Consider the following 144,179-nt stretch of genomic DNA (forward strand, 5'->3'; position numbering starts at 1 on the left):
TTGAAGGCCACTGTGTGAAAGTGGTAGTTTGTATTAAAAAAAAAAAAAAAAAACTGTTGGTTTACCAATATCTAACTAGTACAATTATAACAATACTTATATAGGTTTAACCTTACTTATATGGATGTTTGTACAACTGGTATAAATAGCCATTAAATTAGACTGTCATAGAAGGGAAAAGTATTTCATCAAATATTTTTCCTTATGACTCTCTATTTAGTGGGAAAGAGAAGTATCTCCCGAGTTTTAATCAGGGATTTTACTTTGATATGCTATGGTTTTAATGTGTTTGTACTATAATTCTACATTCTCCCTATATAATAACAATGCTCTGGCCATTAAACTGTCATGTAGAATAAGATTATTGTGATCAGTGATAAATATATTTATTAATATATATAATAGATGCTGTTCGTTTATGGGGAGTGAGGTTCGAATATGGGCCTACTTCATTCTGTGTTACAGTCACTTCCTGGGAAAAAAGGAGAAATACTTGGAGAGTTGCAGCCACTGAATGTCCACTTTTCTGTAACAGCCACCTAGAGCCTGTTGTTCTGGCAGAGCACGGCCAGTTTGCGGTGTCATCTGACCAAGCTCCCTGCCATCTGCATGTGTTCCTAATGCCGAGCGTTGTGCACACAGCCAGCCATGCTGGCTCTATTCCACGTAAGGATTTCTGCATTAAAAGGGGAGCAGATCGCAGCAATATCAGGTGCAGAATGATGCAGTGGTACGGAAAAAGGGCTAGTGAGAGACCAGATTTGTCCCTAACAGCAGGTAAAAACAAGAGGAAAGAAACAGATTTTTAAGATTAATGGACGTTTTACTCATCTAAGAATACTATTTCTGTTTTTACCTAGTATTTATAAACCCTGCATTCTCCAACATGACGATTTAATTCTACTATCTACTATCATTAATTCCTTATAAGACTGGAATTGGACATTTCTGATTAAGTGATTTATAATTTAGATGAATATGCCAATAATCCAGTTAAGGTGTAACAGTACCTTATAACCATGGTATAAGGAATAAGAAGCAGCAAGTGAGCTAAAGAGAGACAAATGTTAATCCATGAAAACACAATCAAATGAAATAGGCTAGAGGCCAACAGGAATTCTTTCCGTATGTTTGCTTCAAAATGTTTGAATTTGAGGGCCTCTATATGATGAGCATGATCTTAAGTAATAAACAAAAGGTAGAACTTTGAAAAGGGTGGTGGGATGGAAATGAGCCATAGGTTTTATTTAGAATCGGTTCACTAAGTGCGTAAAGTGAAATGTTAATTAAAATAATCCACTATGAGAATTTACAGAAAAATATTCTTACAAAATAATATGGGAACAGATGAATACTGTACTTGTGTATTATCTAACACCCATTAATGGAAAGCCTTAAATAAGAGTTGCATTGAATTTATCTTTAAGCTGTGAGCGAGTCTGAAGGAAGTTTTGGACTATCTGATCATACATCTGAGTCATTGTAAGCCAGTAACAAGGTAAAGCAAGCTTTGCTAGAGAATTTTCACAACTATTTAATTTCTGTTCATCACTGTAGTGTCCAGTGCATCACAACAAGAATGTGAGTACTGTAACAGAGACTTACACCGCAGGAGAATGGCTGGGGCATTAAGTAAAAGCGAGTAAGCCAGTCTTTCTACCACTTGATGTGTGTGAACAGCATGTCTTCTTCTTTGGGCCCTGCAGCTGAGTCAGATGGGAGAACACCTGTTTGGAAGTTTTCTGAATGTGAGTGATGTGTTAAGATTTAAGAGCCTATACTCTCCTTGTAAATCTAGCTCCAAAAACTCCTAGTTTATTGCCAAGTTCAGTTCATCTCAGTTTCAAATTTTTGTGCATAGCATTTATCAGACTTTATCCAAAGAGTTGAATATATGAAATATTCAAAAAACAACAGACAAAACAACACTAGAGCACAGTGCAAGATTTATCAATCATGAGAAGCTACAACAATGTGAGCAAACTAACAATGGTAACAAAATTTTCGTAGAAAACTGTTCTGGAACAAAATCATAATGTCAAATTCAAAACCTCATTTTTCATTTAGGAGAAGCTCTGAGGTGCTTGAGAGAGAAATCAAGTAGGTTAAAAAAAAAAAAAAAGAAACATGTAAGTTAGACATCATGATATAGTGCAGGCAGAACTGCTCTGAGGACCCGGTGGATAAAAATGACAGTACATTAATACTACAGAGCAACCTGAGGAAACCTTCATAAACTTTCAGACAGCAATTAAATCATTTAAGGCAATTATTCTTCATAAGCTGATTTTCTGCTACTATTGCTGAAAGCCATCTGTTTTATTCAACTCTTATTTGTGGCTGTTGTGGCAGCAATTGCTGCTTTTCATCAGATTGAGACTCGTGTTGGCAAGTTTAGGAAACCAAGGCCAGATTCAGCAAAACACTTCAGCTTCTGCTTAGCTGTAAGCATATCTTTATATTTGCTAATCTCACTGGCACTTGTGGACAGCTTTAACATTCGCTGCTGAATCAGAACTTCATCTTTACCTGTTTGGAAGATGCTTTTCTAGAACTTGACATTTTACTAATCTAGTCCTTGATTTTAAGTGCACTGTAATTCCTGTTACTGAATGGTGGTTGGAATCACTGCTTTACCTTCCAAGAAAAAATACAAAGGAATCACAGTTGCTATTGTATTTGAAGATTTTTTTTTAAAACAAAATTCTGTTCATTATGTTTGAAATAAATTTATTTGCCTGCTTTTGAGATCTATCCATTATACAATGTCTAAAGAGTGACTCATTTCAAAAAATGTTTTGTGTTCATTGTGTATTACAATTTGCACTGTTTTATTCTTACAGTGTTTTTCAAAGAAACAGCTCAACGGTCTTTACAAGCATCCTGTTTAACAGACAGAAATATTGGTGCAAAAAAGAGTTGCATGCCTTGATGTATCACATAGCAGATCACTGGTGATGCTGACAGTGGAGATTTCTTGACTCTTAGGTTTGTGTAATTACTACTTGATTACTTATACTTGATAAAAAGCTGAGATGTGCAGTAAAACTCATCTTTCTATGAGCAAAAAACCAAAAATGTTTGATAAATCACACTAATTTATATTGTGTTGCCTGAAGCGACTTGCTGTGTGCACTATTTAAAGGCTTAGACATTTTCTTTGCCTACTGAGGATACTTGGCTAAGCAATATGTGGAGGAATGCTGCTAATGGAAATCTTCCAGAAATCTCCTCCTTACCAGTGGGTCAGAGAAAATCCTGAAGAACCTTTTAATATTAAACTTCCCATAAAGCAGTACATGCTAAACCTGTTTTTTTTTTTAATTGAGTCAATAAAGAATATAGTTAATAACTACACAAACCATGTATGTGTAATTGGCTGTCCAGTAATTTAAATGATAATTTAATGATTAGTTACTGTTGCCAAAATATTTTTTCAACTGTTGGATTAACAGTGTAATACTTGAATTTAGATACCATCTTGTGCTTGTAAAAGTGCCTTTCATTTGAGGAGCTCTAAGTGCTTTGTACATTTACTCAGCATGGGGAAATGAAAGTTCTGAAGCATTAGAACTTGCTTTTAGAGATTCAGAACAATGGGAATTTAAACTTGTAAATCACTGTGAAAATAGTGAGTTTGAGGAATAACAGGTTAGGGAAGAGAAGAACTCAGATATCTTGGTTTATGCTATTGTTATCATTATCCTGTATTCCTGTCTTAAATAAATCTGCCAGTATAGCTTGGTAATTTAATGACATTACAATTTATTTTTTGTAGTTTAGAATCTAAATCACTGTTTAGATGACAAATAAAAATGAGTTTGGGAGTCTTGTTTTAATTCCTATTTGAGAATAATACAAAACTACCAGACCGTTTTGTAGGTTGTGCAATTTTTCATAAAAAATGCACTACATGGGTAGTGTAAGAGAGTTTTCACAAGCAAAGCCTGGGCTCTTTAAGACAATACAACTAATCACTAATTTCTATATCCATTAAATTCACAAATTTTTTAAAAAGATAAAAAGTGGGGTCCACTTCTTTAAGAGGAAATCAGATAGGGCTAAAGATCGTCTGTAACATTAGTTCCTTGCAAACATGCTCTGCTTGATAAGATGTAAAAGAAAATTAACATATTCTTCCTCCCAGAAAGTCTGATTCAAATTATTGTAGAACCAGTTTAACTTCTGGCAGATGAAATGCATACATTAGCGAGCTAGAGCCATCTGCAAGGCAAACACATTCTTACCTCACATGTTTCCAATTAGAACGTTTTGTCTTTCGGGCACTCTCAGACGCCATGCTATGAATTCTGAAATCAAGTACATCCCAAAGGATTTAAAATCTTCGTGGATTAAGGAGAGCCTTTTGTGAGTTTCAGTTATTTTCACACTTTGACTGTTTAAGTCTAAACAATATTTCTTGGATAGCGACTTAATTATATGAAGAGCTGATAATCCCCAAGAGAGGGATTTTTGGGCAGACTGGGATTACACAGGATTTTTTAAAGTATTATTTTTCACTTGTTCATTGAATAGGACAGTCATGCAGATTTTTTTATGTCAATATCCAACATCATTTATTTTGGAGAGCTAATACAGTGTGGTGACATGAAGATTTCCCTTCTGCTCAATCTGAATTCCATTCTGTGGCTGAGAAATAGTGGAGTACAGTACAAGATTAGCATTTTAATACTCATTCTTTATGACAGAGTAAAACCTATTTTATGTAATTAATTTTTAATGCTTGTATGAATATCAAATGACTTAACATGATCTTTTTATTGGTGGCATTTACTTTTTCTGCTTCACCCTCTTGTTTGAGGAGAAAAGATTACATGCGCGATATATTTAAGCGATTGCCTTATTACATTTTAATGCCTTATTGGAAACATAGAAATACTTCAGCTGAAGAAAATGTTTGAAAAATAAAATAATTTATTATTAATTTAAAAGATATCTTGCAAAAAGTCGTAATATAATTACTGCAGTTTTCTCATCCTAAAACCAAACTGCAAACCTAAATAAGCCATCACTAATATGTCTATCACTTGCATAACATCAATCATGAGAAGCATGAAGAATAGTTTTATTTCACTTGTAAATTAGTATTGGGATATGGAGGGCATGAGGCTGAAGGATTCTTTCCAAATTCTATGCAGGAATAGGATGGATGTTTCATAATGTGGCTGAGTGATGGCAGCACTGTTGATGGCTCTAGAGGAAAATCTGGTTAGGATATGCTGTCGTACTGGATTTTAGAATATTTTTCAATCTCAGAAAAACTATTTGGTTAAGTACATGAAGGATGCTGACTGCTGCTGCAATATTAAAGGAAGTGCTAATAGATAAATTTGAAATTTCAAACAATCCTATCTGTTTCTCTTTTGAGTAGTAGCGTTTTTCAAATACCATAAACAAGCCTGAACGAAGGACCACGCTTCTCCCCGGAGAGGGGGGCGTCAGGACCTCGGGCCCCTGAGAGCCCTCAGGAAAGCAGGCAGGCCGAGCCCGGACCTCGAGGGCTTTTGTCTCCAAGGGTAGAACCAGTGCACAGGTTCACAAGCTGCTCCTCCGTTACCGGTCTCATTTCATACCAGCCTTGATTGAGCTGAGGGAATATTTAGTTGTTTTCTTGACAATGGTCAGTAAGATAGCTTTGTGGTGTTAACACTGAACAGAACCCCGTGCCTGCCCTGCCGCCCAGTACGGCTGGCCAGTACCTTCCCTGCAGGGACGGCTCTCCTGTGCTCGCTCACCTGCTGCTTTGCACACCTCTGCGGTTCCTTCACGTCTGCTGCCCTGCAAGCACCAGCGAAGCTCTGGCTCCTGGGAACTTCCACGCACGGGCTCAGACGTCACTTTGAAAAGATCTTTGGGTTTTGTTTGGATATAGGTTTTCCTTCTGTTTACATTTGCTTTTGAGGGTAGGTACACTGGCTGTGCAGGAATCTGCGGTGTTTCATAACAACCGTTCCCTGGGCAGCTGTCGTGCAGGGTTTTTTTTTTAAGTGTGGGAGGGAAGCAAGATGAGTGGACCTTTGGCAGGTAGAATAGCTACAAATATATCCACTACTAGGCATGAAACTCATACACTTCCAAATGTGCACAAAGTCCCTTTCCCTGTCAGAGGCAAACCTCTCAGTCTGTTGCTGGATTTGTGCTGCCTTCAGCGTTTCATCAGTCTGGACTACCAGCACCAGCGCCGAGGCCTCCCCATTCACAGAACACGTGAGGTGTCCCACCCTGCCCCAAGGTGATTTACAACAAAAGCTGACTGTTCCCTGGAAACGACTGAAACAAAAGATTGCTAGGATGAAAAGAGGTAACCATAGTAATAAAAAATTCAGCAAATCCCAGCTGCACCCCAAACAACAGAATGACAAACATTAGGTTGGTTGAAAAAAATATTAAAATTTAATTCCACCAAGAAAAATCTATTGAAATGGCTGCAAAATATTACAAACAACCCAAATTTTATTGGAAACATTTTAGTACCAAGATTGTGGAGTAGGATCAACTTCTTAACCAGAAAACTGCTTACAAAAGACCTACTCTTGCTGCCACAGATACCAACAGCATTTCGCTGGTAGAATTCAATGAAAACCAGGTTTGAGCCTTCAAATTCTTACTGTATTTTTACAGAAGTATTTATTTGGAAAGAGCAATAAAGGAAAAAAAAGTACAATCTCTCTACACCGTCTATTTTTTTTCTTAAGGAGGATCTCTCTCCTTAAGAAAAAAGTTGCAACAGTCTTATTTGCAATCTTTTTAAACCAATTGCCCCTTGGAATTATTAACAACCAATATAAAGTAAAACAGTAAAGCCCAAGAAACAGTTTACTGTTTATGCCTCAGAGAAAGATACAGCTATGCAGTTAGAAATGCCATACAAAACTGCTATCCTGACTAAATTTAGGAAAATGTAGCCATCCTCAATTATCAATCCTTGTTGTAAATGTACAAAAGGGGCCAATATTACATTGGATTTTTGACTCTCCTTCTTGTCTTTTTCAGAATAAATCCATGGTAACATGCTATTGAAAATGATATATAAGTAATTCTATTTGTATACAATTAGTGATATCTATATTACGTTTCTTATGTCTCAATATATTTTGCAATATTAACTTAAGGATATTACTTTATCAGATATCCTAAATTAAATTATTTTAAATTATCAGAGTTTTAGACTATCAGTATGTCAGTTAAGTTAAAGTAATTTTTTAAGATACATCTTATTTTGATATTTTATGAGATCAAAAGGTAGAAGCAATTTGGCTGAACAGGTGAATCAGTCCCTCTCTTTGCTGGGATAGGAACAGTAAGCTAATAAGATTACAGAGAGAAAAACAAAAAAATGCAGCTAGAATCCCAGTCCTGGCATAGATGAGAAAAATGTTTAAAATTTTTGATAATTTTTGAGCATACAGCCCCACACATCCGGATGTAGCAAAACATGAAACTATGACAATAAAAAACTAGCTTTTTAAAGACTGTTTATATCAATATAAAGAAGAAATTTGCCATAAGCTTTATTACAACCTTTAACTTATAAAATATTATGCCTAATGCCACCAGTAACAGAGCCAATCTCTTATATATGAAGTAACTGGATATACTGTAATTACATAAAAATTATTTCTCTCATGACCATGACTACACTGTGATGGTGAATTTAAATTACTATATTTCCTTTAAGTTTGTGTACATTAAAGAAATGATGGTGAAAAGTATTTACTTCAGTTAGTGTAGCTAGACTGGTAATTTTAAATTCTGCACATATATCCTCAAAGAGATAAAGCAATTATTTTTTGCAGCCTATAAGGAAAACTAAGTAGCAGATTTACTGCTGTTTTTCAGATTAAATAAAAGTCTCTGGTCCTGATCACTTCATAGCCTATCAGAGACTGAGCTTGCTGGCCCTGCTTCAACAAAGAAGCATAAGCACATGCTTAATGTTAAGCACACTGATAAAACCTCTGATTTCATTCCATTCCATCACATTTGGCAGATGGCAGCTTCCATAACACATTTCTCTTTGTTCCCTACTTGAACAGGGGAGTACACCACCTACTGAAAAACCACAGGTCTCCCACGCAAATCCTGATACCAGAGGAACTACATACATATATGCACATGCTTTTCTAGATCAAACGGCAGTGCACTTTGTAGAATTATGCCCCTTCCTTGTACCTTCCTGAAAAGTAAGCTCTTTAACTACATTGTACCATTCTTTGGCACTTGATTTCTGCAAGTTTCTGATATCCCTCCTGTAATTTAAAACACCTTCATTTGAAAAATACTGTGTAAAGCAGCAAGTATGGACCAAATGCTGAACTGGCTGCAGTTTGGTACTGTAACTCTGTGATCTTTACATATACAAACTATAAAGTGCTTTAGAATCCATTTATGTGAAAGGTGCAAATAAATACTGTGTCCTCTTACATGATTTCCTTGGAGACACATAGTACTGGTGAGACCACACTTAGGGGTATCCTCAAGTTGTTACAGTAATTAAAAAAAGGTATGAATTCCATACAGCCTGGCATAGGCTGAATTAAAACCAAAGAACCCTTCTTTCTCCTGTATTTACTGGGGTTAGTGTCCCACGGCATCACAGCCAGCAGGCCTGCTGCTTGCCCTCCTTTAGCTCTGTGTCTTCCTAGATCCATATGCAGTCATCTGGATAGGTAAAAAAGGTATAGTGCTACTCTGGAAATCTGTGCAAAAGGGTCCCTTTAATGTGCAGAACTTGGGGTTGTTAGTTGATTCATTCTGATTGCCATTTGCTGAAAAGATGAACCATTAGCAAACTGTGTGGTATCATTTCTCTTCTTGGTTAGCAGGCTCAGACTATCAGGCACTGAGTACAGCACATCCCCACAGCAGAATGCTGACAGGTCTATCAATTGTCAAAATTGCCCAGAATTTGGATTATGCCACTGAAAGAGCTCTGATAAATGTCTATGTAATGCACAGTGTGGCATGTTATAATCTACTGTCCCCAAAAGATCTGACTACAAACGGGGAGCATCTTTATTGTTTTTTTATATATGAGGAATTGAAGCACCTGTAAGTGAGATGACTTGCTTAAGGTTGCAAAGTGTGCCAATAGTCAACCCCAAAAATGACCCTATGGATCATGTTCTGTTGTAATGGACAGAACTTTCCTAAGAACATACAGTACTGAATATTTCTACAGAGTAATTATTTTATACATTAGGGGTAAAGTCCTGCTCCCATCTGAATCATGGCAAAACTCCCACTGAATTAAGTATGATCTGGATCTCACATTTTATTTGGAACCAGACTCAAGTACTTTGTCACATATAGCAGAACTATCAAGCAAATAGCCTTACAGCATGCTTGATGCAGTCTATTACAATTCTTAATGATCAAAATGCGATGTCAAACATTTTGCTTTCTTTCAGTTGTTTCTATTCACATTCTCTTGGTTCACATGACTGCTGTTTTCTTAAACTGTAATTAATACAAACTAAAAAGGGAAAAAGAAATAACAAAGAAAACAGAACACAATAAATCCTATTACCCAGTTGACAGAATAAATGTAGATGATCACCATGTCCATATCAAACCGCCATCCACGGCTATCATCCTCAAAGTCCATGTAGTCCATCCTGTGAGCAGCATGTGGGAAATGCCTCCTTGTTACAGTAGTTGAGCGTCTTTGAAAACCTGCTGGAAAACAGAACAGGATATAAAGATCCTTATAAAAGCAACTACACTGAGTACGAAAGAAGAAGTTAACCCCTCCCCCCCCAATTATTTACAGAACAAATGGAAGCAGGCAATCCTACACCTCGTTGCTGGGTTTCCTCACTTTATCGGACAAGAAGCTCTCTGGGGATTTGACTTTCAAAGATCTAAAACCAAACTTTTTCTTCCAAGTCTGGCAAATAATATTTTTGTTTGGATTTGGTACTCTCTACTATAGGAAAGTAATGCTATATGCTTGTGTCATCCACATCTATGAACACGTCTCTTTTGGTGCCGACTTTCACTGAATTTGATTCAGTGATCTGAAAGTAAAAGGCTCCATATACTGTACTTAATTTCTTGAGTCATTAATCTCTGGATTCCCTGAGCCTACTCATCTGAATTCTTCAGCAGTCTAGCCACATCCATATGCATACAAAAATACCTAATGAACACATAGATCAACAGTGCAAAAATATTTGAAATCCTATTGAATTAATTGAATTTTGTACTTAAATTTTTTTCAAAACACTCTTCTGACCAAGACCTGCTTGCTTTAATATTATTTGAACTTGCACTGATTGATGGCTAAGCATGTCTCTATACATACATACCAGGTTAAAATTCGTTTTCAAATTACTGTTTGTATGCTGATAATTCTCTAAATATAAACTGGGACATTGCAAACACAAGCTTTCAAGTAAATGTAAAAATCTAGTGTGAAAAACAAAACTCAAAATACTTAAAATAATAAATCTAGATATACACTCTTCTACTCTTAAACTCTTCTGTTGTGAAACCAGTTTGGTGGATCTAATGCTGAATCGAATCCAGAAAAGGATTCACCACTCAGCATGCCACTAACAAACCCAGTTGCTAAATAATAAGCCTTTTAAATAATGGCTCATTTGATTTTATGTTTTTATTTTTAAATTGAATTAAACTGAAAATTCATGTATAATTTTCTTTTTAGCTACATTATTTTTGTAAGCATTTAGGATAACCCTTCTGGCAAGACAGAAGCAGAGAGGATGACTTCAGTGAAAGAGCACAGCGACTGGCATAGTGGGCCAGGGCAGTGGTCCGTTCCATCCACCAGTCTCTTTTTAATAGCAAGTAGCAAATCCTATGGAGAGGTGCAAAGAATCCTCTTTTGAACAGTTACACAATAATCTGATGTAGGAGAAAACTGATTTTAATCTCCAAAACAATAGGCTTGCTTTTGCACTAAAACTGAGGATTTATTTGTACTGTTACTATTGTTTTTTAAAAGGCTACTCTTGCGACTATATTCTTTTCATTCTTGTGACTTTGTAATCCTACCTTGAATCCTATAAAGCTCTTAGCCTCAAAGATCTCCTGGGCAGGTCATGGGCTAGTTGGGCAGAAAAAGTGTTTCATCCATTTAATTTTTTTCTCTTCAAAATGTCTTTGAATATTTTTTGAACTTTTACTAGGAAGAAACAAAATCACTGGGTAACAGTACCCTGTCTACTCTGATTTGCAAGTTTCATTAATTTGTACACAATGCTGATTATTGCAGCTTCTTCTCTGAGGAAAGATTTTTCCATGTCTAACCATTCTTGTCACTTGCCTCCACGAAAACCCTCTATTTCGTTCGTCATTTTGGAGATGTGCGGTCAAACCTAAGCAACTGATTTAAAGACCTTCCAGTATTTTACAGCCTCAGTGTCACTCCAAGAATGGCTTCTTTGAATGTAGGACCCTGCCGAAAGGTCAGTCCTCCCCAGACTTCTCTATATAGTAAGAGAAGTACTATATATGCATAGTACTTGAATAAAAGCTGCCCGTGAGGGTAAAGGAGCCTCTCAGGGACCAGCTGTGTTAGGCACTGGGTTATGGCATGGGGAAGAGGTGGGAGCTGCACTGCAGAGGCAGACAACCTGACCCTACCTGTGATGGTGGACACTGCAGTTGTATAGCTCTAGATTTATATACAGCATTCTGTTTTCAGGTAAAACTCAACCTTTATGATACATTCTTTGACTTTGGGAAACAGGTTATTGCTGAACTGTCCAGACACTTTTCCCCTAAATTGATATAATGGATTTTGGAACCTCACAGTGGGGAGAAACAGTTGGAAGTGTTCCCTTCAGTGGGCATCACTGCACAGCAGTGTGCATCAGTGCACGCTCCTCAGTTTCATCTGCTGACATGCTCCTTCTAGTCTAGCTTAACTAGGCCTCCCTGAAGTTCCTCAGTCTTCTGCTTTTGACTAACATAAATAATTTGTATAAATAGTGTTCACATGCCAGTAATATTCATTTTAATACTCTCAGATTTTATTCAAGATAATTGACAAATATATTAAAAAAAAGTGTCCTAATAAACAACTTTGGTGGAATTGCACTATTTTTCCTTCTCAGTGGAGCATACTGACTGTTTCTTTGTACTTTTTTCTGAATTAATATTTTGTCCAGAACTTGTATAGCACAATTTTTTCCATGCTTTCCAAACAAAAACTTTCTCTCTTTGGTATCCTTTTTAAGATACTTTGTCAGAGACCTTTGGACTCCTAATAAAATAATTCAACTGATTCTTCCGTGTTCATTTAATGACTGATTTAGCAATGTGACTAGACTACTAAGACACAGATTTTCATTGCAGAATCAGTGCTGGTTAGATATCATGATATCATATTTAGTTGATAATATGGATCAGTTTGTCATGTACAGATATTCAGTTTCTAGGTGTGTATCTATCAGAATCTCTCTATTACTATTTATCTTATTTTGGAGGCTAAATATGAAATCTTCATGCCAATGAAGAGAGTGGTGAAATTTTGCAGTGGTTTTCAGTGACTCCAAGTGGGCTAAGATTTGCCTACAGCTAAAATTGCTATAGCGACTCTAGAAAAAAAAATGCAGAGATTTTCTTTTATAGAGCTTTAGGTTGGAATACCACAAATTTTATGCAAGTGCATGAGCTAATCAACTGCTTAAAGAGAAATATGATATGGACTGTCTTGTTTTTTATGTTATGTTTTCAATTATGTTAATCTAAAACAGTATCTTTGATTACTCAAAAATAACATTAGTAATTCAGTAATTGAATATTGAAAAACGTTAGTCTTCTTTAAGTATCCTTATCCTGCTATGAAGATGTAGTTTATGTGAAAAATGCTCATTAAAAAACCTACCTCAATTTCAAATCTCAATTTTTCTTAATTTCTTTTGTAACACTTGTTAAATATTATTGTCAAATATAAGTCTGGATTTATGTTATCGTGTTCTTTTTTTAATTTAAATTGCAAATGATGTTAAATTTTATAATTTATGTTGTAACATGATCTTTGCCTTTTACAGATGAATTTTGGTGTACATTATCCTCTCTGGAGGGTCTCAGTCAAGACTGCTATCCGTGATTTCTTTTTATTTATTTCTATATTTTTAGCAAATATAACAATTTAACAAAATGCTACTTGCTATTTTTGCCTCAACAGTCTGAGATCATCTTGCAATCACAGAATTATGTAAATATTTAGCTACATTAGTTAAGACTTGGTAGTCCTCGCCTTCTAGAGAATTTAGACAAATATTATCTGTGGTTTGTATCTTTGTGTAATTCACCTTAAGCAAACCTGCATTCAATTTATCTTAGATTAGACTTTGTAATGCAATCATTCTACATTCAAGAACAGCAATTTCAATATAGCAAACTAGCTATTCTGTAATTGCTCTTGATATAGAAAGCCCCAGAAATACTGCTGGCACTGTAGTAAAGATACACATGCAATTAGGAACTGCTTACTGTACAACGTGTGTAATCCCTGTGGCTTCTCTGAGCATGAGTGAAGCAATTGAAAGTTGACAGTCAGTAATGTGGAACAGATTTTAATTCCATTATTGAAATAGTCTCTTTTTTACCATCTATAAATCGATTAAGCTTTAGTTGAAAATGTCAGTAGTACAACTAGCCCGTAAACTGAATTCTGGAACTTAACACAGGCTAACAAAGAACAAGAACCCTTTTTTTACCCTGAAGTATATTCCAAAAGACATTTGGATATATACAGTAGTGAAACTGCATCAGATTTAGACACACTATCTGATCATGCAGATAGCTTACTTCAGAATCTATGATCCATACTGTACCTACTGTCTTTAACACATTCTGACAAGAAAAATACCTTCAGATGTCTCTCTCTCCAGCTAGAGTGGAAGTAAGCTGTGGCTATACATAGCATTCTAGCCAACAGCAAATAAAGCCTGAGAGCTGTGAAGTTCTCCAAAAACTGTAGAGTAAAATGGTGTAGGGGTTTTGACTTATTAAATAGAAGAGCTGATGGAGCTCCAAATCACTTCTACTGTATTTGTTCCTTTTTTAAAAAAGAAGTCCTGTCTCATTTCAGGAATACAGTTCCTAAATCATTTCTATAAGCATGTATTTGTTAAAATACATACTTTATATAACTTTCTTATGCATGCCTGTGTTGCCACTCTGAACATGCATTTCCACTCAAATCCCATGCATAAACATGCACAGTGCCAGCAGAGTCTGGCAGACTTAGTGGAAACCTGTAACTGAAAAAACACCCACCAAGGCGGTGTGCAAATTATTCTTTTGTACTGATAAAAGAGTACAAATCAAAAAGAATTTTCACCAGATCATGAACAGGCACATCTGTCGCATGTGTCCCTGCTGAAGTTTTTGCAACCTCCTATTGAAGTGCTAATGATATTCAAAATAAGACTACAAATAATTTAAAATATTCTCCCTATTTTACAAATTGACTGGACTAATTTTGCTATGACTGAAGGTAAGATATGCAATAGGAAATTTAGCTCTAAAAATATGCCTGAATGAATAACACATAAGCTACAATAACCACTTACATTGTAAGCGCTCATGTAAGATTAAGTTACCTAAAAGTAAGTGTATCAGATCTATCAAGGTCATTTTGACCTGATCACTTGTTTCTGATATGGCCAGCAGCAGATATAGACAGATCTACTGAAAGAGTGTAAGAAAAAAGGCAAGTACGGGCTGACACCTTCCCATATGTGCCTGTGCGGCAACCAGCAGTTTAGGCCCGCTGTGATTTGGAAGCTTTGCTCAGAACACTCTGTTAAAAAGTCACTGATAGGCCCTTCTTCCTGTAAATTTGTCCAATTGCATCTTTAACCCCTTACACCTTTGGCATCCAAAATATTCAATGGCAATGAATTTCTTAATTTAAGTAAGTGCTTTGTGAAAAAAATATTTCCTTTTGTATATATGCAGCCTATTGCCTTCATTGGCAATATTCATTGACTATTCCTTGGTGTGTTTAGATTAACATTTTCATTTGGATCAGGATGCACACTTTTGAACCAGATCTCATATTGCCCCAATTACTGCACTTTGTGTCATGTGGTGGAGTGGTCTCAGAGCAAATAAACTGAACTCATTTCAGGTGAAACTAAATCAGAAGATAAGCTCCAGAAGCTCAAGTAATGTGCTCCAACCACTAACAGTCATTCAGCCTGTGGGATCAGAAGTAAGTCATCCCTCTGTCCCCTGAAATGCAAATGTGGACACCTGGTCCTCAGCACCAATTGTTTTGCCCTACTAATTGCTAATGTAGAGAGCTTCTGAGAGCTATTGAACAATCTTCCCTAAAACACCTTTATGCCATTCATAACTTCACAGACCACTTGTATCTGCCTCCTGTAATACCCTTTCCAAACTAAAATGTTGTAGACTCCCTTTGTACAGAAAAGCTTCCATACCCTCAGGTCATCCCTTCTGTATTACAGAAAGTGCTTCACCCTGCTTTATCTTTCTTTGAGATGATGTAATCAAAACTATATGCAAAACTGAAGATGTGGGATAATCAAAAATCTAGACAATTACATAATGCCTTCCATTTTGTTATGTTCCTAATAATTCTACTTACTTTTTTGACTATGGCTGTGCATTGCATGTTTTCAGAAAACCAAAGGATTTCCCAGATCTCTTAAGTGGTCATAGCTAATTTACAGCTCCTCATTGTGAATATTATATATTATGGAGCCTACATTGCCTCTGCTCCCCCACCTGACTGTGTGGTGAGAAAGTTCTTCTTATATGCAGTCTGTTGCCTCTTGTCCTCCTGCCACGCACTACTGTGAACAACTGGCTCTGTCCTCTAGAAGGCCTCCTTGTAGGTCCGGGAAGGCTGCTCTGAGGCCTGCTGCAAAGCCTTCCCTTCCCCTGACCGAACAAGCCCAGTTCCCTCAGCCTCTCCTCAGAGGGCAAGTTGCTTCAGGCCCTGAGCATCCTGGTGTCCCTCTGCTAACCTTGCTCCAGTTTAGCAAAGTCTTTTCTGCACTGGGGCCCAAAATTGGATGCAGTATTCTAGATATGGTCTGCTGAGTGCTCAGGAGTGGGGGATCATTGCTTCCCTCAATCTATCGGCCGTGCTCCAGTTCATGCAGCCCAAGATGCTGTTGGCTGCCTTTGCTGTCAGGGCACAGTGCTGGCTCGTGCTCAGCTTGCTCTCCATCAGGATGCCCAAGTCCCTTCCAGAGAGCTGCTCCCCAGGCAGTGCCCAGCCTGTGTCATTGCTAAGGCCTCCTCCTTTGCACGTGCAAGACAGCATTTGTCCTTGCTGAATTTCACGAGGTTCCCATCAGCCCATTTCTCCAGCCTGTCTAGGTCTCTCTGAATAGCAGGCCTGCCCAGGAGTCTGTCAGCTGATCCTTCTAGTTTTTTGTCATCTGCAAACCTGGTGAGAGAGCACTAGTTGCCTCCTCTAAATCACCAATAAAGATAACTCTTAGCTGTCACATTCATTGTTACTATCATCGGTGAGCTGAATAATTTAGTATCATTAGTAAACGTTAGCAGCTCATTATGCATCTCTTTTCCTAACCACATATGAGTATGCTGAACTACATGGACTGCAGTGGGACTCTAACAACAATGCATTGTAGTTTGCTAGATGTTCTTTTCCATTGTATTTTCCATCATATATTCCATCTTTTGTCTTGGTCTGGTTTCATTTTTATGTGCCCTGCTGAAAGAGGCCTTTATTTGCTGAAGGGTCTGCTTCACTGCTTCCCACATGAAGTTTACCATTGTTTGTCCCGTACTTGTTTCAAGGACACAGTGTTTCCACACTACTTTCACAGAGGAAGTATTATCCCAATCTTCATGCATGCCTACCAGCCTTCTCCAGTATGTGTGCAAGCTGTATTGTATTCTGGTTGTGCTAATATAATAGCTAAATTGCAAGATTTGCTAGTTAAAATGAACTATGAGTCCTATACTTCCAACAACAGAAAAGAACATATATTACCAGAGAGATTTCTGAGAGGATGGCAGTCATCCTGTATGAATGCCTGCAAACATATGTCACACTGAATTCCAATCTATCCTAATCCCTAACTCAGTCTGAAACCCTCTACCAAACTCAAGTACCAAAGGCATCCAGTTCCTTCTCAAAGCTAAGGCTACTCAAGCCAGTCACCGTCCTTCTCAGAGCCAGAGTTTTAGCTTTTCTCCTTCTCCTACCCCAAAGCCTCCCTACCCTCCTACCTCAGATATCTCGGTGTTGGGGCCCTTGCGGTGCTTCAGAACAATAATCTATATGAGATATAGAGCATGGAACTAACACTGTTTAGGATTAATTGCTTAGCACAACTTGCTTAGCATTAGTAGCTAAATTTGCTGAAGCCTTAGGCCTCAGGCTATAGCCACTGCTAAGTGCTTTGAAGTAGTCCACCAAGGACACTGGTGCAGCTGGAAATGATACATCCTGAGAAAGTACAGATAAACTAGCAGAAGCCAGTGGGAACCAAGGTTAAGGGTAAGATAGCTTTGCTAAATAAGTAGCAAGGTACAAGGCGTGACCGCTGCGTGCGTGATCGGTGCCATGATTGGCTCCCTGTGACATAATCTGCATGATGACTGGCCTAGCAAAGTGTACGACTGCACAAACATATATAAGATGGGCAAATTGCTGAATAAAGTTGGAATTGAACCTGCATTCTGTGAATGCATATGATTCTTTCCCGTCACTCCCGCGGACCGCGACATCTCAGTACCACAAACCTCTTCTCTCAGAGGTAAAAATCTCATTCTTTTCTACAGCCCTCAACTTCCAAACTCCTCCTGCCCAAGGATCTGCACTAGAACTTCCAGCTTTCCTACACTCAAATTTCTACCCTCCTGTTTCAGGCCCTTCCCATTACAAAGCCCAACCATCTTCCCAGACCTTGTCGCCCATCCTGCCCCTATTCTCCTCTCACCTTCCCTCTGCTCTCTTTGGGTACTTCTCAGCTCTTGCCCTTCTGAACCAACCTGTGGGCTCTCACTGGCTACCAGCACCTCATATCCATGTGTGACTAAACTTACATGATGGCCTGGAACATCTCTCCACCCCCTTTCTCCTCTCCCCCACAAAATCAAAATTCATACTTTCTGCTAGCAGTTGGGCTTTAAAAAGCCTAGATGTAAACTACACTTAATCTGGACATAAGCCTCACCAGAAAACATTTTTCTATTCACTCTCATGTCTGTTTTACTGGTTGTAGGGCTTTTGGAGTTTAAATGTTGAAGTCTGCAACAGTCCCAGACAGATAAATTGTGCATATAGCTATTCTCTGACTTTTCTACAGATATATATAATCAAAAAAGCCCACGTTTTAAGCTTATATACTACACATCAATACACAAAAGCCCTGCTTGAATTCAACATTCATTTGGGCCTTTATTGTTAATCACTACAATAACACGTCTCAGGCCTTCAAGAGAGAAAGGGGGTAACTTTTCATTTGAAGTTTGCTTTTTGAAACATTTTAAATTTCATTCAATCAATTACAAATGTTTAAAATTGACAAAGAGAATTGGCAGTTTTACACTAGACAAGAAATGAAGATGAGATTTTTTCTATTCAAACAAAGCAAATTGGAATTCAGTGAGGATTATTATTTACAATTAAAATTTTTGCAAAGCAACTGTTCCTACCATTAGTTGAATTCAAAGACATAAATTATGAGATAGTGCCTCTCTCATAAATTAACAATACTCTGAATATTAAATAAATAACCAAATAAAAATGTGTGAAGACTGTTACCTCTTGCTATTTCATAGAACAGTTCAGCTCTTACCGATTAAAACACAACCATAAAGCTAGCTAACATATTTTATCAAAGAATCAGGTTACTAAAAAGGAAAAACAATTAAGAGAAGACTTTAGAAATAAACAATTAAATCTATAAAACCACATTAAATGCATGCATGCACATTTTTATATTCGGTATTTCACATAACTAAGATATTGCAAATTTATTAAATATGAAATTGTATTTACCAGCTTTATGAAAACTATTCAACTCCTACTGCGCCCAATCCCCCTCACAAATTCAGAGCAAAGCTAGAACAACTTGTGTTTTCTATCTTGGGCTGTTTATTTCCCTGGAAGTAAATGAATCAAGAAGCAAAAGGACTCTGGGAGAGCAGAATAAGCTTAGAAAGCAAAGCACTCTTTCTCTGTCCAGACATCTGTGATTATTCTATAATTATCGATACTCAAATATAAGCTAATTGGCTAGTCTAAGTGCTGGGATGCATACTAAAACTGGGGTAACTGATCTCATGTTTCATGATACAAAAGTCATTTGACTGTGGGAGTCATGAAGGAATCCTGATGGCCAGTCTGCAAATAGAATTTTTTTTAAGTGACCAAGAGCTTTATTTGCTTTTTCTACCTACCCCTAAACCATAACACACAAAACACCAAATGGCAGGACGTCATATAACAGTTTTTTAAAATGATTTATAGCAAAATCTGTTCTCCTACTTTAAAACTGGATCACTTTATTTCAAAATTCAAATAAGGGTGATGAAATAAAAATAATATACGATGATTTAAATACCTATCCTTGTTTTTCAGCATGCAACCTAGCCCTGTGTGTAAAGTGAAATATTCACCATTCCTGTTCTCCCTGATCGCAATCCATATAGTCTTGAAGACTGATACCAGGAAATGAGGCTGCATGCTCTCCCTGTGAGAGTACGTCATGGATCTAGATGCACAGTTTATACACATTTCAGATGATGAAATGTCTTCCTTTCATTTTAAAGTGCACACTTTTCCCACAGTAAGTTTTCCACATGCATGTTGATGTCATACATATAATACTTACTGTAATTTTCATATATTTGCCCTTAAAGTGGGGGTTTCTAATCACATTTATTTTCATTTTCATGTTGGTGAACTGTATCCTAACAGTGAATTTAGCTTGTGGATACGTCTCCTTGCCACAGCTGTGCAGACAATCAAAACCAGGCAATCTCAAATAGCAACTTTAAGTATGTAATCTTTCTGTGGCAAGTGCACCAATAACCTACATGAAAAAGTAACTTTAAGAAGTATTCAGAATATTCTGAGTCTATTAATTTTCTTATCAATTTTTTATCTGTTGCCCATTTCTCTTCCACTGTCTCTTCACTGACTAAAGCTCTTAATTTTCTTTACGGTCTCAAACTTTGTTCATCCTCAGCACCCTCTTTCATCATTTCTACTCCCTTATCAGTGAACACTTCTAAAAATCATGTTGCAAAAACACTTTTTTTCTTCAAGTTTGCCATCTCCCCAGCTGACTAAATACTATATTTCAGCCGTCATCAACTCTTGCTGAAATACTCTTTTGTATGATACTTTTGTATCCTATTTCTGTAATGACATCACATCCTATTAGTTTCATTCCTCCCCTACAACTGCTCCCTGACTACTTACTGGCCTTCTGGTTTCTTTTGTTCAGACAAAATGCATAGAGGCAAAAGCTATTGACATTTATAGGTTGGCTTAATATAATAAGTTGAATAGACTGAATAAGGATAAAATAGTATTAAAAGGAATACCACACTGACTGTCTCTGATGTGAATGCTACTTGGCATACTGCTCAATCTTCTTTAGATGCTTGTTTCTTGACTTGCATGATTGCTATATTTTGTTTAAAAATTACTTTCATTAAGTATATTGAAATTTCAATATAATATTGCAAATCATTTAACAAAAACTTCGCAGAATTTTACTGTACACTGTCCATGAGCCTTTCAGTGCTTAAGGTTTTAATGTTTTAAGTCAATTTTAGTGGAACACTGTAAGGTAAGAGTAATATGAATACTTTCTTAAAAATAAATTAATGAATTGGCTCTACTTGTCTAAAGACAGGGTTGGCCTGACAGCAAAGGTCAGATGGAGTACACAGTGTCGGCATGCCGGCACCTTGCCATGCCCGCTCTAACAGGGAGGGTGAGCCTAGCTACACCAAGCCTTCAGTTTACATTTGTCAGTCTAGCTGACTGGCAGCATGCCTCCCTTAATTCCTTCGGACAAATTGGTGACTGACCTACCTTGGAGCCATGCCACTGTCTCCAAACAGATTCACATTCAGCGTTAGCTAATGTCAACTCAGAAAAATTCCTATTTCCCATGTGAGCAAACAAAAGAAATACTTGTTCCTCCAGAGAATGAAAAATACAAAACACAAGACCACATCTTGAGGAAGCTGGCACAATATTTCTGAATTAAAAGTTTTCTGCTACTGATATTACTTAACCAGTTTTTAGGAAGCTGACCAAAGTTTTATCGAAAGAGCTATCTGAAAAGCCTTCTCATTGGTTCATCAGAAAATTAAAAATAAATCTTCACAAAGAAAAGTTACTTGAAAGTTTACCAAGAAAGAAGGTGTTGAAATTTAGAAAAAGATAAACTATGTTTATGAAGTGTTCAAAAAGCTTTAATCCTTCATTAGGTGTGTAATAGTGGCTATCTCTGACTTTTTCTGACCTCGTTTCAAACATCCAGAGTATGACAGTATCTACTCAGCTAATGTGTTCACCAGAAGTCTCTGAGATATCCTGCCTTTCTTCTGTTTGCCCATCTCTTGCTTCTTTGAGAAGGTGTGCTTATTCCTGCTCTGATCCAATCAAAATACGATCACTTTTTTGCTTATTATTCTCACGTCATCTCTGAGTGCTTCATGCTTCTTCATTTGTCCTTTATTTAAATTCAAATTTAAGCTTTCGTCTTCACTTTTAAGAGACTCTAAAACTCTGCCTTGCCCAATTTTGACTTTTTATAATTATTTCCTCCAGAAATACTAGCAGTTTTCTACTCAATAGCTGCTCTAGGATCAAACAGAACTCATGTTCAGACTTGGGAGTGGAGTGGGTCTGTCTCTCTCACTGGTACAAATGTATGAAACAGAAATCAAGGGCATGTTAGGTAGCAGAAACAATTTCCTCCTTTCTTCTCTTTCTGTTAACTCAATGGTAGTGATGAAGCCAGTTCTTTCACTCCACGATCTACTGCTCAGCCACAGAATCTTGGTTATTCTTACAGTAACTGGGATTTCTGTGGGGTGCCCAGCTGAAGTACTGAACAACACACAAGGTTAACTTTCAAGGTAGGATGTGTTCAGAGCAGCACAGCTGAGGCTCCTTAGGGGCTACTTCAGTACAAACTGCTCGACTATGCAGGCTATTTCAGTGCCAAGTGTATCAGGGAAGTTGGTGCGAAAGTGTGTCTGACATAACCTTTACCTTTAAAATCAGGTCTAGCATCTCTAATGAGCAGTTTACATGTTCAAGGTTTACCATTTTTATGTCCAGAGCATTAAAACCACATAACATATGTCGGAAACAGTTTTGTCATATGTGAAAACTTGAACCATACGAAGTTTGAAAATAGCAGGGAGATTTTCAGTGACCACTACACCTGTTGGATATGTACAGGACAAAAGAACATGCTTTTCCAGCAGGGCCACAAAATCTGCTTTTTGACAATGCAGCACTCTGTCATGAAGAAGCAGTTATCCTCACAGTCAAAACTCTGCATTTTTCTGTCCCTTTGTAAGCACTGTAATCATATCCTTTTCACTCCAGTCACTCCACTAGTGTGACTTACCCCTTTCAGCTCTTTTCTTCTTCCCATTCTGCATTTTTTGCCTTCTGCAACCCCATCCCAGCTTTATCCCACTCACATTCTCTTCATTCAAATTCCTCCCTAAAAATATTTCTTCTATAGACTGCACAAACGCTGAACAATTTACAGATTATGCTCTTACTTTCCCAATTAAACAAAAATTAATCTAATTTCCCTGTCGCTCTCAGTGATGTTAAGTTGTCATTTTGTGAGTTTGTCTGTTATGGTGTCAGAAGTCTTTTGCTCCAGATACACTCAAGCCTTCTGCCTGCGTGTCCCCAGCAACCTGCTGCGGCAGGGATTACAGGCAAAGTTAAGAACATCACATATGGAACCTAAAGTGGTTTTGAGCACAGTTTAGATGCAAGTGCAAGAAAGTGATCCAGGAAGAATATATTAGTTGCATTTTGAACTGACATGAAACCTGCAGTAACTTTTATTCAAACAGAAAGCCAGAGGAAAAGGCCGTGGTAGTGACACTTGTATTTAAGAAGGCAAAGTTTCAGACAGCTTTGTCTTTAGGGTTTCCTACTGACTATCTCTAGTCATGTTCCTTCACAGTGTGAGGGATTTGCAGGCAATCCCTTTGAGATACCCAGGTCCAGCATTCTGCATTACTTCTGTGTGACAACTTGCCTGATTTGCAGGTAGTACACTGCTTAAGTGGTAGGAACTCTCTAGATTTTCCCTTTAATCATTTATGTTTTGTATGAAGCTCAAGATGATAGCTTTTCACATATATGAAATGCATCATTCATATGACACTATAACACATACATGAACCATATCATATATATAATGTAATAGATTACAATAAAACAATAAGCTCAACAGCAACATCTATATTAACTGCCCTTAGAGAAAAAGAAACATTTTTGTTTTTCCTGCCAACAGCTTCCACCTCTGAGCACTACCAAAGAACATCCGTCAGTTCTCAAACTTCTCAAGTCTGCTCATTTTTGATAGCTCAGAACATTTCTTGTTATTTTCAGTTTCAAATCATGATGTTGTGTGACACAGTTTTATAAGTAGCAGACCAGAATTTATCAAATTTGACCTGTAAAAAGGCCTGCGTAGACACATGAAGAGGGTATAAGAAGGATGTTCTGTTTTATTTTTTTTTCACATGCTTTTAGAAGCAATCTATATTGTTCTTATGAACAGGAAATAGATTTGTTAGCAAGACTCAGCACTACAGAAAGCTACTAGGTATGTAAACATAGATGAGCCTGGTTGAAGAAAGGCCTCATTAACCTTGGATAAACAGTGAATCATACATTTCACTCCTCTAGCTTAAATGTTTTTCAGTTAACAATCACTTATAACCATGGCAATGTTTAACTATTAAAGTACGCTTCCTTCATATAATGAATAGAAAATAAAGAAAAACTAAAAAACCCCCAAAACTCTTATTCCATTTTGTGTATATAAAACAAGGAATACAGGATAATATCTATGATATAATTCCAACTATTTTATATGACCTCTTTCATAAAAGATTGATTCTGGATTTGTTGTGTGTGTTTTTCTTTATTGACCACACCTAGAACTGGGAACTTTTTTTCCAGAGTCATTTTCTTTACTCCACTATGCAGACTAGACACTATAAACTTTTCCAGACAAAAAACTGCACATAGAATTATCCTGACAATGTGCACAAAATTAAAGAATAAAGAATAAAAAAAAAGTTACACACCCAAATTGCCTTTTTACAATTTGCAGCTTATCTTTAGATTCAGAGCACTGTGTATAAGTCACAAAAGGAGAAATTTTAACTTAGCTCTACTCCAGTATTCATCCATCTCTGATTTCTTATGGCATGCACTAGCTAGATTTTTTTTTTCAATTACTGTACTCAAGAGTACAGGTTAGGGAGTGGAAGCTAGGGAAAAATACAAAAAATACCCATTTAAATCTGAAAATTAAATTCTTCATGTCCAAAATGATACAGAAATGATTTTCTTACCTTCAAAAACTCTGAAAGCTTTCTTGCAGCTTGGTAGAGGCCATTTTGCACAATTTGATCTTTGAAAACTTTCTTTTAATTTCAAATATTCAGTAGGAAAAAAAGATTTGGTAGAGTTGTTCAGTTCTATAATAATTAATGGGAAAGAATATATACATTAATGCTGCAATTACAGCAATAAATTTCCTACGTTATTCTACAAAATAAGATTACCTCATTTACTGTGTAATATTTTTTCTGATTATTACATACCTGTATATCTCCTCAAGTTTTTGAAAATCACATAAAAACAAACATGTCCAGATAAAGCAAGACCAAATCTTAAACATGCTCCTCTAATTCTCTACCTCCAGACTAAGGCATTTAGGAAAGATGATGTCAAACTCTACATGAATGAAGGCACATTATAAATCAGGCTATTTAAGTTACAAGACAATGAAGACCTCTATGAATGAATGAATCTGACTGTGACATTAATTCTCGATTCATGCTATTTTTGGCTTTAACACCATCAGTCAATAACAGCTGGCAATAATGGAAAGAGATGGGAAAGTCTGAAAAATTATCTGGATAGTTTTTTTTATGTGGATTAACAGGAATTACTACTTAACACATTCTTAGAATGATTAATGACACACTGGAAGATCTGAGGAAACAGCTAGATGGATTGCCACTCAAAAATGGCAGAACAAACCTATCCATAGTCATGTATCTATGGAAAACAGATTTAAAAGATGAACATATTATCCTATCACAGAAAAGAAGTGATTTGATGATAACAGACAGTTGCAAGCTAACAGTTAACAGCAAAAATTTTTAAAACCCTAATTTCAGTTGCTTGAATGAACATTCACCCTTTCAACTATCATGGCTCCATATAAATACTAATAATAGCAGTTGTTTCCACAATTCATTTTGTACCTTAAAAAAAAGAAAGAAAAGAAAGGCCCTTCACAGGTCTTTGAAAAGGCTTGTGTATGATTACAATACTTCTTATTACTTTGTTGCAATTTTGCATACCTTTTTAATAATCAGTGTTTATTAATTCTTTAAGAGACGAATCTTCTCTGACAAATCTGAGAAAGCTAAGCTTTTTGTGAGCAAGCTCCAGAAAGAAAGAAAAAAAAAATCTGACAGCAAGCTACTGAGCCTTTCATTGCAGTAGCTCTTGCTACATCAGAGGAAGGGGTTAGCAGATTGAAAGTCAAAAATATGCTGGTCTTATTCTAAAAAGTCTTTCAATGTGCCTTTCCATATTTCATTATGTCAGAATGCAGACAGAATTGGCTACACAGCATACAGAAAGTACAGAAATCCCCCAATGCTTCTATCGCATTATGTGAGAAGAACAGTGCTACTGCACCTACAAACCTGTGTCAGTGAAGGGGAAGAGGCCATTTTTTCTCCTAAATAGAATTGAAACAAATTGCATATTTTTTCACTAGTGGTCTTCAATTTTTATGTAAGAGCTATATATGGCACTGAATATATTTTGATTAAGAACTATCAGGATTCAGAGAAATAGCCTCTGATGAGACTCTGCTTGCCTCTTGCAGGATCAACAGAGTGTTTTAGTTTCCTTCTAATGCCCATAAAAATTGACTCAGTTCTTTCAAGTTGATTGTCCAAATTTAACCACTGAAATCTCTGGTGAGGCATCTAATTCCTGTTTTTCAGAAAAGGCAGTGATGACAACTCTTATTGGCTTTTAGAAGGTTGCTTGGTTAGGCTTTCAGGTCGGCCAGACCAAGCTACCTTTCTGTATGGGACCCTTTCCTTGTCGCGTGACTGGACCTACTATGCACAAAGAGTACACTCAGTCTCTGTTTCTTAGAAGTGGTGGATTTATTACACGTGGGTGCCAGGTCCGGCACTTCTTGGAAACATTTTACATGAATCAAACTTCAGCCTGAATCAAAATACGAGAGGCCTAGTACGAGAAGCATTTAAAAGACAGAGTTCCTGGAAGTGGGTTGCTGTGATCAGATCAAATTCTGTCCTTTTTCTCAGGTGAGTCCTTGGCACTCTGTCATCTGACCAGAAGTGAATTTATCCTGAGGGGAAGGGCTTTCTGTCCTTTAAGAAAGACGGGAATGTACCGCAGACACCGCCAGAGCAACCTGTCAGCGCTGGGACTCATGCTCAAGGGAACCGGTAGAAGAGGCTCGCTGGATGTCAGCAACAGGCCAGATTAAGTATCCTCGTGAGTCACATTTGGCTTCGTAGCTCTGGATTCGGCACTCTTTTTCTTTATAATTGGTGGTTAATGGATCTTTTTGCCTTCATCTTTTTTTGACTTGTTACATGCATCCTTCCATTTTAGTTACGTTCAGTTTGCAAAACTGTATAAGCTAAAAAGTGATCTTCTGAATATATCCTTAAATTTTTTTTTGACATATCCTTGTAAAATAAAATGCAGTTATACAAAAGGAAACTTACAGAAAGCATCCAGAATAAATTAGTGAGGGAAATGAGACAGCCAGGCTGTAGCATTAGTGGAAAATGTAAAGAATGCTAGCAATTCTGCTTCATGGGCTGCACAGACCTGTAACAGCAGTGACTTTAACATAACTTTTAAAAGACTTAATAAACCTCCCAAGTAAAAAATAACTACTACCCTTTACATTAGTCCTGCACCATTTGTATTCCCTAATATGTTGATTTTATTAATTTCTTTAAGGATATGATATCATCATCAATATTTCTTGGTTGATTTATAAGCTGTTCAACACGTTTTGCATTGGTAAATTACAAAATATTTTTCTTAATAGATGTATAATAAAATAAAGTCAATTTAGTGTATCTGTTTTCAAATATATTCCTAAGCCAAGCATATACTGCTATAAATTGTATAGCAATATACAAATAGCTGTGGTAAGGTCATATGGATTTCTCCGATCTGTTGTTAATTCTACACACATATCATATATGTGTTATGACTCTCTATTCTTGACACTGTATTTACAGTTTAGCCACAAAAATCCATTTCCTCAAAAAAACTACATACCTTTCTCAGTACTCAATTGCTACAAATAATCCTGGAAATATTTCACTTAAATGACAGTATTTCAGAGGTGTTAAAAAGGTTTGCAAACACATCCATATCCTCTTTCTGTTCTCCCAGTAGTACTTCACTGCAGCAACCCTGTTAAATAGCTTTTCTTTATTCGTAGCCCTACAGCAAGTAAAAGCCATTCTCTAGTAGTGAAAACCACTTCATCTGTACATCTGAGCATTAAGCAAATGAAGTGAGAACAGCTTGAAACCTCTATACACCAGACAGGCAAGGTGCTGAGAGTGCTCAGGCTTCAGCTGCACATGCAGTTTTTCTGCTGCAGTGCTAGTTTAGTCAGTCCCTATCCCTGGCCATTGGCTCTTGCCACCTGCAGCACTCAAGTGAACCATCCTGCGGAAACTAGTATGGCTGAAAAATGCCTCCTTCCCACCCCAGTGAGCTCTTTTTCAGACAGTTCAGTTCCTCGAGCTAGTTTGTCATCCAATTACACAACACTGTGCCTCTTCAGAGGAAGAGTCTGCGCACAACCAGAAATAGAAGCTGGGTAGCTTTGCTGCTCAGTGCAAAATCATAACTTAATTTCACGTAATCTGCATCCCCAACCTGTCATCACCACAGCGCTCTCCCAGTTTAAGCAGGATGTCTGCAGGATCTCTGCAACATGCAAAAATAAACAAATGTTCCGTATGGCTGAGTCATTTCCATTATTTTGTGACCATCTATGCACAGCTTTAAGTGCTGTAAAGGGCCTGACTCCATACATCATAGTGGAATTTTATCCATAGTGCTGGAATTTACCTTTTTAAGCTCCAGGTGTAAAGACTGACCCATGCTGTTCCATGTATACTACCAATAGCACTACTTAGCCTTTCTTATTCCTACACCCTTTCTGACCTCAAACAACAACCCCTACCCACAAACGTTTTCCTATTGCAGGAGGTCAGGAGTACTAAAGATGAGGGTGTAAGAGGGGAGGAGGGCAGAATTTAAAAGCAATTATTAGTTAGAATTCTATAGCTCTGTCAGCTTTTATTTTCTCCTACAGCTAAATTAAAGTCAAAAAACAAGAAAAGAATCATTTTTATTATTAATTTAATAATTTTAAAGTGCCTTTTTAGTGAGGTATTTTAAGGAAATGCATGTTTATAATGTTTGGAGTTTGTGATTATTTAGCAAGAGGAAACCAAAGAAATATGAAATATCAAAATCCCACTTCAAAAATCAAAAGTTTTGAAATATACCTCCAGAGCAATTTCTTACTGCTTAAGAAAGCCAGCATGGAATAGTTCTAGGAAGAGCTAAATGCAAAGAAATCCTCACAATGGATAATGAGACCAAATTCTGCTCTGATTTTGGATTTACCCCACTGCATACTCTTATTATTTTGTTGGACAGAAGAATATTTTTATGACTATACTTTGTTAGCAGGGATTTACTATGCTTTTAACTACATATTTATTCAGACCAGAAATACATGAAGAAAAAGTTATAAATATTTTCCTATATTGTAAAAAGTTTAATTTTTATACCTGTTTGGAAAAAGACTCTGGCGATTGTAGTGCGACACAGTGGACATGGAGTGCTGGCTGGATTGTCTTTGGCAAGCATCCTTAAGCAAGGTTCACAAAAGATGTGGTGGCATGGATAGCACATGTAAGGATTGAAATAAACATCCAGGCACACTGCACAGAGATAGCTTTCTTTATCGCCTCTGAATTCATGCTCATCATCTGTATGCAGGTTATCATTTGCAGTCTGCAAGAAGAAAAAGAGAGAACATTTCTTCACAGCTCAGCTTATAACTATTTTGGATAAACCAGTCAGCAAGAAGGTGGCTTTAAATAATGCCTAAGAAGTCAGTACTGTGATATTCTTAACTTTTAATACGTTACTTTAATGAGATAATGAAACATACGGACAAGACAGGAATGTCACAACAAGCATTGAGGAAAAGGAGAACAAAAGTCATATATGAAACAGTAAAAGAAAGGAACAACAAAACCAAAAAGCTTGACTAAAACTGTAATATTATCAGATTTCTTCTTTTAAAACAGATTTTAACAATTCATTTGTAACTTTATTACCAAAATATCTGGCAATTTTCCTAAGAAAGGCAAAATGAAACAAACAACCCTAAAAAAAACCTGTGGATTCTTCTGCTTTGAAAGGTAACTTGTGAAGGGTATGTTTCTGCAAGACTCACAGTGACTACCACTTAATGACTCACAGTTTGAAACAAACCACAGCTTTATCATTATAATGGAGAACCTGAACCTTAATGTAGGAAGGAAACCCTTCTAGGTTTCCCTTCCTGGAAATCCTAGCAACTTTGGCAAATGCTTGTTTTTGCTAGCATGTATGCTATGAATTTTCTTGAACGGATGTATTTGTAGGAGGGCATGACTGGACTTTCCATATTGTGTACATGCCATATGAGCATAAAAATGTTTATATAGTGCCAGGTTCCTGCTTTGTTTTTGTAAAACAACTAAACCTTTCCATGTAATCTAAAGATCTTATACTAATGGCAACCAAAGTTTTCGACTTAGGAAAAATATATTTTCTTCATTTCTATGGGAGCAACACAAGAAAAAGATTTACTTGGCTCTGTTTCCTCTACCTCTACTCTCAGTTTCAGAGCTAACAGAACCAAACATACCCCAATATCCAACCGACCCACCAGGAAAGATCTGAGACAGAGGAGGGTGTCAGATGCTGCCAAGTATCAAAACTCTTCTCATATGCCCCTTGTTCTAAACTCTCAAACCATACCTAGTGACCCCAATTTAAGCATCTTAATTCTAAGCCGCCTTACAGTATCAGTGACTTCTTGTAGGCTCTGGCACCCATACTTAAAACCCCATGCTCTAAACGTCCCTTGCTCAACCAGTACCCCATACCTACCTCCTTGCCAGGCCTGCAGAAGTCCTTATAGACACCTATTACCAACATTAAGCATATCTCATGACTCACTGCTACCCAATATATCCTGCTCTCTGCCAAAGCAGCTGCAATATTAGCATCCTATCTGCATACCCACCAGCTGTCTGTTAGACAGGCTACTTTTGACACTTGCAGGACATGGCAGACTATCACTGCTACTTGTATACCAAATATTCATGATAATGTTTTATGCCTACTCAGAGACCTGGGAGTCTCTCTGTCTGTCTCAGGGATGATTATGGCTTACTGCTTTGAATTTCTGCTGTCTCTCATTACAGTCAGTCCTCTGCTATCTGGGATACTGAACACAGCAAATAATAAATAAGCCCTAACAATACTATGGAATGCATTTGAAAACAAAGAGCAGAAATATATAGCTGGGAGGATTTATCAGTTCTGGATAAGCACTAGTCCTACCAGTCTAGCTCATCCTTAACATCACGCTTTCCAGAACACCAAGTGCCAAGAGGGCTTATAAATTGTGGCCTGCACTGACATAAATGCACGGAGACAGCTTGGGTCCAGCAGTGTCCAAACACAAGCTCTTGTGCAACCCAGAGTCTCAACAGCTGTGTGGCTCTTGTAGCACTTACCTCAGCACTTATTACTCCAGCTTGATTTTCTCTATGGCAGATCTGAGATGGCTCCAGAAAATCAGAGCCAGCTTTGCTTTAGTCTGTACTGAGCTCTCTGGAAATTTGCTGCAGAGACTAGGCTGCTCTGACATGCAGCTGTCTTGGGTCTGGCTGGGATTATTACTTCTAGCTCCAAGCTGCAAGAAAGCAATTGTGTCATTTTCTGAGGTAAGTTTGCCCCAGGAAGAGCATTAGAGCAGCACTGTATTATAACTAATCAATAATCCTGCTTGACCCAGGCTGTCTCTACACTTATGGATAGCCAACACTGGAATAGTATGACAAAAGGTAATTGAGAGTTGGTTATAGCTAGGTAATTTTAGAAAGAAGGAAGCCTTTCTTTGACAAAAATCAGACAACAGACTGGCACAGAGAGTGAGGAATGTAGTCTCTGTGCTTGATACAAAACAGAGATGACTTCATCTGAAATTAAGAAGAACTAATACACTTGGCAATGAAAAAACCCACAACTCAGCCATGTAAGGACAAAAGTCAGAAATAAAAGCACAAAAGCCAAAAGATATGAGGGAAAAGCAAGTGTCTGCTGACTGGCTTTGATTGTCTCTGGTAGGAATGGAAATATAATGGGTATAGAGGAGATGCCTGTCTGACTGAGTGCAAGTTAAACACTTTGCATGGGCCAATTAAGCACATAAGAGAGCTGGAGGCAAAATGGATGGAGGACTCAAGGGTAATGGAAGGTTCTGAGGTAGGTTTGTAACCAGCACAACATAAACAGACAGGAGAATCTCAGTGTCTACTGCAATTAGTAAGTAGATATAAATTATTCTAATGTGCAAGCTAGATTCTATTTAAGAGTAATTTGATCAGCGGACCAGAGGAAGAGCTGTCATTTCTATGGCTTTGCAACCCTTCTCAAATAGCATATCTACTCATACTGCATCAGTTAGTAGTGCAAAGCTTAAATCACAGGAGTTTCTCTATGCAAGAAGCTAACGTGAAAAAATTTAAATAGATATTATTTTTTGTTTGCAACTAAGTGGTGCTTAGAAGTTCCAACAGCCAAAGCTTTAGTGTTTGAGAGCTTTACAAGCATAAAACAGAACGTTGCCCTTGCAGAGAGATTATGATACAGACAAAACTGAGGAAGGCCATGTAGACCTAAGTGACAGTGACAGGACTGCAGAGTACTAACAAGGAAACCTTTTAAGCAGTACAATCTCATTACTACTAAGCAATGAAAGAAAGGTAAAAGCCCTCAAAAATTTCCATGTTCCAAAGTCACATGGGAACTACTAATACTGGCTGTATCACCTTACTGTAATCACTGATATTTCACTGGGTGAATGGCAGAAGGGTGTAAGCAAAAAAAAAAAAAAAAAAGCAGCAGAACAAAGGATCAGCTTCTGCTTGAAAAGCCTAAGAGGAATTTTAACTAATGCAAGAAGTCTAAACTAGTTTGGCTGGACTATGTGAAAATCTTTGATTCAGTCCCACATTCAGGGAGAACACACACATGCAAACAAACATCATCACATTTATTATAAGATTTACCTGTAAGCATGTGAAAGAGAGATCTCACCATCTGTGATAATTATGTATGCACTGTAACTGTGTATTGGAGAACAGTTGTTACTGCTGTATTTAATTGTTTTACCACTTATTCACTTCTTTTCTGGAAAAGCTGACAGGGCTTCGCTAAGCAAATTCTTAACCATTTGCCCCTTTTTTTTGTATGAACAATCAAACTGTATGCAAAGTCAGATAAAGATTTTCCAGTTCTGATGAACATTGCTAAAACTACCTCAAAACTAGAAGTAAAACAGAATCAAGAGTAGACAAAAAAAGAGTAACCGTCAACAAGATATAAATTCTAAAAAGGGATGGTCTGCATCTAATAGATCAGACACACCTGATATCACTTACATGTTGTTGTTTGAAGAGAACTACAAATCAGGCTTCTACAGCAGTACTAATACAAAATCTAATATGAGAGCACTAGTTGATATTTTTGTCAGTTCCCTGAATCCAAGCTCAAAGGACACAAACTTTTCTGGCCAATTTGTCTCTATGCTTTCTCATTCCTGTCTTAGGTTGCTGGTACAGTAGACTGAGTTGTAGAATAAATAAAACAGGCTCAAAAACTCCATAATAAAACATCACAAATGGAGATTTTAATGCTGGCAAATGATACAGACACATAGCCATGTGGACTTAAAGAACTGGCTGAAAAGTTGTGATTTTTTAAAACATTTTGAAATCAGTGGCTAAAAAAAGATTTGTGAGAAAAATTTTGAAGAAAACAAGAAACATAAAGCCATTTTAAGAGACAGCAAACAGAGCATCACATGGAAAATGAACCAAACTTCTTAGGAATACAGACACAGGTTTCTCTAATTAGTTAGAATCCAGCCACTTTAATTAAATCAACAGACAGCATCAATACAGCTGTGGAGAACAACACTAGGAGTGGCTAAATGCCATGTTTGGAAAACTGGTGAAACCATAAACAAACAGAAAAGATGCTCAATGCATGCTGAGAACAAACTATCACTGTTGGCTTGTGAAGTGCATAATCAAGCAGCCAGTGACCTGCTGAGGGTCTGCGTTCCACTAAAACTTGCCAGAAGTGGGAGGAATGCAAATGAGAAATGATAGCAGAAAAGGACAAAATAAAAATCCTTTGGGACCACTGGCAGTTGTAGAAGCCACAAGATCAGTCATTCAACTGATTCAGAAATTCTCAAGTATCCAAAAAAAGAAAAAAAAAAAAATTGCAGACAGTGTTTGTCCATGGGGTGAACATCTGGCAGAGAAAAAGAACACTCTTCTAAAAATATGAATTCCAAAGATATGGAATCAGAAAGAAATAGAAAGAAAAGCTAAAGCATTCCTGATTGTGATTAGAATTACTGATATGGCTTGGATATATTTATTAATTTATTCAGTCTCTCAGAAGCTGCAATTTTGACTGCATCTTCCATAACGCAATAAAACATTTACTTTCAAGGATCTGACTAATCCTGACAAGTTGCAAGATTATCAGTTTACAGACAGCACCACCTGTCAATATGTTGGGGAAAGCATTCTTTCAGCACTTGAAGATGAAATTTAGGAAGGCCAAAGCCCAGATGGACACAGAACTACTGATGGATGTAGACATTAAGAAATTCTACATGTATGCTAGTAGCACTGTGCTGAAAAATTATTTTTCAATAATTCCTTACTAAAAGATACCAATGTATATGGTGATCAGTATATATATTCTTTTACAGGTCCAGATGTTATGTAGACTGCTTAGGAGGGGAAAATTCTCCTTCTAGCCTTGCATGCTTAATGTAAAGATACATAAAACTGTAGTCTCTTTGGACAGGCAACTCCTTCAGCACTCTCTTACATGAACAATCCCTGCTCTAAGGGAGAGCAGTGGTGTGGGAGGCAGAAGAATACATAAAGCCACATTTTTACCCTTACAAACTAGAAGGAAGAGCTGATTTGCTGCACATTTGGATGCCTCACATTTTGAAAGACAGCAGTTCGCATATTCTCCTTTGCTCTCTCAGAAGCTCCCCTTTGGTAGTTTGTTCCACGCTATTTGTAAGCTATATATAAATGAAACTATAATGATTTACAGCTCAAAAACTGAGTTTAAGCCTTTAATTGTACTATATAACCAGAATATTATACCCAGGTTTAAAAAAGTTTGGCTGTAGAAGAAAGAATGGCTACAGATCCTGCTTTGTACAGAAATGGATCAAGAAGAAATAAATACTTCTTGGTTACTGCTGAAAAAGAATGATCAATGGTTTCAGCAGCATTTCCTAAAGAAATGCAGCTTATGAGATTGTCTCATCTATCCATCAGGTGGTTCCTAAACAGCTTTTGAACCCTTAGTCAATTGTAACCGAATTTGACAGAACAGTTGAAATCACAAGTATGTTGGCTTTCTGCAAATTTCACAAAAACTGACAGCTAGATTGAATAAGGAGACTGAAATGAGTGCCATCACTATGGGAAAGTCTGCAAAGTGCCCTCACCAGGTGTCTATTTTTTGGCCAACTAGTACAGTGAAGGCTTGGAAGAGGAAAGCGGGGAGACTGGAGGGAAGAGGAGTACTGAAAGAGGCTTTAGTGTCTGTAAGCAACAGCTGGGGGGTGTACTTAGGGGTGTGGAGAGTAAAGAATGTGAAGGAAATCATAGAAGGGAGCAGACATAATGTGGTAGTTACACAGGATATGAAGAAGTAGGAAAGCAGGCCTCACTATTATTCACTACTATTCACCTAAAAACTTATAGTCATTTTCTTTCAAGCTAGTGACAGTAAGAGCATTAATATATTGTTGCCTATTAGAAATTATCTAGCCTAACTTCTGCAGGCTAGACCAGTGACTTTTTATGGAGATTTAAAAGCAAACTCAAAAACCAAACCAAGTACAATTTTAAAATATATGAAAAACCCTATCAAAAGTCTTTACTGACTAAGCTAGCAGCAGTTTTTCCAAGTCAGGCCAAAATGTCCATTGGGGTTTGTATGCCTTCGAGCCTCTGTTTTGGTTGACTGGTATAATGAATGCCAAGGGCATCTTTTCAGGCTTCTGGCAAATGTAAGCTTAAAACATATAGATTATAACAGGGCAGATAGGCCAATGCCCATGGCTTACATTCTATACAAATTAATAATTCACTCTGAACTACCTGCACTCTAAACTTCTCCCTATACAACTTCTCAGAAAAATCCAAAGGCAAACTAAAAACTTCAAAGCAGAGCAAAGCAGCTTGAGCAGCTCTCTGGAGCTACCTATTGCCAGGAGGCACGTCCTTCTTTCAGACTCTCCCTGCTGCATCTGGGCTGGATAAATTGCCCAAAGGGAAAAACAACTGAAGGACATTTTTTTTCACTGAGAATTTTTGTTTAAAGCAAAGAGTGTATTTATTTTATTTTGTGTATTTAAAAGTAGCTTTAGGCAATGGAGTGCTTCAACTCCTGATTAAGTACTTTGCAGACCATGGCTTCTAAAACAACAATTAGCTATGGGTAGACAGCTATACTTTAGTATATAAGGTTGTAAAGCGACAACACTAAATGAATATAATAAATAATAAAAGTCAAAATCAGAATATTCTGAACAGATAATCACACTCTAACCTCCAGGTAACCTCTTCCATGTTCCAGAGGCAATAAATTATCTGCCTGCCTTCTTCTCAGAGAAGATACCCTCCTGAACACTCTAATTCCCTTTCCCTACTCTATTTGAGTCATCAAAGGTTGTTCTGAGGTCATGTTTATTCATGAAAGTTACTACTTTTCAGAGCTGAAAAGACCTTTTGACCCTCCAAACTTTGTTTTTCCCCACTCTAGCAATTTGCCTAATCAAATACGCTTCATTTGATTTGCCTAATCAAATATATGTATGCATATTAACTTTTCCCTATCAATCTTGAATCATTTCTATCTTTAGATAATGATGGCCACAATAATATTACTACAATATTTTCTTAGTCCTGAACGATCTCATAATGAACAGCACAGGCAATTTAGTTTCCTAGCTAGTTAAAGTTCATTGAATTATTATGCACAGGCCATAATTGTACCCACATATTATACATGCTACAAACTGAGCCAGGTCAATAACTCTAAGTCTTCATTGACCTTATCATACCCCTACCTATGATAATTATCTGGTCTATTATTTTAGTATCTGAGCACCTTACCATCACAACTCATCACAGCCTGTGTGACTGGCTGAAATTATTTTCTCTAACTTGCATTAGCATTTTTTGTGCTTACCTACTGCAACTTTCTACTCTTGCTCTGGTGGCACAAAGACTCCTGGGTAACCACTACAGCCCTGCCGCAGGCAGAAGTTAACTAGGAGATGCTACTAAAACTGAAATTACTGGATTAATTCAGCACTCAGTGGAACATCAAGCCCACCCTTATAAATGAGCACTTTACTGGAGTCTAGGTAGGTTCAGTCTGCATTTTTCTTCTCTGGAAATGCAGTTATTTTATCATGAAAAAATATCAAGGTAATAGGGCAACATCTAATTTTCATAAACCTAAAACTATTACAAAGAAACAAGAAAAACCTGGCTTATCTGGGATGAATTTAAAGTTATAAAGCATATATTTATTTAATCTGATTGTTAAGGAACCATGTCCTTTTACACATTTACTTGTTTTATTCTTCCTACCAAAGTAAAAGATCACTGTCTATTAGTTACATCAAAAGCAGTTGCTATCTATATCTAAAGTGTTCTTCTATGCTTGTAATTGTTCTGGTATGTAGTAAACAGAGTCCTGTCAATTCACATATCTAAAGACCTAGAGAATTTCAGCTGAAAAATAAATTATTTCAGCTGAAGTATTTGCATTATACCTGTAAAAATAGCCCACCTTTTAATTTTGAGATAACCAACAGATCTGCAGCACTGAAATAACAGACAATAGTATGTATTTATTTTTCCACACTACTTGTAGGCTTTAGGTGAATGCACACACTATTATTCTGTCAGGGAAAATACTCATAATAAAATGAGTTGTGAAAGGATGTCTGGAACAGTGCTGCTATATTTTGGCAGCTTTGCATAAATATAGTCATAGTATTCCAAACAACGCATCTGAAATTCTTCTTGTCATTCAGCATAAATCTGAAGCATTTTATAATGATACATGACACAATCTGAGTTAATAGATAGCATACAAAAGGCCCCTTTGTGCAGAACTCCTACTCTTACCATTAAAATAGGTCTCTTCCCCAGCACTATACAGCAGAATGAGCCACGGAAAGAGGCCTGTTCATAGATGGAGTTCCAGTCCTGGTCTGAACTGCACAGACAGTCTGTACTCAAATGTATCTCCATTTCTGGAACGCAGCTTGATAAATAACAACATCAGACTGTAAATTTTAGTTTTCTGCTAAAGTTTCACTGTTTCTGGGATACGTCAGCTCCAAGTCACAGTTCTCTCTGCCTATACAGTTTACACTTGCTGCTGTCCAGACTGCAGATAATGAGCAGAACTGCACCAGAGTAAATCAAGGGGAACTGGTCAGCAACTGCACAGGGGGACTGCAAACAGTTATCAGAAGACCAACACAATGAAAGGTACACAGAATTTCTGGCCACTAGATAGATATAAGGGGACTTACTATTGATTTGGACAAAAAGATGGGTTTGCTGAACTTAACAGGCTTTTTCAAGGAATTTATTTAAGTAAATTTTATATAAATTAGTAGTATTACATAAACACAATTTTCTTTTCAGTCATTATTTGCAGTGATTACCCGATCACTCAAATGTTACTAATATGACATAACAACAGAGGTTTACAACACAGGGCAGAAGCAGAGAAAAGTCTTGCTTTTTATTTTGCAAATATTAGAATTTAGGTAAGAACCATCAGAACTATGACTGGAAATGGAAATTTAATCCAAATAAATTAACTGTGCCTCTGTCTGCATTTACATGGATGTGCACTATGGTAGGTACTACCCTGACTCTTCCTCTGGGCACCTGCTGGGACATGACATGCTTCCAGCTGGGTTGTGTACTCAAGGTGTCCTTTCCATTGGGCTGGACACAGAGATTTAAGGAATCTGCAAGTATCCTCAGTTTCCACAATCTAAGTATAGCTTGTGACATGTTATAGTAGGAAGAAGATTCACCAAGTGAGATGAATTTCTTCAAAATAACTCACCCTAAAATTAGGATCCTAAATTTATATTGAGACAATTAAAGAAATGTCCCAATTTTCAAAAGTTTTCATTATCTGGGTGGAGCAACTGGGTGATCTTCTTGCTCCAGAATAATCAGACCACCTATTTAAGAGTCTTGGCCGAGTTTCTTATACATGATTTAATTCTTATATAAATAGATTCCATATATAAACCATACTTACGTACAACATTCACTTATATTAAAGGAAAAGAGAGACAGGTAAAGGATTTCAAATAAGAATATACTTGAGAAACTTTAGATGAAAGATCAAATCTTGTCACTGTTGGTTATTTTTATACTTTGATGACTAAGATAACTACTGAATAATCCTAACTTCACTAGAATTGAATCTTTGAATTCACTTCCTATGTAGTTCAGGGATGACTTGAAGAAATTCATACATTTTTTCCTTAAAAAGCCAAACAACCCACCAAAACACATAAAAATAAGTTTTTACTTCAAAAACGTCAAGAAAATGAAGGTAGCTTTTCCAGTACTAGCTTCTCCAGCACTACAAATCTGCAAGAAGTCCAAATCCATTGGATTTCCTACAGAACTTGTATTTCCTTTCTGAAAATTTTCTCAAGTTGTAAATGACACTTCGAAAGAAAAAATGATTAAAGCTTAAGACTCTAGTAAAGGAGGAGTCAACAACAACAAAAAAAATTTATAAACAGGCCAAGCAAATTTTTTTTCCAACTTAATTTACATAGTTATTTTGACATAGTAAAACTTGCAGTTTATAATCTATCTGTAGTACACATTCTAAGGTGAGATTAAGACAACAAAAACAACCAAAAATATAAAACTATTTCAGATATCTTCATGTAGCAATAGAAAGAAAAAGTCTGTCTTGTTTTCTTCTTTTCATGCAACTTCTGAGGAGTGACACTGAAATCTGATCCTGTGCTGTTAAAAAAAATTCAGATGGATTTGCAGTAACAAAATGCAACCCAAATATTGGTCTTCTGAAAAATAAGATCAAGATACTCAGTTTGACTAACCATGTCTTTTAAAATCTTCTCCTTTGTTATATCCTATCAGAAAATATAAATTATGGTTCTGTGATGGCAGCTGCCAGCAATAACCATTATATTCTTTCCTCAATATTTTATTCAGTCATATCTAAAGTCATCCAAACTGTGCAAAAACTTGCTTTCCCTCAGATTTAACCATTAGATGCCATTAGATGTAGAACCTGGAAAGTTTCAAAGGGCTCAGCTGTCAGGATACTGACACTTAAATAAATCCTCTTTCCAGATTCTTGACTTAAGCAGCTATTATCAAAATATTTTCTGTCAGATAAGCAGAGCAGAATTGTTTATTTTTTATTTCTTACTGTAAGTGGGAAAACCTGTATACCTGCATGTAGGTTTTTGTAGTAGTGAGAACTTTAATATACATCGCCATATATACTTCCTTTCACACAGAGCAAACCACATTCCACATATATTACAATTATAACATGCAGAAATTATTTTATACAAGACGAGTTATCTGTGTTGTATAATCAGCATATGGCATCCTTTATTTTCCCCAGAAATTTTGTGAAGATAAGGCCATTTTAATTTTTAGGATGGCAACATTTTCTTTCTTGTGAGCCTTCTTACAAAAGCCTTGAAGGGACTGAATAATGAGCTCTTACGATTTCAATCTTTTCTCCCTATTTAAGTTTAATATAGCAGATTTTTGTTTCTTGTAAACTTTCTTACAATGCTTTTCAGAAACCAATACAAAAATCCCCCCAAATTCAGAGAATTTAAGGCTTCTGAGTGACAGGATGATGAAATGGAAAAACGGAATTGAACATCTGCTATTTTACATTTCTCTAACTGGACTGAAAAAGTAGGATGCAACTATTAACCTTGGTGCACGAGACTCACCAACACAAGGATTTAAGAATTATTGTGCTAAAGCGCTCGTAAACACCAGCCTGTTGCTTTTAAAAATGTAAAAAAATACAGTTAAAATGAAACAATACATAGTGTATTGCTGAATAAATGTGGGTTTGAACTTGTCTATAACACTGTGTCACCTTATAAAAAGGATTTTAATACCATAAAAAGATTGTACTCAGGGCTTGTTTAGCATGGAGAAGAGATGGCTTGGGGCAATCTAATAGCAGCCTTACAACATCTATGAGGAGTTCACTGAGAAGATGACTCTTTACACGGTGCATGGTGGGAGAATAAGAAACAACATGCATACATTGAAACAAGAGGGGTTCAGGCTGTTTACATGGAAATTTCCCCCTCCCATGTGGACCGTCCAGCAGTGAATTGCATTGACCAGAGAGGTTGTGCAGTCTCCATCCTTGGGGGTTTTCAAGACTCAGCTGGATGAAGCCCTGAGTAACCTGGTCTGATCTAGCTGACCCTGCTTTGAGCAGGAGGTTGGGCTAGAGAGCTTCTGAGATCCCTTAATTATAAGGTAAATTATTCTGTGATTCTATCAGTTTATTTGCTAACTAATGATTTTCAGTTTCTAATAATTCTCTTTTCACCTCTTTTTGTTATTTGGCCTCTACCTGAGTTATAGAGACACTGAGCTTTTCACATAGCATCTTTCTGCTACAAGTATTATAGAACGCCATAAGATTTTCTTGCTTTCTGCTTGCATTGCTAATAAAATTTCATCTGCAAAGGAAAGAAGTATTTTACTGTATTTTCCACAGGGTATTTTTTTTATTTTAAATTTCTCTTGCCTTTGTGCAAAGGAAACACAGCCCTGTAGATGAAGCAGAGGTGGCAGGAAAAGTCTGGCAAAAAAACAAAGTGGATGAGGAAAAAACAAAGCCCCTCTTCTGCTCATCATTCCAGGGATGTACTCTGACACAGCCTGTATTAAGGAGGTAAAATTAAATTTCTGCTTGCTTAGCACACTTTGGACAACAGTCTTGTAGAGGAAGTCTCCCTGCCGTTCACTAAGCTGGGATCTATTCCTTGTAGCAGTACAATGACTCTCTTGACCAGGTGCACTGCTACGAGGTGATGTCGACCGAACGTGGTTCTTTTTCGCTGCCTCATGTGGTGTAGGAGAAGGGATCTGCCTCAAGACAGGTTCCCAAGCGTGTCTCTTCAGAAGAGATGTGAGAAGCAAAGACAATTCAACGGAAGCGCCACCATGGACTGCTGCCACTGCAGCGTTCAACAGAACAAGATTACTATTCTTGTGTGAGGGAGGCTGAAGTTGAACTGGTCTTCTTGCCTTAACAGAATTCATCCACGTTCTGACTAGCTGTGTAGGACAGTGGTAACAAATGTGTCTTTACATTTGAGAAAATGTGCATGGTGGTAAGTTATGGTTAATGATAAGTTGTGATTCTGCTACCCTGTGTGTTTAGTGATAAGTTATGGTTCTGTCCATTCAGATCTATTTTGTGTTTTTGTTGTAATATTTACATTAATGTTGCACACTAACCTGGAATATATCTTTCCATTATTAGCACAACATAAACCAGCACTATATTTCATTTACGAAAGGATCCATACAGAAATGCTCTTTGTGTTTTCATTTTCTCCTACAAATATTCTTTTGATAAACTAATCTCTTTGTAAGAAGAAAATGTGCTTCAAACCCTGTGCATTAATTGAACTGTAATGGAAACTGTATTACAGTATTTTAATCACATCATCTCCAGAAACTGAAGCTACTCTGGCACATTCTGTTACAATTGTAAGAATTCCAGTCTTTTGGGAATTTTATTTATTCATCTATGTAACATCTCCAAATAGATCCCCATTAACTTTCTTCACTGTTTTTCCTCCCTTTTTGCTTAAATGCACATATAATTAAAATGACAAAGCTTCTTTACAAAGAAACACTTTTACAGAAAACTACAAAATTAAAACAAAAAGAACAAAGAATGTTTTAGTGAATGACAGTCAGTAATAAAAGATCACCTATGAAAAGTTTAAAGAACGGCTAGATTCAGTCCTAAAATACTGCAAATCTCTATAGCTAATTAAATTGCCATAGAAATCCTCAGCAGCTTTTGCTGGTGCCATTATTCAGATTGGTTAAATACGTAGATATATCTCAGTTTTCTGAAAGGTCCTTCACAAGAGGTGTTCAGGATCCTGTTTCACTTACTGATCTCCCTAACAGTTACAGGAAATTATGGTCAACCAGAAAATAGAGGAAACAATTTTTTGATTAGGAAAAAAGAAAGCAACAAATTTTCAAGCACAGCTCTAGAGTCTGGATATCTGAACTGGAAGAAAAAAAAAGACTAAGGAAGAGATGCTCAAACATATTTTTAGAGTTCCAAGAAAACACAGCTGATGCAAAATAATAAATAGATTCTGACAACAGTACTCATATTTTTGGCTGCAACCAAGCACATAGAGACGAGAATTACAGCAAATAATTTTGATATTCAATTAATCAATTAGCCAGTATCTAGATAATTCACTATTCAAACAGAAGCAGCAGCCACATAAAGTTAAAAAATAAGGTATACATGGAATAATGGAATAAGCTCAAAAGAAGAGGCCTTATAGTAGTTATTGCTAAATTTAATAGACTCTCCTCCTTCCCTCCCCTGCAAAGCTCACAAAAGAAGGAAGACCCAAGTTTCTGTTCCCTAAAGAGAGCAATGAAAGAGCGCTAATTTGGGCTTTACAAACGGAAATAGTAGTTAAGGGCCCAAAAGCAGAAAACCATCTTAGTGCACTGCTGTGCACAAGCTAATAAACTTTTCCTCCCAGTGGGGATAATTAGTGTGGACATAAGGCAGCATTAGCATGTCTATGATAATTCCTGTTTCATAGATTCACCATCATGCATCATAGACATGGTCAACACCAATTGCTCATAGTAGCTCCATTAACAATAACATTTGTTCATAGAAGCTCCATTAGTTTTCTTCAAGAACTAAGTCTGTCCCCCTGCATAATGCAGAAAAATCTGTGCTTAAGTAGATGAACAGGAATTTAGCATAGAAGAGTGTATTCAAGCTAAATCAACACAGAAATAAAACTGCTAGAGAAAGCTTCCTTCATGACACTAAGTTCTGCAAATTTTTCTTAGCAGTTGAAAAGCCAAGTAATATGTAAGGCCTAATCTTCCTATTATTGCTTACATTCATACAGCTGAGTTCAAACACAGTGCTGATTATAACTGCCCTGATTGAGAGGTACAAAAGGTGCGACCAGCACACATGCTTACAGAGTGCACAACACAGTCAAATTCTCTAGAACCCAGCTTTTCATTACTAAAAAGAAAATTTTTAGCTCTCATTCTGCAGATAGGAGTCCAGGATTCTATTACTTTTGAAGGTCTACCTGAGATATGCTATACCCACTTTTTTTCCTTTTGATGAGTGGATGTGTTGAGAGCCTTGGGTAGCTGAATGAGAGAAGGCTTCCATTGCTGGGAAGAATCACTCTTTGAGGTTAAGTTATAAAAGTGAACTCTTCTTTAGTTCAGCATATTTTAAACATTTCAAAAACCACCTAGATTTGATACATAAGTGTTCTAAACCTTTGTACAGAATAATTGCACTTCTAATTTTATTTTCCTTAATGTGGGCAGCATCCTGTATCCTAGCTTATCAGAATGGAAGAACTCTTTTCTGATGATGAAATATAACAATCAAAGACAAAAAAAATCTATCATAAAGCACACAAAGCAAACCAATGCTATTGAGTTTGATAGCAATTAGTTGATTTCTAGCTATTAATGTGCAATCATTTTTAGATGGATTATTTGTCAGTTCCTCAGACAAAAGCAGGACATACGTGTATAAAGCTCACTTCTATTTGTTCAAAGACCTAAGTATATTAACAGAATAGAATGCATTAAGCTTCAAACTTTTTGTTTTACGGTTTTCATAGTGAATTCAATGGAAGACTAGTACTTTATTTTGGGTTCTTAAAGAATGCAAGCTAAAGCCTTCAAGCAGAATATCCACTGTAAAGCCTTTGTGAAGGGTACGACCAGCACACATGCTTACAGAGTGCACAACACAGTCAAATTCTCTAGAACCCAGCTTTTCACCACTAAAAGAAGATTCTGAGCTCGCATTCTGCAGATAGACCTTCAAAAGTAATAAAATTTAACTAGTAGAGACAACCTTGGAGAAAAGCTCAGTGATGCAAACTCTTCAGCTCTTAAGCCTGACTGCAGTCTTAACTGTGAAGTCCATCAGTGTCAACTTCAGTCATTTAACCACAGATCAATGAGTGGGGAGAGTGGGTACAAAGTGGCAATGGGATGAACTCTGCTGGGAAGGAGATGCTACTGGGAAGAAGACGCAGTGAAAAGCACAAAGATGTGTCAAAAGACAACTACCAGAGAGAAAAACAGGAAACTTGGGGGAGAAGCATTGATATGGCTAAGGGGGTATAGTCTTGCTCACAGATGTGACATGAAGATACTGAGCAGGTATTAATAACTCAGTGGTTAATTATCCTTCCAAGGACTGTGCCTTGGCAGGAACAGAGGCCTATGGATCACAAGATAATTTTCTTCTTTTAAAAAAATTAAACAAAACCCAGAAGTCTCCTGTTGCATAATTGCAGAGGATAATTATGTAATTACAAAAGCTAAGAAATCATTATAAATTTTGCTCAATGAACTAAACTGAAGTACAACGGTGTACATAAGTTTTTAACGGTTCTTCAGCCTGCAATCACAGTGCACTCACAGAATCACAGGATGGCTGAGGTTGGAAGGGACCTCTGGAGATCTTCTAGTCCAACCCCCCTGCTCAAGCAGGGTCACCTACAGCACATTGCACAGCATCGCGTCCAGGCGGGTTTTGAATATCTCCAGAGAAGGAGACTCCACAATCTCTCTGGGCAACCTGTTCCAGTGCTCTGTCACCCTCACAGTGAAAAAGTATTTCCTCATGTTCAGATGGAACTGTCTGTGTTTCAGTTTGTGCCCGTTGCCTCGCGTCCTGTCACTGGGCATCACTGAAGAGAGTCTGGTCCCATCCTCTCGACACCCTCCCTTCAGATACTTGTACACATTGATAAGATCCCCTCTCAGCCTTCTCTTCTCCAGGCTAAACAGGCCCAGCTCTCTCAGTCTTTCCTCATAAGAGAGATGCTCCAGTCCCCTAATCATCTTCGTAGCCCTTCGCTGGACTTGCTCCAGTAGTGCCACATCCCTCTTGTACTGGGGAGCCCAGAACTGGACGCAGTACTCCAGATGTGGCCTCCCCAGGGCTGAGTAGAGGGGGAGGATCACCTCCCTCCACCTGCTGCACGCAATATTACTGTTTATATACTTCTGATTTTCAACAGCTGTTTTTTAAATGCCAAAAGATACTTCTTCATATTAAGCCCAAATGACTTGAAGATAGTATTTTAAAAGTTCTTGTAAACCCCCCCCCCCAAACCAGTACTAAAAGGTAATAAAATCCAGCTAATCTTATTCCCAAAATTTTTATGTAAAACATCATCATAACCCCTGAAAATACTGTTAAGTCAATATCTCATAAGCATAACCATACACCTTTATGATTAAGAACTACAGAAACTGTGAAAACAAGATTCTTTCACACAAATACTGCATAATTTCACAGAAAGCTACAGAGTTAAACTGTACTTCCATGTTCAGAAGAAGGCTGACTGAAGTGACATACTATACACTACCAATAAAATTTTCATGCTAAGTAGTAGGAAGCAGCATGCTGTAACTCTTGAGTAAAGAATGTGGCATTTATTTCCAAGCATTTCTAAAATAATATTCAGAGTTGTTAAAATTATTCAGCAACTGAATTTTAGGTTGCTAGGCAATAACACAAAAAGTCAGTCCATAAGAGCTCACTTTATATAATGTGTACTTCCATTTTAAAATATAGAGCTTACTAGGTAAGACTTTATATGGAAATAATCAACAAAGATGCCAACATAAAGATGCTAGCAGAGAATGTTCATTTGAAGATTAGACAGCAACAAGGAAAACTAACTGGGGGGGGAAAAAAAAAGTAAAACCTTGCCCAAGTTTCAAAATTGAAATACTACTTAATTACCAGCTCTAAAAAGGTCAAATGAAATAATCTCTAGCATATATTAAATCAGAATTAGCTTACAGTTTCGCAGAACAAAAAATAATCAAGAATGCTTAACAAAAAATATAAATGTATTTATATTCAAAGGCTTGCTTCTATTTTGTGGGAAGAACTGTGGTGTGTGCAACAGGGGAGAATGATACCTTCATGACTTATTTTTTTCTCTTCAGCAAAAGACGCTCTGCAAAATTTTTTTTGGACATCACAAATGGACTTCAAGCTTTTGGGCACACAACAGTGAAAATCTGAAAAGTGCGAAGCATGGGCTGGACCTTCCTCTGTGTGTCCTAGATGAGGGCTCTGTGTGTCCTAGATGAGGGCTAGTTAGGCTCAAGGGAATTTCTTTTTTTTTGAAGGACTGAATGCCTCCCATCCTACTGCTAATTCTCAAAAAATTTTGAAGATTCAAAAATAAATGGAGTCATTCAAAACATTTAAATAAATATAAAGCATTTCCATTTCCTCTGTTGCCCTTTTTAAGGCACGGTGAGCACATTCATAATGATAATCAAAAAAGGGGACTTCAGCACTGAATCCCTGACCATCCAATGCTGTTTAACTGTTAGTTAACTCCTTGGCAATGTTTTCGACTGCTCATAACTGGATACCATGTGGACACAGTATGAAGACTGACCTCAGAAGTCAGCATGGACAGTCTATTGTATTTGGTTTCTTCTGTCCTTTGTACAGTTCCAGGTTTGCATCCTAAACATCATTCCATATGCTCAGGTCATACTCTAAGCCTTGCAACACCTACTCACAGCTTCATGCTGCAAAAATCACCACTCTGCTATGCTACAGCACAGCCCTTGCGTTCAGACATTTTGAACTGACAAAGGATACCCGAGACCTGATTACACCTTAAGACCACAGGGACACCATATGGGACTCTAAGGAGACCCAGAGCCAAGTGATTTGAGGTATGGACAAAACTAGTATGCTCTGGGGGGAGTTAGCTCTAAGCAGAGTGCACAGTACCAGGGTTACCAGGCTTCAGGTCAAAGGATGACTCCTTGGCCCTCTTTTTCAGCAATTGCAAATGTACCCAGTATGTCTAAGTGCCTGTCCTAAATCTCTTTGAACTAGCACATGATGGAAATATGATTTACAGTGGCTAAAAAGTCTTAGAAGTATACAGAATAGGACTTTAAGATTCTCTGGATCACTGAATCTGGTATTGTAAAATTGTGGGTAACAAGACGATAGGCCCACAGTCTGTATGCCAAAGCTGCTAAACCACATTCCAACATCCTCAAACAAGTTTTAGATTCATACTGAAAGATACAAGCAAAAACTAAACACCTAATCTATTAATGGCATGAAATCAATGACAAATAACATTAGGAAGCAAACTATGAACTTGTCCAGAGGTCTATATCATATATATGCTTTCACCAATTCAAACTGTGTGAAAAATTTCTTCCTGGCACCAAATCTAGTGACTAGGTTACCCCTGAGAGTGTGAACATGACACATCAACTAAGCATCTAAGAACTTAATGCCAAGACATCCTGCCTACCTCCTCCCTAAGTGTGGCAAATTTCCAATGCCTGGTGATTTTCTAAGTGCCTAAGTATTATACAGATAAAAACCTCAAAACCAGTAATATATATATAAAAAAAAATTGTGTAGACTGGTCCTTTCCTACCTCTGTGCTGGTGGGAATGACACTTTGAAAAGAAAACATTAGGTTAAGGACATGAGACATCACTTTTAACAAAAGGTTTGTTTAGAATATGAGACAACTTTGCTCTTTTACTTTTCACAAAAAGAACATTTAATTGTCTGTGTTTACAAGAAAAGCACATGACCTAGCAATCTGAATGTTACACTTTTAACCTTCTGGACAATTGTCCTTTTGAAATACAGAGCAGGAAAAGGTGCACACACTAACTTGAAACAGATGCTGGTCTCATTTTTCTCCTTAAGTAATCTTACTTACACGCCTTTAAAGTACAAATACCACAGTCAGGCTCTTTACTTGTATCAAAGGAAATTACAGGTCAAAATCCTGAACTTCTTAATGGAAAAAACCTCAACTATCGATTTCATGAAATGTGTAGCTGTACACACTGTAACTGCCAGAATGACAATCTGAAAAGATCCCTTGTAATTGAGCTGGAATTCTTTTGAGAATTCAAAGGCTAACATGATTCTGAAATTACCTATAATTTTGAAAACTTATTTTGGTTAAAAACTGCAACAATTGCTATAAAGCATCAAGATATTCTGATCAAAACTCACGAAAAGTCTTCAGAGAACACAGCAGCTATCTCTACTTTCTCAGGTCTGAGCATGACCTGTTTTACCCTCAGATTTCAGTACAGTAAATTGCCTTTCTAGACAACTATTGTAAAGTATGAAAATGGTTCATTATTTTTCATTTAACTAAAGCTTTGAATGAAACTACTTATCCCTAAAAGTTCACGATAGTTAGCTGGCAAACAACTCGCCTCTTAAAATTTGAAATCTGTTACTTGAACTAGAGTCTCTTAAGCACTTATTTTAATGAAAGCCTTGCTTTCCACAGAACTGTATTTTGTCACGTAGGCATTTTTAGTTTCAAGTTCTGCTTGGTTTTAGATTATACTAATTTATGCAGACTCAACAGTATATATTCATTAATATCTTAAAAATGCAGATAACAGCTCTGTGAAAGCATATATCATCTTTTATAACATAATCAATTAAAAACTGTTTTACTTGCCAAATGACACTAAGTTAATAATTCAGACTGTTCCATATTGCCACAATCAATATAGCAGCTTTTTACTCAAGTGAGAAAAATACTTTATAAGATTATGAGCTCAAAAATTGGAGAGGATTTCTGGTTTGCATCAGACATATACTGATATGTATGTATATTTTATTTTATACATGTATTTGAAAATTCTTGCAATTAGGAAACACGGCCATGTAAGAAAAAACAATCCTCCAAATGCCCTGTAAAGCAAACAGATCATGACTTAATGAAATGTAACCTTCTGTAACACTGTAACAAAAACCTAGTGACAAATTACTAACCACTGTTCACTGCTATTTTTATATGGACTAATCCTCTGTTTTACACTGACAGCTATCTGTTTCTGGAATGTCTGTCTGGGTTGTGATTATCTGTCAATAATGCAAAGACAACTGGCTCCTTCCACAATCATTTGCATCTGGCAGGTTTCTTAAGACATACCCTGAACTGCATGACAGCTGATGTTAAGCTTTCAGGGTCAGGTCAGATAAATAAGCAGTTTAGCCACTTTCATACGGTGTAAAGGAATAAATTCTGCACAGAGATACTTCTGTGCAAGGTTAGCTCAAATACTTCTGCACTATGGTCCCAGAAACAGGGGTGTATGGTGAAGACACCTGAGTGACTCTGCCTGGATTCAGGTTGACTCATATAGAAGCACTTAGATGCTTCTACATCATGCTCTTTCATGATATTGCAAAAACATGGAATCAACTTGTAAGTATCAACTGTACTCATGTTAGTTGTCCTGCGATAGAGGAAAGGACAGCACAGGAACTCGGGAGCATCTGCAGAATCCAGCTTGGTCCCCGACAGGCTTATTAGACATGAGTTCGGCACTGGCCTGGCCAGATCTATAATAATTATACATGCAACGACTAACGTGCCTTCACTTCATGGTTAGAGTATCCATTTTATTTGCTTTTTTCCATCATTTCCATCAGTTGGAAAATCCCAGGGTTCCCATTGCTCCAGATAATGAAATATCTATGCATACTCTGCATTCTCAAAGAAAAACTTTTGCCTGGAAAAAGTGACATATTTAGTTTTGCATCAGATCAAATTTAAATTTTACAGCTTGGGACAGCTCAGGCTCACCCTAGCATACCTAATTTCAATTTATCTTACCTCATAGTCCATGGTCTGTCAGTGTCTCTAGCCCGAACACAGCACGTCATTGTTTCTCCCATAAGTCAGTAACTTTTTCTCCCACTGAGCCCTCCCTGAACTGTCTAACCATCATCCATCTCCTCAGCACCTATTTCAGCCACAGTGATTAGAGAGCAAAAAACTTGTTTTATTTCTAATTTTGTTAATTAAATACACTTAGTCATAAACTTTTTTTTATATAGTATGTTTTGCTGAGCATTTCATTTTATTTCTTCAGTTTTTATTCTTTTCTTCAGCTGATCGTCACCCTTCTAGTTTGCTGTTCTACTCCACTGAATCATTTCAGAAAGTAGGCTGCATGAAGCAGAGATTGAAGCAGAGATTATTGATTTTACCTACACTGAAAAATATTCAGTATCCAGTATTCTGAAATTCTGTGAAACAAGTAAAGATGCTAGGATACTCTGTTAAAGCTTTCAATTAAAATACTACAAATCACTTCCTACAGAAAAGCTACATTGTTTAATAAACAACTGTTGTTTATGAACTGTTTGGTATGAACTCCAGCAATATTTAAAGCAAATGGTATAGCAGTTCTTACAGGGAGTTCTTTGCAGTTCTAATGCTCTTAGGCACTGTGACTGTATGCCTGCTGCGACTGTGCACTGATGAACTGTACATTTAACTATTTCTGTTCTTCCAGAATGTTATGCCCTTTCTTCCAATTTGTGTCTAACATATGCATGCTTCTATATCACGAGAAGTACTGCAAATTGTGGGCTGGAAGTCATCTGTGATGACGGCTACTGTTCAGATATAGCATAATCTTTTCTAAAACTATTGGAAAAAAAGAATATGTAATAATTTTTTTAGGCTTTGGAAGGAATTTATAATGCAGTATGAGAAAGCTAAGCTAAGACAAGTCCTCCTAATGGAGGGACTGAAATAAGCAAAAGAACTAGCCTTATATACTGGCAAACTTTTTACTTTCAATTGTGTAATTTTTGGTAACCACATATTTGGCATCCTTATAATTTGGAGTTATTGCTAGAATACTCTGTGGCAACTAAGCAGTGTCGAGATAAGTCAGCAGTGTATCTTTTGCTAATTTATCAATGCACACTGCAGTGGACCATGCTTCTAAAATCTGTTATTGCTAAGAGAAAAAAAACAGCAGGAAAAATACTCTCACTGCTTGATATAATAAAAGAGTACAGCATTAATTGTTATTAATGAGGCAGTGTAATAGCTAAAGCTATGCTAGTATTCCCAGAACACATTCTCACTTTCAGAGCACATTTTTTATATTCAGAAACTTCTACCTGCCATTAAAAGTTTGGTACAGAGATAAAATAAAAACACCATTGACTAAAGTTCTCTGAAAAATGGCTGGACATTTTTTCTGCTATTGAATGATACAAATATAACTTCTGTAGCTTCAGGTTAGTTTTAAAAATACTTATAGCAACAGGTTAATTGCAACCAGGTTTGTGATGTAAACTACAGTTTTATTGCAGATGCCCATGTTCAGTCAGGCTACATGTAGCACAAAGGTCTGCAGCTAAACATATGAAAGAAACTTTCTTTCCTAGAACCAACTAAGGATCTCTGGGTCTCAGGGTACATCTTTAGATTACAATTATCCAGTGTCATCAGCATTCAGGTTACCGGGTTGTGTGTCCATTCTTTGGAAGGGGCTGCGGCACAAATGTGCCTCTAGAACGCTCCTCTCCATCTTTCTTGCATTGCTGTGTGCAAACTGAAGCACACGCCACAGAACAAGGTATGGTAGTTTCTTAGGAAACACTGGAGTCACTAGATACCTAGTTTGCATGGTATCTTTCCTATTTGTTACCATGCCCATTTTTTCACTCAGAAATATGATCGCTGCCTTATGAAAAGAGGGTAGTACAGAACTAGATAGTCACCCTCTTCAGTGCCTAAGTGTCCTGTAAAATAATTGCTGTCCCTCACTTTTCATTCCAGAACAAAGGCAAGTGCAGAGTCCTGCACCTAGGGAGGAATAACCCCATGCACCAGTACAGGTTGGGGGTTGACCTGCTGGAAAGCAGCTCTGCCGAGAAGGACCTGGGAGTGCTGGTGGACACCAAGTTAAGCATGAGGCAGCAATGTGCCCTTGTGGCCAAGAAGGCCAATGGTATCCTGGGCTGCATCAGGAAGAGTGTTGCCAGCAGGTGGAGGGAGGTGATTCTCCCCCTCTACTCAGCCCTGGGGAGGCCCCATCTGGAGTACTGCGTCCAGTTCTGGGCTCCCCAGTACAAGAGGGATGTGGCACTACTGGAGCAAGTCCAGCAAAGGGCTACAAAGATGATTAGGGGACTGGAGCATCTCTCCTATGAGGAAAGGCTGAGAGAGCTGGGCCTGTTCAGCCTGGAGAGGAGAGGACTGAGAGGGGATCTTATCAATGTGTACAAGTATCTGAAGGGAGGGTGTCGAGAGGATGGAGCCAGACTCTTTTCAGTGGTGCCCAGCGACAGGACACGAGGCAACGGGCACAAACTGAAACACAGACGCTTCCATCTGAACATGAGGAAAAACTTTTTCACTGTGAGGGTGACAGGGCACTGGAACAGGTTGCCCAGAGAGGTTGTGGAGTCTCCTTCTCTGGAGATATTCAAAACCCGCCTGGACGCGATGCTGTGCAATGTGCTCTAGGTGACCCTGCTTGAGCAGGGGGGTTGGGCTAGATGATCTCCAGAGGTCCCTTCCAACCTCAGCCATCCTGTGATTCTGTGAAGTGGAACAGAGAGTTGCAACTGGAGTCTCAGATTTGCACATTCAGCATTAAACAAATAACTATTTGCATTAATATCCATCACAAATTCCCCCACATAAATGGTACTGCTTAGCTACTGAAACTGATCTTAATTAAGAATTAAATACATCTTTCTTTCCAAGGTACTGGTCTTCCCCCTCTCTCTACAGAATATTTTAAGATTCCACATACCACATAGGACAGCATTTCCTCTTTCAGAGTTCTGAAATTTTTGAACAATGTTTCAGATTCTGCTTTTGAAAAAATACAATCTCTCCCCCCAAATCACAGTAACTCTTACAGTAGTATAAAAATGCTAGATAGAAGCGAAATATAAATTTCCTTACTATATTTTAAAGCAATGTATCAATGGGACATGCTAGGTGAGAATAATTCACCATTTAATTACATACATGTGAGTATATAAGGCTACAAAGCTCCAATGCAGATACAGAAGTCCATCTTATAAATTTATGAAGATAAAAGATCAATCAGTTTTTATGTTCACATTACAGAAGCAGAATATCAATACACTCTGATTATGTAATAGCTCTCTTAATTCCATTCACAACAGGTCAGTTCTGGATAACATCTCATACATTTCCACTGAGAATGATTACATTGTTGTAGCTATCATCAGAAACATTCATCAGCTGAAGATGTTTGCTCACAGGAATCGTTCTGACTGCAAATGAACAAGACTCTGTGACTGATACATGTTTTCTATGAGGACTGTAAAAATATGAAACAAAGAACAGTTAGCAAAAATAGTAAGTATAAGGCCATGTTTTGATGTTATAGCTCAGCTGATGTAAACACAGCTACCATTTCTTTGTCTCTAGCCATGCAGTCCCACCTGTATTCTTATGCTGGCTATAGCAATCTACTGAACTCAGCATGAGCCGGATTAGGGAGAAAAATCAATAGACAAGAATTTATGAGTTTTGCTCTGTTAGCTTTCACCTGTTTTACCTCTCTGAATCAGGTCACTGTGGAATCAGATGGGACAAGATAAGTAGACAGTTGTGGCCAGAATCACGTAAGGATTCCTCTTCACCGACTGTAACATGAAACCACTGCCTAAGTTGCCTACTCATACTATCATTTAAACTAACAAGATAATTACACCCTGGCATATTTTGACATTGGTGTGTGGTTCTGATCATGTTTGTATTTTGAACACAGAACTGTGGAAATAGCCCAGAAAGTCATTCATAAGACTATGTTGCAATAACATATCACAGACATGTTGATTCACACACTTTCCTTGTGGCTGATGCACAGGAAAAGCAAAATTCCTGAAAAATTCTGGTTCAGTCACAACTCCACCATGCCAATCCAGCAGTCCTGACAGTCTGGTATTCTTCAAACAGCCTAAACAAAGTTGCTAGTGCAAACCTTGCAGAAGGGCACAAGATTCAGGATAGTACAAGTATCATACCTTTTGCTCTGTATTGTGCCAAAAATCTAGCTCTATTAGTAAGCTTGCCAAAGGGACAACTCTGTAAAGTACCAGGTACCCTGAACTCTGCATCCAGCAGAACTTCCCACAGAAGTGGGCATCTTGAATCATCAGACTCTAAATCAGCAAAGGTGAGCTACTGGCATTGATAAGAAGTTTGAGCGTCAACACAGATTTTTGTTGGCAAAAATTTCAACAAACCAGTGTTTTTGTGAATAAATTAGGCACTAAACGCAAAAAAAGTTCAACTATTACTGCACTAAACTACATCAGATGGGTTTCCTCAGTGACACTCCTAAGGTCATAGGAAAATATACAGGATGTTCTCAAGCCATGAAAATAGTTCCAATTTGCTTTTTAACTAACGTCTTAACTTACCTTTTTCTTATAAGGAGAAACAAAAAGCCAAAAGAACAAAGGATGCTCTCCAATCTACATGTTCCATCAGCCCCCAAGCTCCTTGCCTGTTTCCTCAATATCCAAATGTAAGTGCAAGTTGACAGGCCCCACTTCTTGTCTCCATTTGCTACTTCCACATTTCACTCCTATGTGTATATAAAGGTATTTTCTAGCAGCCCTATTTAATTCTTTTTCTTGCTTCACCTCCATATCTATGTGCAAGAACTGAGAGCCTCTGGTGATCCTGCTGTTTCACCTCACTCCTCCTTCTCTACAGTCCAGCTTCAAAACAAAGCACAGTAGGCCCAGGAAAGAATTGTGTATGCGCATTTGCACTTCAGTTCCATTAACTTTTGTTCTGCTTCTTCCATCTTCAGCTGCAGTCCCGCTCAACACAGCAGGAACATGACAAGAGACAGCTGAAGGAGAAAACCCATATTTCCTCTGCCCTCTTATACTGAACAGCCTCACTCTTGCATTCAGGATCCACAGCTTCTCAGCTAACTTCTAGCTACCTCTGTCTGTGCTGGGTCTCTTCCCTCTCCACACAGAAAGGGACCCTTATAAAGGAATACTGAGGCACAAAGGAGTGCAGAAAGTCACTTGAGGGCTTTTAGATTACTGGCTGAAGGATCTTGTTGCAGAGATTTCAATACACATGCCATTTTAGTGCACATGCAGTACATCTTCCATATGACTAGGGAAATACTGACAAGCATTTTTCACAGTATCCATTCTGAGGTTTAAGAATTGTTTTCTTCCACTGTGCTCAAAATCCCACTTACTATGCGCTTTCATGAAAAATAACTTGAGCAACTGAATTCTACCTGCAATGATTATAAAACCACACTGCAGGCAAAAATACAGCAAGTCTGTCCCCCTGAAAACATGCACAGCCATATTTGAAAAATGACAGAAGACTGATGGAAGACAAACAGGAAAAAATTGTTTTAGAGCGCAAATAAGAAAATGAAGATAAGATGATGAGAAAATGCACATAAAACACACAGAAGGAACTGCAGTAGTCCAAGCCTCTTGACCTGGTACCACCTCTAGTGCATAGAGGGGTAAGAGAGACAGCCTGTTGCTGGGAGCGTAGGGAAAAGATCGCAGAGAAATTTACAGCCAGATGAACAGATACTCTGAATCTACATCTATCCAGAGCACTGGATGTGCTGTGATTCAAAATGCTGAAACACATCTGTGTTAGAAGCAAGAGGAAAAATAAGTCTTTGTAGCTGAAGGTGATGGACTAGTGGTATAGATAGAGTGGAACACAGAACTTGTATAATGTGGCACTGGAAGTGAAATTCTGTACGATCTTCCACTGCTATTGTCCAAGACAGGTTTTAGAGAAGTTCAATCTAGAGACCAAGTGAAGTGGAGAATAACTGGGAGCCTACTGCAGCAGCCTGGCTGAGCAACCACTTACTATCTCAGCTCTCCATTAAAGAGTGAGATCGTATCTTACGACTACTGGATCAAGTGTGACTAGTGCCATGTTACTCCCAGGAGAGCCTCAGCTTATTTTGTCCTTATTGTGGCAGGTCACATTTCAGCATATCTCTCTAAAATTGCTCATACTTTTTGTATAAAAACAGTTTTGGTACACTAGCTAATGCTACATTTATGCTTAAACTAAGGAGAATCAGGATATTTTTAGAACAAAAGAAATCCAAGAGACAGACATCAACACAGTAGTCAATAGCATTCTAAATATGAATATATTCCACACAGATTAACAGACTTCAGTCCAGAAAAATTCATCTAGTAGTAATTCTAATGTATTATTTATATCCTCCTGGAACAGCTTACTGCTAGAAGCCAGATTGGTCTGTTGTGCTGCAGCAGGAAACAACATATTGCTACAGTGACTACAACAACGGTATTCTGCTTTTCAGTTCAGTAATTCCCTATACAAGAAAGACAATCACCTAGGAGAAATGTTCCTGTCCAGTAGATTTATTCTAATGCATAAAATCAATATTTATTTTGCTACTATACCAAAATCAGTGCTCCTCTTCTCATTCCAGGCTGGATTTTGGACCCACCTCAAGGGGAATACTATTTAACAGTTCAAGCTCTGTAATTGTGCAGCCAAGAGGAATTACAAGGTTTACTTGTATCTAACACCCTCAAACAAACAATATATCTTTTTTTAAAACCTTGCCTCTTCTGTAGCAAGTGAGACTGAACACTGAATCTGCTTAATAGTTTTAGAAAAAGGCAAATAATGAAGACATATACAATTGTTCATACACAGCACTACATTTTTTCCTGTCTCTTCTAGAATCTTACTTTTCCATGGATGCCAATAAAAAGTAGTTCTATAAACCAAAGAAAATCTGCCAACTCTACCGATAACGGTTAAGAATACAATTGTTAATGGCATCTGCTTCTAGAAGCTGCAAGGTATTAAGTAGCAGTGCTTTATTTAGGATGCATAAGACTTGAGGACATATGCAAATAAATGAGACTCAAGAAAACCTAGGACACGTTGCTTTTGAATGTGCCAGTGTAGGCAGGTCTACTGCTATGGAGCCTGGTTTCTATAGATTTGTGTTTTATGATTGATATTTGGTCATTTTCCTAACTTCATGTACAGCCTTTCCCCACATGAGGGCACTTAAAGGGTCTCACTTGTTTATCCACCTTCCTGAAATTTTCTTTAAAAAACAAGCAGTTATCTGAAGACAAAACTTCTATCACACTGTCAAGTGTGGCCGAAATGAACAAAGAGGGTAAAAAATATTACTAAGGAAACACAGAAAAAGGCAGAGTGTAAGTTTTGTTTCCATACTAACGACTGCCCTCAAGTTCTTACCTTTTTCCAGAATCTTAGCACTAATGCTTCTTTCTAATCATACATCTCTTTTTGCAATAAACCTGCTCTATTCAATTAGAAAACACTCAGAATGCTCCCAAATCATTTACTCTTGCCAATTCAGGGAGCCACTGAATGTAACACTCCTCACTGGATTGTTTCTCTCTCTCTCTCTAATGTTTTATCTTCCTTCATCATGGCTGCAGTCAAGTCTTTTTTCACTTTTTAAATGAGTGGCTTTTGTTCTGTTTCTTATTAATTAAATAGTTTTCTATTTACAAATATTAAACTTATTTTCTTAACCAATGGATTTTCTGTATGAAAACTAATATGAAAAGTATAGTAATGGAATAAGGACACAGTCGGAGTTTCATTTTTCTGGTAAAGTGCATTTCAGAGATGCACTGTAATTTTATTTCTCCTCTTCCAGAGATGTACTAATTTTAATCTACAAATGGAAACTGAGATATTCTAAATTACATCTATTTAGATCTTCTAATTTTACTTTAAAAAAAAGTCCATGTGTAAGCTCTCCTCATTCTGTACATCGAAGAAAATGAGAAATACAAAAATATGAAAATACAGTCATTTAAAAATGTTCAACTTTGAGCTACAAAAGATTCAGATTTGATTAAACTTTCATAAAACTGTTGGATTTTTTTCTTTTTTTTAAGACTGTGGGGGAGAAGTCTTATTTAATGAGGATGAATTTGCTTCCTTCTGACTGACAGCATTATCAAAAATGTGAGATCATCACTAAAGCAACTGTATTTCTTCTCTTCATATTCACTACGTCAAAATGCTGCCTTGTTGAGTCCAATCTTTAGAAACAATACAGCTAAACTTCTATTGTTCAAATAGAAGGTAAAGGACTTTAAATTTAAAAACTTGACTGCAAATTACTAATAAATGGGAACTGACAGCCATGGCATCTCCACAAAAGGCAGGTACTCTCTTGAAAGAAAATTTAAAAAGAAGAAATACACACACCTTCCCCCACAATTCCAAACTGTATTAAATGTGAAGCCTGTTCCTAGCTAAGGCTTTACCCTGTGAGAATCTCTAAAGACAAGTTTTCCCTTCTGATGTGTAATTGTTTTAAGTGTTTAATTTAAGTGTTGATAAAAACCATTAGGGAAGTTCATGATGTTAGGGAAAACACTGTATCAAATAAAAACTTGGGAACAGTCAGCTTTAAATATGTACATAGGTGCAGGTTTACAGTGGTAAGGGTGTTAGAATGCAGAGGAAAATCTTGCTTTCTTTAACTTATTAGACTAACTAGTATAAGCTTTTACTTTGGATCCGAAAAAGGCATTCATAGGCACAAAAGACCGCCCACCTTCTTCAGCTGCAACAGCGGATATTATCTTTCCTTACATTTAATTCTGGAATGCAGCTACCACATAACATCTCTTCAGTATTTTGCAGTACTGTGTATAATTTGTTTCGCTAATTTGCTACTTTAATTTTCCATTTCCTACTAGAATGACCAACAGGTTATCAAATTTACAAACAGTGAGTATGTATGCAATCTTTTCTGTTCTACTTATGTGACATCTTTTTGATGCTTACAATCACTTCTGCTTTTCACTACCAAGGATGCTGGAAAAGCACAAACAGGTCAGCCACAACTGCTGCCTTTTTTTTTTTCTTTCTCTTTTCTTAAGCTAACCAACCATGAAGGGTGGCCTGATACAAGAAGTAGCAGGTGCCCCCCTCTTTTGCAAGATGGTCATTTAAGGCATTAATGCTCATGGACTTCTGCTATGCTGAGGTTATTCTATAGTATTTATATATTCTGAAAGTATCTTACAGACAAACAGCTTATTCATAAGTATTTTGCTGAAGTGAAGGAACATATTCAGAGCACATCCAATTACTTCTGCCTGCAGTAAAGCTATATTAAGACAATGCAGCTACACTACATTCTAGTATAGCCTCAAAATAATCATAAAAATTCACAGTATATAGTTTACAGACACAGTGAGACAATCTTGATATGTTGTACTCATCCAGTAGCTCCATGAGTAATTTCTCCTCCTTTCCAACACAAGCGAAGCCTAACTTTACAATATAGTAATAGTGAAACTGCAGTGGTCTAAGGATATAGGACTATAGGGTCAGACAATGTATTTTATTAAATCAATTAATATACATTAGTTTTTCTAACTATCCATGACAGAAGGCAAGCAGAATTTGTTCCTGATGGGTAAATTTGTTGGCAAATTTGCAAGGCTGTTTATCCCACTTCGGTTATTATTAACACCAAATTATGTAAAAGGCATATCAAACAGTAGAAGAGGTCAGGATTCACATCAGAAGGTGTAATCACTAAGAATAGCATGAAAAGACTGCAAATGAAAGTAGTTAAACTCCAAAGTGTTAAAAAAGTTTAAAGGCTTGCAACAGGAGCTTCACCTGCACCTCAGAAACAGGTAGCTTTTGCACACCATTTCCCTAAGGTACAACTTCCACAGAAACTACAACTGCAATTTAAATAAGATAAGCCATACATTTGGGCATATGTAGATCATTCTTAAAGTCTCCTTGTTACTCCAGTTTACCAGTGACAGAATTAATCTCTTCATTGCAAAAGTCACCGTACAGTAATAATAGTTACAACAAAACAAAAGCAAAGATGGTCAAGTTTTGGCTCATAAGCTCTTCATATCTGAAATTTCCCCCCACCATGTATCAGCTAGTTAAATAAAGACACTGCCTCTTAACTGTAACCATGTAGCCCTGTAATACAGTATTGCCCTTGCTAGTAACAGGCCATAAGCTTTGTACTGAATTTGCAAGGCCTCAGGACTGAGGCTTGTTGGGCTTGCTCTGCCTCGACCTTCCTTGACCTGCCTGCAGCCGTTTCACTTGGCTTAGCTGTGACAGCATTCCTCTAACTGACCAGGCCTCTATGGCTAATTTGTTTTACTTTTGTTGTCTTTGTATGGTAAAACCATCGTTCTATATAGGCAGCAGTAACAAGAAGCTATTTTATGTAGAAAGACATCATTAGGACTAATGTAATGACATAGCGTAAAGAAGTACAGACAGGCCTGGTACCACCACAGCAGAGGCCCTGAAGTGGCGACAGAGGATGTGGTGCAGAGGAGCCCAGGTATGGGATGTCACAAGATGGGCGCAGGCTGGCGCTGGAGATCCCACAGCTATGAACAACTCCTCAGTGGTCCGTTAAAGAAATGCAGATCCAGAGCTGCACAAAACTAGTTTTAGGGGTAACAAAGAGAACAAAGAAGCAGTATCTAACATATGTAAAAGGCACCATATGTAGTGAATTCAGATATAATGTGGAGCTGCAGACCAATGAGGAAGAGCAAAGGTGTAAAAGTGGGTTAGCAAACACATAAAAGTGCCCCCAAGTAGATTCTGCAGTGAGGAAAAAGAAACCATAAACATGAACATCATATTGCTTCTGGTAAAGGACTCCAGATGCCAACAACTGGCTGTGACATCCCCCACACACCCCACAACGAAACTGCCAACTTTAGCACTCAGAGGAGCAGTGGAAGGGTGAGCACAGCACCAGGAAAAGAGGAGAAACTAAGAAGCATGTATAACAATTATAACTGCATTATTATTCTTTCTGTAACAATTAGATTTGGACCAATAATAATCAGACTTTTAAGATGTCAATTCTACTAACAATAAATTCTTGCCTTTATTATTATATATATATGGGGTTTTTGTCTTTGCCCATAAACAAGGTTTTGATTGTAACATCCTGCAGCCTTGCTACTTAATGACTGTTAAACCATTAATGCTGTAACATCACCAATACATCATCACTATTTCAGAAAGACTAAATCATAAATGTAGCAGGCCAGGGACTGTGCTCTCTGCAACTATGTGTTAACATAGAAGCACCTCAGTCAAAACATGAAAGTCTTTTCTCATGGTTTGTTGTGCAATAAACCTAAGTTTAAACAGTTACTTACAAAATTACTATACTATTCTGAGAACTGATCCAAAGCAGGACTGGCTTTGAACTCTGAAGTCAGCCATAGTAAATTCCTTAGCTGGAAACATTTTTATGAATATTTGACCTTCACTTCTCTTTCAGTCACTCTAGAAAGTGAATGAACAAGCCAGTGTGAACACCTCCCATGCTGAAGCATATTGTAGGAGTATGAGCCAGGTAGCCAAAATGCTCTTGCACTATTGCAGCTCTCCAAATCCTGAGGATTCATAGCAAGTCCCTCACTACAACTAAATATTACTTCATACTAAATCCACCATCTTCTGACACAGATCTCAGGGTATGGGATTAGGAATTACCTTCTTTCCCCCGCATTTCTTCTTTACTCAATTTTAAGGAACTTCTCTAGAGTCTCATATTTTTTGACACAGGTCACGATCTATAGACGTTGTAGTCACTGCTTGCTTTTCCAGCTGTGGTTTCATTTCACTTCCTTCTCATCCTGCCTTACTTTGGTGCCAACACTAAATAATACATTTATTCTTGCAACAACCAGTTGAGGAATCCATAAGAAGTCTCAGAATAATTCTTTTTACTAGTAGTATCACAGCAGGGATGTCTGAAGTCCCACTGCACAAACCCATGATGAGACACCTGAAGGATTTACAGTTTAAATACAAACACAGCAGTGTTTTTAAACCAATTTTAACCACTTTACACATGAAAGTGCCAAACATCTATGAAGTGACTAAGGTCAGAAGTTAAACCTTCCAAGTCTAGTGCCTTTGCTACAAGACTGTCAGTTGCCAGAGATCATCAGTGTAGATATGAAAATTCAAGGCTGCAGGCCAAGATAAGAACATTTAGCACAACATGGTGTGGTTAAACAATCCAATATTTTATCCATCTGTTTATCCTTAGTTCTGATTAACACTGGGAGCATGAAAGCAAACCTACTTCCTGGACACTGACCACTGGTCGCCTTTGTCAGACACACGCTTCCCTGTTCTAGAAAAGATACAAAAGCACTGGTGATGTGTCACGTTATAAAGCGAAGCAAATGCCCCAAAATATTTTCTTCCCCCTGTATATCAGGATCATTTCCAAGTGGACACTGCAAATTTGAAGCCAGCTGTATAGTCTTCCTCTACATAAAGTGACTGTAAACAGAAATGAAATAAAACTGGGAGGAGTGAAAGATATTTCTTTGACTGAGATCTTCCAGAAAATGATTACAAGTTTCAGACTTTAGCAGATAATGCAAACATACAAATTCCCTTTCTCATACATCTTGTTATAACAGAAACACTGCATATTCTTAGTTATAACAACAGTAACAAGAACCATTATTTATACTGGCAATTGCTAGATATAAGTTACTTCCCATTACACTTTAACAATATGCTGTACAACTAAAAAAACCCATGAACACACAAACACTAGGCAGGTATCCTCTTCGCAGGCAGCAAGAGCCTTTGCTTGCTGAGCAGGCAGAGGAAGTTTGGGTCCCCCTGCTGTTTGCAGGCAGCTCAGTCCTGTACCCACGCTGCAGAGCCCACCGCAGCACAGGCACAGCTCAGGAGCTCACAACATTGCTCCTGCTGACAATTCAAGGTTTATATACTTTAAATTAATAATAATGTGCATTCAGTCATAACACAACGTTTAGGGATATATTTTGGCTTACTACATCAGCCTGAATATGCATGTTGAAAGAGAGAAGGACAACTTGACAGATAAAGTTCTCACACTACAAAATAAACTTAAGAGAACCAGTCTATGCATTTGCAAAGAAAAAGAAGTGCAAAGTCTGAAAGGGTTCATTCTCTTGGGCTGCTTTCAGGAAAAGGTTTAATTAAAGGTGCAAGTGAGATGTACAGTAACTTTAACGGAGATAAAAGACTCCCCTCCCATCACGGTTCTGTACAGGACTTCTTGAAAGAGCACTTAAATGAAATGCTCCTCACTGTCATTTATCAAAACTCTTGCACTGCACCTACTCAAATGTTTATGCTTTCTTCTATTTGTGAAGTTTTACCATCTGAATACTTAAGTGTATAGTAATAAGTATGCTCAAAATTATGGTTTCAAAGTACCATGGCCTCCTATTCTTAGTACCACATTGACAATTTGGGCCTATATACAAAAGAGGGATGTCAGAGCTGAAGAGAAACAAAGGCAAATGGAGCTTGGAAGAAAAGGCAGGACCCTGCGGCTGGCACAAGAGAGGAGAGGCTGCTACAGAGCTGCAGCACCTCTCACGACATGTCAGACCGTAGAGGGGATGCCATGTCCCAAATTCCCCACATTCTCCTGGGAAGACGACACCACAGTGATGGGAAACACGCTGCCTGACTGAGAGCCTGAGAAGTATGCTCTTTAGAACCCTGTTTAAACAATCCATGCCACAAGCATAGACTTTCAGCAAGATAAAAGAAATCAATGCCCATCAAGGAACAAAACCGTAATAACTTCCCCTCAAAAACACTGTTCAAAACCAGATTGTTTCACATGCTTAGTTTTTAATTCTTTGTACTTTGCAAATTGTATGCTTGCTGATTAGACTTACCAGATTTAACAACTGTATATCATTTGATAAATCAAATTTAAAAATAACGTAGAGGAATTGGTTAGGCAAGGTTTAACAAAAAAGATTTGAAAGTATATTTTTCTTTCTCCAGCTTTCACAAATTAGGAAAATTTGTGCAAAATTTTATTCCAGAAAGTAACATCTAGCAAAGATGAAGGTGGCTGAAGACACCACAGGTGACATGACTGCAAATGCTCATATATACTGTGCTTTTACATCAACATTTTATTTAACAGAAGCGATGAGGTCTAGAATTTTTAAAACCATTTTAGGGGCTCTGACACCTAATAATTTTTAAAGCATCCAATGTGAAGACATCCAGAACTTAGAAAGGTTCTTTACCCTCAGTATCGCAGTTACTTTACAAAGACAGAACAAGTTTTCGAAATATCACAATGCCAACTGGAATATTTGCTAACACAAAACAAAAACAAACAAACAAACAACCCAAACTCAACCTTCCCCCAGATGAAAGCATGTATGTCATACTGAAAAGTCCTGTGATATGTCCTGGACTCATCACATTCTCAAGCTGGATCTGTATATTTAATTGAGAGGGACAGCCTCTATGCAATTATTTCTTGATCTTGAATTCACTGCTCCACTTTGATTTTGTGCTATATTCTAAAGGGTCTACTGACAATATCTACAAGAGTCTGAAGTCATTCACTGTCTGAGCAGAGTGGAACAGTATGAGGACAGTGGAATATTAAGAGTGAAAATGATTTATGTGCAAAGGATCAGTGCAACATCCATACACTAATTATTGACCCTATATAGCCTATTATTTTAAATGCAAACTAATGAAAACAACATAGCATCTTACTTAAGCACAGTCAATTAAAATAAGCTTAGCAACTTCTAGATAAGGCATAAATACTAAATTAAATTAGATTGCTATCGAACATAAAGCAATCACACAAAAAAATCTGTGAATTATGGTTTACGGAAACTTTACATTTCACTGTACTTCAGCTATGGAATATTCTAAGCCTATAACAATGACATGCCTACCCAAAATGGAAACGATTTCTTAAGTAGATATTATTTCTCTGATGTGAATTACTTAATGTGTTTGTTCTATCTGGCCACACAGTATTTTATGGCAGGAATTTTATGAGACCTTTTCTTTTGAAGATATGTATATCATTAGTCTTTCTATTTAATTTCCTCTGAGCACACAATAACTGTGTTATTCATTTTAAGATACATTCCCAGTCTTTTTGCCTCTCTCTTCCCCACCAAAATCTCATGACAATCTGTGGTCTTTAATTCTGTTCCTACTTAGATGGTTTGAAGATGGTTTGTATAAGTGATAAGAATATATAACATATTTGTTATATTTATATACAAAATATTTAGCTAATAAAGACATAATGATAGTATAAACAGCAACAATCAGCTCATTATTCAAAGAAAATTATTTCTGTTATGATAAATAATAAATACAAACATCTTTTAAAAATAAAATATGCATAAAGATACCCCAAAACGCCATTACTTAAAAGTTAGGAAATCCTGAATGCTAGTGTTTCCCATTTAGAAGATATGAATGTTCAGACTTCCTTTGATCCTATTCATTAAATTTTACAGTATTTCTTCCCACTTCAAGTTTGTTTTTACATCACAAAATGACAAGAAGTCCAACAGAAACTAGTTACGTACTTATCTTTACCCATAGAGATTTGATTCTACAGAAGAAGAACTGATTAGGTTGAATTAGAAAAACTGCATGTAGGAAGAGATCATAAATCCTTCTTTGCAGGATACCTAACCCTAGATAGTACCATCTTAAACCAATATTAAAAGACAGCATCAAAAAAAAAAAGTCAGAATGATTTACAAAAGCATGCCAAACTTTACAAGCACAATACATTTTAAATACCTACCTGCTTCTGTAGCCACCGTTCGCGCCTTCTTTGTTTTCTCCTCAAGCTTTTCAACTTGTTTCTTTCTCTCTTACTCAGCTTTTGGCTGAAGGAAATACTTGCAGGCTGCACAAGACCAACAGGTGTGATGTACTGTTCCTCTCCTGCAGCACTTGTAGATGAAGAAAGGTTCATCACAAAAGGTGACTGATCAGCAATGGCACTCCCAGAATATTGCCCAGTACCTTCAAAATCACATTCACCTTCTGTTTCTCTATGTACTACTGGGTTAAAGGAAGTAACTTGAAACCTCTTCTGTAGTTCATCAACATTCAGACCATACTGGTCCTGAAAAGCAGTATCATCTTTCTGATTGGACTCTAATTGCAAGTCACATCTTGTGTAAACAGGTGGATTTTCATTTTGGCCATGGCAAATAGTTCCCGTACTGGAAGTCCCATATAAAGCAGGCAACAAAACAAGCCTCTCTCTGACACTTAAATCCAAACTACGCGATCTTCTGTGAAAAGCTTTTACAGTGCATGCATCATTCACAGGCCAGGCAGCAGAAAGATTTTTTCTTTGATTTAATGCCTTTAAGTGAAGTTTTTTCCCCTTCATCTCAAAACTGGGTGATCTTACTTCCAGACAAAGTGCTTCTGTTAATCTTCCAATACCATTATTATTTCTGGCCATGTATGAAAACCTTTGATTTTTGATTTGCAAAGTTGCAGTTACCAGTTTGCGGTGGAGATCCTCGTTAAAATCAGATTGAATTTTGTGGCGTGGTAAGTGTTTTGCTGACGGTTTTGCCAATTTAACAGAGAAAGCCGGCTGATAGTCAGTCCGACTCTTGCAGAAATGTACATTTACAGACTGTCCACAGGAGCACTTTGTGTTGCAAATAAAGTTAAAGCCCCCTAAGCGGGCCTCACAGAACGGACAGTGTAGTTTTCCAATTGTCCACTGTGCCTGTTAACAAGAAAAGAAAAAAGAACAACAGATTCATTGTAAATGAATGATTAAGAAGCCATTACTAGGTTTACTTTTCTCCTTTAATGAAAAACAAAAAGTAAACCCTTTTAAACACAGGGAAAGAGACTACACAGAAAAAAGAAAATCCACTATAAATAATGTTCTCAAAAACACTGCTTGCTGAAGTGATAACTAATTCTAAGAAATCTAGAACAAACACATTTCAAAATGTAGAGGCTTTAAATTATTTAAAAAAATTGTCTATAGAGAAAATAATGCTGCAATACTAATGAAAATATTAGATCCTTTAAAACACTGAAATCAATTTACTATGTTAACCTGGAACTGGCAAGCACAGTTTCTCACTTGAGTTTTCTGAGTGCTGATACATCTCTTGAATACTAAGTACAGTAGAAGAAGATTTCTCACGAGATGAGAGTAGCTTTTGCTTTGCTTACCCGACAATGCTTAAAATGGTACTTAATGTATTTTGGTGTATGTAGCATTACAGCATAATCTGTGTGCGGGCACGTCACAAACCCTTTATATTGTATCTTTAAGGAGACAATTATTTTCATTATTTGTAATTTTATGGATCTCATTTCAATTCTAAAGCCACTTTTTCAAAGGAAAACTTATTACAGATCTATAAACACACACTTGCACACTCAGTATTTTCAGTAAATATATTAACCTGCTCAGCAGAAACATTTGTGAGGATTACAGTCATGCAAGTGTTTGCAGGATCAAAGCAAAGATGAGAAACATTATCAACTCCGGTCACACATCATTCACTTGTGTGCCTAGAGTTGTAAGTGAAGTTCAGCTCTGAATATTACAGATGCTGCCCAACATTTCTAGTTAAGCATTGCTTTTAGTTGCCTATACCTTTGCAAGTTAAATTGAGAAGATGTTGCCATGACTGACGCTTGTCTGAGTGAATGCTTCAGAAAGTTTCGGTTATACCAATTTTGCAGTTTCAGAAAAGGCTTGTGTGCTAAAAAAGCTTATTTTTTTGGTATGTAACACTAGAAAAAGTTTTGGAAACTCTTTCTTGAGAAACTCACTCCTGTGTTTTGTGTTAAAAGCTCAAAATTTCACAAAATGTAAGAGATGTGCCTTTTGTTGCACCTATGAGAATCTGTTTGAATCTGGACATGTTATTGGCCTAGAGGAAAAAATCTCAGGTTACATACGCTCAGTAAAGCTTTCTGAAGGCTTTAAGATCCCCGAAAATTCCTTGAACATGCACAGTCCCTCTCAGTTTATAAGGCCGACCAATTTGTGTCTACGCCATTCCCCCCAAAAAAGAAGCTGGTTCATTACTATGAGTTTCCCACATTCCATTTCCCAGATGCTATAGGCTAGGCACTAAAACTGAGGAAAAAGCAGTCTCTCTAGTGCCTTCAGTGGGTCTTGTTGGCACTCTGCTACTATGGAATAGTAACTTGGATCTCCAAATGCAGGGGAGGAATGAGCCATGAAAAGTCAGGGAAGAAGGTAAGGAGCCTGGTAAAACTAGGAAAGAAGGAGAAGAAATGGAATAGAAAGGACATCTCTGTCCTACGTGCATAGAGACTGGGAGATGAGGTTCAATACAAAGGAGTCCAGGATTGATTTAACATGAACTTGGAAGCAGACTGTGGAAGTACTGACTCCGTAAAAGAGGCAACAGCCTATCTGTGGAGGAGGTGGTAGGGGGAAAATCAGCAACATCTGAAAAGGAGCTGAGGGGACACAGTTTCATGATGGGCTGCATAAAAAGGGAAAGCAGGGAAGAGTTAGCCAATTTAAGAATATCTATACACTGAAGCGTGTATGAAACCACATGAGATTGGTTAACAACAGGGACAGATGGCAAAAAAGAACTGGCTAGGAAGCAGTAGGTTGTTACAGCCTGCAAATAGACTTTGTGCTTATGTAAAATAATTTAGCCTTTGATTCAGAAGTTGTACAGGAGGAAATAACACATGATCACAAAATTATTCAGATCTGGGTAAGAAAGAATTGTGTAAAAAGCCCACACATTTATCCATAAACCCACAGGACCTTTCTACAGAAGTCAAAAGGAAACGAGGCAAGAGTTTCCAGGATGTGAAAGGACAAAATCAGGGCTAAGACAGCTGAAGGCTTTCATATAGACCTGGATTCTCTGTCTCTGCCACCAGAGGAACACTGTTCCTCTGCAATCTTGAGCAAATATTTTAAGCCTTTTCCGCATAGTCACTGTCTGTGCTTTTCTTATTTTCCAGGTCTCCAACTTGTATCTCTAGGCTTTTAAATGCAGAAGGCCGGGCATTTACAGCTAACAGTGGAAAGTATAAAACTAGCTGCAACACCTGAAATCATAAAAAATACAAAGTACTAAAAAAATTTAGGTCTTTATGATCAGGCATTCAAGATTACGAAACTCAGCAGGAAAATACCTCCTCGCTGCTCAAAGCTTTTTTCCCCAAAGGGGAAATGTTTTGAAACAGATGCACTATTTTGTCATGCAATGCTGAAGTCTAAGAGATCAGTAATTTTAAGAGCTTAATTAACGTTTAACAAAATAAAACACAGGGCAAAACAATGAAAACGGAAGAGGAAACAGATTTTCTTTATTTTTGTGTGCTTAGCTTTACAGTCATAACAATTTTTGCTTTGCATATTATTTTCTGGATGGATTTCTGATGTAAATCTTGTAATACAGTAAAGCTTAGACACTGAAGTCTAAGCAGAAAGGAATGCAGGTTGCATTTGACTCTCAAAATCAGGTAAGACTGATCAGAAAAACTTACAGCAAAAGACTATCACTATTTCTGCTTCTTAAGTCCACGCAGTAACATTAACTTCTAGACCCTAAATAACTTAAATACTCAACTGAAGCAATCATTACAATAGCAAAGTTGTGAGCTGGTTTGTAATTTCAGATGGGCAGATAAAACTCAAAAGCAGTGACGCTGCTTGTCATTAGACCTTTGAATTTGCAGGAGTGCATTTTCTATTTATATGACAAAATAGCACAGGTGATGTAAAAGACAGACATCACATTGTATTCCAACAACTGATCTCTAATAAACTCTCAGTCCAGTTTTATGGAGAAACATGCTCCTTACCATTACGATGAACCTAAGTACTACAAGATACAATAATCAAGACAAGCCAAAACACAAAGCCTTTACAATTAATATAAATTTAAAACTTTGATAAAATAAACAGAGGTACCCTGTGAGAGTTATTTGGACAAATATAAACACATTCATCCATAAATGGCCAAGAGTAGAATATTCCACTTCTAGGTTTCGTGCATATAGAAAAAAATATTTAAGAGGAAAGGAAAAAAAACTCTGCAAATGGTAATGATAGAAACCACTGATGGAAATTCTCTCAATAAAAAAGGTCTGTATATGATATGTGGACCTCATTGGAAAAGTGCCCTTGATATTTGTTCTTATTTCATATTTTATTGAATAATAAAGATGCAAGTTAAAAAAATTACCTTTTCAATAACACTTTTTACCCACTCTGGAATGGCTTCTAAGTTCAGATGCCATATGTTGCAAGTCTCCTGAGCAGCAGCTGAATGCTGAGGTGTCTGTTAAATACCAGAAATATTGTATTGATATTCAACATTCATGTATGCTTTTTCTTTGAATACAGCCAGAAATCAGCCACCCAAATTCAGTAAATGTTTTATTAAAAAATGATAAAACTCAAAAGATGCTGTGCATTCTCTATGCCAAAAATAAAGTAGATACTGTCAGTAATACTCTATTTCTGAATCTAAGGACAGTGGACAGACTCTGATAGGGAGGTGTTTTGTTTTATAAGAACAGAAAGCATGCAACGGCTGATCTTCTAAGTATATTAGAAAACTCATTTCACAAACATTATCAGTTTTCCAGTGAAGACAGGACAAAGTTAAGTTCTAGTTCATTTGAAAATGGTGTATCAGAGTATCAGAGAATCATTCTACAATGAGTTTCAAATTCATTTTCTAAAAATGGTTGTTAGAATAACTAGCTGAAAGCCCAGACTTTCAGTAAGCTTTATTTAGTTTTTATTTCAATAATGTGACCAACTGCAGAGAAAAAGAACAAGATTTCAAAAATATTAATAGTGTTGGATTCTAGCTGAGCTTCCAAATTGCAGCATTTCACTAACTGATGCTAAAATAAATACAATTACATAACTATATTTTAGTACAAAAGGAATTAAAACATTTTAATTAATTTAGAATGACAATAAAGTTATAATGCTGGCTAAGTTATAAAAAACTCTGGGGATCATAAAAGTCTTAAAACCAGATGTTAAAAGTTATGAACAAGGAAAAAATCCTGACTCCTATGTTATGAAACTCATGGGAATAACAGTTCTCTTATGCTGAGAAGTGAAAGTGGGTCTATATATGGAAGAGAGAAGATTTTAGAAATTCTTCAATTAATGTCAGCAGAACTTAACATACCCAGATATGTTTGCCATGCTTGTGTTGTCTTTTTCCTCGTACCTATGGAGAGTACTTGTACAAAAATCCTTGTACTTCAACTTGGATACAATTCTGACTTACAGTGTTTATACTGCATTTGTAACTTCAGTGTTTGATTAAGATTTGCTGTAAGATTTTGTCCCCCAAAGTCCCCTTCACTTATAACTCATCTGCGTGTTCGACTTAAGTTCTAAAATTCAACAGGGAAAGAACATGGTTGCTAACACACTGAAAATATTACTCTTCTCATCTTAGTAGAATACTTGCTTTCCAGTGTCTCAGAACACACTCGTAACTTATGTTTTTTATCCGCTATTTACCTGAACACAAAAAACTTTTCTGGTTGTGTGCACAATGGTGGTAGATCTCCACTAGCAACCAAGAGTACCTGGTTCCACCATGGGGCATCCATATAACAGACAAAGATACCCTCTTCTGTTGACTACTTTTCCCATAAAAAGAGTTGAAATTATCCCCAACCTCTCCCCCTCCGCCCCCAAACCCAAACCATGAACACAATACACAGCTTTTAAAGTAAAAAGATATGTTTTTTTTCACTCCTTCATATTGCCAAAAAAATAAGGTAAAAAAAAAAAAAGCCATCTAAATATAAAAAAAAAAAAGTTCTTCTCATTGCTGAGTCCCAAGGTAGATGTATTTGGTAGGTATAAATGCATATTCAGGTAACAAACCATTAAATCATGAAGCTAATCAACAGAAATTGATGCATACAGACCTACTAAATGCAGATGTACTGAATGCTGTGTACAGATGATAACTTTAAGCATTATGAGCAAAAGTTAAAGAAAAAATTAGAAGACAACTTCCTAGTTCTTGGATAAGGAAATGATTTTCTACCCAAAAGGGCTCTGTTTCTGATGATATTATTTCCCATCATTTTGACTTATGTGCATGTCAGCTATAAATATAGAATCTGTGAAAGCATCCCTGGAGAAGTAGTAAAATTAAGGCAGCTATTTGTCTCCTGTCTTTAAAATACTCCCCCACTTCTCAGCCATGACATGTGGATTCCTTGGCTGGAAGAGTACCAAGAGCTCCGTGTTGCAGACACATCAGGCCAGGGCATGTCTTGCTCTACTGCAAATGTCTGTATTGAAAACATTGATATATGACTACTAAATTAATACAAGTAGATGAATAAATACGGACCATTAATAATACTAATTATATAGGATCTTAAAAAATTATATTTGTTTCTATCTCTATCGGTTACACCCCTCTCCAGTGCCAAAAAGAATGTTTCTGCATTTCCTAGTGTGTTAAAAAAATAAATTAAAATAAAAGATCAACACATCCACTCCTATTTGCTTTTTTTATTTGATTCAGCATCATAAAATGTAAGGACTATCTTGCTGGCATATTTGGAAAGAGTCTGATAACTAACAGCCATTATAAGGCAGCAGGAAATACTCTTTTTTTCCCCCCCCATATGACTATTTTTCTGGCTATTTTAATGAAGATGGCGTGAATTACTAAGTGGTATTTTAGCCTAGCAGGGCATTCCACCTCAGGTCAGATGAATCTTTTGAACTGTTTTTGTGCAGAGATTATCTCCCACTTTTTCAAAATGAATAGCAAAAGTAACTGATGTGGAAATGTTTGACACACAATTAACTGTCACAGTGGAAATCAATATCCGTATTTAAAATACACTTTAGAAACACAGAGCTCTCTGTTAACAAATATTAAAATAACCAATTGATTAAAAGTGATTAACAGATCAGATTTTTATATGAAAAATGGAACACTATATACTCTACATAAGCCAGCAGATAAAGGTATTGTGTGTACCAGCCTTCATGTTGCAGAACATAGAGGTGACTGCCTACTTGGCTTCATTAGCATTCCTGCCTACATTATTCTCTATGAAACAGTCCATATTTTAGTAATTGCCTCCTCAAGAGGTAAATTACTAGGGGAAAGCACGTACAATACTCCTCCTATATCTAAAACTAAAGGCACTGAGAAAAGTTACAACCCCCCTTTAGACTCCATACTCACTTTAGATGGTTCTTTTCCATGATGTTTTATAAGGCAAACAGAATTTGCTATGTATTTTCTACATCTCCAGCAACGTAGCACATCAGTCTCTTCATTACTCATTTCCACTTGTAATTCCTCAGATCTGTATGCCTATTTGTAAAGACCACAAAGACGTACAACTCAAGTCACCTGTTAAATCCACACATGCTTTCCTCTTGCAACCCCCATGTCTATCAGTAGTCTATCTTCACTATAGAGATTAATATTTTATTTATAAGCAAAATTTTCTGATCTTGTATAGCATGCTACCCCAAAACATTTTAAACAGCAAAGAGAAACAGCTGTTTTATGTCCAGTTTACATACAGAATTAGAAAGCAAAACCCCTCCAAATCTAGAAAATAGACCAACTTCCTCAATGTTACATAAGAGAATTCTAGTTCTCCCAATTTATACCCTCTCCTCCAAACTACACTACTTCCCAGAATATGTCTATAAAATTAAGTTCTGATTATAATACACATTAAACATGCGTACATGTGATGCCATATAACAAAAAGAAAGCTCACACAGAAAAAAGACTGTTTACTCAATGGACATCTGGAAGCTTGTTCCCTTAAATTATTTTGTGTGGGAGGATCAGTGCTACTGCTGCACTAAGTCGACAGGGCTTTTCAGACCTGAATTAGCCTGCTTGTAAAACAGAGACTTAATTCAAGACAGCACCCAGAAGGACAGGACAGCTGTTTCTCTGTTTGCACCTTACTATGTTCTGATGTCTCCTTGGTCTCTTCTAATCTGTGTCCAAAGGCTTGTCTTTTTGGCAAGCTTTCTCCAGTGCTCTTCTTTCCACCGACTTCTGTTTTTATCCCCTTGTGCTAGCTACATGAAAAGAAACCTCAGCTGACCTTTTACATTTACACACTCAACTCAAACATCATAGTTATGCCTACTCATAGTGCTGAAGTGCACAATGCTTCCTGACAAGGAAGCTGTGCCATAAAAATTAAAATGAGTGTTAAAAGAATCTGTGTTGTTCTTCCACAATCCAAATGTCTGATTCTGCAATTCATTTAACAACTCCATTTTTATTTATTTTTCACTAACAAAGAAAACTGAGGTCCTCAACCTAGGCTGTCTGCACAGCAGTTTGACTTATTAAACCACATAAATTTTTGTATTTTCCCCATTTCCACCTTTCAATCTTCTGCCTTGTTTTCCGAAGGAATGGAAGACTATGAAACAAAACCACATTGGTTAAACCTTGTTTTTCATTCATATCTGAGTTCTTGTTTCAGCAGAATTCCTACTCTTTCTAAATGTAGAGAGTCTGAAATTTAGTTTGATGAGAAGCAACTAAACAAAGCATGCCTACATTAGACTCCTAGCTCTAGTGTACACACAGATTTTAATAAGTAGACCCACACTAATGACATGAATGAAATAAAATTTAAGCAAGCAATTTTTTTTGCAGTTTCACACAGTAAGTTACAATGAATTTTTGTGAAGATTCCAATTGTTTCTGTTTTTAGGTAAGCGAATGTAAGAACTTAATGTAAATTAAACTGCCCAAGCAAGAGATCATATAAGAGACACCGACAGAAAAGAGAGAACTTACATTGGTAGTCTCTCTTGTTCATGACAAAAAATTGATGATTCTAATGCCTTGACTTAAACAGAATCTCCTGATTTTTTATTGATCTAGCTAAGCCAGTGCTGCTTTCTATATCGGACACATTTTGAAAGTGAAATCTATAAAAATGCTAGGCCTAAGAATAACATATATATTAAAAAAAAATTAAACTCTGGTTCTGAAAGATTTAGCAAGCAGCATGGATCACTTTGCTGTGACAAAAGTAGCATTAGACTTCACAGGGTATTGAAGGAGTGATTAGCAGTTGTGAATTTGCTTGTATCAAACACCTTAAAGCTGTTCTAACTCATTCATTCTTGCCAATTTCATAATACATCTTTAATTTAATCTTACAACAGCCCAGTGAGAACCTCAAATCTAAGACTAAGCAGGAAGGACTGAAGGATTTTTTGCACAATAAGGCCAGCTCAAAAGTGTATTTCCGGTACAGTCATACCCCCTACCTACTAAAGATACATTCTTGAAAAGTGCTACAGTTAGTAATATCCATCCTCCACACCATATATACCATACCTGTGTATTCAAGCTGTATACAAGTCTCTATACATCCTGTCCCCATTATACTAATTCTTACAAGAAAAACACAACCACCCTGCTTGATTGCTTAATCTGTTGAGCAGTTGCTTCATTTGAGGCTGATGAGAGCTACTGGAGGAAGGTGCTAAACAACCGGCAATGCACCTCTGGAACAACAGATAAGGAAGTGATAGATAAAGGGGTGTTGCTGTATTTCAAGACAAGGTTGAAGTAACGCAAACAAAGGTTGGCTAGTCATCAGTGACATCTGAAGTGATGTAAGCTTCTCCCTACCTAAACAGTGTCCAGCAAGCAATCACTGTTTTACAGCAAAATAAAAGCTTTTTTTTTTTTGATAAATACTTTACAAGTATTTTCTTAGTTCTGCATAGGCCTTTCACTTAAAAATACACTTTCATATGAGAAAGGAATGTATAATACATAATAATTTACATAGCACAGGTTGTATTTTGTGTAACCAAGAATGCTGATAGGGAATTATATATAAAAAATTCCCACAAAACAGACTATGTTACAGTAGATTGAAGTGTTCTGGCATAGTAGAATTTAAAAGAGGAAATTCCTGTAGGTCTATTAAAATTCTGCACATTCGTATCTTTCTGTAATTCTTCCAGAGGACACGCTACCATTGCACATTAACACATTACATAGGTTTTTACATGTACCACATTAGAAAACAGCAAATACAACTTTTCATTTGTTATATGAGCATTCATTTTATTTTGATTTGCACAGAACTCAAACGGTAACTCAAAGCACACAAACACAGAATTCTGCAGTGTTTTTATTGGTTAAATGAAATTTAACCACAGTGTCCTGGATATATTTTTAATAAGTTTTTATTTCTTCTGTTTTGCATTTAAAACTATTAAAAAGCATCTTGTTCTCACCTTGCTTTGTCTTTTAGCAAAAATGCCACCATCAAGGCCACAGATTCCACTTTGAGAGCCAGGCACTCAGAAATGAGATAGTGGTACTCTCAGTGGGCCTTTTCAGCTTGGCACAGGGCCACGTTTGTTGTGCCTGTACTGCTTCCAGATCTGTTGGCCTGTGAGCTCATGTTTACCTCCAAAATAGCACATAGACATATCCAAGTGTCAAAAAGCCTATGTTCCCTCTGTGGCTCTTGTTTTATGTCCTTCAAACCTTTTTCTATGATTCAATCCCAGAAAAGCCAGCATGAGAGGGTCCTAAGAGTTCCTTCCCAAATCAGGGACCTCAGTCCTCATTCTTGAAAAACATTTGTCTGACCTTCTCTTACAGACCTTTGATGGATATTCCACAGCCTTCCCCAACTAGTTCAATACCTTATGTTTATCATCATAACTTTTTCCCTTAACATGTAGCCTGAATTTTCTTGCAATTTAAGCCTTACTCTTTCCCTTATCCACCATGAATACAGAGAACAAAACATCTTTTTCTTATGTTCAAGAACATTCTATAGTTTGAAGCACTTTATATTAGCTCCCCTTCAAACTTGTCTTTGGGCCAAATAAATTCTTTTAATCTTTCCTCACAGATGATGCTTTCTTGATCTTCAACCGTCACTGCTATTCTGTGAACTCTTTCAAATGGGTCAGCTATTCTTACACCACAGTGTTCAAATTTGCATGTAGAACTCAAAATGAAGTATTGCTAGCACTGAGTAACCTGGACAGATTATATGTATTTCTACCTGTACTGCTATTCATGTATCCCAATATGATGTTACTAAACAGGTGAAGAACATAACACTTGATTCAAGCAAAAGAAAAGGGGGAAGGATGCCTTATTAGGGTGGAAACTGACACAAAATTCACTAGATCCTTTTGAAAAAGTTGGTTCTTATATTTATAAGGACTGGAAAGGCTGCAAGATTAAAAATCAACTCTCTAGTGGCAAACAACTTTAATAAGCAACTTCTGCATGAGAGCCTTACAAGTTTCTGAATACATCCTCCTTGAGATGTTATGGGGAGAAGAAACAGGAATCACATTTTCCCTCCTTTTATCTGGAAAACCTATGAACAACACCACAGAAAGCTAATGGAACTATTCACGAAGAAAACACTGAAAATTAGGTGAAGGATGAAGTGACAGACATAGCAACCAGCAAAATGGTTCAGCTTCCTGTTTATTCATCACTTCTTGAATGGGGCTATTTCCCTTTTGGCATCCTCTCACTAGTAGGAGTTTTTTTTGTTTTTGTTTGTTTTTAAGTCCCCTTTGATATTTACACTGAAGTTTCTTATACGGTCCAAACTGCATACTGTATTTAGCTTTGTCCATTTCTTGTCAAAAAGAATTGCTAGAAAATACAAAGTAAAGCCCAAGAAAAGTTTCTTAAATGCACTAAGTGAAGAACTAAACATAAAAACCTATTTCTGTTGAAAGCCTGGTCCAGAGTTTCTCTTTGACCAGTTTCCCCCTCCTCCCCAAAAGCATAACAATAAAAAAAGTAGTAAAGCAAACCAAGTGGTTCTCAATGTTTTTTTGTTCAAGTCATCCATGACCTTTCAGGACGCTGCAGCCACAAAGATGACTATAGCAATTATGTTGCAGCAAGAAACTAGGGCACAGGAACTTAAGCTTTAGTTATTGGGAGTTCTGAGGAAATGGCAGATGAGCGGCAACTTTGCAGTAAGATGACAAAGAAAAGTTATATTAGCTGTCCTAGCCAGTATGTGTCCAGACCAGAAGTTCCTGCTCCCAGAATGAGATGAACTGACACTTTGCTAGACAGAGAAACGATCATGGAAGCTATAAAGGTACGTGTAAACACTGGCTGCTAGCTTCTGATCTCCCAAGTATTTCTGCTTAAAGAGACACCTTTAAAGGAATACTTAACCTGCATTTCTCAATGTCTGCAATAAAGTGACACTTTGATGGAAAGGCAAAAAAAAAACAAAGCGTTTAAAGAACTGCCTTCAGATTGCCAGAGAAGCAAAGCAGCAAGATGAGTAAAGTGCCATACAATCTGCTCCTGTGTCAGCTCTTGCTGGACTACGAACTGTATTTCGTTCTACCATTTCAGCTACTGTGTGATCAGCTTTCAGACAACAGTCCACTGGTTGACGAGAGCTGGTGGCTAGTGGGTGATACTGTTCCTCTTGTAGTAAGAGCAGCCCACGTCATTACAAGGCAGTTAACGTAAAAATGGGAAGGAATGCATATGACTTGCAACATACGTTTAATTTGCTAAAAAATTCTACTGGATGCTACCGAAATCAACAGGTCTGCAAGAGACGGCAAGACAATGTGAAGTATCTAAATTGCTTTGGCGAAGACCAAACGTGACAAGTGAACGCAAAAGCGCGCGCTGCAGCGTGAACGCCCCGGCGCGGTCCCGCAGCGCGCTCCGCGCTCCCACGCGCACGGACGTTACCCACCGCGCGAAACAAGGGACGGAGCAACGGGCACAGGCCGGAACAGCGCGCCCGCCCCGCAGCGCGCCGCGGCCCTCGCCCGAGGACCACCGACACCTGCCCGGCCGGCCCCGAGCCGGCAACCGCCGCGGGCAACCGCCGCCGCGGCCTGGGCCCGGCCCGGTACCGGGCGCTGCCCGGCGGCGGGGGCAGCGGCGCTAAGCTAACTCCGAGAAGAGGTGCGGGCTCGCCGCGCCGCTGCTCCCGCCGGGGCCGAGGCGAAGGCGAGGAGGGAGCGGGCGCGCCGCGGCGCCCTGCGGGAGGCGCCCGCTCCCCTCGGGGGAGGCCCGGCCCCCCCCGCCCCGCGGCTCCGCGCAGGTGCCCGCGCCTCGGCGCTTACCCCGCACCGCAGAGGCGCCGCCGCCGCCGGGCAGCGCCGCCCCGCTCCGCTTACCGGGCCGCGCTGGGCGAGGCTGCGAGGAGGCGGCGCCGCCGCGCGGGCGGGCGGGGGAGGGGGTTGCGCAGCAGCAGCTGCTGCTCCAACGAACGGAAAGAGACGTGAGACAAACGGCTGCGGAAAGCGCTCCGCCCGGCGCGGCGCTGGGCAGGAAGCGGGGAGCGCAACCCCCGCCGCCCCGCCAGCCCCGGCCGCGGGGGCGACGGCCGCGGGGTCGCCCAACCTCTTGGGCCGCCGCTGCGCCCCCGCGCGGGGGGATAAACAGCGCGAACCGCCCCGCCCCTGGGAGGGGGAAATGGCGCCGCCCTGGCGCGGGCCGGGCCGGTGCCATGCGGGGCGGGGCGGGAGCGGCTGCCAGCCCCAGCCCCAGCCCGGGGGACGGTGCCGGTGCCGGGCCCGGCTGCGGGCGTCCCGGGAGACGTCGGTCTTCTAAAATAGTTCTCAGTCTTGATGAGGAGCTTCAGAAACTGCTAAGCATAGTTGCATTGCTTCAAAGATACCCCCGTTTACACATGGAGAAGGGCTCTGAGTTGTTGAAGTGGTATGAGTGTGGGAAGGGTGGGAGTGTTGCTGAGGGAAAACAAATTCAGAGTATGTCCACTTTCTGGCCCATGGGGATGGTTTGAAACACTGAAACCTACCTTTCACTGTTACTCCTGCATTTATGCTATCTAATTTCAGTGACTTTAACAGGTGACTTGCTTATTTTGATGTAAATTCCCTGTCGGTCAGGATAAGCTTTTGTTATCACTTAGTTATTTTGGACAATGCAGGACTCTGTGTGATTTGGGCCTTCATGGATGCAGGAGTGTAGTATCAATTTTTAAGTGTCCTCATTTGCCTGAATGTGTAGTAATTTTTTGTTCTTTGCTACCCTGTAATTCTAACAGACTACCTTGTAGCAGCAGAATTATTTAGTCGTTTTTTTCTTGGGAGAGTGTATAGGTTTACTCAGTTCCTGCTATCTGGAGTCCTAATCATGAGGAGAGCTTTCAAACAATAGTGTGATACAAGTATTTTAAATAACAGTGTAACAGCACTCAATCAGAAAATTATGATTTTCAATAATTACTGCTAACTATAAGACTTTATCCTTGTCATTTTTGTGCTTAAACACTGTAAGTTTAGTTGCAGGGTTTTTCCCCCCCTTTTTAAAAACTTAATTGACACTAAGATGATCGACTTTCCTGTCTTACCATTTTCCTATTCCATGGTTAGAAAAGCTTTCAGTTTTATTTTTGAGAAGAGGATCATTACGGTCCTTTGAGTGATTATTACTGTTGGTGAGATGTAGTCCTAATCACTCTTTTTGCTTGCTTTATGTAGACTCAGTAAAGTAGGTCTACATAAAGATGCTTACAGGTAGGATGCTCACATTAATTAACTTTCACTCATCTCTGCCATGACTGAATAGTAATCTTATGTAGAAAAGAGAAACAGTTATTTTGGAAGAATTTCTGATAAGATACAGCACATTCAAATTTAAGAGTGCATCAGTGACAAATAGTTGCAGGTTATAAAGCATTTTATAGCAGGCTTAATTGGTAAAGGTATGCAGAAACAAGCAAAATTAGCGAAATGAGTAGGAAAAGGAGTAAATAAAAGACATTAATATGACTAGCTGCTAATTTAGGGCTTGACTTTCTAAGATATAAGAATATTGGAAATATCTGAGCAGAGAGCTCTTATTCTTTTAAAATTTTGCCATCTAACTGTACCCATTTTATTTCTCTCAAGAAGGATGTAGAATTGTACTGCTGGGACTTAATGGCATCCCATGCTTAAGGAGAAATAGCAGTGAAGATGGCACTGGGGGAAAGAAATGAAGGGCACAGTATGAAGTATGTCACAGAAACAGCAAATAGAATGAGGAAGAAAAAACCCTTGCTACTAGTGGCTTTTATGAGATTATACTTTGAGAATTATGTTAAGTGTGTTTGATTTTGTTGAGCAAGAGGAACGCGCCATTCAGCTGTGCGCCATTCAGCTGTTGCCTTACGGAGAGCGTTTGTCTGTTGCAGGAAGAGTACAGGGCAGCAGCTGCCCTGCGCAAGATTAGAGAGGGTAAAATGGCCACTAAGAAGGTTAACGGATATTGCTTGCACTGTGGTGCTGGGATACATGACAGCCTGGTGCAGAAGTTAATTCCCAAGCAGAGTATGCATGGAGTGCTTTTTACTGGAATGGCCCTTGGATCCGTGGTGGGCAGGTACAAGACCAAACTGACAGAGAGTAAATCAGAAAGCAGAGACTGTCTTTGAGACAAGGATGGGATAGCAGGGAGGCTGTAGTGAAGACTCTATGCAGTGAATTATTGAACACTGAAACACGCTGTGATGGTGTAGTGATTTCGTGCATGGACAGTGGTACATACAGTTTTCATGGCCCATGAGATACACAGTCCAGGCCGCTGGCTTCTAACAAATGATGATATTTGCCAGTAGCCACAATGGGGATAGTTCTTCCTTGCCAGCATTGATGATGAAGCTAGAAAAAGTAATTCTTAGCTATTTAGGAAACTGAATGAACTGTCTTTTGCTCCTGTAGAGTTGCTTCTTTATTAAAGTACATCTGCAATAGAAGGAATTACTTTTTCTCCAATTGTTTAGTAGTGGACCAATGAATACCACAGACATTAACTTAGTTCTGTAATCCCTGGTCCTTTCACCCATTAGGCTGTCCCAGTCAGCTGGGTTGTCTCCAAGACTTGGATATTTATCATTTGATCCTCTTTGCTGGGGCACTATATCTTAGAAAATGGCTAGAGAGGGGGCATAAGGAGAAATGACTGAAAAAATAGTTGCTGTTGGACAGACCTGCTGGGTCATACTTGAAACAGAGCACAGTGTTGCACTTATCTTTTTCTTCTGAGCCACTTGCATACTTGAATAGCATTGTATTAGTATGAGCCCAGTGAGCAACACTGTCTGGTTTCACCCTTCACTACAGGATTCATTGTAGGAAAAAACTTTAGTGCCACTGGGCATTAAAGTACCCCTAAAGCATAACATGTCACTGTATGGAGATTATCATCTTCTTGCATTTTATTATCATTTGAAAAATATACCCCTGGTTTTCAATTTGACTTACCATTTAAGAACTTTTCCTATTGCAAGTAAATTCTAAGAAAATGTTATTTCTTTCCCTTTCCCTGGAAAATAATGATTTTATATTTGCAGTTAAGGTTCCAAATCTGATTTGTGAAACTAGTTATAGTCCTGTAAGAAATCTAAAGCCTGTACAGGAGATCATTTAACAAATCATTTGTTTCATTTTGCTTCTCTTCAAAGAGCAATCAGATCAGTCTAAACTTGCTGTGTGTGATCAGAGGCCATGTTAGAGCTTGGGTAATTTTTTTTTTTTTTTTAAGTGTTTAAGTCATTCAGGACTGGATCTACTAAGTAATTCTTAATACCACTTATCTTAACTTGTAGTTGCTTGTTCCCTGGAATGGAATCCAGAACTGTGTTAGATGCAGGGATCCCCTCAGTGCTCAGAATCCTGCTGATCAAGGAGCTATCCTGAGCTAGCGAATAGAAAATGAAGAAGACACATTCTGCAAACTAGTAAGGTCAGTGAAGTTTATTTGTGTTCTGTTTACCACCTGTTGGAAACTAGTTCCTAGAAGTTATTCATGTAGAAAATAGACCTCAGGTCATTTCTCTCCACCACCTGTATTTATTCATCGCCAGATTTCTTATAACCCTGTAACCCAGGAGAGCATACTAGTTACCAGGTAAAGACAAGAGCACTCGTCTTTTGCTCTGCAATGGCACAGCTTCAAAGAATTTATGATGTATGGGGCCATAAGGGATGGAACAGAACATGCCCATGCCCAAAGGATTGTAGTATTCACGTGGGAATGGAAAGTTCAGAGATCTTCAGGGACCACCTTAAGTATTTTACACTAAGCAGACATTTAAAAATATGTTAACAACCCTATGAAGAGACAGATATGCTCTTTTATATTTAGTGTGAGTAAATAATAGGCACATTACAGATAAGTCAGTCATGTAACTTTTAATCGGGACTTTTGATTAAGTGATTCCGTTTAGATTAAAGGGAAAGATAAACAAAAGTATGTCTTCAAGTAAAATGCTTCACTTGAAGAGTCAGCTTGGTAAGCTAAAGAAACTACACTGATAACTCAGCCAGTCTGAACTGCTCAGGAATTTGAATGGAGAGGAAATGTGGAATTTCTCTAAGTTAAATTTATTTAAACTATCTAGAATTTATATCCAAGCAAATAAAAATACTTTCAGAAATAATGCCATACTTCAGGAACGATTTTAGAAATATATGGAAGCCTACAAGGAGAAGAAGAAAACCCCACAGGAATAAAAAATTACTAATCGGCAAAGAAGAGCAAGAATATGAGCAAGAATGTAGAGCAAGAATAAAAACTGTTTAATTGAAGTTGAGTTAGAACTTGCAAAGAATACTGAAAGAGAAGTAGATGACCTTGGGCACGAGAGAAATGGAAAAGGAATGAGATTCAACTGAATAATATGCAAGGTTATGCACTTGGAGACTGCTAACAAGATTTCTTGCTACCAACTGAGGACTTATCAGATGGAGGTGATATGGAAGAGAAGTATCAGAGTATACTAACTGGTCACAGACTGTCTGTGCATTGGCAGTATCATGTAGCCCCGAAAAGGCAGACTGTGACCTGGACTGTAGGTGTCTTCCTAGTACCTCTAGGGGAATGTTGATGCTCTGATAGTTCTTTATGTGAAATAGTATAGATAGGTGTAATCACCCATTTTCAAGAAAGAAATTGGGGCTGGAACGGGTACAAAGAAGTAATACTAGAATGATCAGAATGGAGAGAGCCTGTCTTATGGGAAGACAAGAGCTTTGCTTATGTAGTTAACAAAACAAATGGGAAGATAAAAATTTCTCTTTATTTATTGATGATCATCAATGAGGAAAATACTAGAGATTACAGCAGCCTTATTTAGCCTAAAAGATATTGAATATAAGAAAAAAAAAAAAAGGGTATGAGCTGTCCATTAAGGAATTTAGGGTGGAAATTAGGAGGTTGTAGCTGTCCCAGCAGGGAGATTATTGGAAGAGCTTCCTAAGAAAAGTAGTTAGGGAAAAACATCGACTAATCTGAAGTACAGCTGTATGATATGAAGCTTACAGCAGCTAGTGGTGGGACTTAAAGATTTGGAAAGTCCTTTCCAGTCCTCTGTTATTACGCTCCCAGCTGATTTTTGAAAATCTTACAGTTTTAGGGAAAAGATGATTTAGGTAATTTGCTATCTTGTGATTGAGTGCATCTCTGTGTGTCTTAGCTCCGATTTTCCTGTCCTGTAAGAGGCAATGCCATATCAATGCTTGAATATATATTAAAAATTTCCTAAGAAGTATAAAAATATCTCTTATATACTTCAGAAATAATATAAAGGTTTTTTTGAATGCTACTGTCATTCAAGCCCTCCAAACAGCTCTGCACCGTAATTCCTGGGGGGGGGGGGTTCTAGCTTTCATGAGACTCCAGCATCATCTGCTGTTTTACTGTTGTCTAAATTAAACCTCTGCAAATCTTTTCATCTTCCAGTGTTTTATAGTTTGAGGGCAGCCTGGAATTCACTCCCATTCCAGAATTATCAGTTTCACTTTTTCAGTAGGACTGTGTAGAAAGCAGTGAAAGTTTCTTGCACTTGTTGGTGCTACTGCCTGCATACGACAGACATGCTCTCAAGCTGATACAAATAAATTGTATGAATTGTCCTATTATATTGAAAATTGTCTTGATTTTATAGGATCATTAAATCAGTTTAGCTTTTAACCAGTGTTTTTCTTTTATATAAATGTATGTATGCCTGCTGTATTTAATCTTATATCTTACAAATATTAAATAAAGAAGTAGTAGAGTGAATAAACAAGTTGTCTGACTACCAAGACTACAATGTAATCTCTGTCTGCCTCTCTCTTTTTTTAGGAAGACACCCAAGGTTCAGGAGTGTAATTCTCCTTGAAAACAGATCAAAGTATCCCTTTTATAAGATGTATTTAAATGCTATATTCTATAGCAAGATGTTTTTGCATAAATAATGATTTACACAGATTTTGCAGTTGTTTTATATTCTTTTTACTTTTACATTAATGACATTTGGAATTCTCTTTTTAGCCTATTAAATTTCTGCAATGTATTAACTAAAAAGCCTTGATATATTGTAAGAAATCAATGGGCAATAAATTTATGTAGATATCTATAAATTATGTTAGAATTAGCTTGTTTACATACATGTTCCAGTTTAAGATACATAATTAAAAATGTTCAATAATGAAAAACTTATGTTTTGCACTCAAAGAACAATATCTTCATTCAGGTCTCAATTTCAGTTTAGGAAATAAATCATTTTAAAATAATTTCCAGCTTTACTTTTTGGAAAAGTATGTTGATTATTTATATAGCCTAGTTTCTGACAAATCTGTGACAAAATAGTCTAACAAATACAGTGTTGTGCTTGGGACTTGCAATTTGATAACACAATAAAGGGAAAACAAAGATAGGACTTTAAAACTTTATCTTTCTAACTTGATACTGCGTTCAGATATTTTGTTTTAGTCTAAAGAACCTTCCACACTCATGCCTGATTATGCATATTTTAACTATTACTAAAATACAGTGTCTGATTTTGCCAGATCTCACAAAAGTCAAAATTCTCTTTTTGTCATATATTCATTGAAAGATGTATAATACAATCTGGCACTACGATAAAAAACATTTTCACTTTATTTATTTGTTACCTATCTCTATCTAAATGGATTATTACTTGCCTCCTTTTGCTGTAGAAGCCCATCTGTAATCCTAAAATGTAAACTTTGGTTTATCCCAACAGAGGGTCCCATTAAAGCAACTATGCCAAAATTAAGCAGTGATGGGCTGAAAGGAGACTCCCTGCTTCAGTGAGGTGATTTAGGGCAGCTGTGCACCTCCTGGAGTCAGTAAAGAGTGAGATTTCTTAAGGGGTGATTCACTGTTCCAGCACTCTTAGCAGGTTGCTACCAGAATTGGTGAGTAAGAACATACACCCAGCTAGTCACAGAGCTGAACTCTTCAGGTAGAAGTGCTGGTTCTGCTAATTACCTAAGAGCGCTTACTTTTATGGCTCTGGACATGGTTTAGTCACATCCCCACCTCAGGCTCAAGTCACAGCAGACTTAAGGACAAAACTATGTGCCTGCAGTTTCTGAGCAAGATGCTAGGCTTAAACATTTAGAAAACTGTGGTTCACAGCGTAGGTGTCTATAAACTGCAGGCACTTTAAGAGCTGGTTGGTTGTGGAAGGATGGTATTCTGAATCCTTGACACAACACTTGTTTTAGATACCCACACATATCATTTTAGTGCTGTTTAAGATCCTCACATCTGCATGGTATTAGCAGATACAACATGCCCTTCTGGAGCCACTGCTGAAGGCTAGGTTCAATATCTGAGGGCATCTCAAATGGCACTAGGGGCTTACTGGCTCCTGAACTAAGTTCTAATCAAAGTGCATCTGAGATGCCAAAAAGTAGCTGTTCTTATTGCCTAAGTATTTTAGTTTTTAAGGCCGTTGAATTCTGATACCAATGGCAGTGTAAGGCATGATGCATTGCATCAGATACAGAATTAAATTCTTAATTACTCATTTGCTGTAGTTGCTGATATGTCCAATTAAGCTCGTGTGTTCACTCTCTCAAAAAACATGCTGAGATGCTCATATATTTTTACAGATTCTTGCTTTGTGCAACATTCCATTATCTTCTCTCTGTGGTTCCAAAAAAGGCCATGAGAAGGACATTATTTCAACAGAAGACTGATTAAAAATGTTAAATTGGTTGTTTATAAATATACAGAAATTGTAATCACACAGTACATAACTTCAGAGCAGATCTTAATCTGAATAAGAGCAAGACATGGAGGGAACAATTAGCAGATAAACACTGAATCTGAGCCAGTTTATTGAATACACTGTGTGTAAAGAGAAGAGTCCAAGGGAAAGACTGATGGACTTACCATATTGAGATATAGAGCTGATTTATACTAACTCTTTGTCAAGTTGTCATTCATGTGAAAGATACTTCCAGTTTAACTTGGACGGAGAAGTTATAGGGGTAGAAATGGATATTACAAGTTACAAAAGCACAAGGAGCCATAAGTATGTTTGTGTGTGTTCCTTTATAGGCTTGATCCCATGGTTTACAGCTGGCTAAAGGACAGCTCTGTTCTAGCAGAACCTCAGCAAAGTCAGTGGTGCTTTGTACATTGGGTTGCAGGGTCAGGGCTTTATATGGCATTTTACAGGCAGAGTGATAAAGGTGTGAGTTGAAGTAAAGTGATGAAAAAGATTATAGCATTCTCTAATCATATGATATTTCTATTTTACTATACATAGAGAGCAAATTGATTTTAGGAGGCTGTATACATCTATCTAAACTTGGGTGGAGGGCTGCAGAACACAATCTTTGCAACATAATAGTACATGCGACTCCCCCTACTTCCCATATCTACTCCTAATTTGCTCAGACTGAAAATCCTTGGGGAAGATGCAGTGATTTTTTGTGCATCTTCAGGGATGAGCTTGAAAGAGCCCCGGTCTGTGACTGGAACTCTTAAATGATGCCACAGTATAACACTGACAATGAAATATACAGTTGGCATGTAATCACAATTTTACATTAAGTGGAAGTCTTCAGCTGATACCTTATCTTTTGGTCCATGATATCACTGTTTCAGAATGTGCCAAATACTTGCTACAACAACCCCTCTTGTTCTCTGCTGCAGAAATCCAAGATCTGTGATTATGTATGTTTCAGTTGTTTGTTTTGATGCACACTGGATTTTTTTTAACTTTTGCTTAGATCATTAACATTAATGACATATTAGAAACAATAAAGTTTGTTGATTTCTATGTTAACGATGTTAGACTACAAGGGAGCCTGTGGTTTCATGCTAAGTGCAGCACAGGAAAATCGTAGTAAATTAATGTGCAGTGTAAATAATATGGATTATAAGAAGCCATTCTTAAGTTTTAATAATGAGTAGTAAACTCCATCTGTACTTCCCCCAAAATATTTAATTCTTCTTATCTGTTGTAAGGTGAGGTGAGATGGTAAGAACCGATAGTACCAAATTTACTTTGTTACAAGAATCTCTGTACAGTTATTGAATATATGTAGGGGCCATAGAAATGCATGTAGTACTTTTTCCCTGTCCTTTCAAAGTTGAATTCTTAAAAATGTAATTCTTTATTAACAAAAAAGAGAAAAACAGAAAATATTTTAATATTATATTGAAAATGTAGATTAAATATTTTAATATTATATTGAAAATGTAGATTTATTTAAAACTTCAGAAAAAATACGTCAGTGAAAGCATCTAAATAGATGGTTAAAAGAATCTTAATAATGTCAGAAAGTCCTGTGTGCTCCACACGTTCTCACAGCCAGGCAACATGCCAAGGAGAAGCTAAGTGAGAAATCAAAGAATCACATTTCATACTTGGCATATTGCCCACCTCAGCTTGGCGGTGAAAACCTATTTGGGCTAGTGCTTGGACAGCTCCAGGAAAGCTGGAGAGATTTACAGGTTGGAGTTCTCCTTCCTGGACACACACCTGCCCTTCAGTTTTCTGCTTCTGGTTAGTCACTGTGTGTAGTCAGCACATCTGCCACAACTGTCTGTTTCTGGATGATCCTGGGACGCGTGCATCTCCCAGAGCTTTATTACCTGTGATGTGGCTTTAAAGTGTCACATCACTGACAAAAAGAGCTAAAGATACTATTTTTGCCTCCAAGAGAAGGAACAGCTAGATGTCATTAGCAAGCTCGTGTCCATAACCGTGTTCTTGTGTCTTCTAATCTGAGAAATCAGATGCGTGGTTTGGCAGCCTTTCAATGTGACTTTTTTTAGTGAAGTAGGAAGGTAGGAAAATTCTGTTTGCAGCTACTCACAGTCTTCCATCTGGTTGAACTGCCAATGATTTGAGCAGTCCTGCCCTGATCTAGACTGGTTGTCCTTCTCAGTTACAACCCTATGCTACCCAGGATGCATACATTTCTCTTAGCACCTTGTAGAAAGTGCATGCTTGGGATAACCACAGAAAACAGCTCTAGGTATCTGCCTTTGTTTTCTCTTTTTCATCTTCTTCTACTTCTTCATGTTTCTTCTTCTAACTGTGTATTTTATGCACTTTTTTGGTACTCGTTTAGCTGGTGTAATTTTTCTGCAGTAATAGCTTTTAAACATTGTCTTTGCCCCCTTTGCAGCTTTTCATATCTCTTCTCTTGTCACAACACTAATTTTCTGTGTTCTGATTCTTATCTGTCCTTTTGTTTGCATTGAGTATTTTTTTCCTCTGACACCAGTTTTCTTCTTTCATTTGTTTATCAAGTATCTCCTTTCTACATTAAATAGTGCATGCCTGCTCTCTTTTTTCTGCATTCAGCAGAAGGATACTGACAGTATCTCTTGCTCTCTGTAAAAATATGTATGAGATCATCTTGCGTAAAGCAAAAGTACTGAGTGTGCTTCCAGATAGTAGGCCACCGAACAGACATGAAAAGATATAACCATAGTTTAGATCTGTCTGGTAAATGCTGGGCTAAAATTGTCAGCTGTGAAAGCAAGAGGCTCCGAAGACCAGCAGAGGGAGTGAGTTCCTCAGGCAATACCCCTCTATTAGGGGTGCCCTGACTCCAGCCCCCAAGAGCAAGCGTCAGTGTGCCAACACAGGCACAAGCATAAAGCTTGTGAGATGTGCAACAAAGGGAGATAACTGAAGCAGTTCAAAATATTCAAGCTATCTAAACAGAAAGCGCTATATTGAAATGGTTGCAACTCTTATTTTACTAGTAAAAAGTTTGAGAAGTTTAAGAGCTAAGAATATAGAAATAATGGTTAGCTGACTAGAAGTATGAGACATTACTGAGGAAATCATTTTAATTAATGGTAGTGACATTTATCTTCATGACTGCTACAAATCAAATATTGATGAAGTGAGATTAAGCCTTTAACAGGGAAATTTATTTCATTACTGGCACATGTAATTTTTCACATCTGTTCATTAGGGTGTAGACTGAAATGATACATCTTCATGCTGAAATGGTTATTGATTAACATAAATTTCATTACTAACTATGGAAAATATGTAAACAAATTACAAAAACAAACAACTCAGAAAAGCAGACCTGTGTCTGCCAATTAATTCACTGGTAGTGCCTTCGACGTTATGAATCCCATTTTGATTAGTATGTGGTGAGCGAGTAACAAGGTAAAAATTGCTAAATGTTTTTGCAGTATGTTCGTTCTTACTGATTCTAAAGATTTTCCTGAAGTACATTCCTGAGAATGAATGGGAAGGGTAGGTCGACTTACCCATGAGCCATCAGCATTTTGCAAGCAATCATTAATCTCTAGGTATAATGAGCTCTAGGAAAGGTGTGGACTGTGCTCAAATATATAACAACTGTTTTCTCTCAGTTTTTATTGAAAATAGGAAAGGATGAATAGAGATGGGATATAGACAAAATGGACTGACCTAAATACCAGCCCAAGTGAAAACTTAGCTTGCAATTATCTGTTTGGTATCCTCCATTCCTTCCATAATTTGCTGCAATTAATTTTCAATTCTTTTAAAAATAGTATATTGAAAATCTGCTGGGGAACAGCCCTCTCGTGCCTCTAGATTAGAAACAAAATTAATGGGCTTGGTTAGTATGAACTAAAGAATAATTGCTTAAACTAATTGTGGAGAGGTAAGTGTCAAGATTCAACAAAAAGTCAATATTAGGGGCAGTATCATTCAATGTGCCTTATTAATGATTCAGCGAACATTTTAATTTATGGGTTGGCAGTGTTCTAAGATGCAGTTTTAGTTCAGAGCACAAGATAAAAGGAAATTACAGAATGGTCTGTAGTTCTCTGAAAGCATACTGTCATGAAGTTCATGGAAAATAAGCAGAACTAAATCACAACATAAAAAACACCCAAAGGAATTCTAGGCAGTTAATCCAATCTGTAATATGTACAAAAAGTAAGCTTGGTTGAAAGCTGGGTGAAGTAAGGAAGCTTACTTTTGTTGATTGTTAAATCATGCCAAAATGCTGTAATATTTATCAAGACTATTGTTATTGGGATGAGTAGGGAAAGCCTATTTTTCTCTGTTGAGGGGAGTTTGCTTTGTTTTGATAGCATTTTCTCAATAAGGGTTTTGGTTTCTACGACCATGGGACCCTGTTTGAAGATCGACAACTGATGGCGAGGGATGGGATCCACCTCACGAGGCGAGGCACGCGGGTCTTTGCCAACAGGTTGGCCAGCCTGGTAAGGAGGGCTTTAAACTAGGAAGGATGGGGGAAGGGGAGAGTTATAGTGCCAGGGTAGCTGGCAAAAGACTGCTCAAGTCGGGATGCCTCCAGCAGGTGAATGCAGCCAGGGAAGTGCGCATGGGATGTGGCTATGGAGGATCCTCTTTTACCCCTCCTGGGAAACCTGCATGCTTGATGACCTCTCTGAAATGCCTGTACACCAATGCACGCAGCATGGGGAACAAACAGGAAGAACTAGAGATGTGTGTGCGGTCGCAGGGCCATGATCTCATTGCCATTACAGAGACATGGTGGGATAGCTCGCATGACTGGAGTGCTGTCATGGATGGCTACATGCTTTTTAGGAAAGACAGGCCAGGAAAGCGAGGTGGTGGAATTGCTCTTTATGTGAGAGAGCAACTGGAATGTATTGAGCTGTGCCTAGGGGTGGATGAAGAGCGAGTCGAGAGCTTATGGGTAAGGATCAAAGGGCAGGCTAGCATGGGTGACACTGTTGTGGGTGTTTACTACAGGCCACCTGATCAGGATGAGGAAGTCGATGAGGCCTTCTACAGACAGCTGGAAGTAGCCTCACGATCCCAGGCCCTGGTTCTCATGGGCGACTTCAACCACCCTGATATCTGCTGGAAAGACAACACAGCTAGGCACAAACAGTCCTGGAGGTTCCTGCAGAGCATTGGTGACAACTTCTTGACACAGGTAGTGGAGGAGCCAACAAGGAGAGGTGTGCTGCTGGACCTCGTACTAACAAACAAAGAAGGACTGGTGGAAGATGTGAAAGCTGGGGGCAGCCTTGGCTGCAGTGACCATGAGATAGATGGTGGAGTTGAGGATCCTGCGAGGAGGAGGCAGGGCAATAAGTAGGATCGCAACCCTGGACTTGAGGAGAGCAAACTTTGGCCTCTTCAGGGACCTACTTGGAGGAATCCCATGGGTTAGGGCCCTAGAAGGAAGGGGCGTTCAAGAGAGCTGGTTAATATTCAAACATCACCTCCTCCAGGCTCAAGAGTAGTGCATCCCTATGAGCAGGGAGTCAAGCAAAGTAGGCAGGAGACCTGCATGGATGAGCAAGGAGCTCCTGGCAAAACTCAACCAGAAGAAGGAAGTATACAGAAAGTGGAAAGGGGGACAGGCCACTTGGGAGGAATATAGGAACGTTGTCAGAGTATGCAGGGATGCGACGAGGAAGGCTAAGGCCTGTTTGGAATTAAATCTGGCTAGAGATGTCAAGGACAGCAAGAAGGGCTTCTTCAAATACATCAGCAGCAAGAGGAAGACTAGGGAAAATGTGGGCCCTTTGCTGAATGGGGTGGGTGCCCTGGTGACGAAGGATGCAGAGAAGGCAGAGTTACTGAATGCCTTCTTTGCTTCAGTCTTTACTGCTCAGGCCAGCCCTCAGGAACCCCAGATCCTGGAGGCAAGAGAGAAAGTCTGGAGGAAGGAAGACTTTCCCTTGGTTGAGGAGGAGTGGGTTAGAGATCATTTAAGCAAACTTGACACCCACAAATCCATGGGCCCTGATGGGATGCACCCACGAGTGCTGAGGGAGCTGGCAGATGTCATTGCTAAGCCACTCTCCATCATCTTTGAAAGGTCATGGAGGACAGGAGAGGTGCCTGAGGACTGGAAGAAAGCCAATGTCACCCCAGTCTTCAAAAAGGGCAAGAAGGAGAACCCAGGGAACTACAGGCCAGTCAGCCTAACCTCCATCCCTGGAAAGGTGATGGAGCAGCTCATCCTGGAGGCCATCTCCAAGCATGTGGAGGAAAAGAAGGTGATCAGGAGTAGTCAGCATGGCTTCACCAAGGGGAAATCATGCTTAACCAATCTGATAGCCTTCTATGATGGAATGACTGGCTGGGTAGATGAGGGGAGAGCAGTGGATGTTGTCTACCTTGACTTCAGCAAGGCTTTCGACACTGTCTCCCATAGCATCCTCATAGGGAAGCTCAGGAAGTGTGGGTTAGATGAGTGGACAGTGAGGTGGATTGAGAACTGGCTGAATGGCAGAGCTCAGAGAGTTGTGATCAGTGGCACAGAGTCTAGTTGGAGGCCTGTAGCTAGCGGTGTCCCCCAGGGGTCAGTCCTGGGTCCAGTCTTGTTCAACTTCTTCATCAGTGACCTGGATGAAGGGACAGAGTGCACCCTCAGCAAGTTTGCTGACGATACAAAACTGGGAGGAGTGGCTGATACACCAGAGGGCTGTGCTGCCATTCAGAGAGACCTGGACAGGCTGGAGAGGTGGGCAGAGAGGAACCTCATGAAGTTCAACAAAGGCAAGTGCAGGGTCCTGCACCTAGGGAGGAATAACCCCATGCACCAGTACAGGTTGGGGGTTGACCTGCTGGAAAGCAGCTCTGTGGAGAAGGACCTGGGAGTGCTGGTGGACACCAAGTTAAGCATGAGGCAGCAATGTGCCCTTGTGGCCAAGAAGGCCAATGGTATCCTGGGGTGCATCAGGAAGAGTGTTGCCAGCAGGTGGAGGGAGGTGATTCTCCCCCTCTACTCAGCCCTGGGGAGGCCCCATCTGGAGTACTGCGTCCAGTTCTGGGCTCCCCAGTACAAGAGGGATGTGGCACTACTGGAGCAAGTCCAGCAAAGGGCTACAAAGATGATTAGGGGACTGGAGCATCTCTCTTATGAGGAAAGACTGAGAGAGCTGGGCCTGTTTAGCCTGGAGAAGAGAAGGCTGAGAGGGGATCTTATCAATGTGTACAAGTATCTGAAGGGAGGGTGTCGAGAGGATGGAGCCAGACTCTTTTCAGTGGTGCCCAGTGACAGGACGCGAGGCAACGGGCACAAACTGAAACACAGACGCTTCCATCTGAACATGAGGAAAAACTTCTTCACTGTGAGGGTGACAGAGCACTGGAACAGGTTGCCCAGAGAGGTTGTGGAGTCTCCTTCTCTGGAGATATTCAAAACCCGCCTGGATGCAATCGTGTGCAATGTGCTGTAGGTGACCCTGCTTGAGCAGGGGGGTTGGGCTAGATGATCTCCAGAGGTCCCTGCCAACCTCAGCGATTCTGTGATTCTGTAATATATAAAAACTGTATTATTTATAAACTGTGCATATAAACTACTCATTTAAAACATGGAAACTACTTTTAGAATTCAATACAAGGAGATGAAAAAAACAACAAATCCATCTGAAAGTTGTCAACATTTCTTACTTATGTATTATATATTTGTTCCGCAAAGTACCACCAATTCTACCACAATAGAACTTGGCATGCTGTTGGTCTTTAGGAGCCACTCTAAGAATGTTTCGTAATAACATCTAAAGAGAGAGAAGACATGAACATCTTCCTCACCCTAATTAATTGCAAAATATTACAGTAATTTTTCAGTGACCCCAGCTGAGAGGGGGTCCTATTGTGCTAGGTACCGTATTGAGACAGAATATTTCTCCTAGAAATCCCATCCCAAGAATGCAACCAGCAATGAGGAAAATCTTAGAGGTATTGTTATCTAATAAAATAGAAACATTAAATCAAGCATTGTTGTTGAAAGTGATGGGCACCTGTGACACTTATTTGAACTATCTGTTAACTCTGAAAATCAGGTTCTGAATTAGCAGTTTGATAAGTTCAGTCAATTTTATGTTCTCCTCAGAAAGTGAGGTGTTTCCAGGTGAATTTTTCCTCTTTATTTATCTTCTTGACTAGAATATGTATAATGCAGATCTTAACAGAAAATGAAAGTTTCAAAAGGTAAAGGAAAGTGAACTTGTCTGTGAAAAACAGAAAGCTGAAATATTAAGGGATGGCAGTGACTGTATGCACTGGAATTATCAAGGGAACACTGAAATTAAGATTTCCTCATTATGTCAATATATTATGTCCATGGTCAACATGTGATATCCACAAGAGGAAACTTAACTCTTGATGAGGAGATGATTGTTGGATGACCCATTAGGTATTTGTGGCAGTAGCTGCTGTGATTATTTTGGTACAAAATTAAGAAGGAAGCCGTTCTTGTGAATTGTTTATATAGACAGGAGGTTTGAAAGACGTAATATGTTATTATATGTATGAAGGGGTATTTCTGACAGACTGAGCATTCAGAAATGTTTTGCCAGTAAGTGCCATTTTTAGGAGATTTTTCTGTTTGAGACTATTCCTTCTGTTTTGGGGGAACAGGTTTGTAGGAAGAAGTAATAACTTATCTTACTGATATGACTGGAAAAAAATGAGCAGTGTTTCAGAAGGCTGACCTTTAAGAAGAGACAAGCCTTTCTTTAGGTATGAAATGGAGGTAAACCTCAAATTAAGCAGGGTGGTTTCTTTGAGTTTAACCTAAGTAATCTGTGAGAGAGAGCAAGTGAAGAAGAAAGGTTTTAGTAAAGTAGACATGACAGATGGAAGAGAAAGAATAAAAAACAGAAGTGGGTAATTAACACCTTTGAAATAGTGAGCAGTCATCAGGAGATGGGCCTTGACAAAATTGTTATGTGGCATAAAATCAATGTCTACATGAAACCATTATTTTTATTTTCTAGCAGAGTTATCCATATTAGTTTCCAACCCTATTTTCTCAATCTATTTTGTAGGTCTTTTCAGAGATTCAGAATAGAGACAAAAGAAGTAGTAGAAGTTTTCCAAAACGTTTGGAAAATCTTTCCTTACCAACAACTGTAGGAAATATTTACAGAACATATCTGTAATATCATCTTCTAATAGCATTACATTAGAACTCTTAAAGTAATTTTTGCATTGGTTTCAATAACAAGGTGGTATGTGAGAACCATGCATACAGTTAGTGGTACTTGCTTAGTCTTTTAACAAATTTGCATATAATATTCAGATGGCCCATTCAAAAACAGATACTTTTTCCCTGATTTTGCCTGCTGATTATCTGTCAGTTTGATGAGAAAAAGATGGACAATCTTTTTAGAACTTCTGCAGAGCTGTGGAAGGTCTTTGCTCTAAATCACAGCTTTTGGTTTTAGAGGGTTGTATTCAGTATTTTGAAGCTTGCTGTCTTTATGGAAATAGGTATGCTTGTCTGTGGGTCGCAAATTGCTGTAGGTGTATTGACTGTGCTATCTAGAAAGGTGAAGTGGTATTTTGGAGGGTATTTTGGAGACAGTTTGATGATATGGTTTGTGTAAATTAACAAGATAGTCTGTGCTTTTACTGTATACAATAGAATTGTCTTAGGTAAAAAAAAATTTCATTAGATAATTATCTAAAAGTTGATTATCCTTGAGGTGACTCATGTAGAGGATACTATTTGATGCCCATAATTCAGAGAAAATTCCTATCATTGAAGAAAATACTGTTGAAGATGAAGTAAGTAAGTGTAGCAGCATGTTTGAATAAAGTCTCTGTCTTGGTCTTGTTCTCACAAATACTTGAGGCAGTTTATATCATGATATTGGGATGTTTTGTGTAGCCTGATGATGACCATTGTGGCAAAGATGCCACAAAGATGTGGCAAAGGTTAGTGAGGCAGCTGATGTGTAATTTATAGAAAAATGTTATGTCTTAGATCAAGACCTCTGGTGTGAGGAGGAGTTGAAGATGTCCTCTACAAATATTGATAGATCTCAATGAGGGTAAATATTGTTAAGTATAATAGGTCTTCCAGGGTTCCCTGGTTTGTTTTAGATGCTTAACAGGTTTCACATTTAGGGATAGAATGGGGAAATAAGTTCTGCAGATATTCTTGGATATGCCAGAGGAGGAATGTGATATGGTCTTTGAGTTCTGAAGTGAGTGCTATTTCTTGCATTATTTGTATTCTGCAGATATTTTTTCCTAGGGAAAAAATGCGTGGTAGAAAAGAAGACAATGCAAATTGACTAAAAAACTCAACTTTTTCAATTTTTTTTTGACTTTTCATAAGTTTTGGAAAAGACATCAGGTTTGAGGTAACAGAACAGTCTAAATGACTGGCACATAGTTTTTGTTCTAATTTTTCTATCATTTGGCAGATGTGTTTGACTGACTTCAAAAGAAGATTAGAACTTTGTGAAAGGAATAGGTAAACATAGTATTTATAATTAGATATTCTCAAGAGCAACCACTGCTAGTAGACAGATATTTCCCTTTGGGAGAGGCAGTTTTTCCCCATTATTCCTCCCCAAAGAGTCTTCCACACTCTGACATGTGTTTTAGACATTAATCTAAAATATCTTTAGTGCATTTCTTGTTGCTGTTTCTGTAGTCACCATTTTATATTTGGTGTAATTAGCTGTCAATTCATTACCAGTAGTAGTGAAGCTCTGACTTGAAAAGAAACTGTAGTGGCTGAAATACATGAAGGTAGATGTTATTGTTTGTTTTGTATGTTAACTTACTAACTTTCCTGATTGTCTGGGAGCCCACTGTCGGTAGGAGTGTCATGTGATAGCAATGTGTTTGCCACATTACAGTAAATGTGTAGTTTCTAAAAGCTCTAAGGGACCAATGTTTAAGAGAGGTCTAATATTTGAGAAAACTAGGGAATATATGAATATATGCTTAATAGATATTAAGCACACACAAATGATCAGTTAAATAAAAGTTTTGTATTCCAATGCAAAGATGAGATAATAGGGGGTACTTAGGTCTCACTGTTTCATAACTGTTTCAAAAAGTCATTTGTCCCCTCTCCTGAATGGAGCAGGATCTTTCATTCAGTATGTTCTCCAGGTCATACTGGGGGGCTGCTCTACAGGCTGTTACAGAGTATGACTTCCTCTAAACTGTGGAGATATACCACACCTGGCTTGAGAATCAGGAGTGGTCAACTCAAAGCACCATTGAGTTAAGTACAGGTATTTACCATGGCTTGGCTAAAATTAACTTTTGCTGAGCTCTGTCATGCAGTGGCTAGGCCCTCAAAGGTTCCTGAGCTAGCTTCTTTAAAACTAATCTTGGTGATTGCTTGTACTGTGGTGCTGAATAATGGAGATGTATACCCAGAGGGTTTCTCAAGCATCGCTGCAGTCAGCTTTCACTATGAAATGTGCTTTTCTTTTCTGCTATAGTAATTTTTTTAAAAAGTATCTGTGTTTATAAAATACATAAATAGGAGAGAACTGAATTTTAGGTGAGTCCTAGTGCTTCTGACTGATTTTTGTGAGCATTTACTCTCTGGCATGGAAGTGCTTTCAGGTGTTGTACTTAAAAAAATTGAAGAAACTTGAAGAGTAACCTTTCCTTTGATATCTCTTGGTAGCTAATGTGTCTCTTTTGTTCTTTTAAGTACAAACTGTAATTTGTGCTTGGAGTGGGGATTTATTGGCTCTTACTGGCTGTGTCAGGTTTCATGTGTAAAGTGTCTATGGATTGGAGTGGACTGTGATTGCTCCCTGCCGCATGTCTGCCATAGCTTTAGTACCTATATAACACTAAACAAACAGAACAAATAGGTACATAACTCTTTGTTTAATAGTTGTTCTAGGTTATTCAAGAGTCACAGATTTTTCCCTATATAGATAATGACCGTGATGAAACATCAGTAATGTAGAATGAACCTGTTTTATTCCTGAATATTGATGGGGGGAAAAAAACATTATTGGAAAAGCTGATTCCCCTTCTCTTTTTCCTCAACCTAACCAAACCAACTGAAAACCAGAAAAGAAGATGCTTTCAGGGGTCTACCTAGGACACTTTTATAGCTTGACACAGCCAGCACCACAACTATCATTTCTTTTTAAGGGCTGGGTGCTGGCCATCCTTTGCCTCGTTATAAAGGTATGCAGAAGAACACTGAGCCATAGGAAGTCTTTCCTTGGACTTCTAGAATTGATGCTGCAGTCTCAGACCTGTTCTGGGCTGCTTGTGTTGGGAAAGTATTTCTGACTTTCAATGACAGATACTAATTCTCCTCTTTCTTATCCTGCAACCTAATGACAGGCCCTTACCTCTCCAGGGAAATAAAAACACGTTTGACTTCATCTTTGGCACAATGTTTCAAGCAAGTGTTACGTTTTGGCTGTTCCTCTCCCATCTGTTGAAGTTAGCTACCTGAAATGTGGCAAGAGACAGAAGTTGATGAGGGGAAGGAGAAAGAACGGGAAGAAAGGCACCGCAGCTTAGAATGAAGAGGTACACAGGAAACACCTGTCTAGCCATCTGCCCAAAAAAGGTTCCAGAAGTTGCCAATTGCCTTATGGATTTGACTGTTTATCCAAATGCTAATACTAATGCTAATTAATGCTAATTTAACAGTAGTGTTCTTAAAAGCCTATAGTGGCCTTTAACCCCTTCTTTGGAGACTGCAAATCCCATATCAAAAACTACATTACTAAATCAATTTATTTGACAATTTCTTTCATATCATTTTAACTTTTGAACCTGTACCGTCTATGCATTAAGGATGAGTGCACAGCTTATTGCTCTTTTGGAACCTGACTTAGATTCATTACACTGAGCCCTAATCCTCCTTGCATTCAAATAGAGTTGTATCAGTAATCAAAACAGAAGGATAGTAAAATAGAGGCAGCACATATGGTAATAAATCCCATGAAAAGAACATAGACTGTAGCATAAATCTACCATCTGCTATAAGATTTACAGCCTCTCTTTTTGCTTACTAGATGACAAACAAATAGATTACCCACCCTGTTAGCCCATGCTGATGAGGATTTTTCCACTGTGTAGCAATACAGTTAGCTTGGGCTGAAATTTGCCTCATACCTAGAGTTGCTTCTCTGAAACTCTTTGGTGTATGGAAGAAGTCTAAGGTGTTAGTTTTAGCTAATGGTCTCCCCTCCCCAAACTGAGATACTACTGAGCAGTCATTGTAACCACTAATGGTTTCTCAAAGTGTAGTGAAAGGGAAGGGGAAACATTTTTTACTGATGAGGCAAAGCAGCTGTAAACCTGCACATAAAATTTAGAAAGACATAAGGATGAGAGCACAGCATTCTCTTCTTTAGCTCAATATACACCTTGCCATGACTATTTTTTGCAGCGGGATTACCTGCATAGAGGGTCCTTTTGTTTCAAGCATTATCCAGCAACCTGACCTAGTTGCTTCCACATATAAGTAAGATTTACCTCTGAGCAGAGGGGGACAATTCAATGCTTTTTACTTTCCCAAACTCCAGTTAAAGTCTGCTTTTGAGCTGGAGGGTCAGGCAGCAGAGCAGGACAGCAAGGAAGCTATTTTCCACCTCAGCAGAAGTGGCGGTGACTTGCTTGCCTTTCACAGAAGCCGGTTCCATGCCCATTTTGTTTGGTGCCAGGACTCCTGGGAACATGTGGAAGAATCTCAGTTTCTGTGGGAGAAATCTGAATCAGTATCTCCAAAGCCCGCCATGAGTCCACTGTTCCTCTCCTCTGCTAACTGGAATCAATTAACTGGAAGGCAGGAGTCCCTAGTGGTAAGCAAGTAAACTGTATCCAACAGTTTAACATATATGAACTGCTTTGCTGTCCCCCTTAAATGTCCTTTCAAATGAATTTTTCAACTCTGAATATAACATAGCTGACAATATTGATATTTTAAATGTCTGTATTTGACTCCAGAGTTAAAATCTCAGAGATGAATGAGGCACTTCAGCTCTTTTTCTCAGAACTCTTGTTCAACATCACTGATCATACATAGGTTTCAAGCACAGAGCAACAGCTGCAGAGAGGGGAATTAGAATCTGAAAGGCCTGATCTGCAGAACTGCTAAACACACAAAATTTAAGCAAGTCCTCATAAAAATCTTTGAAACTTTAAAAATCTAGGGAAGAGTGTTCACCTCCAGTAAGAAAACAAAACAAAAAAAAAAACAAAACAAAATTGAGAAGAGAATGAGAAAAGGTTTAGGCACCTAGTACAATTTTAAGAGATGTTAAAAATGCACAGATAGACCGTAAATCTGTTCTGTTGAACTGGATTTCCATAATGCTTTATGCTTATTTTTCTAATAATGTTTTCTCATTAATTAAGAAGCCTTGTACACTTCCAAACGGAAAGGTTCTTGTTTCACTAAGGCAATGTTTTATTTCTTCTTCTGCCTCCTTGATGATTTCTGCTAGAAAGCTCATTTCTTCCATTTTTTCCTTGTCTGAGAGTTCTCAGGCTCATATGAAACTGAAAGACACTCTGGAAGATGGAAGAAGACTTTTCCCTCCTGAATATATCCTTTTCATCTCCAAGATACATTTCTTTATACAGCTTTAGTAGTAATACCCAAAATGTTTTTAACTGTTAGATAAATAGCAAGGGCATGGATAGCAGACTTAGCAAATACTTTAGTCAGTCTCCTCTAATTTCTGCTGTTTCCTTTTGATCAGAATTTCCTTAAGAATTCAGGATTCCTCGGATAAGGCTTCCCCCCGTTGCTATCTTCTGCAAATTTTGAGAAAACTCTGGAGTATTTTGCTTAATCAGGAACTGACTGACTCTCTAGAACTCTTGAAAAATGTGAATAGGAATGCTAGAAAAGAAGACCCTTTATCATGTAGCTATTTTTTATTGTTGCACAGAAATGGTGGGGAATTGCTCATACATTGGTTAAAATTATTCTTTATATGTATCACTTTTTTATAGAGAAAAACAACTAGCAATTCCATTTTTCTTTCAGTGTGCTGACCGCCTAATGCATCTCTTCTCTTAATGACGGTTATTCTGTTACAGGAAGTAGATGTAGCTGTTACGCTCCATGTACGCAGGCACTTGCATCACTGTCTAAATTATACCAATGCTTAAACAAGCAAACTATCTTAAACAGTTCTAAGGTGCACAAGAACCTCACTGTTGTCATTTGTCTTCTTATTGCAACCTGCTAGTAAATTAAACAGTGCAAGGGAACACTCCTAGGTACTGAAATTCAATTGCACCTAATGCGAAATTGTTAGCATGGCTCCTAGTATGTTTTTGGCCCAGGCTAGCTAGCACACTTCCAAACAAGTGACACAAGAGAGGCTATGTCATTTTGTTCATTGGCATAGTGAAGGCCTAGTAACAATCTCACATTATAAGGCTTACCTATTCCCTCTTTCAGAGTAGCCATCCAGTGTGACCTTGACTCCTTGTCATCTTGCTGGACATCCCAAGACCAGCTGATGCAGAAATCTGCTTACCGTAATCCTTGCCTCAAATCTCAGCCAGAAGTGACAATGTTCACTATAACAAAATCCTTGTGTACTAATGCATGGAAAGACTTGCCAGTTCTCAGTCACAGGATCTACTACTGTGAAGGCATTGATCCTACTTCTTAAAAAGTATGTGAAAGTACATTTTCCCACTCAAACTAGACAGTTAAAAGCAAGCTAAAAGTGTATATGCACACTAAAAATAATAGACAATATATATTACTGAAGGAAGCTGTGTTAGGCTTTATGAGATACACAGAAATCCCAAAGACTTAAGAAGAGAGTCAAGTACAAACTGTGTTCCACAATATCACTCTAAAACCTGCCTGCTCTGTATGTAAACATCCAGTTTAGACCAACTGGTGCAGATGCTAGCAGTGCAGACTATTCTGACTTAAATGCGCTCTGAGAAGATAATTTAGCTTTGTGTGAAAACAATTGATAACACAGTGATGTAGCTGAAGGAGAATGATTAACTCATATTCTCAGGGGCAATTTCCTCCTTGCTTAAATAGAGAGATATCAAAGAAACACTTGAACACAAAGAAGGCAAGATATTTAATTGTTAATCACACCTGTCTAAGTTAAATAGATTCAGAAGACTGAGATAAGTAGTCAAACATTTCATGTCCTCACTATTCTTAAGTATTAGTAATGGAAATGGAATTGCCTCTTTAAGACCTATTGAAATCTGTTTTGCCTCAAATCCTAAATAGCACTGAAGCACTGGCTAAAGTCTTGAGTTTCATATCATAATTCCTAACTGTTAAGGCATCCTTTATCCATTATACTGATGTTTTCCCACATTCTGGAACAATCTCATTCTTCTTACTGGATAACACAATATTCTGCTTTTCACATGCTACTTCTGTGGAGTTGCAGATTCCAGCTGAAGGAATCAGGGAGCCAAACAGTGAAAGTACAGAATCAAGAGTAGCTGAAAGTTTATTGTCACAAATGCTGTAAGATTGGGAAGTATTTCTGTTTTCTTTCTCTTGTCAGGAAAAACAGTTTTGAAGACTTCTCTAATTTCAAGAATTTTCTGTTTAAAGACTTCCGTTTCAAAGTTCTCTTTTCTTCCTGCCAAGGATTGTTAACACAAGGTAAAAATAAATCCTGAACAGGGATTGTGTATTAGTATAGTGGCTGTCCATTGACAGTCTATCTTGTGTGAGCTTTTAGGCTGCTTATTATGTTTAAAACTGCACATATTTCCTTCACATACCATGTAACTGAAGTCAAGGGTACAGTGATGAGATATTAAAAACAGCTGTGCAATATGATTTTTTTTGTGTGTGTGGGTTTGATTAGAATGGGAGGCAAAAATGCCACTGTTCTTCTGACTGTAAGTTGAATATTCAGCAAATTATAATGAAAAACTCAGAAAAAGTGTACAGAAGTATGACCACTTTTCTTAAACAGCTTTGGGTTTTCCACAACCGCTCTTCCAGTCTTCTCTCAATTAAATTTTCCCATATTTCCAGGGTAGTGTACCCTGAGTAGAAACTACGAGTGAATGCCATCTGAGTCACAGAGAGAAAAGACTTTTGAGGTTTGACGTAAAAGGGGAGTTCTGTAGCTCCTTCTCTGTGTATAAAGTGTGCTGTATGATGCTGGAAAGATGCACAGGAAGCTGATTGATCACCACGATTGATTGAAAAGCATTAGTAAGAAATGTGAGAATCCCCAGACTAAGGATTTTCAGATCAAATGTGCAGCAGAGAGTGGATGGGAAAAGGGAATGCAGCATGTAATCATAAACGCTAATTTCTGTATATGGCTGCATGAATTATGAATTATGCTGGCATTTATAAAAATGCTAGCAAGTTTGTCTCACTGATGATTGTCACTGAAGTCTTGACAGCTGAGCTTGGTCCTAACCAAATCATTTGTTTTTTTGTTATTGGCGTCCATGGGAGTCAGGCTGAATGAATGGTCTATGAAGTCTAATAAAAACAAAAGCAAACGTCCTCCCTTGCTTCTTTCTCATAGTTAAGTAAGGAAACACTAAGTTAGCCAGATCCTAATGGTTGTGTACTCAGCTCTCATACAGAATGGCAATAAGAGCAGACCTTTAAGAACAGTAATATTTTAATGACTCTCTCAGGCTGGGGCTGTAATTTTGTATATGAATACTGATATTTTAAAATTGATTTCCAGAGTAGAGGTTTCAGGTGGTTAAATCAAGGCACTACGTTATGGCCTCAGAATAAGCTGAGCAACAGAGATACAGGCAAAACATTCTTATAAGGAAACTCTTTGGAATAATAGTAGACCAGATTTTGCATTTACCTGAAACTAGTTGTCTTATCTGGCAACTGCTTTTTGAAGGTCAGATATAATAATAAAACACAGGTAAAAAGGAAGTCCCTTCTCACCAGTTTGCGTATAGTCACAGTGAGTTGGCATTGGGGTGTCTTTCTTGTTATTTCCTTTTAGGAGATTATCTGTGAAGACTAGATTTCTTTCTTTGAAAACATTCTGTCAATGTTGCTAATTTTTGGCAAGGTGACTCTGAAAGAGGTAGAAAAGTGTTGTAGAATGAAACAAATCATTAGAAAATAATCTATAGGTGATGTAACTAGCAAAAATGGCATCCATCCAAAACCAAAAGTGGTGTGAGAAAGAGAAACATTATCAACAACCTGTCAGTTTACATCAGTTAATTATAAATGTTTATCTGTATCAAGCCGCATCTTTTTTAAAAAGGAAAATTAGGAGGCAGTTGCTTTATTGTTAAACACATTCAGATTTCTCTTCTCTGTCCTCATTTGATGGAATACTCCTCTTTGATCTGAAAAATTTCAAAGCTGTATTTTTCACTTTCTGTTTGTTCCATTCGAAAAGAAAAGCATTTAAGGAAGTTATAAACAAAGTATAAAACAATTATTTTTGGAAAAGTATACTTGGCTGGGGCAAATCCTACTCCACTCTCTTGAGAGAGCAGTCTTCAGTACTTCAGTAGAATTGATTCCATAAACATAGAGAGCAGGATTCAGTTCTTTTAATTGTTTATGTTCTAATTTAATGAATCAATTAAATTGTCTTGGTAAGGTTATGCACATCATCTTTTGCGGAATCAGTAGTATTTTTGTATAAGGTACTATGTCTGACTGTCCTGCAGTCAGGAAGTATGGTAATTACAATGCAGATAGATGTAACCAAGCAAGCTTTAAATGAGCTGGCTTGGGTAACAGTAATAGTGAAGATACACTACTGTAGGATGCTGAGAATTTAGATGGTCAGTTTGAAGTCCACAAACTCTTGTCTTCTCTGCCACTATCATCAAAGCTTCATTCAAAACTTGACTTGCTCTCTACCTGCACTCTACTGAGCATTATCTCAATACCTACAGATTTCCTCCATCTACATAATACACAACCTCTGTTTGCGCAACCCGAGCCATTCTGCTTCTGCAGCCACAGCTGTGTGTTGTTTATTGCATGTTCCGCCTGGTCCTATGGCAAAGAGCTGTAGACAATAAAGTGGGCAGCCCTTTTGGACTTTGAACATCATTAGTTTCTCTTAGCTGAGCTAAAGACTTTGATTCCAAATGTTTTCTTCCTAATATTTTTAATACCAGGTTCCTGTAAGTATAGTAAGCATAACTATACAATTAATATTCAGGGTTCAAAGCATGAAAATTATATTTCAGTAGTGGATCAGTTGTCAGTGCAAGCAATCACAGACCTAGGATCATGAAGGCATATCATACAAATAATAAGTATTTTTCACCTCTGTTGTTTTCTGAAAATTGTTTTCTTATGACAGGTTTAATTAGAGAAGTGCAGACTTTTGGAGAAGACATATGTGTGGGATTTCTGACAGCATTGCTTTCTATTGATTTCAATGGGAGTTAATAGAAACCATCTATCCATTCTAGTTAGTAGAAAACAGCTTTCCCTTTTCAAAAAATTACAAAGTAACATTTGCACTTCTTACAATAAAACCTAAATAATCCATGAGTATTTTCTTTCTTTAGAATTTTCTTTCCAACAACGTCATTGGACTCTGAATAATAAAAATAAACAAGAATCTAATTTAAGATGCTACTGCATCCTCAATATTTATTATGCGAGACCTTCCTGATATCATAATTCAGCAAAAATCCACTCTCTGAACTAGAGTAATTTTCTGAGTTAGACAACCTGTGCATGCCAATTGGCATTATTCAAGTGGGTAGAGAATTGTGTTTTTCTGTCTACTGTGCTTAAGTTGACATTGTCATACAAAAATCTGGCAGCAATTGTGAAACGTACGTGGCTAGTTTTGTTGATACAGTCCACTGTGTTCAATGCACTGTTATTTCAGAGGTCTCTCAAATTGTCTGCCTAATCAGAGAAACATCTCTAAAATGTCATGGCTATTTCTCTATCAAATCTGTTTATTTTACGTTTAAAAAGTTTGCTGTCTTTAAATGAAAACACAACTTGGGTTAGAAAATCAAAATGTGCTTTTTTCTTCCAGTATTCAGTAAAGATGCAGTTCTATATAGGCCACAGTTGATTGATAAGGAGTTAAATGCTTCTTTTTCCTTTATAGCTGAGCAGCTCTACTGAACTAATAGATACAGGAGAGACTTATTATCCTTCTCTGTATGTCAGATAGCTTCATACTTCAGTGAACGTCACCCTGTACAAGGAGGGCAGGATTTAGACTTCAGACTAGTAAAATTTGTGCATTGTACACATCAGACACCAAAGGAGCTATGTGCTTTTAACAGTATGGAAGCAATAAGGAATGGTAAAAGACTGCAGTCTTTGGTCCATTAAGGCAGTTTTCTTTCAGCATCTTTCTACAAAGCTGCCCTGAAGGAGGACTTAGATTTTGAAGGTTTCAGTTGTGTCGGGATGAACTAACAGCGTTCTCCACCAGGATGCTGCATGGGGCCTGTTTAATGAATTGAGGCTTGATTCTAGATGCAAAAGTGATCCCATGCTTCTACCTGTAGGCTGCTGGCTGCCAGTGGTGGGTAGAGGGTACATTAGGCTGCATGTGGATACTTTCTCAGATCCCCTTATGTATAAGATGGTAAGAAGAGCTGATGTGAGGATTGAGAAACAAGAAAAAAAAAAGATTTCACACTGACTACAGCTCGCCTAAACTAAAGAACGTGTTTTACATGGACAGGGGAGTACACGTTAGACCGTAGCCATCCTGCTTCTATACAGAATTGTAAATGTATATCATGTTAATTTTTAAATATATATATATATTTTACTTTTATAATGCAATAACATGCTACATGTTCTCAGGTTGCTGTTACAGCAGTCTTGGGCTTAAGGCTCACTTTATTAGCAGCCATAAATAAGAGAAAAGAGAATTTTTCCCAAATGAGGTCAGGTCAGGCTACAAAGAGGATGAGCTATCTGCATGAAGAAAAATGTTGAAGAGGGCTCTTGTGAGGATCTTTACTGAATACTGGAAGCAATGATGAATATTTATTTACCTCATTGTGTCTTTGGCAAGATGTGTGAACAAAATAAAAATTGCTGAATTTGTCTTTTCCACTAAAATGACTATAAAATGATACAAGAGAATTGTCATGTCATCCGTTCAAGTTTCCACTCTTCACAAATAGTTTTTGAGGGATTTTTCTCCTTTTTATGTATCAACCAGTTCTACTTGCTAAAATTTAATATAACAGATTCTGATAGAATTTCCTCTTTTACTGAACTGGTCATTTGGCCATTGCACACTTCTTTTCGAAAGAATGCAAAAGGTGCCCAGGAGAGAAGTTAGTTCAGAATGTATGGAGCATTAAACCAGAATTTGAGCACTTAAGCTAAGGGAAGTCAGTTGATGCTGCAGAAAAGTGAAACTTTGTATGTGTCTGCATGCATATAACCAGCATCCAAAGTTCTGCACTTGAGAATCGTTCTAATTCCATGACCAGGAGATCTTCAACATATGGGAAAGCATTTAGCAATAAATTTGCCTGACTAGTTACATCAGTAGAAATTATATACAACAGGTTGTCTGCTAAAGATTATAACCTTTGTAATTTGCCTATAATAACATTGACCCTTCCTGCCTACTTGCATATACATTACATAGTCTTTTCTATACGCCTGTTTGCTCCAATTTTCTGTTCATGCCTCTCCCTTCAAACCAGTGAACCATGACTCCCTATCTCAAACTGTAGAAACCTTGATACTGCCAGTTACGAAGGTCCCCAATTTTTTCCTTGACCAGGAGGCAGCCTTTACAAACTGTGATTTGTTGGGTGCGAGCCAAAAAAGTGGTTGCCACACATAGACAAATCATTGGAATGGGTTAAACTGAAAGCAGTGTACATAGAACAGTTTAAAAGCCTAACAGATACACTTGATCTTTTTAAATTCTTGTTTAACTGAATTAACTTGAGTCAGTAAGTTACCTGTGCAAGCTAAATAGGTATAAACAAGAGTTTAATGTAAGGGTCTCTGAATAGGGGCCTTTCTATAGTTTGAGTGAGCTATAAGAGACAATTTGAAAATGATCATCTTTAGAGGCTCAGAAATTGGCTTTAGAAATACAATCTTATTTAAACTACTTGCCAATACTGCACAGGAGTAAAATATTTCCCAATGAAAACTGATGTAATTGTTATTTTGCAATCTCATACCTAAAGATTACATGATTATGTCAAAAACTTATACTTAAAATTAAGATTTCCCCATGCCGTTATCATAGGCTGTGCTCTGATAAACCATATAAACCACAGCTTGCCTTGACAATTACGTTAACCAAATAAATTCTGAGCTATTCATCTAAAACACCTATTTTGCACCATTTTATTACTTTAACAGTCTTTGATAGAGTAAGATCACGGGGTATTTTTATATTGGTTCTCCTCTCTGTGTACATCTAGATCTAGATAAACCTGGGATTTTTTAATTGTTTTTTATACATATTAGTTAACATCTTTAAAATAGCATTTTTAAACTATAGCACAGGCTTATTTTATTTTGAATGTATTAGCTAGTGAAGACTAACCTTTCAATTCATCTAGAGTTCCTTTTGGAAAAATCTAATGTTATATTATAATCTGGCTTTAAAAAGTGAGAGATTTAAGGAGTGTTAGCCAGCACCCTAAAAAAGAAGTACAACCATCTACTCTCCTACTCCAAGGTGATTGTTTCCAAGTTGCTTAAATCTGACATAAATGCCCTTTCCTCTCCCACTGATTTCCAGTCTCTTCCTTGTGCTGATCTTCGTGTTGAGGTGGCTGTACAGCGAGTTGGACCTGGGAAGAGATCCAGCTGAGAAATAAACAAATGGAGAAAAGATTAATTCTCAGATGCATCAGTTTCTTGATCTGACTTATCAAGTGACCAAACAAATGTTAATGTGTTCTGTGAATGTGTTGATGAGGGTTAGGTAAACTATCTTATTCAGTAGCAACCTGCATTTATATCAGATTAATGTAACTTGAAACCATGTTCTGCATGTACCCAGTAATGGTGTTAGCCAGAAATGACAGCAGTCTGATTCTGCTTGTAAAATTTTACAAGTGATCCCAGTTAGATCTTACCCGTTAGGAATAACATTTTCAAGATTATTCAGTAGATCTGAAACAATAATGTCTTAAGCAAATCCATATACATTATACCCAGTCATAGCAAAATTTTCATATAATGATAATAACTTCATTGCAGTTGCTGAGCTCAAAAGATACTCAGGAAAGAAATATGAGAATATGTAGTAAGAAATACTGAAAATGCTATACATAACAATTTTTAAAGATTTCATTTGGTATAGGGACAAATTTTAAGTGTAGCAATGGAAAATAATACTCATTCTTCTATTTTTTAGATATCTTTGTGAACAAATGCTAATAATCATTTGAAGTATGCCTTCTACCTTGCTTCAGAAAAAATCCGAAGTTCTACATTATGATTTTTCAACATTGTTCATTCCTGCATAAACTTTAGCTCAACAGATGAAGGAATTCTTTCATGAATGTCCCTATGCCAAATGAAGGTAATCATTCCCTTTATTCCCCAGGCAGGAAAATCTGAAATATGGAAAATAAATGGGACTTATTCAAATTCACACAATCTGTCAGGGCAAAGCTGCTAACAGAATTTATATCTCCTGAACATCAGCTACTAAGTTACCCTCAAGATCATGTTTTACTATATTAAGCGAGTTTGGATTGTTACAAAAGAGAGAAATTACATCTCTCCTGTCTTCCTGGTAATCTGTGCTCTAATGAAGCACAGACTTAATCCATTGTAGTGGTTTGAGTTTTACCCCCCACTGCCTAAATCCAAACCTGGATTTAGGCAGGTGCAACTAGTACAATTGTACCAGGTCCCATGCTCAGAGGCAGCCCCTGCCCTGCTACACTGACAAGAAGATCTGGGGGGGAGGGGAGAGACAGGTTGCTGATTGTAAGCTTTTACAAGAAAATTTGTGAAACTGTATTTCTGCTCAGGAAAAGAGACTGCCTTATAGTCGAGCTAATCCAGAGAATTCTTTCTTTCTTTCTTTCTTTCTTTTTTTTTTTTTGATGCTGCATGCAATAATTGAATAGAAAACTCAGCAAATATTACTTTTAGCACTTAAAAATAATTCCATTGGATTCACTGGATGGTAGTTAATGTTTCAGCCTTTCTTGACATTTTTGGACCTGCTTGACAAGGCGCATGACCAGCCAAAAGCTTTGTTATTTGATGCATACAGGATGAGACATGCCACCAGAATCTGCAAATCATATGAGCATTATATAATGTGATGAAAGTGGATTTGATTTATGCCATGTCTACCATAAAAGGAAGAGATTTTCTCTTTGGATATTCTCCCTTTATTTTCTCCTCCCTGCTTTCTGTCTTTTCCATCCCTGGGTCCACATGACTTCTGTTACTGTTTTACAAAATTATGAAATATGACACAGATGATTTGGCCCTATTCGATGTGTTTGATATTGTTGTCCAATATAAACACCATGCCCTGATTCTCAAATGAATCACTGTCATAGTGAGCACAAAAGTTCCTAGAAGACTGTGTCTCTTTGCTCTGCTTATTCTCAGCTCCCCATGGGGGTAAAATTACCAGAAATGACATCCTGGTGCTGCACTCATGTTACAGTAATTTTTCTCATCATTATAAACTTTAACCACTTGGGAAGCAGGTCAGTTAGCAAACAGAAATTTGGTAGTTCCACATAAAGGTGTCATCTTTCTGGAGGTTCTCTGTAAAACATTTTTTCCATATTCAGTTTTTTGCAATGTAGGTTTGCTCTTGGTAGGTAGCACATTTGATGTTTTCTTTTAAAAAGGTTAAGTATCTTTAACAACAGATTGTGAGTGGAACTTTTCTGGATGAAAAAGTAAAGAGAATAGAATTTAAATAGAATAGAAATATAAAATCTCTGAAGGTTTGACCAAGGAAAATATATTAGTACAGTTGTCCTCTGCCTATTATTTGACCTGTTCTCCAGTATACTTCACCTTGAATTTTAACACCTTCATCTAACTATCAAGAAAAAGAGGGTGATCTTAATACCCCTGGATTGGCTCGCAAGCCCCAAACTGAGAACCTGTATTCTAGTATGTAGGAAACCTGAGGCTGTAGAAAAAAAATAAATAAAATCCAGTGGTAATAGAATTTTTGGATTTTGTGGAGTTATAGAAGGTAGTGACCTTTCTGCTAGCATTCTATATGTATTAAACTCCCCAGCTGCATTTAAACTCCTCCTTCTTCTTCTTCTTCTTTTTTTTTAATTTATCACAGGTTAACTTATTCCAGTGTCAGATTCTATTCACTCTTTCAGAAGTGAAATTTGTGGGAGAAGTCCTACAGGTCTTGATGGGAAAACAATCGCTCTATAGAGGTTTTTAAATAAGTACACAAGAGCACATATGTTAGCCTCAGAACCCTGTATAATCGTTTGAATAAAATCCTTTTAGGGTGACTTTGTTCTGGAGTAAAAATAATAGGCGGTTTGAGTAATTTCTGCAATCTGATTTTCTAATTTCTTCCTTGATTTCTTCAGTCTTGCATTCCATATAATTTTCCCAGAGTGCTTGCTATTCCTCTAAGTTCCTCCTGGCATCATGAGAGAGGTCTGAATACTGAAAAATTGTATTTCATTACAAGAGGTAAGAATTTGTGGGAGCTAGGAGACTGTGCAAATTTAGCCAGGCTAGATGCCAAGTTCATGTTTTTTTTTTCTCTTAAGCCAAACAGGAAAATATTATTTGAGACTGTTGTGGTCTTTGCATTTTTTAAGAGAATTTGAACTTGAGGTCTGAGGGAAGCAGACCATGGAGTAAGATAGCTGTCTAGCTTCTTAATAATGTCTAGCTAGGTTATAGATACACAGAAAACTTTCTTCATACATTGTTGGATGACTGAGCACTGGAACAGGTTGCCCAGAGAGGTTGTGGAGTCTCCTTCCTTGGAGATACTCCAAAGCCATCTGGACACAATCCTGAGCAACATGCTCTAGGTGACCTGAGCAGGGGGGTTGGACTAGATGATCTGCAGAGGTCCCTTCCAACCTCAACCATTCTGTGTGATTCTGTGTATTGTGCTACAGTATACGCGTTATGGGGCTTTAGGTTCAAGAAAGTGGATCAATATCTTCAGGGTTTAAGTTGATTTAGATTTACTAATTATAGTTGTCTTGAGGGTGACTGGATTCTGAAGGTAACAAACTGTGGTAAATGTTTAAAACAAGAACTCTGGGGAAGAGTTTCCGCACTCATAGTAGTAAAGGAAAGGAAAATCAAAAGGAAGATCTGCTTTCAAAAGCCAACACAATCTGGCTCTGTAATTTTATGATTCTCTGCCAGTGAGCATCATAGGAGGGAGCAGGATGAATGAAACACAGGGGAAGAAGACACTAATGTATATCAGCCATGAATTTCAATCAACTAAGGGAAAATATGCAGAATCACATTTTTGTTAATGCATATGAATATTCTGTAATGACAGGAAAGTTTACTCAGCTATGATGTAAAGGGAATAAAATTCTGTATTACAAATCTGATGAAGTCATTGCTAGGACTATAAACAAGGCCTATTTTGAGTCAAAACAACTTAATTATTTTTACTGACAAGAATTGTTTACAGAGAAAATGCAACTGTTTGATTTGGGAATGTTCTTTTTATATTTTGTCCTCTAACTTTGTCTGTGTCACAAATATGCTTATGTCAATCATTGTGAGTGAGAAAACTCACAAGTATGTTTGGGACTTTGAAGTGAACTAAGTTTCTTGAGTTATAATTGTATAAAGTTAACCAGATTCTTAAGGTGATAAACTGTGGTAAATGACAAAATCGAGGATGCAGAGAGAAGATTAACAGAATGTAGCAGTCTGGGGATGGAGGCGAGAGAGGGCAAGTGTCTTCCTACAGATTAAATAATTTAATTGAGCTGGTTTGGTTAAACATGAAACTAGCACTTGTGATAACGGGACTTTTTCTCAAAGGGTCATGTCTATTCCTAAGAAAGGATGCTGAAGAGAAGACACACAAGATGACATCCCCAGGAGTTACTTAACCCACCTAAAATCCCCAGACATGCTCTAGAGGACTGGAAGGAAAGAATGGCTGCTCAGCAGGGGTGGGTATGACCCATAAACCTCATACCCTGACTATCCAGTGAAGATATGCTGGAGTCATTGGCAGATTCCTTCTGAATTTATACCTGACAAATTTTAATGACCAGGGGAAGGATCCCTCCAACAGGCCAAAGCTACTGGCAACTCACTGTGCCAGCATTTTTATTATCTAAGGCACTGGTTACATTTTGGGAACAGGCTTTGGGGGAATGCTGATAAGACACATGGAGACCTGTGAATGAGTTAGTCCTGCCAAATACCTGGGCTAACATGCCCAAAGGAGCTCCAGCTCACCTGTGCCATCAGCATGCTATTTGGGTTCCTGCTTACAGATACAGAGTGGCTGCCCTGTTTTGGAGGACAACACGCTGCATTTGGGATGGATCCACTGAGGAGGAAGAAGGAGCAGTGTACAGGATTTCTCCTCCCCCATTAATGGAATTGATTTTTAAAAATCTTAAGTATTACTATAGAAACAGAGTGTTATTTGTATGTTATGTATCTGGCTGTGTGTGTAGTGTAGTCTAGTGTGTGTGTGTGTAGTGTAGCTCTTATCCTTAGGTCACTACTGCTACATGAAATTTTTGTATTTATTTTCAGTGAGAGCTGTTTTTTTCTCCTGAAATGTTTAGTCATAGAAAAATATGGAGAAACAATGAGACAAATCTTTGATATCGTATTTAATAGGTTTATTTGCCTGAAGTTTCAATCTTAGCTAATTGTTTTGTTATTTTAGTGATTTCATGCAAATGCAGATGATTCCAGTAAAAAGTAATTCATCACTGAACATGATTTCCATTGCAGATACTATTGCAGAATGGCTGAGTAAATGTGTTTGAAAGACTGCAAAACTGCCCATGTGATGCATTGGCATGCAGCTATATTTTATTTTTACATTCAGTAAATACTGCAGACTAAAACTAAAAGATTAGTTGTCTCTAAAAGACATTGCGGACAGCTTGTAAGTGTTGCATAACAGGAGTGATTGACAGACTTTTGGTAGAAAAATTACAAATTGAGTATCAATTTTCTATTTACATTTAAGAAATGCTGAAATAGAATCTTCTTCTTTATTGTAACATTTTATGTAAAAATTAAGCCTGTAAAAGAGTACATTCAAGTTCTGTATTTCCTTGCATGATATGGTATGCATCAAAGCAAAGGGAACACAAAATGCTATCATCTGATTTTGGTGGCATTTTAGTATTTGCTCTGTATTAGTGTGAAGTAGGGATTTTTACAGGTTATAGGAGGAAATCATCCACAAGAAAAATAACAACCCCTGTATAGTACAGACTTATGTGTGTAAAGTGCTTAAGGTTATATGTTTACCTTTGTGATATCTGAGCATGAGACTATACATTCTGTCCTGTTGCACTAGGCATGTATGATTTATGTAGCAGAAAGGAAAGCATAAAGGTATAAAAGCTTGTATTCATCCTTGTAGCATTAGCAGAACCTAGGAAGCTCTAGGTAGAGATTAGTAGTGTTTTAAGCTTTCACCAACTAGACTGTCTTGGAGGTGAGTTAAAACTCAAGTGCTGCTAATATTCAGACTAGCCCTGCAGAAGAGATATATGGATGGATTTTCAGCCTATCCACTGCTAAACCATGTCCTAATCTAATGGCTCCATATAGCTGAAAAGTGCAGCACTCCCATGGCACTTGAGCTAGATTTCCAAGGTGGACTTCGGGTACTGAGATGTGTGTTGGCAGAGCAAAACCAGAAAGCTTACTGCCCTAGCCTCTCTGCCCATCTCCAATGACACTGGTGCCTCTTAAGCAAACCCACCTGATCACTCAAGAGTCAGCTCACTTTTCAGCTCAGCCTACTAAATTAAACCTTACTTCAGACAGATGCAAACAGTTGGGGAAGAGCAATATTCCTTACCTCAAACACCACATGAGAGCATCCTACCTATCAATTGTGTAATTGTTTGCCTAATTTCTAGAGTAACACAAATAAAAAAACCTCAGACTGCAGATATATTACCTTTTGGGTGGTGTCATCTATGATTGTTGGAAGTAGGGGATAATGCCGTTCACTTTCTTACTTCCTTTGTTTCCTCCCAACAAACAATCCTCCTGACCACACAGGCTGTACAATGGATGTATTAGAAGATGTACCAGAGAAAACTGTCCCTTGGGATGCCTCTGAGCCTTGTCCATTGCTAAAAGTGGTACAAAAGTTTATTTTACTTGAAGAACCTATGAGATGATAATTCCCCATAACTCATTTTTTAACTCCTTCAAAAACATAGGGTATTTGGAACTGGAATTTATTTTGCATATGACATTCATATATTGGCCAGGCAGCCACTGTCAATAACTTGTTTTACTTTTTTTCTCTCCAGTGTCCATTTACAAATATTTTTGTTTTCTTCAAGGGTTCTATTTGGAAACCTATTAAATACCTAATCTCCCTAACATTGCTGTATCACTTTCCCCCATCAGCTAACTATCTACTGTTTAATCTTAGCTCTCAGAATAACTTCCGCCTCTGAATCAGTTTTATACATCTTGCACAAAATAATACACATCCTTCTCGGTATGTGAGTCAATCCCTCTAAATGCCAGAAAGATTCTCCCTAGTGTGACGGTGCAAAAAAATGAAGGTGATGATTGATATAATTCTGATGTAGTGACTGGTGTCTTATCTAGGAGGAACTAATGGATAATTAGCAGAAAAATAGGTAGAAGGTGTTTGCTAATATCTTGTGTCAGAGAACTAATGGGAATAACATCTTGTAGCAAGACTTTTGAGGAGAAAGAAAATTTCTTAGGGAACAAAATCTATTAAACAGGAAGTAAGAACTGTTTAGATTTGCCTGTTCAGTTATCATGCATACATAACCATGCAAACAGAAGTAAGAATACAAAGGCAGGCATAAAAAAGTATCCATTGCTTTGGAAATTGGATGGGCTTTGAATGTGGACCAGAATACTGTTGTTCTTATGTTCCTACAAGGAAACCTGAATGAATGCAGAGAAATGGTCAGTGGGGTCTTAAAGTGATCATTTCAAGGAGTGTGTGAGAGATAGTAATTACTGAAAGAAACTTTATTAAAATCAGAATGGCAGACTGACCTGCTGTGGAGAAAAAATGGGAAACATAATTAGGGACAAATATGTCTGCATCTGCCATGCTTTAAGGGACAAGCAAGCACAGGTATTTGAAGACAAAATTGGAAGGGCTTAACTGGAGAGTAAATGACATAAAAGGCAACACAAAACAGATATTGTCCTGTAAGGAAGAGAAAGGAACAGATAGGCCTATTCAGTAATGGGGAGGGGCGAGTAGATAGTGATGGGTGCAGAGAAAGCTGAAACATTGTCATGAAGGGCTACTTATGACTACTCAGTTAATGAACTTTTGTTTAACAAGGATAAACAGGCCAGAATACAAAGGCAAAGATAATATTTGGATATGCTCTATGAATATAGTTTGCAAGGCTTGGTGAAATTCAAATTGGCGTCTTGAAGAAATTATTCTGAGCAATCAGCAGAGATTATCACTTTGAATCTGGAAAGGATAAGTCAAACGTGGCACACGTTGAAAAAGGAGTAGAAAAGTACTTGAAGAATTATAGATGTCAGCCTAATGTCAGTATTTGGTAAAGTGCTAGAACAATCAATTTTATAAGCGTCTGAGGTATAACAATGCTGATGAAAGTATCCAAGCATAGATTTGTCAAGATCAAATAGTGGAAGCCAATGTAATTTCCTCTTCTGGTAGGAACCAGCTTAGTATGTGAGGAGAAGCAGTATATATGATATACTGGCTTGAGTAAGGCTTTTGTCACTGTCCTGCATGACATTCTCATTTGCAAACTAAGGAAATATGGTCCAGATGAAATGAAGTAGTCATCCAGTGGAGAAACACTTAGAAAGCAATTCTCAGTGGTGCGCTCTCAAAATGGGAGGTCATTTCAGGAGTCCTACACAAATCTGTTCAGGGCACGATTCTATTCAAGACTTTCATTAATGGCCTGGATGGTGAAATAAAGAAAGAACTGAGAAAGTCTGCGGATACCGCTGGACCAGAATGGGTTTTAAATACTTTGGAGGAAGGACAGGGGGACTGGAATTCAGAGTGTTCTTACTATAATAAAGAGTCCAAACTCAAAAGAACATCCCTTTTGCAAATCTCATTTGTAACACAAATGCAAACAATATCCACTTTGTTTGTATATATTCTATTTTTAGAGGTTAGCTCTTTCTTTAAATGCATGGGAGAACTATTCTTTCCTAAAGGTTGTCAGAAACAGAAGGGGAAAAAATGTTTATAAACACTCACTGATCTTTGCAGAAGTGAGTGTCCCCGGAATTAACAGCAGCAAAACCCACAAAATGACAGAGGAAACACATGTTTTTGGAGGAGTATATGAGTAAGAATTTCATAGTTCATTGAGGAACCAATGAGATTAGAAGCTATTTTTACTTAAACTAAAGCAACAAACCAGACTGGATAGATGAGATAAACTATGGTGAACATTTAGGGACAAGCAGTCAAGCATAATCACATATAACCTACATGGGGAAAATTCACAATATAGTGTACTCTGAGGGGAGATATTAATGGAACATGATGGGAGTGGAACAGAGCTAATAGAGTCCATTATTATAGAACTACAGTGAAAAAGTGAGCAGATTTAAAAGAACAGCTAATGTCATATTGTGCAGAACAGTCCGTATGAAAGCTGTGGTAAAGACTGATAAACATGCCATCAGGCTGTCTAAACTGCCAGCACTAGTATGCATGGTGAGTAATTCCATCACAGCAGGACAAGATACTCCAGATACCTGTTTTCCCTTTGTGGTTTTTCACTGTGGAAAAGAACTCCTACAATAGACTGTGAACTTCTCATGGGATGCGCTGTATCAGTTTATTTCCCCAGCTGTGCTTGGTATTGCAGACTGTTGACTCCTTCTATGCTCCCCCACTAGACCTGCATTAGATTTTTTGGAAATCCAGTAGTGGAGACTCAGGCGCATCTGACCACTTGCTGTGAAATGGAGGAGTACACTCTGCAGTGATGTTTCACACAGTGCAACTCCAGAGGCTTTGGCTGTAATGGGATGGGGGTATCCCTTTAATATTTCTAATTATTTTTTGTTTTCTTCTGACCTGAAGGGATGGAGTACTGGTGGAATCTTCTGTGCTTTCTTTGTTGTAAGGTGCTAGATTAGTAGAATCCTTGGTCTGGTCTTCCTATTCATGCTGTGGAGAGAGTGATTTCACACCGAGAAAGCTCTGTCCCTGCAAACTTCCCTTCAATCACTAGACAATACTCCTTTTTCAAATATAACATGAGCAGTAATTACCAGAAAGAATATTACAGAAGAATTCTTTACCACAGAATACAAAGCACCTATTATTTAAATTAACACTAAAAAAGGGTAAAAAGGATGTAGCAAGACAATGTCCTGCTAACACAATCCTAACTCATGGAAAGTTACAGTCTATTAAACTCAACCTGTACTTGGAGGAGGCAAAGGAGCAGATACTGGAAGTATATGTTGTGTGTATAGGAGAAGAAGTTATATTTGACTCAACCACCACCTGGCAATATCAAACTCTGCGTAATGTAGTGGGAGCTTTTGCTGAAACAGTCAACAGCAAAGCAGCTTCCCCATGCTGGAAATTCACGTCAGGTGTCAGAGTTAGTAAAATAGTGAGGTAACTGTGCGACTGATACCTCTCTAGTGGCTGTTGTTTAACAACGCTTTCTCACTGCAGAGTGAGGCTGCAGTTTCACTGTTGTCATCCAGATACGGGAGGTCAGGTGATACGGGATCTGGCCCATAGGTATGAAGTCAGACCATTAAAAACTGTATGAACCACAACTCATGCAGCAATGAGTTTCTCCTGGATCAGTCCTTCTGTGTAACATGGCAGTAGTGATTCTGATCCCTAAAGCCAGATTCATTGCCTCATGGAACCACAGCCTGAAGACATAGTTTGTAGATATTTTCCCAAATACATCCTAGCTGCTATAAAAATTCTTCCTCTGCTTTGCCTGTGGGTGCATGTTTGTACTTCTACGTTGTAATTTGTCATCACCTCACTTTTGCCAGTGCCAGAATCTCAGAGCTGTGCTGCAGCCTGGGCCGCTGAAAGGAAATTAAACAAACAAATCCTCCCCCAAAATATTGTTGCTTGTTTATTCTCTTTTAAACCGGGATCATTTCAATGATCCATTTTGCAGTGTGACCCTCCCAATTAGCTGCTCAAAAACAGCTGAGGAACCCTGTGGCATAAGGAAGGAACGAGTAGCCAGGGAGAGGAGTCACTTAAGTCAGCTTTGCCACTTAGGAAAATGTACATAGGACATCACCCACAATAAAACTAACAAGGTCTTCAAGTGCAAAAGAAAAAGATTTAGTCTGGAAGGAGGAGCGTAAAATCCTACATGACTGCTAAAAATCACCAGAGGAAGAAAAAAAAAAGTGACAGCATAACACACTACTGAATCTGACTGTAATCTAATCCTCAGCTTTGCTGGGAGCCCACCAGCTCTGGAATTGTCTCACATGACTAGTGCTCTGCATGTGATCCAAAGGCCTCTGCTTTGCAGTAGAATCTTCAAAGTGAATTGCTGAATGCAACAGATTAAAAAAATACATATTTTAAAAGCTGTAATAGTTATGTATTAAATATGCATTTGTCATATGCAGCCAGTGTGGATTGCATTTGCAGGTGATGATAGCATCATAAGCTAAAAGAGGCTTTGCTAAGGTTGAAAGTATGCTATGTCTTGTTTTTCCTTTGAAAAGACAAAGTGATTTTAAATGTTTTAATTTTCAAAATGACTGCTTTTGCACTCCAACAATGAATTACGGGAAACAGTGCTCAGTGCTCATAAGCAGATGTAAAAATACTTCCAAAACTACTACTAAGCATGACTGGTAAGGGGAGATATAAAGTGAAAAAATGTATCACAGCTTCTAAAGACTTTTTCCAAACTGGGAAAGATGATTAGTGTGAAAGTTATTACAATCCCTTCCTGTTTTTTATTTGAAATATCCTACAGCTAAAAATCTCTTCTCAGACTCTAAAGAAAAAAAATGTAAAGAACAAGTGTAATTGTTATAAATTAGAACTGGAAGCTGAAATAAGACTAATTCAAACTGGAAGTTAAGTACAAACTTTAACAATGAGGGTGTAAAATATTGGAACAAACTATTAAAGTAATTTTTTATGGCCTAATGCCTTCAAATCAAGATTAGATGCCTGTTAGAAGGTATGCTTTACTGCAACATGAATTATTGCAATCAGTATAGGGATAACTGGCAGAAATATAATGACCTGTGCTGTATAGAAGACAAGACTAAATGATCAATAATTTCTTCAGGACTTAACTTTTTCAATCTGTGGAAAAATTCTCTGTTTGCTACTGCAAAACCTGCCATTTCACTAATTGAAGAACATGCATAACCAGCTATTGCACATTTTCTCATTTTATGGATATTACTAATTTCAGCAATATCCCATATCAACAGTCATCTGCCAAAGGCTGGTAATCTGCAGCCTAGCGCACTGTCAGTGTCAAACAAATCAAGAAAAAGAAATTCTGGGTGGGGAAGCAAAGTAGATTAACACAGTTTATAATTATGTGAAACTTTTATTTCTTTAAATAAAGGAGCAGTCCTCCCTCCTCTAGACTCTGGACAATTTATTACAGAGGATTCTTGAAGTGTGATGTGTTGCCAGTATGACTGTAACTGTACAGATTTGTACCTGTCTGTGTGTGTATGTGTGTTTGAGATCACACATCAAAATGTAAATGTAGCAATACATCTGGGATCTGAGGCTACAGCTAGAGTTTACAGTTTCCCAAATTGCTAAGCAGTAGCCCAAATGTGCCGGTGCGCTGAGGTAGAGCCCCTTGTGTGGGGAGAGCGTGCCCGGGCGGGCCTTCAGCTCAGGCCGTTGTCACTTCCAGTCAATTCCTGGGCCTGCTCTGGGACTAAAAGGCATTCTGCCTGCAACCACCCTCTTCTGGGTGCTAGGAGTGTTTGTTAGTACAGCTGTGGGCCTTTCCACACCGTTTCACTGTAGTGCCCAAGGGCATTCTCATGCACATTTAATTTACTAGAACAGACAGTGCGAGTTTCCTGCCTTGGTCATTATTGTATATAGTTGCAGAACTGGCTGCTGTCAGTGAAGGACGCTTCCCAAACTGCTTAAATTATTAATACAGTGTAATAACTGAAGCAGTAATTTAATATATTAAAATGCCTACTTGTTCTGTTACTAGTTTCTTTCCATTAGGGAAGCATTTTCAGATGTACTCAGTGTTAGCTTAATATTGTTCCTGCTAACGTCTGTGAAGTTCCCAGCCTATAAATACGTAATGTCTACAAAAATGTGTGTTTTATCCTGTAACAAGTAGGACACCATAGCTCAGAGTGATAAATAGTGGATATATGTAACTAAAAATCGGTCATATTTCACGTAGACGTATTTCAGTCCATTTTTTGGCTATATACCAAAACCCAACAGGCTTGCTGAGGGAAGGCGTTGCTGCGGAGAGAGCATAGCTACATGTGAGCTTCCTGTCCCGTGGGCCCTCCACATAGCCGTGCTCTACAGCCTTTCACCTCTCTATGCCGACAGGAATGAGAAACCTACTAGGTGTGGACAGGAAGAGTTGCTGGAGGAGAGGTTCATAAACGGCCACAGGTTGTCTGCCTTTTGCTCACAAACTCCAGTACTTGCATATGTACCATACGACCACTGTAAACCTTGTTCTTCCATCGGTTCCCTTTTAAAGGAAGGCGTATTTGAATTACCACATTCTTTGCTGAAGGATTATATCCATTCCAGCCAGTAGTTTTTGTTGTACTGCTTGCAACTCTCGTGATAGAAAAGTATATAACATCAAACCCTGACCAGGGTTTTAAAAGTTGAGCTACCTGTAATTTAGTGACAAAGTTCTCCCCATCTCCTTTCTGTTACACTACAAAGACTTCTTTGCATAACAGATTCATAACATAAATTATATTTGTTCATTCAGTTTTTTCAGCATTTTCATCCTGAGCATATGTGAGGATTTTCTGGCAGCTTCCAGCTAAAGGATGACTGTTAGCACCTCCAGTCAGCCAGGACATGGGCTTGCTTGATTCAAGTGATGATGAGTCATTTCTTTTACATTGTGAAAACAGTTCTTTTTCTTTCTATAGCCTTTGCACAACTGACTTCTTGAGGCCCATGCTCAGTTGGTTGGGTTTATTTTTAAATATTTATGAAGTTTCGTCCCTCTGGCCCTATATGCATTGCTTCCAAATGTATTTGTTACTTCATCAGCACAAAAAAAAATCCCCCAAACAAACAAAAGCACCCTGGAGAATAAGAAATACAACGTTTTGGACTAGTTTGATGTTTGGATAAGAGCTATTGCAATGAATTTCACAGGTATAACACTGCTTGGATGACTTTTGTTAAAACTGAAGCAGCATGTGAAATTAGCTTCAATTTCAACCACATTTCAGCGTTTTCAGGTACACAAGGGTAGTTGCAGCATTTCTGGCAACTCTTTATACCTCATTCCAGCCCAGGGAGCAGTTGAGACCTGGTTTAATCTTAGGGTTGCTAACCTGAACTGGAGAGCCAGCAAGCTCCATAGGAAGCTTATAAAAATGCTGTTTGCAGGGCTCAAAACTGAGTGGTTTCATCCTGGGACTGCTGAGGATTATATATTGCATATTATAAGGCTTGCATTTTCTCTGTTAACTGATTCCTGGTCAAAGGTGGCTGAGAGAAAAATTTAGAGTTGCCTGTCTGGATTACCATCACATGCTGGTTCGTTCTGACTACTGCTTGCACACATATTTAAAGAGCGTTCTCTTATCCATGGTTTAAGACTGCATGCTCTTGTAATTCCCTCTTGCGTCCATGTCACTCTCTAATATGTTGATCTGATTTAGAGATTTGACAGATTTATCTGCTTCCCTGAGGCAGAAACACCACTAAAATGAGCAAGGAGCACTGACCTGTGTCCTAAAGCAAACATGCAGCTATATGAATTCATTCAGCAGCACTGAAGAATGTAAATGTCTGCTAGTTTCAGCATTTTTTCAAGTATTTTGATGTATCAGGAGTTATCTCCAAGCATACAAACAGTTCCACTGCGGTCCCTGGAATCATTGAAAGTTAAGGGTGTGCTTTACCACCTTAAATTTAGGCTTTAAACTGTTCACAAAAGGACTTGCCAACAGCAGAATATTTATCAGTCCCCTCTAATCTACATGGTATCCCTTTTTGATGGAACTGGTATAGCCTTTCCTGCCTCTTTCCTCTTTTTTATAGCTATTAGCTGATTTCTGAATAGAATTCTTGAGATTTGGGTCACTTTCTTGCAGCTGAGTTATATTTAAAAATGAGTCAGACTGGCAGTTTCTGATTGCCAGCTATAATACATTTAAGCACATTTTCATTTAATTTCAAAAGGTAGAGCTTTTTCTTCCAGGTTGTTATGTAATGCCAGCACAATTTCTTTCCAACAAATAAAATATATTTTATCTTTATAAAGGTATACCTAGATCTAACTTACAGTGTTCATGTTTGAAATCTTGCCTGGCTCTGACTAGAAAAGCTGCTTGCATCTGTAGTTGGTAAAGGATTTTGCATACCTAGTGAAAGTGGATGGGAGCTTTAACTTTTGGTGGAAATAGAATTTTATTCACAAGTTTCATACTCTTAGCTATGAACTTTCTTTTCTTTTCATGCTAAGTTCCTTTTTGTTTCTTTTCTTTTCTCTCCCTCTTTTCCAGATAGTTCATGTCAAGTTTTCAAAACAGTGGCATCTATATTTTCATATGCAATTGTGTCTTGGTGATTGTCCAACATATGATGTCTCTGCAGATAAAATAGCTCAACATTGTGGACTTGTGGTCTTCCTGCCAGTTAAACTACCAATGCAGAAAGCCATTGTTTGGTGGCTAGTAGATTGCCTGGGGGTGTTCTTTGCTTGGGAAAAAAAGGTAGTGATGGTAGGACAATACTCTAGGACACAGAATCCAACCATTGCTGGCAGAGTAGTGTGCAGACTATCATATGCCTGATTCTGCTCTCATTCATTTCAATTTTAAACCAATGCAGCACTACTGGAATTATTTCTGATTTATTCCAGTATGAGATCATTGGCCTGTCATTTGTAATGGGAAAAGAGAGAGCTTAATGCAAATGGAAATGCTATTTTTGCTGCAGATTTGTAGTTGCTGAATCACATACAGAAATGTCTTATATCTCTGCAGCATTCTGTGGGATCAGTTTTCATCACCTTGTTGTAATTTAGAAGAAAGTGCATTGAATTATACTGGAGTAAATCTGTTGTGCAGGAAAGAAGCAAATGCCCAGTCACTGTTATGCTACCCGTGGATGAAAGTCTCTAGAGACTTGACAGATACTGTGCTCTTACAAATTCATTTTTGGGACAGGCTCCAACACTAGGGAAAAAGCTATAGCAAGAGATTGACTCTGATGTTGAAGAACAGAGGATTTAAAGGACAAGCTGTGGGCTGCTGATTGATTTCTTGAAAAATACATATCCAGGTACAGTTAGCATTAGTGCACCAATACAGAGCCATAACCATATACCTGCAGTCAGGGAATACCAGCCATTTGGTCCAATTAAAGGTCCTGTTGGGAAAGAAGAAAATCCAGTTCTGCAAGTGTCTGAAGCTTCTGCTGTCTTTCAGAAAACTCACAGTTTGCCCATCTGAAATCTTAAATGTGGAGACAAGTGCTGGCCTTTGGCCCTAGCAACTAAACTGTTACTGTAAGAAATCAGAGACAGATTTGCCGAATATACAACCAGATCTGAGGCACTAGAGAAGGAAATATCTGTCTAGCCTGGATTATTCCAGCTTTTAGGAAAACTCTTTCCTGATGCAACAACACAGTTGACTCGTTAACCCAGAGAATGAAAAGAGACATCCAGTCTCAATCCAGTTGATTTAACAGACTGGGCTTGAAAGATTTTAAGTTGTTGGCTAGTCAAATAAAGTGGTGTGAGGATGTGGGAGATCTATGGCTATCTAGAAGCCAGTCACTACCCGTGGCTACCATGAGTAGCAATTATTTGTAATAACTGCTGATTTTTCAGTTTGAAAAACATTACCTCTCTACCTGTTTCGCTGTTAGGCTAGAACTTGTCAGGGCTAGTATTTTAAAGAATTGGATTTCTATGACAATTTAGCTGCTGTCTTCGGTAAACTCTACCAAGACTGAAGAATGGGACATTGCAGAAAAAATGTTGTCTCCAAGAATAAATTTGTTCCAGGAGAGAGGTAAACACTTAAGATTAATACTGGTAGAAAGGTCAATAACACTTAGATGAAATGACTTTTCCTCAAAAAAGGCCTGACACTGAGAAATATCTTATAATGATCGACAGCTGGATGATTAGGACACATCCCTGGGGTCTTGAACAGATGATTTTGAGTCTGTGAGATTTACAGGAGAGTCTTGAACTTAGGTCTTCTCCAAGCCCAGCAAACACCCTAGCCATAAGGCTATAGGCTATGTTGTAGTAAGGCACTTTCCATCTCTTGGTGCAAAGCAGTTTGCCGGAGCTTTGTGTAAACACTTTGTATAAACAATTAACTGGTCATTAGAATAGGGATTTGAAACCACCTTCTGGCTTTACGTATGAACACTTTATGCCTGAAACCACTGAGTCATTCTCCCTATGGACTAATGGATATTTATTTATTTACAGAAAGTAAAATAGTTTTAATCAAGAGAGAAAGAGAGAGACAAATATTGGCTCTATACTTCCCCTTCCTATCCTTCTGTCATTTGGGAAATGAAAAATGAGCTAGTAACAGCAATACATTAATAGAAGCATTATTACTTGAATTAAAGCGACTACTGGCTTTTACGATTGTAGGTTTCATCTTCTTATAGATTAAGTCAAATGTGTTATTTTCTGCTAATATTAGTCATTAATATTAATTTCTAAAGTATTTTTGCATTTGGGATTTTGATGTTTGTTTCAACAGAGAGACACTGTGGAAAAACTTAAATTGCTTTTAACATGGTCAGACTTTCATCCATTTTTTTCCCCTGAATTTTGAGTATTTGTGGGGTACTTGGCTTGCCCATATATGTTAGTGCGACATAACTGTACAAGCTTTTGTTTGTAAAACAAAAAAGTTTGTTTGTAAATAAAAAAACAAAAGTTGGTAAAAACTCAAATATTTGCTGAGCATTACACATTACTTAAAATACTTTGCAGAAGTATTTTACTTCTCTCACTGCACTCTCAGCTCCATCTGGCTGAAATTATTTCAAGTGGTGTCAGAAGAAAATAAATTGTCGTTTGAACAAAGACTCTGATTCCACGGGCCCATCTGTAGATGGATATGTGCTTGCCATAATCTTTATTTTCATGTAGTTCTAGGGAAAAATGGTATTGTGAAGTGGCCCATATATATTTGGTAATTCTGTAGCCCTTATGAATGCAGAACTTCCATTAAAGTCAGTGGTGATTTTTGTTATGGAAGAACTCCTTTAACTTACATCTGACTTCATCCTGTGTCCATTTGTGGACGTTATCCTATGGAGAATTGGGACATCCAGCTCAGGTGCGAAGGGCACTGAGAGCCTCCTTCCTGAGAAGGAAGAAACTAAAGAAGACCAAACTTTAGTGAACCACAACAGGCGACAAATGAAAAACAGAAAAAAAGTGTTAAAATGACATGTACATACCACAGCTTCTCTTAAAGTATTCTTTATTGCAATGACCACCAATACAGCAGGCAAACTGAGTTGTCAGACAGATCAGAGCTATAATAGAGAGAGCCACATGCAGTCCAGTCTTGTCCCACACAGCAGCTGGCACTTCTCTTCATGGTTGTAGACGTATGCACCTCTATATTGCCTATACTTTAGAGGGATCACACATCTATATCCAGTTTCTTGTGTCTGACGATATCAATCTCATTTGCATCTCATTAAGAAAGATGGGACATGCTCTATTAAAATAAAAAGTTGCAACCATCATTGTGATACAGAGAAACCAGGAAACAATCTCATGCTGGAGATACCCAGCTGGTGTCCTTTTCACAGCAGATTTTTCAGCCCCTCCTTCTTTCCTCCATTCAGCTACCTTTACAAGGGCCAAAATCTATAGCCTATAAACAGTAACCAAGAGCAATGGAAACCTTTGTTACATTTTTGTCTGTGATAGTGTGACACAGGATATTCTATTTTAGATGTCACAGCCTTTTTGAATCATATTATGATATTCTCAGTTTTTGTTAAAATTTGTGGCTAATTACATTTTGGTTCGACTACCTGATTTATAGCAGCTGGAAAACCAATCCCTCATCTCTTAATAGTGATGTTAATTCTAACCATTTTCCAATGTTCTTAATTCAGGAACCTTGTTTAGACTCTTTCATTTAAATACTGATTATTAATTTGAGACTATGCTCACAATTAATAATGTCAATGCTATTACTTGTAAAAAAGGCTTGGAAGCCATTTCTCTATGTAAATATCAGAAAGAAGGATGCAAGAGAAACTTAATTATTATACAGAAGTAGGAGTTTGCTTCAAACTGTACATGCATTGAGTAAGCTAGTGCAAGGAGAGAGAAACACAGCCTATAGTAGTAGTTACTGATAATGTTCTTCTGAACAGTGGGACTAAAAGCAATAAGTAAATTAGTTGCCCAAGTGAAAAATTTACATTTACTGAAATGAATTTTGTCAGGAAAAAGATTTAAATTTACAGGCCCTCTTCACAAAGTTAGGTCTCCTTGGGCAACGCTTCCAAGAGAAATGACAAAAACATGGCAGTCCAGGTTATGAGAAGAAGAGCTTAGAGAGCTAGAGAAGCTGCCATATGATGAGAAAAGACTGGAGTAATTCTGTTCGGATGGAACCTTGCTAGAAAGAGGTGTCACAGAGGTAGTTAAGAAAATGGGTAGAGAAGGTATTTCAGGCTTTTCTTAATACACAAATAGAAAGTTAGCTAATAAAAATGTAAAAACTCATTTATAATCCTTTACACAACACATAATTGAACTATTCAACTCATTGCCAAATGTGGAATAAAGGCCAAGAGCAAAGTGTGTTTTCTTTTTTAAACTGACATTTTTATGACCTTAATTACATTAGGGTAAAAATGTATATAAAGAGATATGAATAGATGCCTACTTGTTTTCAGACATACATTAATCATGAACTGTGTGGGATTAGGAAATATTTCAGTAATTTCCCCAGTAGGTATATTGTGCATAATTGTACAGTGGGGTTTTACGTCTTCGTTTGAACTTCCTATTTCTGGCCACTTAGAGGTAGAGACAGATCACTTGTCTCAATGAGTGGAGCTTCTCCCAGCTGCAGGTTGCACTTAGCCTACATGGGCTTCAGACTAAAAGTGATGAGGCCAAATCTCTTTCTGAGTTATCCTGACAAAGCCCCTTGGATTTCAGTAATTTCAATCCAATTTATACTTTTTGTAGTTTAAAAGAAAAATTGCACTTTAGTGTCTGGAAGAGCCAGACACAGTGCCCTGACCCCACAGGAGTTAAAAGGCAGGTTTTCTGGTGACAGAAGTAAAGGACAGAATTTTCTCTCTGTTTTTTGAACCTTACATACTTTATCTGTCACTTAGTGAGTGAGCAGATGGAAGTCCTCACAGAGGAAAATGTTTAAAATATGAACCCCTAAATGAATATCCACAATTTGAGCTGTGTAAGGAATCTAATGGGCATTTTTTCCCCCCTGTGATCCTCTGTTATGTGATTTAGAGCCAAACAGATTATTAACTTGAATCAAATTATTGCCAGCACAAAGAGTCATAAATATCTTCTTCCTCCGCTCTAGTCTCTCTCATTGTCTTGCAATAATCAAATACAAGTTAATTTATCCCCACGATGGCAATGTTACTCTGACATCAAGATAAACAAAAACAGATTTGTGCATTTGTGCAGAAAACAATTTACTCTCTTTTTCCTTTCAAAAGCCTTAGCCAGCATAATTACTTACCAAAGTCCCATGGAAACAGAAATGGAAAATAGGCACAATGCAATTGAATTCAAGGGCAATATCACAATATTGATTTCTTATTGCAAAAGGAATATGATGTAGAAGAGAACTGATACCAAGTGAACAGATACATGAAATATATATATGACTGTAGTGTTAATTTTCATGGAACTCTCTTTAGAAAGATCTAAGAATAACTTTTATAGATTGAGTTTTTAGTGAATAAACTATGTTGTGTCTTGGTTCACATGGTTAGAGTGGTGGGCAGGGGAGGGAAGAATGCCCCATAGAGCCTTGCTCCCAGGATTCAGACAGGGAGGAGGAGAGAGATTTTTGCCATACTGCTTTTTCCTCTTGAGGAGATGGACAGAAACAGGTAAGAACTGGCAGTTTATTTTCCTCTCTGGACAAGTGGAAAAGAAGAAGTGAATTGCTTCTCTCAGAGACGTAACTCTATGCTTCATAGCAGTAATGCAATTATATATTGCCCCAGAGTACAGGTGAAAGAAGGCTTATCTAGCCTATCATGACTAACATAAAATGTGTGTTAGGAAGAGAAACTGTGAAGATCTTGAGGGATACATGATGTACAGGATACATAAAATATATTGTGACTCTTTTGTATGAACAGTTACAGAGATAAAATTATTGGAAAAAAAAGAGATGAAGGGACTGGTTTGTCAGAACTTTATTAACATCCTGTTGTCAGATTTTGTTTTATAGTAGTAAAGATACTAGTGCTCTAATGCTGAGTTCTTGGGTATAAGGTAATTGGAGACAGCATCTAACAAAAGTCATAAGGGCTAGCTTTACAACTAAGTTCATTAGCGCAACTTATGTGCCCATGGACAAAATTTAGATCCACAAGAACCCTGCTTGTAGATGGATTCCTAAAAGTTTTAGCAGAATACCATGCATTGCAACTGTACTTTACAGACTCCATGGGAGGCACTGTCATTCAGATAGCACTGAGGGCCCCAAAATGTGACCCCATTGGGTCAGACAAGATTAAATGGGAGGAACTAATAACTAGATGATCTTTTGCCAGAAAAAGTTTTACTTATTTTGAATCAGATTTAGTGATAACATAAACTGCAGTGAGGGAATCTGGATGACCATTGCAACTGGAAAGAGAATGTTGACTGTGTGGCACATGGGATGAAGTCCCTGATGGTACAGAAGTTTTGCCTAGCACCTAGGAGCTTATAAAGAGCGATTAATAGAATAGGAGAGCAGAGAGGAAAAAAACATTGGAAAAGAAGGTCCTGACTAATGTCATAAAGGAACAGCACCAGGACTCATGAAACAACACCAGAAACCATACTCTCCTATGGTGATGTTTAAGATGTGATCAAATCTCACTTAACTGTAGCTTTGCTTCTTTGTGGTAGACATAGAGTCTATTTGACTTACCTTGATAGTAAAGTCGCCTCTTAGGTTATATAGTGTGTTACTCTCTGTGTGTTTTGCAGCACCATGGTAAACTAGAATATCTGTTTGCCCTCATTGTATGTTTTCCCTTACCTGCTTCCTTTACGAATCAGCTACTGTATGGATTGAAAGTCCATCAGCCAGCTGTCCCATCAGGTGAGTGGCAGTGACCCTCAGTTGGTATGAACTGCTGCTCATCCTCAGCCTGGAGATGCCCAGGACTTCCCTGGTTAACTCAAGAGGAACCCACATTCTTGCTGCCATGAATACACAGAACTGATTATTTTCTGGCAACACCAAGCTCACACCTAAGCTCCAGTTGGATTCACAGAGTAGACACTCTCTGGCCTCTGGGGCCCAATCCAGCTAGTCCCATTCAAAACATAAGCAAGAGGAGATGGTAGCGGTCCCTCCCATCACCTTATACCCAAGAACCCAGGATTCTTTTAACTACTAGAAAATAGTTTGAGGTTTCTAGCTCTGCTGGTAGAAGTAGATGTCTGAACTACTTTGCTGAAAACAGGTTAAGCAACCATCCTCTCCCTATAATTTGCAATGAAAAGCGTTGAAAGGCTGCATGCTCAATGTGCCAGCTTTTATGAATCAATTTTTTGAGGACCTCCGAACTCCCTTTGTTATGTAGGAATCCCAGGTGCTTAACTTAGCCTGGACCTTGCTGGTTAGCAGGACGCTTAAAAGTTAATGAACAGCAGCAATGAGTCTGCCCTTATGTTGCACAGTTACTGTAAACTGACAGTATGGGCTGCTACTGGAGGGGCAGTCCTGCCTTCCACCATGTCCCCAGCCAAAGACTCTCACCTACCTCAGCACTTGCAGTTGCTTCCACTAGGCAACAACTTCATAATGAAAAAGAAAAGATTTTCAGCCAATTAATTCCTCAAGAGCACATTTACTTCCAACAAAGACAAAAACCTTCCTCCATGAGTGGAGTCCCAGGTTCCTGAGAAGGCTTGGCGGTTTAGTACTCTGCCAGCTAATGGCATCGGTAAAGGAGGTGAATAGTTTAGGAAACACAGTATCCTCACGGTCTTTTTCAAGGTCACTCTTTAAAGGCAGAGTCAATAAGGCTCTGTGTTTAGGCATGACTTCTATAGGTAAAATAAATTGTTTCTCAGTTAAGGGGATAAAGTTAGTCTGCAAAGATCAGATCTTCCTAAAATTTAATTTCTACACATCAACTCTGCTTTTTCCATACAGTATTTTTTAAATAATAATGTCATATACATTTTAATGTAAACAGATTAAAAGTAATTCATAATAAAATCTTTTTTTGAAAAAAATATGTTTGAATTAATATACTACTGAACTCCAATCAATACTATTGAACTCCAGTCTTGAAGTATGCATCAAACAGTAGAGTTTATATCCTTTATAAGCAATGATGTTTGAACTAGAACTGACATCTTTATTAATTAAGGAGACAATGATCCTACATAATTTATTTTTGATCTCTAGTATAGTATGAAAGCTCTGACATGAGAACAGTAGAGGAAGTCCTCAGTTTTTATGATCTTAAAACTGAGTTGAAAGATTCAAGTACCTTAACTTTATTTTGGAAAATAATGATAAACTGGTTTAGTTTAGCCAAAATAAGAAAAACGTCTTCTCATTTCCCTAGCTAAACTTTTACAGGTGTCAACTTTAGATGTTTTTCTTAATTTGTTATTATTCCAAAATAATTTCTCTCTTATTTTGTCTTTTTTGGAGTGACAAAATATATATATGTAAGCTGCAAAAATGGCTATTGCAATAAAAATCTTCTGAGCATAATTCTCCTTAAGCTGCTCATTGTATAAAGTTCCTTCTCATTTAGAAGTTATTTTATAATATTTCCAGGGTGGGGAGGGGAGGAACAAATCAAAAAGCTTGAATGTATCCATTAGAAATATTAAATAAAGTAACTAGTAAGTGAAAAAATAAAGTAGGAAGCTTAAAAAATGCTTGCAAAGGTTGGACTGGATTGACAGTATTGTTTAAACAATCATGCAAATATTGTTCAATACCTGGAAAAAATGCTTAAGATCTAGAATATTACTGGAATCTAGTATGTATTGTCAGCAAATGCTTTCAGCCAGTTGTATATTTTTTTATAAGATGAATGTGAATGTTAAATAAATAGATGGAATAATCTTAATTAGCTACTAGGAAAAGTCTGATTTAACCAAGAAGCTGCTTAGTGCTAGTCAGCAATTTTAGAACTGTATAGCAGATGTTATTAGGATGATTTGTTTTGCAAACTACAGTGGGGAAAAAAATACTTTTGAGGTGATATTTTTAATTCAATTACAAATGTCAGGCTACAGCCTTCTAAAAAGCATTGAGCCAGATTCTGGATTCTCAGGACTGCATTGCACCACACAGGTGATTCTTAACCAGCTACAAAATATTTCCTCACAAAGACCAGCTCCTCGTGCGCCAGCTCTGTATATTGCTCTCTCTTGTCTCTGACACAGGAGATGTGCTGATAAAAACCTGTGTGTAGCGGGAACATTGCTTTGTTCTCTGTGGCATGATTAGAGTTGACTAAGTAGATTTCCCAGAGTTTCTCCGGAATGAAGTCCCTGCTCAGCAGCTTAAGTATCAAGAAAATACACAAATGGTTAACAGACAATATTGCAGATCTTCCCTTATCATAGCTGCACTGGGTACAGAAGGGACAAGGCAGAAGGTTTAGCCTAAACTGAAGCTTTTCCAGAATCTCAGAATTTTCGGAAGTTTATATAAACTTATGTTTGAACAAATATGCTTGAAAATCTCTCTCCTCCATAGAATAATAATATTAAAGTGAACCTCATTTAAAACTCACCCTAAATCTCTAGATTTGCATAAAGACTGACCCATCATAAGGGTAGCAGGGTATCACAAATAACAGCTTCACTTCAGTGATGCCATTTGGATATACATAACATGTATTCATTTTGGAAGAAAAAAAGATCACCTCCTATTGTGTTACTCCTGAGACTGTGAGGTGGGTTATGCTGAGTTATGCTATAATTTTAGGTACTACTGTAAGCTCTTGGCAGAGAAAGGCATATAAATACTTATGTGTCTACTTTGTGTCTGGTTTTAGTAAAAATGATGAACATGAGAGCAGTGATAAGATAAATGAATGGGATGAGAACAGGACAGTGGAAATTGCAGTCAACTCATCATTGTCTGGGATGATAGGGGCAACTGGAATATCTGAGGTAATGGAAAGCATGGTTAATAACACGGGAACATAATGGACTGACTTGCTAATATTCTGAGATGGTGGTTATTCCTCTGGGTTATGGGGCCCACATTATATAGTGGGTTCTAACAAAATAAATAGAGCAATGAAGAGGGAGCAGAAACCTGACTGGGCTCCGTGCAGAGCCACCAGAGGCCTGACTGAGTCAGCAGCATGTGAACCTGGCCGTGCTGCTCTCAAGACCTGCTGAAGCCAGGAAGCAGCACAGCTGCTTTGGCATGACTGGCACCAGAGCTAACAAATCTCGCCACGCCTGAGCTCAGGTATATGGCCCCGTGGGCCAGAGCTAATCAGCTCTGAGCCGAATGAGAAGGTGAGAAACAGCCGAGTGGCTCAGCAGGACTGAGCTCACTTTTGCTTCTGCTTAGTGCCAGTTGTGATTCAAAGTAAAGGCCAAGGATGTGGAAAGAACTGTGTAAATTAGAGGAGAGTGGTACACGACCAGCTAGGGAGTTACAATAGATTTTGAAAGATTTCTAATCAGGAGAAAAGTTTTTATATAGCCCCCTGAAAATCGACAAACAAACCTTAAATGTTTTAAGATAGAACTTGACAAATTTAGAGAAAAGATAATGAGATAGCACTCAGTGGTGATCCAGAAGTTGGAAATTTAGGCTTGTTTATTGTGCTATTGCACTGAATTTGTACTGTCTTAATTCCAAGGAGACTAAATGTAGGCTTGAAGAGGGATTTTCTCCCCTCTTAATACATAAATTGGATGTCCTCTAGGGCTTCAGGAATTGGCCATAGCTACAGGACACAGGGAATGATTCTGCTGCTGGTTCTGGAAGCCACTCAGGTTCCTGGCTGGCTCATCTTGCTCACAAAGTCAGGACTAAACAGATTGCCAGATCTGGAATCATTTTGCTCCAGATTTGTCTGGCTGAAAGCTACAGGACTACAACACCAGCAATGCCCTTAAACTTTTCGGTTCCCTTCTTACAGTTTTTGGCCTGTTGCACTACAAAGCCTAAAGTTGCTACAGATTATTGTAAAACGTTTTGTGGTTTATGAAAAGTGAGATATGTGAAGCAGGTATTCTGAAGTGGATCTCTCATAGCAAAATGTGTGTGCTTACGTGGAGGGGAGAGGGTTCGATGGCAGAGTCCGCTCAGCCATGAAATTCCTATTCTCTTTTCTGCATTTTAAAGTTATAGCAGTTCTTCAAAAGGTGTTTGAACAGAGTGGAGTGGTGCTAATTTCTGTTGGCTCTATTTCCAAGATACCTAATGAGAAAATTTAAGAAGGCTGTAGCTGGTAGGTTGTCTCCTGGCAATCTTCTCTTCCACCTGTTTGGAAGCTCTCCCACAGAAAACTGCACATACTGGATCAGTTTCAGTGAACTGAAAACATTAATTTCCTTAGCTCCCTAGTAAAGCTTATTCGGATTGAAACCGTTAGTGGAATATATTTTCTTTTTTAACACAAGCGCTCTATTTTATCCTGCTGAATGGAGGAAAAAAAAATCCTTTTCAAACCAAAGTGTAATATGCAACCGCATGAACAAAACACTGCAATCAAATTGTAACATTTCAGTTTCACTCTGACAAATAGATAATACAGTCATAATCTGAGAGCATCAAGGGTGTAGCCCTTCCCATTTCTGAAGTGCGTAAAACGAAATTGTGAAAGAAAGCATCTTCTACCATGATTGTTAATGCTTTTTCTTTTCGTACTTATTGAAGAACCTCTTGTTTGCTGCAGCTATGTCATAACTGAACAACATTAACTAATATTTTAATTGATTTTTTTAAAGTTGTGCGGTGTTAGGGTTTCATTTGCTCTCAAATCAGCTTGGATTATATGAGACTATGGCTTTTCTTTAAGGATTTCCCTAGTTGCTTCACCTAGGTTATCTAAACACATTAGCACCTCATTTAGTTGTTTAAAAGTTTAAACAGCATTTTGCTGTTTAAATGCTTAGTAGGATTAAAGACGCTATTACATCAAAAGAGTGAGTTTTACCTTCGTCTACATCTTCCACCTCCTACTCCCTCCCCTTCCTTCATGGCTGCCTAAATTGCCTCTCCATTTAATTCAGAGTGAAATGACTTTCAGTGGCTGGGAAAAAAATCCAAAAAGCAGAGCCGATTTAAAAGGTTTCAAGCGCAAAAGGACCCCGCTGGTTGTTCTCGGCGAGAAGCGGCTGGGGTTGACCTCGCTTGGCCATGTTAGTGCAAAACACCTCTGAAGCCGGTCTCTGCAAGTGCCCAGAGCGCGCGTCCCCGGGGCCGCGAAGCGGTGCGGGGCTGACGGTGCGCCCGCCGCCGGGACGGCCCGCCCGGGCCCCCCGCTCCCCGCCCGGGCCCCCCCGCTCCCGCCCGGGCCCCCCCTGCTCCCGCCCGGGCCCCCCTGCTCCCGGCCCGGGCCCCCCCGCTCCCCGCCCGGGCCCCCCCGCTCCCGCCCGGGCCCCCCCTGCTCCCGCCCGGGCCCCCCTGCTCCCGGCCCGGGCCCCCCCGCTCCCCGCCCGGGCCCCCCCGCTCCCGCCCGGGCCCCCCCTGCTCCCGCCTGGGCACCTGCTCCCGCCCGGGCCCACCCTGCTCCCCGCCCGGGCCCCCCCTGCTCCCGCCTGGGCACCTGCTCCCGCCCGGGCCCCCCCTGCTCCCCGCCCGGGCTCCCCCGCTCCCGCCCGGCCCCTGCTCCCGCCCGGGCCCCCCTGCTCCCCGCCCGGGCCCCCCTGCTACCGCCTGGCCCCTGCTCCCGCCCGGGCCCCCCGCTCCCCGCCCGGGCCCCCCCTGCTCCCGCCCGGGCCCCCCCGCTCCCCGCCCGGGCCCCCCGCTCCCCGCCCGGCACCTGCTCCCGCCCGGGCACCTGCTCCCCGCCCGGGCCCTCCGCTCCCCGCCCGGCCCCTGCTCCCGCCTGGGCACCTGCTCCCCGCCCGCCCTCGCTTTGAAACAGCCAGAAGGACAGATTTTCATTGCACTGAAGGGAAAGGGGCTTTGAATAGCCAGTTGCTCAGAAGCCAGCCGTGCTATGCATTTCAGGAGACGTAACGCAGGAAATAGCAGGTTTGGGAAGTGAAGGCACAAAGCACACTTAAATATCGATTACTGGCACGTTCTGGTTTGCCTGAATCTTACCTATACGGCCATCATTCAAGAGCGGGCAAATCTGAGGGCGAGCAGCTAACACAAGGGATACGCAGGGTGCAACTCGGTTTATCCAGCCCATCTCTGTGCCTTGACCATTTAAAACAGAAGAGGTTGCAAGCCTGGAGGCGGACAAATGCGGCCAGGTCTTCTCGTGAAGAGGAACTGACCGAAATCTACCCAACTGCTGTGAAGTTACGAACTCAGCCGCATTTTTAAGTGGTGACAGAGAAGATGAAGAAATCTGACTGTGTGCGCAAAGCCTGGCTCTGTGGTCCTCATCGCCAGTTTGATTGAGTCTGGCAAAATCTTGCAGTTAAGCAATTACTTATTTGGCTTTCTGCATTTTCTGAGTTTGCATGGCACAGGTGCAAACTAGAGCGAAAGACGCTCTAACATCATTAAAAATACTGAGCTGCAAGAGAGTAGAAAGCCTGCCGCATAACTATGTCAGAGGGCTTGCTTTCAGCTTCCACGGACAGCTAAAGTTAAAGCTGTCAATCACACCACTTTTTTTTTTTTTCTTTAAGTGACAGAGGATGTTTCCCAGGTTTACGATTGTTTGGGCTATTTACTGGGTATTAACTGATTGACTTATGATGTGTCAGTCTGACGGTCTTCTTTATTCAAGATTGTTCCCAGAGATATTTTTCTCATTTCACTCTCTTGCAGACTCAGCCTGTCCTCCTCCTTCGGGGAGAAACTCTAACGCAATTTTTTCCTTTCTTTTTTGTTTTGCATTTCCTCAGAGGACAGCGATTTCAGTAGTGAGTTGCACTGCAATTTCCGTCCTGGGCGCCCCACCACGCCGCGTTTCTGCGGGGAGCGGGGAGCAGCGCAGCGGCGCGCAGCCCCGCGGCGGGACGCTGCGGCGTGAATGATCGCGAGTGGGGCTCGCACGGGGGGAGCGGCGGCGTGGGAGCCCTGCCCTGCCCTGCCCTGCCCTGCCCGGCGGCCCCGCCCGCGGCACCCACGCGGCGGCGGCGGCGGCGGCGGCGCGGCTCCCCCCTCCCCGCCGCGGCCGCCTGCAGGTGGCGATGCGCGCCCCGGCGCGGAGCCCCCGGGCCGCGGGCAGCGCTGCGCGCCCCCCCCCAGCCGGCCGCGCCCCCCGCGCACGGCCCGCGCCGTCCCCTCGGGGGAGCCCCCGGCCGCCGCCGCCGCCGCCGGGGCGGAGCTGCGGCTGCGGGGCCCGGGGGCGGCGGGGGCTCCGCGCTGTCCCCGCCCGGCAGCGGCGACCCCGCGACACCCCCCCGCGGAGGGGCGGGATGGAGGGGGCGGAAGGGGAGGGGAAGGAGGAGGGAGGCCGGCGGCGAGGGGAGAGCGCAGCGGCAGCGCAGGAGGGAGCGGAGCGCGGAGCTGAGCTGAGCTGAGCTGAGCGCGGCGGCGAGCCGGGGCCGGGGCCGGGGCCGGGGCCGGGAGGGAGGGAGGCAGGGCCGCCCCCGCCGCCCCCCGGGGCTGCGCGCTGGGCCGCGGCAGCCGGGATGGGCGGGCGCGGGGCGGCTCCGCCAGCCGCCGTCCTCCGCGCCTCGGCCGCCTCCCGCCGCGCTATATAGGGGAGGGAGGGGCGGCGGGGGGGGCCCGGCGTGGCCAAAGCGCACGGGGCGGCGATGCCTCCTGCCAGGGGAGCCCACAAGTGACCGGCGCCTCTGCCCATGCCCGTCTCCTGAAGCGGCCCCCCCGCCCGGCATGGATGTGTCCAACAACACTACCTCCCCAGAGCGCACCCCCGAGGGGGCCGGCGGCCCCGGCCTGGCCGAGGTGACCCTGGGCTACCAGCTGCTCACCTCGCTGCTCCTGGGCACGCTCATCCTGTGCGCCGTGAGCGGCAACGCCTGCGTGATCGCGGCCATCGCCCTGGAGCGCTCCCTGCAAAACGTGGCCAACTATCTCATCGGCTCGCTGGCCGTCACCGACCTCATGGTGTCCGTGCTGGTGCTGCCCATGGCGGCCCTCTACCAGGTGCTGAACAAGTGGACGCTGGGGCAGGTCACCTGCGACATCTTCATCTCCCTGGACGTGCTGTGCTGCACCTCCTCCATCCTGCACCTGTGCGCCATCGCCCTGGACAGGTACTGGGCCATCACGGACCCCATCGACTATGTCAACAAGCGGACTCCGCGGCGGGCCGCCGTGCTCATCAGCCTGACCTGGCTCATCGGCTTCTTGATATCCATCCCGCCCATGCTGGGCTGGAGGACGCCCGAGGACCGCTCGGACCCCGACGCCTGCACCATCAGCAAGGACCACGGGTACACCATCTACTCCACCTTCGGCGCCTTCTACATCCCGCTCCTCCTCATGCTGGTGCTCTACGGCCGCATCTTCAGGGCGGCCCGCTTCAGGATCCGCAAGACCGTCAAGAAAGCGGAGAAGAAGAAAATCGCCGACACCTGCCTCACGCTCTCCCCGGCCGCCCTGCAGCGGAAAAGCAGCGGGGAGCCCGGCCGGGGCTGGCGGCGGACTGCGGAGCCCAAGCCCGCCGCCTGTGTCAACGGCGCGGTGCGGCGGGGCGAGGACGGGGCCGCGCTGGAGATCATCGAGGTGCGGCACTGCAACAGCTCCTGCAAGACTCACCTGCCGCTGCCCAGCGAGGCGGGCGGCTCCCCGCCGGCGCCCTCCTTCGAGAGGCGCAACGAGAAGAGCACGGAGGCCAAGCGGAGGATGGCTCTGTCCCGGGAGAGGAAGACTGTCAAGACCCTAGGCATCATTATGGGCACCTTCATCCTCTGCTGGCTGCCCTTCTTCATCGTGGCGCTGGTCCTGCCCTTTTGTGACAGTAAGTGCTACATGCCCGAGTGGCTGGGGGCAGTCATCAACTGGCTGGGCTATTCCAACTCCCTCCTCAACCCCATCATCTATGCCTATTTCAACAAAGACTTCCAAAGTGCTTTTAAGAAAATTATCAAGTGCAAATTTTGCAGGCAGTGAAGCCCGCCGCTCCGGGACGGGACGGGAAGGGAAGGGAAGGGACGGGGGGGCTCCTGCCGCTCGCTCCATCCTCCTACCCTCCCCGCTGAAGTGTGTGGCCCCCGCCCCGGCCCCCGCTCCGGCAGGGGGGCGCCGGGCACCCGGCCGCCTCCCGGCGAGCCCCGAGCGGCTGCGCCCGCCGGCCCGGCCCGGGGCAGGACGCAGCGCGGCGGGGACCGGGGCCGCGCTCGCCCCGCCGGGTCCGCTCCCGGGCGCCGGCGCTGCCGCCTCCCTCCCCTCCGTCATTTTGGGTAGACTTGGGGTTTGCAGATCTTTGTGTGTGGTCGCTGTAAACCACGTTGCCCGAGTAGCATCGGTAAAAATAAACCACCCTATGCAGAAAACCGCTGTGTCGGTTTTTCTTCTCGGATTTAAAAGAAGACGGCGGGGAGCTCCGAGCCCGACCTGGGTCTGGCCGAGTAAATAGGAAGCCTGACGGCGACTCTCGGAGTGGAGGAGGGGCTCTGGGCTCGGCGCCTCCGGGCTCTGAAGCTGGCGAGTGGATTTACTCTGGGGAGAAGCGTGCGTGTTTTGCAACCTTGCAAGGTACTTCCAGCAACATTGCCGGCTGCGTAACGCGTGTAAGAGCTCGCGCGTGGTGTTAGGAGCTCCCGGTACATCGGGCTTCCCTGTTTACATCGTGGGGAGGGGACGGGGATAAACCCGAAGTCATTCCCGCACGCGTAGTGCAAGGAGTTGGCTTTCTGTGCAGCCTTTGCCGAGGGCTTTCCCCTACGGAAACGCTTGGCGCTGTGTGACCGCACACGCCGCGGTGCAGGGAGTTCAGGCAGCCTGCAAAGTAGCGGCGCAGGGCTTTTTTTTTTTTTTTTTTAAAGACGCTCGAAAGTTTCTCCGAAGACGCTGCGGCTGTTCCGGAGGCAGCCAGCTGCGGCACGTTTTGCTCGGAAAAAACCCCCAGCCCAAGGAACCAAAACATTGCCATGTGCGCGCAGCGGGGAGGGGCTGAGCGCGGCGGCTGCCGGCGGCGGGGGGGGGGGGGGGGGGGGGGCAGGCGGTGGCTAAGGCTGCTGGGGGAGGGGGGCTCTCCGGCGCCACGGCAATGCCAAGGGCAGGGGGCGCCAAGCAGGGCCAGCCCTGGCCGGGCCGGTCCCCGCGGCCCCCAGCGAGCCGCGCCCGGCGCGGGCCCCCCTGTGCCGGCAGTCCCCATCCGCTTCTCCCCAGGAAAGCCCGGGGTGCTTCCCTCTCACCGCTTCGCTCCGGGTGGGGGCGGCAAGGCAGCAGCCAGCCCCCCCGCCCGCCTCGCACCGCCTCCCGCAGGGCCCGGCCGCGGCCGGGAGCCCGCCGGGGCTGCGCAGCGCCGTGCAGCGGTTCGGGCCGGCTGCTCCGCGACCTGCGGCGGGTCGCCCGAGCTCGAATGCTTGACCAAATACAGTTTTTTCCTGTTTAGTTTGGTGTAATCTGTATTACCTGTAGGTAAAAGGGAATGTTAAATCTGTGCGTCACGTGAATGTAAGTGTCCAGTCATTTCTGAACTTAGACCGCTTACGTTAAATGACAACAGAGCTTTTAACAGCCTCAGATATATAGCTGGTTTTCTGAAAATCTGATTTGACCTCATTTTCGCAATTAAAGTGATCTTTGATCTTATCTTCTCTTTGATCACTCCTAACCACGTGTGTCCTAGATGTTCTTTGAGTGCCAAAGAGCCAGAAGAGTGAGTCTGCAGTGATTAAGGAGTAGAAACAACTTCTTGGTAGTCGAGTACCTGGTGCCTTAGAGAGGCGCACCTAAGCATTAAGCAGAGCCCCCTCGGCCGGGCAGCCGGGGGGGGGGGGGAAGCGGGGCCCGGGCAGCCAGCGCGGCCGGGAGCCCGGCGCGGCGGGGCTGGCCCCCCTCGCTGCCTCTCTCCAGTCCTGGGGCTCTCGCAGGCGCCTTTCCGCACGTTTTCCCTTTTCTGCAAACTCCCCGGCAACGATCCTAGCTGTGAGAGCGTGAGCGCCCTCCCTCGCAGGCCCCGCAAGGTCCCTCCAGCCCCCGGGGGCCTGAACCCGGCCCCGCCGAGAGCTGGCGGAGGAGCCAGGCCTCGGGCCGGGCCTCCACGGAGCCGCACCGGTCCGTGCGGCGTGGGGGTGCAGTTCCTGTGCCCCCCCTCACACCCCCTCTGCTGCCTCCGCGGTTTCTGCTTCAGAGAGAGGGTCCCGAGCTGGAGAAAGCGAGGGAGGCTGCTCCGCCTGCCAGCACACCCGGGCTAGGGCCAGCAGGTTTATTTGGCGTTTTCCTTCCACGGTGGGAGAATTGCTCCATTTTCCGAGCGGCCCGCGGAGCGAGAGCCTCAGGTCTCCGGCGGGGAAACCGCTCGCTAAATTGCTCGTGCCCACTGTGAGGGGCGACGGTGCCCTGTGCCGCGGCCCGGGGGCAGCGGGCTGCGGCGCGACCGCCCCGTCCGTGCGCGCAGAGCCCGGCCCGCGGGGCCGCTCCGCCGCCGGGCCGCGGCTCCCAGCCGGGGCGGGATGGGG

General features: G+C 39.3%; 2 protein-coding genes across 2 annotated transcripts; one reads left to right on the top strand and one right to left on the bottom strand.

Annotated features, from left to right (window-relative positions):
- Positions 1 to 9,496: 9,496 nt before the first annotated feature.
- RNF180 (ring finger protein 180) lies at positions 9,497 to 74,194 on the bottom strand. The gene is made up of 6 exons (XM_067315754.1): positions 74,078 to 74,194; positions 71,069 to 71,164; positions 66,634 to 67,584; positions 29,149 to 29,374; positions 24,604 to 24,729; positions 9,497 to 9,696 (listed from the first exon to the last, which is right to left on the bottom strand). Exons 1-6 carry the CDS (start codon positions 74,177 to 74,179, stop codon positions 9,497 to 9,499), a joined length of 1,701 nt encoding a protein of 566 aa, XP_067171855.1. The 5' UTR covers positions 74,180 to 74,194.
- A 66,017-nt stretch (positions 74,195 to 140,211) lies between these two features.
- On the top strand, positions 140,212 to 142,669 carry HTR1A (5-hydroxytryptamine receptor 1A). Its single transcript, XM_067315596.1, has one exon. It carries the CDS (start codon positions 140,422 to 140,424, stop codon positions 141,661 to 141,663), a length of 1,242 nt encoding a protein of 413 aa, XP_067171697.1. The 5' UTR covers positions 140,212 to 140,421; the 3' UTR covers positions 141,664 to 142,669.
- The last annotated feature ends 1,510 nt before the right edge of the window (positions 142,670 to 144,179 follow it).

This window comes from Apteryx mantelli, chromosome Z (assembly GCF_036417845.1).
Source record: "Apteryx mantelli isolate bAptMan1 chromosome Z, bAptMan1.hap1, whole genome shotgun sequence".
Classification (NCBI taxonomy): Eukaryota; Metazoa; Chordata; class Aves; order Apterygiformes; family Apterygidae; genus Apteryx; species Apteryx mantelli.

What these genes read in the sequence shown, in the direction of transcription:
- RNF180 (XM_067315754.1), bottom strand. Translation starts at nt 74,179, where the DNA reads ATGAGTAATGAAGAGACTGATGTGCTACGTTGCTGGAGATGTAGAAAA. An exon ending in CAGAGTCTTTTTCCAAACAG is followed by an intron (nt 24,730 to 29,148) that starts GTATAAAAATTA and finishes TAATTATTATAG; the next exon opens with AACTGAACAACTCTACCAAA. An exon ending in AGCTTTCAGAGTTTTTGAAG is followed by an intron (nt 9,697 to 24,603) that starts GTAAGAAAATCA and finishes GTTTTCCAGCAG; the next exon opens with GTTTTCAAAGACGCTCAACT.
- HTR1A (XM_067315596.1), top strand. Translation starts at nt 140,422, where the DNA reads ATGGATGTGTCCAACAACACTACCTCCCCAGAGCGCACCCCCGAGGGG.